The sequence below is a fragment of the Staurois parvus genome, unplaced genomic scaffold, assembly GCF_062004578.1.
Source record: "Staurois parvus isolate SC_StPar_1 unplaced genomic scaffold, SC_StPar_1.0 ptg000018l, whole genome shotgun sequence".
Taxonomy (NCBI): Eukaryota; Metazoa; Chordata; class Amphibia; order Anura; family Ranidae; genus Staurois; species Staurois parvus.
The window spans coordinates 25,131,003-25,275,181 of NW_028317814.1; the positions used below are offsets into that span (position 1 = coordinate 25,131,003).

The following is a 144,179-nucleotide window of genomic DNA, read 5'->3' on the forward strand; positions in this document are numbered from 1 at the left end:
GTATTAATCCTCAATTCTGATCTTGGATATTCTTACCTTCCACTCTCAACCATGCCAAAAGAATACAAAAACTAAAATAGCAAAAAACCTTTATTGAACGTTAAAACCAAATACACTCAATTGTATATTACTGCATAACTGCACTAGTTTCAAAGTGCATATCTGTATTTTCATCGTGCTGTGGTGTTATCAAGACATACTGACTCCATCTGTATAAAGAGACAAAAAGAGGGCGCACGGGCATAGTGCATTACCTTTAAAGATGAGATTTATTGATAAAAAATAAAAGAAATAAAATTAAATGGAAAGCATGTCACAAGGAATGCACTGTGGTCCTCTTCTTCAGAGGGCTCCGAGGAAGAGGTACAACCTCGAAACGCATCAGAAACCAGCTATTCAGAGGTCTACAGTCCCCCACCAGACTACCTTCAGGGGTTTTGGACCACATTGCATTCCTTGTGACATGCTTTCCATTTGATTTTATTTCTCTTGTGAGTGTTTTACTTTTTATCAATAAATCTCATCTTTAAAGGTAATGCACTAGGCCGGTGCACCCTCTTTTTGTCTTTTTATACAGTTCTTTTTGGATTTCCCTGGTCCGTTGAGGGCAGCAAGGCATGAATTTTTTTCATATACATGTGGGGATATTAACATTGTAGAGTCCATTGTCCAGCGCAGGAGCTCAGGCATTCGTTTGCTTTTTTCTCCATACTGACTCCATCACTTGAAATATGTGGGTTTAGTTTCAGACACAACTCATGTCAGAAATCTTCCCTGGAGTTCTTCTGTTAGAGGACTCCTATACCTGGAGATAAATCCAGAGGTACAACCTTGAGGAAGAGGTACAACCTCGAAACGCGTAACACCAACTATTCAGAGGTCTATAGTCCCCCACCAGACTACCTTCAGGGGTTTTGGACCACATTGCATTCCTTGTGACATGCTTTCCATTTGATTTTATTTCTCTTGTGAGTGTTTTACCTTTTATCAATAAATTTAATCTTTAAAGGCAATGCACTAGGCCCGTGCACCCTCTTTTTGTCTTTTTATACAGTTCTCTTTGGATTTCCCTGGTCCGTTGAGGGCAGCAAGGCTTGAATTTTTTTCATATACATGTGGGGATATTAACATTGTAGAGTCCATTGTCCAGCGCAGGAGCTCAGGTATTCGTTTGCTTTTTTCTCCATACTGACTCCATCACTTGAAATATGTGGGTTTAGTTTCAGACACAGCTCATGCCAGAGTTCTTCCCTGGAAGAAGCTTCAGACTCTCTGCTCACAGATTTCAACTCCCAGCTGAAAGGTGATCTGATTCTGATTCAGTTAGACCACTTCCTGGCAAAAACATTCATCAACCATCAGAAAGGAACCAGAAGTCTCGTCATGGCAAGAGAGGCAAAGCAAATCCTGCCGTGAGCAGAACTTCATGTTCCAGCCTTGTGTTCTGTTTACATCCTAGACAGACTTCCTCAGCCAGCACCTGGAATTGTGTCGCAGGTGGGGGATGTTGGCTGTATACCTCCTGGCCTCCAGGTTCATCAACGAATTGAACAGATTTATCTCCAGGTATAGGAGTCCTCTAACAGAAGCAATGAATAGTGGCTATGTGGGATCAATACACCATGATCTATGTGATCCCTCCCCTGAAACTCCTCACTCCTTTGCTTCTCTGGATCTAGATGGAGGGCATTCTGATGATCCTCACAGCTTTGGACTGGCCTGAGCAGATGTGGTATTCCAACCTGATAAGACTCATAGTGGGCTCATGGTCATCTTCACCACATCTACATGCCTAAATGCATTGAGTTGCTGCCATATGATTGACTGATTAGCAATTTGTGTTACCAAGCAATTGAACAGGTGTACCAAATAAACTGGCCAGTGAGCGTATATTAGCACATGTAAAGCATGAATTCCCCAAAGGACAAATCCTGGCCTTTTTACAGACAGGTCTAGACCAGCATTTGTCCCCTAGCACTGTCATGGGTCAGGTCTCTGCACTTACGTTCTTATTGCAGAGATCGCTGACTTCCTATTCTTTTATCAAGACTTTTGTGAAGGGTGTTTCCCATGTGCTTCCTTGTTCTATCCCCTGTGATTGGTTCTCTTTTACAAAATGTCTTATGAACCTATCAGGAAGATTACCTTTTTATATTCACTCTCAAGGTTGCATTTCTTGTTGCCATCACGTCTGTAAGGCAAGAGTTTGAGTTGGTGGTCTTGTCCCGTAAAGAACGCTTTCTGGTCTTACAAAAGGACAAGGTGGGGTTGAGGCCCAGAACTTCCTTCCTGCCTAGTAACTACCATCATGCTTCTGTCCCTCTCTTTGGCTCCTGTTGCTAAGAAGGATATCTCCCTCCATTACCTGGAAGTAGGTCATACTATGAGAGTTTACCTTGCAGCCGCTGCTTCCTAATCTAATTCCTAATCTGCAATAAAGAGCATGCTTCTATGGCTCTTTGACATCAGGCTACTGTTTCCCAGATTTGCAAGGCTGCCATCTGGTATTATGTTCACACATTCCCTAAGTTCTACAAGGTGTGTGGATATTCAGGCCCCATCTGATATCAGCTTCGGGCGTAATGTCCTTCTGGCAGCTGTTTGAGCTGCAGGCAGTCGTCAACTCGGTCATCAACCTGTTAGCATTTTTTGCTGCTGCCCATCCCTCAGTTGAACTGCTGTTGAAAATCCAGACAGTGTCTGAATTACTGTGCTCCTCAATGAACAAGAAAGAAAAACTGTATTCATCATAAATGCATTTTCTTGGAGTCCACTGAGGGACACAGCTCCTCTGTGTTTAGGATCATATCTTTGGTGCTGCGTTGTTACAAAACTGAGGAATTCTGGGGGTAGGAGGGGTTATCCTGCACTGGCCTACAAAGTATTTTGTTTGCCAGTGTCCAATCCTCCTGTAGGTGGTAGTACAGCTCGACAGTATCTGATTTCCTCTGTCCCTTAATGGACTCCCAAGAATAATATTTTACAGTGGGTATTAAAAAATGTTTTTTTTTAATGTTATTTTTTAGCCCTGGCCATAATACATAAATAATTATGCAAAACTACACCAGATTTGTGTTAAAGGGCAGCACAGTGGCTAAATGGTTAGCACTTCCGCCTGGCAGTACTAGGGTCGTTGGTTCAAATCCCAGCCACGGCACCTTCTGCCTGGAGTTTGCATGTTCTCCCTGTGCCTGCGTGGGTTTCCTCTGGGTACTCCACACGCCAAAGACATGCTGGTAGGTGAATTGGATCCTGTCTAAATTGTCCCTAGTATGTGTATGTATGAATGTAAGCTAGGGACCTTAGATTGTACGCCCCTTGAGAATTAGGGACGGATGTGAATGTATAATATATATGTAAAGTGCTGCGTAAATTGACGGCGCTATATAAGTACCTGGAATAAATCAATAACAAAAACGTTCATGAATACAGAAATATGGAAGCTGATATGCTGTCCTCCTTCTGAATATGCTAGTACCTGACTGTTATGCTGACCCTCTGACTCCAATATTGCAGCCACTGACCTGGAACAGATGAGCAGATATAGAAATCTTTACTTGCATATCCGTTCCAAGTCACTCAAAGTTATTAAGCAAAAAGCGTGGCAGCCAGAAAACTGTAACTTTCATAAGCAGCGATCAGCAATTGCTACCTCTATGTATGTTATTTTTCTCACATAGAAGAAATCCTTTAACTTGTAATATAGTCCTGCAAAACCCTGATCTGTCATAGCGTGCAATGGAGGCGAATAGTTTTGTTGCTTGCTTTGTGCCACTTTGCATCACTTAAAAAAGTCTTTAAAGCTGAACTCCAGGCATACTTATATGTTCACTGCTCTACCTACTAATAGATTTCTGTCCATCCATTCCTGAGATTTACATTGACTTGACTATTGTAACTCCCTCCTCAATGGCCTGCCTCATCGCAGGCTATCTCCTCTTCAGTCTATCATGAATACTGCTTCCAGAATCATCCACCTTACTAACCGTTCTGTATCTGCCACCCCTCTCTGCCAATCCCTCCACTGGCTTCCCATTGCCCAACGAATACAATTCAAAACATTAACAATAAGATATAAAACCATTTATAACTCTGCCCCAAATTACATCACCAATCTTGTCTCCAAATATCACCCAAACCGTACTCTCCGCTCCTCGCATGACCTCCTGCTCTCTAGCTCTCTTGTCTCCTCCTCCCAGGACTTCTCCAGAGCCTCCCCCATCCTCTGGAACTCTCTACCCCAATCTATCAGACTGTCGCCTACTCTGCCCACTTTTAGGCGATCTCTGAAAACCTATCTCTTCAGGGAAGCCTATCCTGCCTTCAGCTAATCACGGAATCTTCTATTCCTCCTACTAGTCCATCCCCCACAGTTATTACCTTTTGTACCACTAGCCCCTCCCTCTTAGATTGTAAGCTCCAAGGAGCAGGGCCCTCCTAACCTTCTTGTATTGAACTATATTGTTGTTGTATTGTCTCCCTTTATATTGTAAACCGCTGAGCAAACTGTTGGCACTATATAAATCCTGTATAATAATAATAATAATAATTTACATAGCTGTTGTGTCGTACAGCACAGTCCAGTCTGGCAGGGCTGGAGATCTATTTTTTTCTCTGCTACAGTTAAGTAACACCTACAGGTCTTGTTCATCCCCCAGCTTGTGACAGGACAATGAAAGGAGACACAGCTAACTGATGAGGTCACCTCGCTATCACTCTTTTCTCTTCTCCTATCAGCATATCTCTTGTTAGCATGTGATCACTGCTACACAATTGGTTGGCTCCTGTTGCTGCTTTTCAGGGTATGAGCACCCAGTGTACAGGGAATTGTCAAAGGCTGATACCCATTCGAATTCAAGTTCTTACGTTCCATTTAATAAATAAATGTAATCTTATATTAATGAATATGTAGGAACATTTAAGAACATAACACTTTTTGAAGTATGATCTGGTTCCTCTGTAACCCTTTTATGACTATTTAAAGTGTATGTAAACACAAGAACATCCTTAGATTTGGTGGGTGTGTAGTACCCTCCTAGTTAGCTAGGGGGAGCTCTAGTTCTAATTTTTAGTTAGAGGTTAAGTAGTAGCCTGGGTGTGATAGCCAGGTGGGTCAAATTTAGGTCAGGAGCTGAGAGGCTCTGCAGACTAGCTCTCTGAAACTTCCCCCTGTTCTACAACTTTGGATAAAGATCTAGAAGCAGTGGGCAGAGGTAAGTAGTGGCTAGTCTGTACTCTTAGAGGATCATAGCCAATCCCCAACAGGAGGCTTAGCTAGGGGCCAGAACAGCCTTTAACAGTAATTGAGCCTGCTCAGCAGGGGAAGAAAGTTTGGGTTGAAGATGAGGAAGTAAGGCTGGAGAGCAGGAGTCCAGATGGAGAGGAGCTCACCTGCAGGCAGAGGACCTTGGAGGGAGGAAAGTTCAGGGCTTTACCGGCCCTCAGAGCGACTACCACCTGTGCAGTAGGGAAGGAGCAGTCCAGCTAGAAGGCCTGGTAGAAGCCACCAACCCACCAGTAGCACAGGAGAAAGGACTGAGTGAGTAAACCTGCACCCCCTCGCCCAGTAAGGAGAAAGAGGCACTCTGGTGGAAAGCTGGATTAGCTTTTTACCTGGGACTATTCACACTGCAGTGGCAGGCACTGGATCCCATGCCCAGGGAAGCACCCAGTACAGCTGGATGAGGAGAGGATTCATCGGGGGTCCGGGGTGGTACTATAGGAGATGCTGGCTAGCTCTTCAAAAGAGACTGCTTGCTATAAAGACTTGTACTTAGTTGCAAAGGAGATTGTCCTTTGTTGCCATTACCATTGGGCATCCCATACACCCCTTACCCCATCCAAGTTCCATTCCCCTAATAAAATTAAAACAAAATGCCCAAGGACTGGTTACTGTCTCCTGCATGCAAGTCTGTGTGAAGGAAATGCGTGTTGCCTGGCTGTCCTGGACTATAGGGGGACCCAAGCTTCAGCAACTCCTAAGGGGGTAGAGCTACAGCTGCTTTAGACTTCTATTTTATATATACATTTATTTTTTAATTTATTTTCACCTGGGGACCCTGTTAGAAACATACTACCTGTCCTGGGGAGACAACATTCACTCACTCACTATACTGTATCTATGGAGGAGCATTGTCATCCTATACTGTTCTCCTTATTTGGACTCTAGTTACTTCCTCCTCTCCTAATTACCATAACATGATGGGGGGGTGTTCTGTAGTTCTCAGAAGAAAACTGAGGAAGCTAATAATAATGTTTGAAATTTCAGTTCAGTGCACAGCCCCTTTTTCTAGGGGATAGGCTAACACACATTAATGCTCACCACAGTCCCACAACCTTAAAGAGGATCTTTACCTTTTAAAGAAAAATATAAAAAATATACAAATACTGTAGCTGCTGATTTTTAAAAACACACACACTTATCCCAAGGTCCAGCGATGTCCTCATCTGACCCAGCTCTTTGCCCTGTCTTCAGGTCCAGGCACCGGCATCTTAACTGTGGGCAGCCAACTGTGACTCCTTGTGGCTTTATAGCCGGCTGCGCATGAGCAAGCCGCGCTGCGCCTCGTGAATGGTCCCGCAGTCTCCTGGGACCTCTGACATGTCCCAAGAAGCTGTGGGGGAAGGAGGGGGGACCAAACTTGCCAAACCTGTCAAACTCATGTACCTTCTCCTCCTTCCCAAAAAAAAAAATCCAAACATGAGAGAGGGAGGCGGGCAGGGGAGGAGAAAAGTGGAACTTCCCCTTTTGGGTAAAGTTCCCCTTTAAGCTGTCTATACAGTAGTAGAATTTAATTTGAAAATGTTAGTTTTAAGAACATTCAATAAATATGTTGTTTGTTAGTGGGTCAAATTGATGTTTGTTTTCAATCACAATAATTTGAAGGAGCAGGATGAAATTGTTTTTTCGAACAAACTAATTAATAGTTCCCCCCAGCCCGGACACCACCCCCCTTTGACTTCTCCGTCACATCCAACAACGCCACCATCAAACCCGCCCCGCAGGCCAGAGTACTTGGTGTCATTTTGGACTCCAACCTATCCTTCCAGCCCCAAGTCCAATCTTTAACAAACTCGTGCAGACTCCACCTCCGCAACATCGCCAAAATCCGCACGTTCCTAACCCCAGAAACCACTAAACAGCTCATCCACTCCCTCATCATATCACGACTCGACTACTGCAACTCCCTCCTCACTGGCCTGCCTCGCCGCTGGCTATCCCCGCTTCAGTCGATCCTGAATACGGCTGCCAGACTCATTCACCTTTCCAACGGCTCCATCTCCGCCACCCCCCTCTGCCAATCCCTCCACTGGCTTCTGATTGCGCAACGGATCAAATTCAAAATCCTAACACTGACGTACAAAGCCGTCCACCATACTGCCCCAAACTACATCACTGACCTAATATCCAAGTACCGCCCAGCACGCACACTCCTCTCCTCACAAGACCTCCTTCTCTCTAGTTCCCTGGTCTCCTCCTCCCATGCCCGCCTCCAGGACTTCTCCAGGGTGTCCCCCATCCTCTGGAACTCCCTGCCCCAACCCTTCAGATTATCACCTACTCTCCTCTCCTTTAGGCGCACCCTGAAAACCCATCTCTTCAGGGAAGCCTACCCCACCCCCTGCTAACTTGCCGACCTCCTCCACTCTTCCTACCACTCCATCTCCCACAACTATCTCCTCCTGTACCACCATCCCCTCCCTCCTAGATTGTAAGCTCGAAAGAGCAGGGCCCTCGATCCCCTCATGTTTTGCATTGTATTGGTATTGTTCTGTCACATGTTCTGTCCCCCTTTGTAATGTACAGCGCTGAGCGAACCATTGGCACTTTATAAATACTGTATAATAATAATAATAATAATAATAGCAATGATTATGGTTTTCATTCAAGTCAATTCACCCCAATATTAAATGTAAAAACAAACGTGTTATTGCAGTACTGTCACACAGGATTTGTCATGTCGTCGAATGTACTGATGAGAATATTCATATGAATGTTCATTTAAAAATCTAAAAATGTATGGCCAGCTTTACTCCCTACTGATTTTGGTTGTGATGGCTGGACCCCAAAGCTGCTCTTCCTATGGGTCTCCATCCGGATTTGTCACCGCTACTCCACCAAAAGTGTCACGCCTACGATGAAATCAGTACAACACATCATCAGAATGGGATGCGGTCACTGATAGAAGTGCCTGCCTATATTTCAACGCTGCAGAGCACAGGACTAGATAGCTGACTGTCCCAATACTCTGGGTGAAGGGAAGCATTTGTGTATGTAAGCCCATCCTCTACAGATAAATGAGCACTGGATTCTTCATCGGTGAAAGGAAAGGGCACAATTACATTTTTTTTTAATGCCTCGTCTTGGGATTTTATAACCAAGAAAACAGTATCATTTAATCTCCAAGCATTCCTCATTCATCTAAACAAACATTTGTCCTTTTGCCTTGGGCAGCACCGTTATTTTCCAACTAGTATGCCATAACAAGCAATGCAATACTTTGAGAATGAGCTGTAAAATAAAAGGATCAAAAAGCTTTTGGCAGTTAAAATATCTATTGCTACAGATCTGCACATCAGGCCTAAAAGAGGGACAGTTGGTGATGACAGGGTGACGGAGGGATTATGGTCCAAAAGAGGGACAGTCCCTCCAAAAAGGGACAGTCGGGAGCTATGTATAGGCCATAGTGCTTCTGACCTCCCCCATGTCCTTTGTAGAACCTGTGGACTGTCCAGCCAGAGTGGCTGAGCAACATCCATTCTAGAAGTGACTTGTGTACACTCATCAGCTCCTACATATATGTAACCTATCAGAATGCAACTAAGGGAATGGCAGTGCTCATTTTTTTGCTGCATGCTTCAAAGCTGTTGTCCCCATTTATGCTGCTTTACCCACTGCCTTCATAACATTGAACAGTTGGGGTGCAATCATGCTAAAAGCCCTGAACTTCATACTTTTTCTGATTCATTGACTCAGTGAAGTACTGAAACAAGGATAAGGATGACAACCCAGAGCTTTTACCTTTAAACTGACCCTGATGCAAAAATTAATTTAAATATATGCTCCACCCAGGGGCGGACTGACAACTCATGGGGCCCCCGGGCAATAGGGGATCATGGGGCCCCTGTGTCCTTGCCCAAACTCAAAAAAGCCTATGAAAAGATACCAGGGGCATCTCATGGGGCCCCCTACTGACCCCGGGCCCTCGGGCAGTGCCCGAGTTTCCAAATGGTCAGTCCGCCCCTGGCTCCACCCAAGAATAATCCCTATTTGAAATTTATTGTGACCCTTCTGGGAGTGCCAATTTCCTTTGTCCTTCACTGCACTTAATGGTTCCTCCTATTGACCCCAACATCACTACAGGACACAGGAATGAGGTCATGGCCACATGGAGAAACCACTAAGAACAGTACATGAGATCGACACTACCAGAAGAGTCAGTTTCAGGACAAACATAACCCAGGGATTCCTGTTCAATGGAGTGGTGTTTGGAGGTTTGGGCATTAGGAAAGGTAAGTACTTACTCTCTTCTTTAGAGCTACTTTAAAAACAACCCAACAATGGCAGCTCCCATATTTCTTTCTGACAGATTCCTATTACTGTTCTTTAAACCCGTTATTGACCCTTTATCGCAGGTGTAAACACAATTGACAAAACAAATAATTGCGATGCAAGCAGATGACCTAATGTTCTTCATCTCGAATCCTTATTCCGCCATCCCTGCCCTTTTAAATCTAATTTGCAAATACTGACACCTATCCAATTTAAAAGTAAATCTAAGGCACTTAACATTACCCTTCTGAATGACATGGTGCAAGCACTGAAGGAGACATACCCTTTTCCTTGGGCACACTTGCATCTTAAATATTTAGGAGTTAAAATAAAAAAATTATGTGGTAGGTATACCCACAAGATGATGGTCAGATGGAGGGGTGGACTGACAACTCATGGGGCCCCCGGGCAATCAGGGATCTCGGGGCCCCTGTGTCCTTGCCCACACTCAAAGCACACCCAATAAAAGCCTATAAAAGGTACCAGGGGCATTTCATGGGCCCCCTACTGACCCCGGGCCCTCGGGCAGTGCCCGAGAGCTTGAATGGTCAGTCCGCCCCTGGTCAGATGTCTTGCCATGATCTGCCTGGTGTAATGGATGGAATGGCCAAGTGAATGTATAACCCCAGCACAGAAACAGAATCTAACTCCAACCCAACTGACAGTCTGTTTCCCAGTCTGGATGACCTGTGATAGAGATAGACATAGCCCTCTTTGTTTGATCCAGCTAAAATTGGCCAGATCAGAAAATGACCTGCTAAGAACTGTTTGTGTAAAGTGTACGTATGGCCAAAATGTCTTTTTTTAAATAGATCGCGTAGGGAAAGATTAGAATTTTTGCCATGTTTTTATTGTTGTCTGTGTCCTGGCTAGATAGATTCATCCTCTCTATTTGTCCTGGTGTCACTACAACAGAAAGCGGTCATGTGCTTCTGCTAAGTTACATCTCCATCAGTTAGCATAAGACTTGTCCTGTTTTATCCTCATTGGTAGCTGTGGGGAACTATCAGTGATGGATTGGCTTTCAGGACAACAGAACTGTTTTTTATGGACCCGGGGAACTTGGGGGTATGAGGGAGGGGAAGCATTTTTTTCCCAAAGTCAGCACTAACAAGATATACGTAGCTGGTGGACCTGAATTAAGATACTTCAGAATTGAATTATTATTATTATACAAGATTTATATAGCACCAACAGCTTGCTCTGCGCTTTACAAAATGAAGGTAGACATTACAGTTACAATACAATTTGGTACAAGAGGAAACAGAGGGCCCGGCTCATTAGAGCTTACAATCTAGGAATTAGCAGTCATGTTCCCCATTCGGAGTTCTTTTAGAATCAACGTCCTTTGGGACCCTGAGATGTAATTTGACCAAAGCTGCTAAATAAGCTGATTCTGGAAGATGTGAAAAGGTGCATCACTATAAAATATCTCCTTAGGAGCACCCACCTTTCACCGTGCCCTCAGTGGCACTCATCATACTTCGAGTAGTACATGTACTTTAGCCCAGAGAAATCTATCTCTACCATTAAAGGGTTTTGATTGGAATTACCCTCCAGGCCAAAGGTTTCCAATCCTCCTGTGGGTGGACTGATGCTTTAAGGGACATGAGTCAAACACAAGGCCCACAGGCCAAATCCAGCCCACCAGGCCATTTAATGTGGTCCTTGCGCCTCTCGTGCAGCTGCGGCACCCCCCTTATCTCTACCCCCACCTTGTCTCAGCGGTTGGCAGCAGAGAGGAGGACAGAACTGCTCCTACAGATCCTGTGCTTCTCTGTGCAGCCGCAACACTCCCTCGTCTCAGCAGATTCTGGCAGCTGATGCCAGCCCTTCTCCAGTCCTCCCCCAGACCCTGCACTTTCTGCTTCCCAGATCCACCCCCAGCTTCTTCCCGGTAGCACCACAAGGTAAGGGAGATGGGGGGCTCTTGACATCTCATGTAATGGGGGGTGGAGTGCTCTGGACACCTAGACTTACAGACACAACCAGCTCTTTGAGGGCAATCAAAATGCTGATGTGGCCCACAATGAAATTGAGTTTGACATCCCTGCTGTAGCCTCCCTGATGGTATTCCCGAGTGTAGCTCGGGGTAAAGTTTCAGTACCACAAGCGGTAACCCCGAGCTACACTCGGGCTTACCATGCGGCGCTGCTCCACGATCCCTTGATCACTTACCTTGTCCTGCGCTCCCGCGATGTCCCTCCTGCAGTGTCCCCGGCAATGTAATCCAGCAGATGCCGGCATCTGTCATCTGGGTTCCGTCCCCTGCGAGTGTCGGGACGTACGGGGGATGAAACGGCGGGAAATTTGAAAATGACAAAAAGTGACATTCACTAAAATAACTAAAATCGCACAGTAAAACATTCCTGTATCAAACCATTTCACATACATTTTGTCCCGAGTGCTTTGTCCTGTGCCCTGCCTGCATTTTGTCTGTTCTTTCTGCCTGAAACTGAGGAACGTCCATGGCGTCCAAAGAGCGTCCCTTTAGGTCAAAAGTGGTTTTAGATCAGCTAGAGAACAGCGATAGTAAATTAGAACCACTTGCAGAATTGAGTGATAATGATTCGTGGGGAAATTTGTCATCAGACACTGAAAACGATTCTGCGACTTTGCTCAGTGATGTGCGAACTTGGCGCTGTATTTCAAATTTCAGTGTTTTATTTAATAAATAATCATAAAAAATAATAATATAATAATAAATTTAATTCAATAATATAATCAAACCAAAATGTATTATTATATTATTATTTTTTATGATTATTTATTAAATTATAATTTATGATTTTGTGTTTCAAGTTTTATCATACCCGGGATGTTTACTAGACTCTTGTTCGGACAGATTTCAATGAGTTATTCCTAAAAATTACAGCCTACAATATAAAACGCCAAATTTCCATGCAAAATAATGGTACCACTTTCAGCACCAAAAATCTGAAATAATCATACCGCCAGGGAGGTTAAGGTGTATTTATGTAACCTTATGTGTGTTTCTACACAAATATCTGACCAAAACACACATACTTTGTTAATTTGCAATGCAGAAAAAAAGCTTTGCATGTAGAACTGTGAATAAATTTACATTTCTGAATATTATCAGTATATTTCAGTACATTGCCCATCATTGCAGGTACAGAAAATGTGGTGTTCATGTGAAGGGGGCCTAATGAATCTTCTATAGGACCTATCATATACAGACAGGCACCTGCTTTTTCCCCCACCTGACAAGTTCCGTAGTCAGACAAGAATACATAAGAAGCCCCGTCTTTGCATGTCGGTCACAGCTGAGGTAATAATCTGGTCACTTGCCCTAAATTCCTAATAAGGGTCACAAATGGTCAGAACTGTCCAGTATGTCAATGGCTTGTAACCACCTGTGGTTCAGCCTGCAGTGACGTGGGCGTGTGTGTCGCCTGAGCCCCTTGCCGTCAGCTGCAGCATATATATAGAGGAGCCAACCGTCCCAAATTTCCTGGCTGACACCATGAGAGGACCAGGGGTTTTGTTCTGCTGCCTTGCGGCTTTTCTTCTTGTGAGAGCAGGTAGGAGACTCTTGATCCTTCTGTGGCATATACTGCATTTCTGTTTCTTGTTTTGCTCTGTGGCGAAGATAGTTTTACGCATGGCTCAGTCTTCTGAGGAACTACAGGTCTCAGCATTCCATTCAGCTGTCTAGACAAACCATTACTCAAAGCCAGGCAGCTGACCGGAAGGCAGCTTTCCAGTCTGCTTTATATTCTAGATTAGAGCTAACGCAAGCAACATTTTCAACTTAATTCACAATTGTTTCTTCATTCGTTGGAAATCCTAAAACTGTTGACGTATCGTGACCCTGAAGGACTAAATTTGCCCAGATACTGCCTGTCTAGTTGACTTACTGACGGTCAATGCTGGCCTGCTGCAATCAGTTTGTGGCTGTCCATGGTAATAATGTTCTGTGATTGCATCAGAATGGTATAGATTCTTTGAAATCTCATCCTCTGTATAGATTCCCTAATTTGGACACCACCGTCCAACATACATGACGCAACTGGGAGTCATTTCACAAACTTTCAATTACAACATCAACACTTTTGCAGTGGGATAGGGATCTTTATTTTCAGTCCAATCAAATTTTAAAATTGCAGTCACATGGCTAAAGTAAAGATCCTTATTCTTCTGTTAGAGCTTTATGAATTGAATCTTTTTTTTTTAATATAACCTAGAAGGGTATGGATTCAGAACCACAGATTCTGCCATAGAAATTATATCTTGTAAGCATTTCTGGAAGTGAATGAATGAAAAGAGATTATTGCAATGCCGTCTGGTTGACTATAAATACTGTACTCTGTTTGTGGCTGTCTCTGAATTGCAAAGGGAAGACCTTGATTTTCGAATGTAGACCCTTGTAAGTAAATAATCCTTTAAACAATCCTCAGCATGAAAGAATCAGTGATCCAAAAAGGATATTATTTTATATATTCTTCTATCTTTAACTATAAGTGAATCATGGTGAGCTGAATCAAGCACTGGCTTTTTATATGTCTTGGATACTCATACAGTGAGATCATCTTGATATAACTCTTGACTCTGAACTAGGCCAACTGGTGGTTTTAGGTGTCTCCATCCACCTCCGTGTGATCCAGCTTCTACTGTACTTTTCATAATATAAATTAAATAAATAAAAAACAACAAGGAGAGTGGGAACCCCTCAAATTAACTGCAACAGGTATGCAGACCTGGAAACCCAGCACAGAGATCTCAACAACAGAGTTCCCGAGAGATATAATAAATTGTCAGGTGGTTTAACTTTCCGGGATCTATTGTAGAAACTTTGAAATATCAGCATTGGGTGGACTGTTCCTCTACCATAGATCCCAGTTCTGGGAATGTTATATATTCTTCTATTTGTTGTATCTTGGCCTTTTAACATTTTGAAGTGATGTGTATAGAATACGAAGAAGTCTTATATATATATATATATATATATATATATATATATATATATATATTTGCAGCGATGGCACTGCAGTTCTAATTATATCTTATCATGTGTCACTAACTCAGGTATAATGTCCTTGGATATAATTTGAACATGTTGGCAGCTATGGCACATACAAGCTAAAAAAAATTAAGTAATGGCTGGAATTCAATGCATGTATTTCACTGAATCCTAGTGATAATGTGATCCCAGGGACTCTTCTCCTCCCAACATTATTAGGAGATGAGCGTTGGAACAGGCTGAGGGTGTTAAATAGCAGAAAGCTTTTAATGATCCAAGAGGACTGCAAGTTCCCAATTCAATATCAAAGGGGTCATTGCCTACTTTTGATGAGGTGATCAGCATGTGATCTTAGAACATCACCATAAAAGTGAATGATTTTACGGTAATAGCAAATAAATGTAAAAACAATGCTATTGCTTATATACATAGGTGTGAGTTTTGTAGCATTTTTTGTACCTGATGTATGCTCATAGCATTGACCTGTGTTTTTTACAAGCTATGTTAAAGGAGAACTCCAAGACAATAATAACTTGGTATTCAGCAGAGGGAAATCATGTGATTAATGATTATTTCTTTGCCACTAATCTAGACTACTGCAGAGGTCAAACACTGGCACACTTCTGCCCACTATGCTCCAATCTACAGCTGTACAGAAGGAGCTAACAACCACCGGGCATGGCAGAAGTGTGCCAGGACCAAACCTTGCAGTTGAAGATCTAAGGACTGGAGGCATGGTAAGGCACTCACCTCTCCATTATACATTTAAGGGAACAGAATTTTAGCTGCTAATGCTGACTTCTTAAACAGTGTGGTTTAAAAAATGGTCGACCTGTTCCTGAGTTTGCTGCCTAGGGATCCTGAGTTTTCTGCCTAGGGAGTCACTCATCTGACCAAGAATGCAACCAGTAAAGTTTCTTGCTCTGCATGCTAGTTCCAGGTCAGTGACTTAACAGGTAAGGGTTCCAGAATCAGAATGGAATATTTATATCCTGGCAGAAACTAGCAACAATTTGTGGGTTCCCAGCGCAATCACCATAAGGTACAAGTGTACAACTTACCAACTACTTTGGCCCCCCTCCAGCAACGATATGTCCACCACTACTACCATCTTTTTATTTTGAAAACTATTTAGGGTTTTCTAGGGGACACAGGAAAATAGGGCAAAGGGGGGCACAACCTTTTGGGAAGGGGTGTTGAGAGACAAGGCGGATGGGGTGGAGTGTATCTCCACAAAAGGTCATCCTGGTTGACATTTTGAAAGATACATAGCAATCCAGCTGTGGCACACATTCTAACATAAATACATAGATTCCCAACATCTTTGTGACCATAATGCACCCATGTGACCATAGTGAGCTTCCCATGTATTCCGTAAGGGAATGTCTAGAGGGGAACACATATTACTCTTGTAAATATACCAGAATTAGCTGAATGAGGGACAGGGCAAGTATAATCATATGGCTGTAATGGTAAACATAGGGTGGGTCTAATTTGAATCAGGGCACAAAAGGAGAAAAGGGAGGGGATGGGGAAGGGGAAGGGGCTAGGGAGGGATGGGGTGGTAGGGGAGTTGGGTATGGGGTAGGATTGTAAGCCTCCAATGCCCTTTTATTCACTTCTTCTAGGTCAGGTGTCTTCCCTCTTCGGCCACTAAGTGGCCACTGATGACATAACTCCTGCATATGTGCAGCGGACTTACATCGTCCAGGTACCTGGCTCTATTATAGGCATCTTACAGATGCTACCACATGCTTCTGTGAAAGCTGCATGATGTAATGGTTGACACAGTGATTATGTCATTCATACATATATGTATAAAGCCTTGTCACTATGGCTGATATGTGATGGATCTCTTTGGGATGATGCAGAAACAGAATGTGTGATATGAGTGCAAACAGTGCTCTCTGTATGTCTATCCTTGGTGGTTATAGGGATCAAAGAATGACAGCTGATAGCTACAGAAACATGAGGTGGCCCTGGGGTGTAAAATGACAGCTGGACCTAAGAGTCTAACAGTCAGAATTCCGTGTGGAAGGGCAGTAGAAGGAGTGAAAAGGCTATTGTACTTTCTGGAACTGTACAGATAAAAGGGTTACTAAGATTTCAGTTTATTGTACAATGCTGAAGAGTTGACCAACATCTATCTCTCAGAAGCTCTGGTTGTAGATCTGTGTTGAGATTTGCAGGGGGTCCTGTTCTTCTTACTTCTTATTTTATCCCATCTGATATAATATATTAAAAAGAGACACCCATTTAGTGAGCAATACCCTACCCACGCTCTCTCAAATGGCAAAGTTCAATATGATGAGTGCTGCACAAAGAAAGCTGTGTGTTTACGATGATTCTGGCTGTGCCATATGTCACATTCACCAAACTATCAAAACACTGTGTTGTACTTCACATTCTCCTGTTTGACCCACTTTGCACGCTGTGTTGTACTTCACATGCTCCAGTTTTCCCCAGTTTGCACACTGTGTTGTACTTCACATGCTCCAGTTTTCCCCACATTGCACACTGTGTTGTACTTCACATTCTCCAGTTTTCCCCACTTTGCACACTGTGTTGTACTTCACATTCTCCAGTTTACCCCACGTTGCACACTGTGTTGTACTTCACATTCTCCAGTTTACCCCACTTTGCACACTGTGTTGTATTTCACATTCTCCAGTTTTCCCCACTTTGCACACTGTGTTGTACTTCACATGCTCCAGTTTTCCCCACTTTGCACACTGTGTTGTACTTCACATTCTCCAGTTTACCCCACTTTGCACACTGTGTTGTACTTCACATTCTCCAGTTTACCCCACTTTGCATACTGTTTTGTACTTCACATTCTCCAGTTTACCCCACTTTGCACACTGTGTTGTACTTCACATTCTCCAGTTTACCCCACTTTGCACACTGTGTTGTACTTCACATTCTACAGCTTACCCCACTTTGCACACTGTGTTGTACTTCACATTCCCCAGTTTACCCCACTTTGCACAACTTCTTGTTCTTCACATTCTCCAGTTTGCCGCACTTTGCACGCTGTGTTGTTCTTCACATTCTCCAGTTTGCCCCACTTTGCACACTGTGTTGTTCTTCACATTCTCCAGTTTGCCCCACTTTGCACACTGTGTTGTACTTCACATTCTCCAGTTTGCCCCACTTTGTGTTTTACTTAGCATACTCCAGGCTGGTCAACTCTGTACTCTGTATTGTACATGACATACCCAGGCTGCCTTATTTTGTGCCCCGCATGTTATGTTACGTAGTTCACCCCTCTCAACTTGAAATCTTGTGTTGCTGCTTGTTTCATTTATACTACTATCACATTATAGTTCAGGACTACTCCACCTGGGGTATATTTGCCTCTTGGGGATCTGGGAACCACATGTTGGGATTATGGAACTGAATAATAAAAAAGCTGAAACAGGCTTCTCTGCATTATTAAACCTGAAATCAGAGGAAAAAAACAACTTGATGTGTCTGATAACATGCAAGTAACATTGTCAGTACCTGGCCATCAATTGATTGCACAGAAACAGCAAAAATCCTTTTGGTTAGTTTGTGTATTTGTGGTTTGCCATTTTATATACATAAATATGATAATTTTTAAAAACTTTTAAGCTATTCTTTTCCTAGTTAACCTTATGTAAAGTAAAACCAAGCCATTGATATCTTTCTAAGTCTAACTGTCCCTAGTGCAGTATGGGATGAATGAAAGGAAGGATCTGAGTAGTTGCCATTGGCAGAATAGGCATCACTTGTCAGTTAGTCCACCAAAAACCGATATTCAGTGTTTAGTAGATGCTGGAGAGTTAAAGTAGAAGTTCAGAAAAATCCTAACTATACTTAAACCTGCTCTCACTATCATTCTAAGCCAATTCTAACTACCCTTTGAAAGGAAGGTTGCCTGTACTTATCTGTTTTGAGGGTGCTCTGGTCCGGTCACATGATCCCTCCAGCGCCGGCTTCAGTGTAGAGGAGATCACCGACAGTGGTTTGCACAGCCTTGGCATTGACGTCACCCATAGGCTTACAAAGGCTCATCTGCTGCCTGCTCTCCCGTCTCTACACTGAAGCCAGCGCTGGAAGCCGATTGCGTGACCAGACTGGAAAACCCTCAGAATAGGTAAGTATAGGCATCTTTCCTTCCACAGAGTACTTAGAATAGGCTTAGAATGGGGGGGGGGGAGCAGGTTTAGGTATAGTTAGGATTTGATTGGACTACTACTTTAAATCACCTAACGATATCTTATATCCCTCAAGGATCCTATTGGTGAGATTTCTGGGCTTCAGTTCCCAGGTATGCACACCTACTTTGGCCATTATTAGGGATTCCCACTCTCTCTGTAATTTATTTATTGATTGTATTATAGAGAATGTGTCAAGAAGAGCCAGAACACACAAAAGTGGGCAGGAACACACAAAATCCCCAGCTGGAAAGAAAAAGGGCCAGGAATTACGGCAGATCTTACTGTTGGAGCATCCAAACCGGTGACTGACTTGGCCAACCAGGCACCACCTATAACCAAAAGACTACTTTTAAGGTGGAGTAACCCTTTCAAGTTGAACTCTAGGGATCTAAAAAAAAACACCCTTCTGTGGGATCGTTTTTTTGGGAAATGTTTGTTTTAGCCTAGGGTACCAGTAAAACGCACTATTTACTTACCTTACCCATCACAAGTTCCTACTTCCATGTCACTGGGCCCCCAAAGCCTCATCTCTTTAGTGCTCCATCCAGTGTTTGACAGATGTGATGTCATACCAATACCATACCAACAGTCCTGCATTGTAAGTGAGGATGTTGAGGGTCAGTCCACAATCTGGAGCATCAGAGAAAGGATGTGCCGGGGAAGCGAGGGATATGGTAAATAGAAGTCCTTTTTCCTTGTACCCTAGGCAAAAATGAACATTTAACCCTTGAAATATGAGTGGGTAGGGTAGTTTTCTTAGTTCCCCTAGATTTCAGTTTTAATAAATGTGGCTCAATGTGGCTGCATCCAGTGGCTCAGGCGTAAGATTCAGTTTCAGCCAGGGAAAGAGAAGATTTGAATATATCTCTGTAACAGTGCCAAGAAGGGGTGAAAAGTGAAAGTAAGATAGAAGGGGAATTTGGGTGTAACAATGTCATACAATATCTGCATTATATCATTGCTTTATGAGACGACCATGTGTCCGTCTCTCCCACAGAGTAACTGTTAAATGTTTGGGGAGGCTAGAATTACAGAAATAAAGTGTTTAGTGCCTGACTGTCCCTTGTGTTATTTGGGATTCCCTAATGGTCTGCTTAAGGCTTGACAGCCCAAATCATCTACAATGACCAGAAGTCTGCCAGAAAATGCTGAGCTTATGAAATGAAAACCATTAAGGGGGAATTTATGTGGACTTTAATACTTGGGTGTGTTTGGCGGCTCTCAGATGTTGCATGTACATGTGTAGAGAAGACTCTAAGAAGTTGAGGACCTCTAGTTTCGAAAGAAGTAAGTGCTATTCCTGGTCCTAAGTGGAACTGCGCCTATAGTTTCAGTGAAAAGGTAGAGTTACTCTGTAAGTCCTCTGGCTTTTTTGATGTTTTATTTATAAAGGTTTTACCATATTGTGGAAATGTGATAGTCAGTGATGACCCTTGTGCTATTTAAAGTTATCCAGGCAAGGCAAAGCAACAGGTTCCGTTTCATGCTGTCATCCTCAGCAGCACCTATTTATCTTCCTTTTACACCTCCGCCCCTCCATTCAGCAGGGCAAGGAAAGGTATTCCTATGTATTACTCAAGTCAGATATCCAGTTAGAACTTACAAAGAACAGGCTGGCTACAAGCTGGTATGTGACAGTGCTGGGCCAGTTATCAAACACCAGCGCTGTAACATGGAGTGAGTCACATGCTGCTCCACACTTGGGAGTATCCTTTTTTTTTATACTCCCAATGGCTGAATGGAACAGTGGGGGACACAAAGTGAAGGCGAATATGTGCTTACAGATTGAACAAGTTTTAAACAATCATGTTGCTTTGCTGAAAATGGGCTAAAACAGGGCCACTTAAAGCCCATCTTTCTTTAATTACTCTACTTGCAGTACCAATAATCAGAACTACACTATAAAGTTCTAAAAACCTTCTGAAAATATGTTCCTGTAAGGGTATAAATGTTCCTCTAAAGCAGTGGTTCTCAACCTGTGGGTCGCGACCCCTTTGGGGGTCGAACGACCCTTTCACAGGGGTCCCCTAAGACCATCAGAAAACACATATTTCCGATGTGTAAAGAGCAGCTACTGTGTTAAAAGCAGCTACTGTGTTGAAAGCAGCAGTATTGGAGGTAAAACGACACCCATGAATTATAATTACTGGATAAATAATTTTATGGTTGGGGGTCACCACAACATGAGGAACTGTATTAAAGGGTCACGGCATTAGGAAGGTTGAGAACCACTGCTCTAAAGGATGTTGAAATTCTTTAAGGATAACTAAACAAAGGAGCAAAATTTTAATAAATTACAGCTTACTAGTCCTTAGATGTAGTGGCAGCATTTTCCTCATCTTCATCTTCCCAGAAATACAGAGCCCTTGTCACTTCCTGTGTGTTTAACAGACAGCAAAACAATCATATATTTCTTTTGTAAATGACTAATCCCATCATCCCCAATGTAATAATGAAACACAAAGGCAGACATGTTTGAAGACCACAAATAATCCAGTAGTGCTATGATCAGCTAATAAGTGAAACACATTTCCAGCGATAAATTGTGAAATAAAAAGTGAAGTGAATATAAAACAATCATGTGATATGAATCAATCAATCAATGTGAAAATAAAGTCAGCCATAATAAAGATATAACTTCCAGTGTTGAATTCTTGTAATGTCCCCAGAGCAAACTCACCATGTGCTCATGAAGCCGCCTTCCCTTTCAGGTATGCACGCACCAGACCCACATGCCTTCCTCTCTCATGGTCGGCATCAGGGGCGGACTGACCATTTGGAAACTCGGGCACTGCCCAAGGGCCTGGGGTCAGTAGGGTGCCCCATGAGATGCCCCTGGTACCTTTTTCATAGGCTTTTTTGAGTTTGGGCAAGGACACAGGGGCCCCATGATCCCCTATTGCCCCATGAGTTGTCAGTCTGCCCCTGGTCGGCATGTATTGCTTGTTAAATCTCCAATTGTTGAGAAACTTCATAATCTCCATAAATCTCCTTGCTCTCTTCTTTCGGGGTAATTTGAGTTCCTGGGACCCTCTTGGCTCTCACCCCAGAGCAACACATAGCCCAGGCCCGGTGTGATAACGTTCCACGTCGCCGCGTTCCAAGCCTTGCTGCGAGAAGACACTTTGGAGTGTTTGAAGACCAGGCTGGGAGATAACCATGATTCCATCCTTTAATAAAATGGAGGAATGAGTGCAGCCACTCAGGGGCAGAAAATGTGCAGGATTACAAAAAGAAAATGAATGCATCATGTGAGGACTGATGAGTTGCAATATATTATATTTTTCAGTTTAAAGTTTAACTGCCTCCTTAAATCCCTGAAATCATTCTGCACTCACTCCCCCGTAGCAGTAAATGCTCACTTTGGTCACAAAGAGGATGATTTACTAAAAGCAAATAGACTGTGCACTTTTCACTTTCCTTACACGTGATTGGGTATTCTTCACAAAGTGAAGATTCACCTCATTTACTAAGCTCAGTGCTACTGCACTATGCGAAGTGCACTATTTGCCTTTAGTAAATCGACCCCATTGTTTCTTCCATAGAGTGACATGTGCTAATAGATGCATAATCAATGGCACTTCCTAAATTCCTATTCACCAATCAGGCAGAGAACATGTGACCAGGACATGCCTCAGTACCATTCTCATGACTGGCCCTAAATAAAGGGAAGAATGATTCCAGAGATAAGCAGAAGTAGGTTACTATCTCAGCAGTCTTTACTGCCCAATAGCAACATATACTATATTGCCAAAAGTATTGGAACACCCCTCCAAATCATTGGATTCAGGTGTTCCAGTCACCTACATGGCCTACATGGCCACAGGTGTATAAAATCACCACCTCGGCATGCAGACTGCTTCTACAAACATTTGTGAAAGAATGGGTCACTCTCAGGAGCTCAGTGATACCAACCGTGATAGGTTGACACCTGTGCAATAAGTCCATCCGTGACATTTCCTGGCTACTAAATATTCCACGGTCAACTGTTAGTGGTATTGTAACAAAATGGAAGCAACTGGAAACAACAGCAACTCAGCCATGAAGAGGTAGGCCATGTAAAATGACAGAGAGCAGTGTGTGCACAGTGCGCAAAAGTCGCCAACTGTCTGCAGAGTCAATAGCTAAAGACCTCCAAACTTTGTGTGGCCTTCAGATTAGCATAACAACAGTACCTAGAGAGCTTCATGGAATGTGGTTTCCATGGCTGAGCAGCTGCATCTAAGACTTATATCACCAAGTGCAATGTAAAGCGTCGGAAGCAGTGGTGTAAAGCATGCTGCCACTGGACTCTAGAGCAGTGGAGACATGTTCTCTGGAGTGATGGATCATGCTTCTCTTTCTGGAAATCCAATCAATGTGTCTGGGTTTGGTGGTTGCCTGGAGAACGGTACTTGCCTGACTGCTTTGTAACAAGTGTAAAGTTTGGTGGAGGGAGGATTATGGTGTGGGGTTGTTTTTCAGCGGTTGGCCTTGGCCTCTTAGTTCCAGTGAAGGGAACTTGAAGGTGTCAGCATACCAAGACATTTTGGACAATTTCATGCTACCAACTTTGTGGGAATAGTTTGGGGATGACCCCTTCCTGTTCCAACATGACTGCATTCCAGTGCACAAAGCAAGGTCCATAAAGACATGGTTGAGCGAGTTTGGGGTGGAGGAACTTGACTCACCTGCACAGAGTCCTGACCTCAACCTGATAGAACACCTTTCGGATGAATTAGAGTGGAGACTGCGAGCCAGGCCTTCTCGTCCGACATCACAAATGCACTTCTGGAAGAATGGTCAAACATTCCCATAGACACTCCTAAACCTTGTGGACAGTCTTCCCAGAAGAGCTGAAGCTGTTATAGCTGCAAAGGATGGGCCAACTCAATATTGAACCCTACAGACTAAGACTGGGATGCAATTAAAGTTTATGTGCGTGTAAAGGCAGGCGTCCCAATACTTTTGGCTATATAGTGTATCTTGGGGCCTTCCTTTATGAGAATAAAACCTAACTCCATGTTATTTTCACCCATGTCAGTGGGAAGATATTGTAAACCAATTGTAGTTGCCAAATTAATTACTCCCTACAGGGGCAGCACAGTAGATTAAACTGGCCATACATGGACCAAATTTTGGCTGTTTTTTAAAGTTGTAATTAAAAATTTAAACTGTGAGTGGCTCAATTGGCACCCTCCTGCCTGACATTCTTTGATCTGTGAATCAAAGGAGCCAGGCAGAAAACTGTAGACTGTCAGCCGCTGGTGGCTCCATAGCCTCCAGAGAAGAGTCCTCTGTCCATGATGATTGGCATGAATAGGGAATTTGATCAAATAAAGACATGTCAATAGGTTGACTGACGCCTGTCTAAATTGGCCCTAGTCAGTGTGTACAAATTGGCTATGCACTTGAGTTATCATATTGTGAAAGCAGGACTCAAACCCATGCAAATGGGGACAGTTGAGAAAAGGCTGACAACCTACCTTGTGAAAAATTGCCAAGAGAATTCTATGGAAAAGGCTCCGAAGCATATAAGACATGGTGCCCACAAAGCTTACCCAAATAATTATCTATAGTTGAATAATACTTACCCAAGGGGCTTTTGTTGCTCCATCAGCTTACTGGGCCATTGGATACATGGAATGATCCCTGGGGATTGTGGTGTAGGTGGCCAGGAATTTTATAGTAGTTTTATATGGAGAAGACTGGTGTTGAATGGCATTCCAAACCACAGTTCTTTTTGTGATGACCTATAGATAGCAATAAGGAGCTGAAATAACATCTTGAGTCTTCTGAGTGTCTGTCACAGGTGTTGTCACATGTTCTAATGTGCAAAATGGCCGATGCTATAAAGAGCCAACAGCCATAGTTATGCAACCCAGCAAGCTATGTGAAACGTTACATTCAGGAGAGTCCTAAACTGGAGCATCTGTTTATATCTGCTATGGGTCATTGTCCCACTGGTGGCCCATTAAAGAATTCTGCTATGCAGTATATCTAAATTAGCAACACAACATGGCATAGTGTCCAAAGACATCTAACAGTCAAGAACACATGCATTTTGAGTGACTTCAGCTGCTTTGTATACTTGATACACTGTAAAAAAATAATAGGATCCTGGTGTATTCTAAAACCAAGCATTATCATCATTCCATTAGAGGTGTATTACCAACGCTGTAACTTATTTATGGCTGTTTTACAGTTCTGACATCTCAAAACCCAATAGATATTAGTTATATGTAAGGGGGATACTGGCGATAACCAACTGTCTACTGCAGTGGTCTCCAAACTGCGGCCCAGGGGCCAGATGCAGCCCTTTGCTTGCTTTTATCCGGTTCTTGAGCCACTATTTTCATCCACAGGTATCAACAATGAAGCATAATTGAGAATGAAATTGGGGCACAATTCCCCCCCACCCCCACTAACACCAATGACGCTGAAAAATTCCTCGCAATGACATCACAAGTTGGGACACAATTCTTCCCAATGACACCTACAATGGGGCCCAATGACACCAACAATGGGGTACAATTTCTCCCAATGACACCAACGATGGGAAGCTCTTCCTCCCACTGACACCAAAGATGGGGCATTGTTTTTTCCCACTGATGTCATGATGTTTTCTGTTCCCAATGCCCACAGTCCGGCCCCCCTGAAGTCTAAAGGACAATAAACTGGCCCATTGTTCAGAAAGTTTGGAGACCCCTGGTCTACTGAACACTGGTGATAACTAACCATATATCACTGCTTGCTGGGTTGTTATCAGTGACATACTTTATTCAGTCATCCAGACACACCTACAGGGATTTGGACTTTGGTGAGCTGTTAACTTGCCTGTTGCCTGGAGATTGGAATTATGAAGCTTTACTCCAGCCTTGCCTTTAGTTTTGCACAATTGAAGTGGCTCCTTTCCTGTACTGAAATTGCTTACTCTGATTTCACTGCACACTGAACTTCTCACAGTGTGTATGAGAAAACGATGCATGTCAGATAGAGCTTGCCTCATTTCCTGGCAGCAAGGCATCCAGCATCATCCAACTCTTGCCTCCCCAGATTTGCTGTCCCTGGCCCTCCTCTTTCATTCATTGGATTAGTTCATACAACTTCTAGGGTGGTCAGATGTGCATACGCAGTCTGGTGATCAACAGGCACCAGGACAGGCCAGTTGGTTTGTTAACATGAACATACCGATAAGTAGAAACATGATAGAGGAGAGGTCAAGGAGTCTCCAGGAAGGGTTTTCTAACCTGCCCAATCAACTGGTCCCCAGAGAGTGGCTGCCAGACAGAGCTGAGGGCCTCCTTCAAGACTTGAGGTCCTCTCTGATGAGTTTAGCAACATAGCAATAGGTGGAATACCTCCCCTTTACTCCACACTTCCGATCCACCCAGGAAATCTCTACTATAATAACCAACAACCAACATTTCATGCTGAACTCCATAAAGATATCCAGTAAATATATCCTTTCCTTGGCTCCATTTGCTTGCAGCAAGCTGCAGAACTATCTGAGTTGATGACATCTCATGGATGTGTATGTGTCTACACAAGAGTCATTTTATGGCACATATTGGCTTCATTTCCTTCATTTTAATTTTTTTTATTGTTGCCAAATGATATGTTCCAAAACCTAATGCCACTTTTCCATTTACATGCTTATTACTGATTCTGTGTCCTGCCACAGTTCTACATAGACCGGTGGCATGCAATAAAGCCAAATTAATGGGGAAAATATAGGCCCATGGAAAGGAATCCTGAACAAAGGACAGGGGAAAGCCTGCAAGAGCCTGATGTCTTCCCTCATGAGCAGCCTATACTGTACCCTTGCTCGCCCTTGGGTAAATTTAGGATGCGGTCCGCTCCCCCAGGCTCAGCGCTCGTAGCTGATCATTCTAGTCAGCGTGCTAAGTATGGAAACACTGCTGTAACTGTACACCGACTGGCTCAGCACTGCCAGATCCCTATTCTCTCCTTCCAGCAGCCATTCTGCTTTGCTCTGTCCCTGCATGGTCAACTGGTCCTGACCCCCCTCCTCCTTCCTGCGCACTGTCATTTATGCAGCAGCTGCTCCCCTCTCACACAGCACAGTTGTGGATGGTGGCTGTCTCCTTTTACGGTTATATTTCAGGATCAGACCTCAGTCCGTCAGGCAGGAACCAGCTGTGACTTAGGCTGAAGACTTCACAACTTTCTGTGGAGCAGAAAATCCTTTTGTGCTTAAAGGGGAAATTTTCTTCCTTTGTGCATATGTTCACCTTTTGGGTTTGGGTTTGTAAGAGATCATTCTGTCCTGGATTCTTCATCATTTTGTATTATAATTATGACTACTCCTCTCCACTTTTGGTTTTATGCTTCTGCTTTCTCCACTACTTTTTTTCTTCTTACAGTAAAATACTGTAAACCCATACTTGGCACATATATTCTTCTGTATCCATTCCCTCCCCCGTCTCTCTTCTGCACCGCCATCTTGAAAGCTCTAGCACATGCACAGATGTGCCGGTCGCCTATATGTATATATATATAGAGAGAGAGAGAGAGCGATATATATATATATATATATATGTCTCTCTCTCTCTTTATATATATATATATATATATATATATATATATATATATATATATATATACCTGGGTCCCAAATACCAGCAGATCCTGACAGCACGGCTGTGGACGTGCGGGCAATTCTCTCTGCATGTACACAGTGCAGCCAGTTCAGATTTTTGGCCATTCTACTTGCTGATGACATTTTGTGCACATGCGCAGAAAATTCAAGTATACAGTATACTGCCTCCAGGATGCAGTGGGGCACGGCCTGGGCCGAAAAGCAGAAAGCGCTGCCTTGGTACACTCTTTAATAATTTTTTTCACATTTTTGTTGGGTGGGACACCAAAACGAAAAATTGTTGTTAGAAGTTCTGCTTTGAAGAGGCACTATTAATAAAGTTAAAGCTATACTCTTGGCAAAAAACTCTAATTTAAAGACCAAGGCCACCTTTTGGACCATATTACATGTTACACCAATATTAGGGTGTAGCATGGTGCCAAACGAACGCGCCCCACCCCCAAAAAGGCCCCTTCCCCAACAACATGCAGGGGTTCTCTCCCCCCTCCCCCACAGCAGCTGTCAGATTTGAAATCTGTATCATTGTGTTGGGGTTCAGCCGCACAGCCACGCCATTGATTCTCAGAGATCTGTGAATGAATGAATGAACTACAAGTCTGCCTGCCACTGCAGCAGACATACTTGTAGTTCTCAAAGGAATATAATCAATACATTGACACTTCCTCCAGAGCTCTAACTGAAAGCCTGTACCTCGGTACGAACAGGGAGCTGGAGGAAGGGTCTGCAGGAGCCTGGCATTGCACCCACAATCCACTGATTATGGTTGCAATGCTTTGCAGGCTCACTTGCAATAAATATAATAAATGCTTTTTTTTTCTTCCTACAGAAATATGTGCATTTATTATTCGTTTGGCAAATAATAGACTTAGTCTTTAAATATATTCCTCAATAGCCACAAAGGATATACATCTACTTTCTATTAGCCAAATGCCTTTGCAAGCCCAATGTAGCAGTGACATCATCACTGTGCTGCATAGCCTGTGCAAAGAGCAGAAGTGTGGGAGGGGCCAGATACAAGACCAATGCACAGAATAAGAGAATGACAGCAAACAGTCTTCATTACAGGAAGATCCTGTACAGAGGCAAAGTTTCAGATGGCATTACTGCACAGATTTAGCAGAAATACACAAAAGCACACCTAGATTCAAATAGGAATTTAGACAATATTTGCTTATCCTGAAATTTAGCTTTAGAACAAACACACCATTGTAAAGTACATGTATTATACTTAGAAATAATGCGTCTGAGGAGCTTACAATCTAAGGTCCCTAATCACATTCATACATACACATACTGGGCTAATTACCATATACAATACAAATCCAAAGGAAATTTAACCCACCGCAGATATAATGCGGCAAAGTGGCCGCCCTGCACTGGATCACACACATGTACGTGATCTGGCTCTTCTGGGTAGGGTGGAGGGCGCGATCCACCTCAACTGTGCTGTCATTCGCTACAGCACATGCCAATCAGCAGGTCCCAGCCAATGATTTATGGCCAGAACACGCTGATCAGCTCAGTGAATGACAGAAGAGAGCCCTGTGTTGTTTATCAACACAGGACTCTCTAAAGACAGCAGTGGTGTGCCGTTTTTTTTTTTCTTCCTGCAAAGCACATTGTTTAGTAAAAACACCACACAGTACACACTGTAAACATTGATTTCCCCTTAATGTTTACCCCTTCCCAGCTAGTGTCATTAGTACAGTGACAGTGTATATTATTAACACTGATTACTGTATTAGTGTCACTGGAGATGTCAGTGTCATTTAATCAGTTCCCATCCAGTGTCAGTAAGTGTCAGTTTGCCCACCGCACTTTAAGGGCTCGTTCACACCTGTTGCAGAGACCTCAGTTTTTCTGCATGTGTTCTGCAAGGGCACAACAAAATCAATTGTTCTCTATGTGTTCTGTTCACACCAGAAAACTAGTATCACCTACAGATTTTATCTGCGCAGGAATCTGCAACATGTGTAAAACTCATTGAGGCATGCATGAAAACTGATGTAAACTGATATCTATGCAAGTGAAATCAGTTTCCATCAGTTTTTCTACAAGTATGGTGTGAACAAGGCCTAACAGTCCTGCCATTTCTAGTATAAAAAATAAATAAATACAAATTCCAGTATATATACCATAGTTTGTAGACAATATAACTTTCATGCAAACCAATCAATATACACTCATTGGGATTTATTTTTACCATAGACATGCAGCAGAATCCATTTTGGTCTAAATTTATAAAGAAATATGTTTTTTAAATTTGTTTATTGGATATGTTTTATAGCAAAAAGTAAGACTTTTTTTTGTTTTTTCTTTTTCAAAATTTTTGGTAGTTTTTTTGTTTATATAATAGAAAATAAAAACCGCAGTGGTGGTCAAATACCACAAAAAAAAGCTCTATTTGTGTGAAAAAAAATGATATAAATTTCATTTGGGTACGGTGTTGCACGTACCCAACGTACGTACGAAGGAACGCAGTGCCAAATAGCAAAAAATGGCCTGGTCATGAAGGGGGTAAAACCTTCTGGAGCTCAAGTGGTTGAACATCACTTCAAAGAAGATTGTGCAAATTCCAGGGACATGTTTACAACAATAATCCAGGGATGGCAGCATAGAAATGAACCAAAAATACCAACACAATCAAAAATGACAGAATACTACTAGTAAAGCATGAATTTGGATGATCATCTGAGGACTGATGAAAGGTGATGTGTCAAGTGCCTTTGGGGCAGTCATGCTCATATTTTCCAGCACACCACGGATCACCAATGGCAAGTGATGTCATAAATGCCTGAAGAAGGGGTCCTGCGCGGCTCCGAAACGTTGCACCGTTTCTTTTGTGATGTGATCATTCTTCAATAAAAATAGCCTTTTGGACAACATTGGTGATCCATGGTGTGCTGGCAAATGTGAACGTTGATCTATGATTATTCCAGTTTCCAGCCGGATGTTGCTGTAGTACCTCTTACCTTTGAGCCTGACCCAGGAACATGTGCAATGGGAATATTAACATAATTTTGGGATAGCCATAAGACCAAGATATGTCAGGCTTGAGGTCTATCCTTTGGATGGATTTTTTTGTGTGTTTTGGCATCTTCTCCCTAGACCAGTGGGGGTCAGGGGCGGACTGACCATTTAGAAACTCGGGCACTACCCGAGAGCCTGGGGTCAGTAGGGGGCCCCATGAGATGCCCCTGGTACCTTTTTCATAGGCTTTTTTGAGTTTTGGCAAGGACACAGGGGCCCCATGATCCCCTATTGCCCGGGGGCCCCATGAGTTGTCAGTCCGCCCCTGGTGGGGGTATAAGGAGATTGGAACCATGGGTTCTTCTAGTCCTGTGGGTGAAGTAGTCTGGTGGAATAGGAAGCAGGTTTGGGGTGGGGGGAGACAAGTGGACTGTTTGGGTAGAAACAAGGGAAAGTCCTCACCAGGCCTCCGACAGCACAGCCACAACCATTGCCATCCATTCCTAATGGCACACCAAACTCACTACCTAACCCATGTGCACTAAATTGCATTGCAAGGCATGAAAACTTATTACCATGCTTTGTAAAATGGTGTTTGTACTTCTTTTGTGTGATTATCGCATGTAGCCCATTGCAGTGAATCGGCTGCCCTTAATGCAATGTATCAAAATACACAAAACCGTGGGCATGCTATCACACCTGCATAGGCATGAACAAGGATTTACTTTAGTGGGCACTTTAAAGTAGCAGCCAACACCTTTAGAACAGAAAGAAAAAAGCAAGGGCGCAGATAAGTGCAGTAATATCATTTTTTATTTTTGTAAAACTACTAAAAAATGGCTACTAACATGTTTTATGAAGAAGCATGGCACATAAGAATCATCAGGTACACATCTCTCCCATCCAGCCTGGAATCAGTGCTGACAAGCTTGTGCGCTGGTGGTATTTTGTGCGTGATTTCATACACACATTTTCTTTTAGCCCATACCTTTACCATGCTCTCCAGCCTGCCATACTAACACATTAAGACGTAAACCCTAACAGAATAACATTTAGTTTGCTTTAACATAATAAGAACAGCATAATAAAATACTTGTGTTTTCCTTGTTTATCATCCTACGTTGCATCCTATGATGCTGATTTCCTGCAGCCTTCTTGCAGCCACTCCCCATCTACATGCACTTCAGTGATGGAATTTCCCATGGAGAGAGTTCTGCAGGTGACAACAGTGGACCATGCCTGCATAATGTGTGGTAAAACAGATACTTTGTTGTCTCCATTGGCAGCCCATGTGACTGGGTGACAACACAGGTGCACAAGTTGGGGAGAAAGGCAGAGTGTTGTCACCCTAGAACAGGAAGTGTCAGACTTTTGGGCAGGATCACAATGTAATATTTTAATGAATGCTGCACATTTAAAACGATTAAAAATCACTTTTCATATTACTTTAATGTGCTAAGCTTTAACAATACTTTAAATCAAGCTCCATAGTGAATAGGTTTACCCACGTGACCACTAAAGCTCCCTAAAATCGTAATACATATTTTCAATAAATCATAACAACATATGGTGCTATTGATCCTTTAAGGCATTTTTCCAGCTGAGTATGTCCTGCTGAGTAAACACAACCAGAGTAAGTGAACTGACCTCACTTCCACTTACTACCGCTGCAATTTGACCAGGGCACTGGGGTTATAGGAGGCCCCTATCATATGCACCATCTTGGCAAGCCAACTAAATGAGGTTTCGTCATACTGATGACACACCTTTTTTCGGATTTGGGTCACCGAGACCATTACATAATAAGAGCAATTAATTTTGCTGTGCTTAATTTATTGATGTAGAGTTTTAAAAGCATAAAATGCAAGTTCATTTAATTAAAAGGACAGCTAAATGGAAAAGATGAGTGGTAATTGTAACAATGATGCTTATTAATATTTTTTAAAACAAGTGTTGTTGCGCTTATGGATGGAATCTTAATGCAAATTGATCACATATAAGCAGCAGTTTTGAACCAATATGCACAAAAACAAAAAAAATACCATATGGACAGCGCATAAACTAAGTGCAATACAATAGGCAATAGATAAGTATTAATATTGCTACACGTTATAAATAAATAATAATAACATTCAGTCCCGATTTCATGAGAATAAAGTGCCCAGGTGTGGAATACTTAATGCTGAACTTCGTACAAAATGACAGGTGCTCCACTGTGCTCAAACAGTGCCCCACATGGATGTGCACTCACCGTCATCTGTGGACCACCTATCTCTAGGATGGTCTTGTGTGCTTTGTTTGGGACTGGCCCAATATGTGGCGATATGAATGGCACCAATAATCCTTCGTGGGGATAACGCGATATGGCTGATGGTAACCGGCAAAATTATGACCAGCACTGCTATTAGTAACGATGTGACCAGGGGTGGAATGACCATTTGGAAACTCGGGCACTGCCCGAGGGCCCGGGGTCAGTAGGGGGCACCATGAGATGCCCCTGGTACCTTTTTCATAGGCTTTTTTGAGTTTGGGCAAGGACACAAGGGCCCCATGATCCCCTATTGCCCGGGGGCCCCATGAGTTGTCAATCCACCGCTGGATGTGACTTTATAAGAGCTGTTTCAAAATTCCTCCTCTCCTCCCATACAGTAAAGCAAGTATCAGCACGCAAACAGAAACAAAAACGGACATCCCATAGTGTAAAACCATAAAAAAATTTAATGTTGTGGAGAAAAAGAAATGCCCGCAGCGATAAAAGAAGAAAAGAATTAGCGCAGGGCAGGCATGACTAGGCCCAGAGTGGGAAGGAAGACGTGTGAGGGTTAATGATTGTTTAGAGTTGGTAAAGGATAGCTGGGGGATCTGGTTGGTAGAGGAGAGTGTAGGTGGGGTCTCCTGCACTTTAGGGTGGGGTGTTCTGGGGAGGGGCGTCAGTTGAGAGCTAGACGTGGGAGAGAGAGCTTCCCTCCCGCCCACCCTGTTTGGTGAATGTTGTGTTCCTCCTGGGGGGGGGGGGTTATTTTGGTTCATGGGCGGTGGTTGGTCTTTGGAGGCGGTTCTTATCTTGGAGGTACAAAATGGTGTGGGACCCATCGTTGGTATGGTGTGCCCGGGAACATTCCAGTTAATTAAGGTTTAACTGGAAGGTGGTGGTGCTGCACTGCGGACGGTATGGTTGTCTCCGAGCTGGTTGGTTGCGGCTGGAGGCCTAGTGGAATATGGTTGTCCGCAGGTGCATTTCGGATCGTTTTGGGGGTGCCTTCAAAGACCAACGACAACTCTTTATGTTTTCTGTTATAAGGAATGGTTGATGTGTTTAAACTTGATTTGTTAATAAAAGGCCGTGCTGGCCATTTTACTCCAAAATTGGTGTTGTGTTTTCTGTAAGTATAGTAAGTAAAGGGGATTGGTATGGAAGGGTAAAGGGTAACGGTGGTGTAGTGGGGTCTGGATGAACCTATCTCGCGTGCACTAGTCATGTAAAAATAAAACTCACAAGCAAAGTGCCCATAACCTGGCACTCAGTGTATTCAGCCTTGTTGCCTGTGAATGGGAACCAAGATGGCCACCACGTTACAGCATGCGTTTCAATGGAAATGACGTCAGTGGAGTTGCGTCATCAAACCTCGACGTGTTTCGATCAATAGATCGTCATCAGGAAATTTTTTCATTTTATTATTATTATTGCTCTGATTTTACTTATGATTTTTTTTTCTGATGTGCATCTCTGCACATCAGAAAATTAAAGAATTCAAATTTAAATCATTAATAAAAATATATACAGGAACAGAGCACAGTAGGAGAAGAGGGCTCTGCTTGAATATGCTTGTAATGTACGAACTAGGGAAGACCAATAGGTAAGGCCAAAGGCAGATGGTCAAGGGAATATACTATATGTTGGTTGAACAGTATTCATTGATTGGGGTAGAGAGGACCATTTGGCAATTCCCATTAGGTTGGTTTTGAGGGTTTCTTTTAACATTATCCTCTTGAGTTTTGGTGGCTCTTCCATTTACCATATGTGCAGGGGCGGACTGACAACTCATGGGGCCCCCCGGGCAATAGGGGATCATGGGGCCCCTGTGTCCTTGCCCAAACTCAAAAAAGCCTATGAAAAAGGTACCAGGTGCATCTCATGGAGCCCCCTACTGACCCCAGGCCCTCGGGCAGTGGCCGAGTTTCCAAATGGTCAGTCCGCCCCTGCATATGTGGAATGGGTGTTTTTGAAAATATGCACCAAAACCCATCAGGTAGGAATCTCTGTAGCCACTAGTTATCAGCAGGAAAGGACTAAAAAAACTTCCTCTGCATGTACATTTTATATCTACAAATACCTAATAGAAGGAGGAACGTATTCCAGAGGAGGGCATCACTTGATTTTGGGGAAGGTTTACAATATTCAACATTAAACTTTGCTGCAGTTAACTAAGACCTTCCTAATGTTCAATGCAGTCAGTCATTTCAGACTGAAGATTGTTGGCCTTTGTGTCCCCCACACATATTACTAGAGGACATCATTTCAGGAAATATCTTCTTTGAGTATTATATTTTTTTTCAGCCTACCATTATGAGTCATTTCCGGCATAGGAAGATCTGACTCAACTTGGTGCCTTGTGTCACAATAGTATCTCTTCTGATACCATAAGGTATTCTTGCAATGAATGTAAGGAATGTCATTGAGAATACATACTATGGCATGATTTCCTCTTCTCTCCCATATATAAGGAGGCTTGTGAACAACAGTGAGATCAAAGAAGGTATAGGGGAAGGGAAACCAGATACTATCACCCTTGCCTATAGACATTGACCCCTAATAGCAAGGTCCAGTTATTCAGCGTGGGCCCCATACCGTATCCTAATCCTAATCCAAAAATATCCAAAAACAACTGTGGGGTAAAAAAATAGTTATTACAATTACCGTATTTTTCGCACCATAAGACGCACTTTTTTCCCCCCCAAAAAGGAGGGAAAATGTCAGTGCGTCTTATGGAGCGAATATAAAGTGGCCGGTCTGGTATTTTTGCGGCCACCATGTCAGAATACCGGGCCGGCCGCTCAGCTGTTGTCTCCTGCAGGGCCTTACCTGTTCCTCGCTCCAGCGCTGCACAGTCTTCCCACACTGGCTTCTGTGACAGCCGGGTGCCCACTGCGCATGTGCTGCGCTTTGTGAATGATCCGGTGTCTTCTGGGACACATGAAAGGTCCCAGAAGGCGCCGGGCCATTCACAAAGCGAAGCGCTTCTCGCACCTGCGCAGTGGGCACCCGGCTGTCACAGAAGCCGGCCCGGGAAGAAGAGGGAAGGCAACTCCGCGGAAGTGGGAGCGGGTACCTGTCAAATTCAGGTACCCGCTCCCCCTCCCTCCCCAAAGGTCAGCAGTCTCTGGTCATCCCCTTCACTGTCTGCAGTCTCTGGTCATTCCCTGCACTGTCCGCAGTCTCTGGTCATCCCCTGCACTGTCCGCAGTCTCTGGTCATCCCCTGCACTGTGTCCGCAGTCTCTGGTCATCCCCTGCACTGTGTCCGCAGTCTCTGGTCATCTCCTGCACTGTCTGCAGTCTCTGGTCATCTCCTGTACTGTGTCCGCAGTCTCTGGTCATCTCCTGTACTGTTTCTGCAGTCTCTGGTCATCTCCTGTACTATGTCCGCAGTCTCTTGGTCATCCCCTGTACTTTGTCCGCAGTCTCTGGTCATCTCCTGTACTGTGTCCGCAGTCTCTGGTCATCCCCTGTACTGTGTCTGCAGTCCATTGGTTCAGAATATTTTTTTTTTCTTGTTTTTCACCTCTAAAACCTAGGTGCGTCTTATGGTCAGGTGCGTCTTATGGAGCGAAAAATACGGTACTTTACCCCCACTTTCACCAACAATGGTGATGTCACCATCCTTCTGGTGAGATCTTTTCACAGGAATTCAGGTGCTTGGCGCTCCCCAGGAATTCGTTGAAAGGATAGTGACATTAAACACAGTATAGAAGACGGGGAAAGGTAAAACTGGTCATACATGTAAACATTTCTCTCATTCATATATATACAACCTTTTTGTAAATTATAAAATAAATTAGTAAAATAAAAATAAAAATCAATTTTCAAATTACAAACATATAATGTGCAACAAAATCCCACAGATCCAAAATATGTCCAAAAAGAAGTCCAAATAGTGGACTATTCTAATCACTATTTGGACTTCTTTTTGGACATATTTTGGATCTGTGGGATTTTGTTGCACATTATATGTTTGTAATTTGAAAATTGATTTTTATTTTACTAATTTATTTTATAATTTACAAAAAGGTTGTATATATATTATTGCACTTTCTAGGGAGAAAGTATTGACCTTTTGAGGCTTATAAGGGTTTATATTGATTGGATTTCTCTCATTCAACCCAGCTGAACAAGAGAAATCCATAGATTCCCCCATTCATACAAAACAGTGTGGATGGACTAATTTCTTGTTGTCAGCTATGGTATTCTCACAGCTGGCACAAGTTATTGTCAAAATTCCGGAACAGTAACTTCAGTTGATTGGCTGCCGTCACTTTTTGGATAACTTTTTTCCACCCAGCTTCTTCAATTTCTCAAACGATGTTTGTTGAGCCAGGTGGTGTCAGCAGAGCTATCTAAGTCTCGAATTTAGGCTGTTTAACTGGGATTGGCTGATATTCAAGCTGTGTTTGGCCAGCTTAAGTAAATTAACCAACTTTTAATTTTTCTCGCAGATTGTTTTTGACAGTTTAATGAAGCAGGTTAGGATGAAGGAGGGGGCACTTACTGAATAAGCAGATCTTGCAGGAAGTAATGGTACTGGCTGAGCACATATGTTAAGGTCTGTACAACAGGTGCTATTCCCTACCTAGAAGAACAATAAAGTATTTTAGCCAAAATAATCTATACTAGCCAATATATTTTACCGAAAGATGGAAAGGTTTCTTCACAGTGAGAGCTGTGAAAATGTGGAATGGATTCCCTCAAGAGTTGGTTCTGGCCAGCTCAGTGGATTGCTTCAAAAAAGGCCTGGATTGTTTCTTGGATACACAGAATATAACTGGATACTAACATTTATAGGTAAAGTTGATTCAGGGAATATCCGATTGCCTCTCGGGGGATCAGGAAGGAATTTTTTCCCAGCAGGAGCAAATTGGATTGTGCTTTGCTGGTTTTTTTTTGCCTTCCTCTGGATCAACTGTGAGTATAGGATTATAACTTTTTTTTTCTATGGTTGAACTGGATAAACTTTTGTCTTTTTTCAGCCAGACTAACTATATGTCATGGTTCTGAGTCAGGGGTATAGTTATGTGTGATAGTGACCCATGTAAAAATCAGTTGGGACCCTTTGACTCTTCTCCATCTTAAAGACAATCCCTATGCTAAAGTAAGTACGTGCAGCTGATAAAGCCAGCATTAAAGTAGATATGTGGCTTCTTTCTACATTGGCAAAGCACAGGTTAACTTTATTCTTCTTTAGGTGTCAAATCTGGCACTATACTCTTTATGCTGCATAGCTAAACTCAATAATCACAAGAACCTCACCTCCCATGTGCCTGAATGCCAGAACTCACAAGGGAAAGCCACCTGATTTCTTCTACAATTTGCTAAATATTACTGACTAAGGCTTATAGGTGATCTCCATGTATAATACATAAGGGGGGTATGATCTCCATCTATAATACATAAGGGGGGATATGATCTCCATGTATAATACATAAGGGGGGATATGATCTCCATGTATAATACATAAGGGGGGATATGATCTCCATGTATAATACATAAGGGGGGTATGATCTCCATCTATAATACATAAGGGGGGATATGATCTCCATGTATAATACATAAGGGGGGTATGATCTCCATCTATAATACATAAGGGGGGATATGATCTCCATGTATAATACATAAGGGGGGATATGATCTCCATGTATAATACATAAGGGGGGATATGATCTCCATGTATAATACATAAGAGGGGATATGATCTCCATCTATAATACATAAGGGGGATATGATCACCATGTATAATACATAAGGGGGGATATGATCTCCATGTATAATACATAAGGGGGATATGATCTCCATGTATAATACATAAGGGGGGATATGATCTCCATGTATAATACATAAGGGGGGATATGATCACCATGTATAATACATAAGGGGGGATATGATCTCCATGTATAATACATAAGGGGGGATATGATCTCCATCTATAATACATAAGGGGGATATGATCTCCATGTATAATACATAAGGGGGGATATGATCTCCATGTATAATACATAAGGGGGGGGTATGATCTCCATGTATAATACATAAGGGGGGTATGATCTCCATGTATAATACATAAGGGGGATATGATCTCCATGTATAATACATAAGGGGGATATGATCTCCATGTATAATACATAAGGGGGGATATGATCTCCATGTATAATACATAAGGGGGGATATGATCACCATGTATAATACATAAGGAGGATATGATCACCATGTATAATACATAAGGGGGGATATGATCTCCATGTATAATACATAAGGGGGGATATGATCTCCATGTATAGTACATAAGGGGGATATGATCTCCATGTATAATACATAAGGGGGATATGATCACCATGTATAATACATAAGGGGGATATGATCTCCATGTATAATACATAAGGGGGGATATGATCTCCATGTATAATACATAAGGGGGATATGATCTCCATGTATAATACATAAGGGGGGATATGATCGCCATGTATAATACATAAGGGGGGATATGATCTCCATATATAATACATAAGGGGGGGATATGATCACCATGTATAATACATAAGGGGGGATATGATCTCCATGTATAATACATAAGGGGGGGATATGATCTCCATGTATAATACATAAGGGGGGATATGATCTCCATGTATAATACATAAGGGGGGATATGATCTCCATGTATAATACATAAGGGGGGATATGATCTCCATGTATAATACATAAGGGGGGATATGATCTCTATGTATAATACATAAGGGGGATATGATCTCCATGTATAATACATAAGGGGGGATATGATCTCCATGTATAATACATAAGGGGGGATATGATCTCCATGTATAATACATAAGGGGGAATGTGATCTCCATGTATAATACATAAGGGGGGATATGATCTCCATGTATAATACATAAGGGGGGTATGATCTCCATCTATAATACATAAGGGGGGATATGATCTCCATGTATAATACATAAGGGGGGTATGATCTCCATCTATAATACATAAGGGGGGATATGATCTCCATGTATAATACATAAGGGGGGATATGATCTCCATGTATAATACATAAGGGGGGATATGATCTCCATGTATAATACATAAGAGGGGATATGATCTCCATCTATAATACATAAGGGGGATATGATCACCATGTATAATACATAAGGGGGGATATGATCTCCATGTATAATACATAAGGGGGATATGATCTCCATGTATAATACATAAGGGGGGATATGATCTCCATGTATAATACATAAGGGGGGATATGATCACCATGTATAATACATAAGGGGGGATATGATCTCCATGTATAATACATAAGGGGGGATATGATCTCCATCTATAATACATAAGGGGGATATGATCTCCATGTATAATACATAAGGGGGGATATGATCTCCATGTATAATACATAAGGGGGGGGTATGATCTCCATGTATAATACATAAGGGGGGTATGATCTCCATGTATAATACATAAGGGGGATATGATCTCCATGTATAATACATAAGGGGGATATGATCTCCATGTATAATACATAAGGGGGGATATGATCTCCATGTATAATACATAAGGGGGGATATGATCACCATGTATAATACATAAGGAGGATATGATCACCATGTATAATACATAAGGGGGGATATGATCTCCATGTATAATACATAAGGGGGGATATGATCTCCATGTATAGTACATAAGGGGGATATGATCTCCATGTATAATACATAAGGGGGATATGATCACCATGTATAATACATAAGGGGGATATGATCTCCATGTATAATACATAAGGGGGGATATGATCTCCATGTATAATACATAAGGGGGATATGATCTCCATGTATAATACATAAGGGGGGATATGATCGCCATGTATAATACATAAGGGGGGATATGATCTCCATATATAATACATAAGGGGGGGATATGATCACCATGTATAATACATAAGGGGGGATATGATCTCCATGTATAATACATAAGGGGGGGATATGATCTCCATGTATAATACATAAGGGGGGATATGATCTCCATGTATAATACATAAGGGGGGATATGATCTCCATGTATAATACATAAGGGGGGATATGATCTCCATGTATAATACATAAGGGGGGATATGATCTCTATGTATAATACATAAGGGGGATATGATCTCCATGTATAATACATAAGGGGGGATATGATCTCCATGTATAATACATAAGGGGGGATATGATCTCCATGTATAATACATAAGGGGGAATGTGATCTCCATGTATAATACATAAGGGGGATATGATCTCCATGTATAATACATAAGGGGGGCTATGATCTCCATGTATAATACATAAGGGGGGATATGATCTCCATGTGTAATACATCAGTGGTTCATATAGTGAACTCGGTGTAGAGTTATTCACCCTGAGGTCATCACAGAGGACAAGGGGGCACTCTTTACGTCTGGAGGAAATTTAATCTCCAAACACGGAAAGGTTTCTTCACAGTGAGAGCTGTGAAAATGTGGAATAGACTCCATCAAGAGTTGGTTCTGCCAGCTCAGTGGATTGCTTCAAAAAAGTCCTAGATTCTTTCTTAGATACACAGAATATAACTGGATATAACATTTATAGGTAAAGTTGATCCAGGGAATATCCCATTGTCTCTCGGGGGATTAGGAAGGAATTTTTTCCCAGCAGGAGCAAATTGGATCATGCTTTGCTGGTTTTTTTGCCTTCCTCTGGACCAACTGTGGGTGTAGGATTATAACTTTTTTCTATGGTTGAACTGGATGGACTTTTGTTTTTTTTTTCAGCCAGACTAACTATTTAACTATGTAACTACGTGTCCAGTGAAACTTTTTTAAAAAATATGTGATTCAGCACATCCCATACAGTATACGAATTAATGAGCTTTAACGGCTGCTAATTGACAGATGACACCATCATCCACATGTTTCATAAACATCTGAGCAAAAAGCACACCATGACCAAGAAAACATTTTCTCTACAATGTGAATACAGCTCACACTCACAATTCTGTTGGCATAAACAAGTTAAATACTTCATATAACTCCAAAATCAACCATCACCGTGGGACTCCCCCAATCCAAGCTCAATTAGTAAATGACACAAGACAAACACAAAAATTGCTCCATTTTTCATAGAATTATGTGAACCACCGACAGGTCCTGGACAACACCAGGAATAAGAAAGTCCTGACTGTTGGTTCCAAACATTACTATGAAAATGGCTGCCTTTTTCTGATCTGACCTATACACAACAAAAGAGCTTTTTTAAACTTGGATCGGGAGAACCCCACAATGCATGTTAATGTGGGAGATATATGTAATGAAATAACATGTCATTGTTATCTACTATCAGTTCCAATGTGTGGTTGTGTTTTGTTCGCATCACGCATGCTGTAGGGTTAGCAGAATCCCCTTTCTAAATTTCAGCATCTGTTACGATAACAGTAATTATGAAACATGATCTGAGGAATATCCTCTAGAAATGACAGAGATCAGCATAGCCTGGCACATCTTGGACATGCTCAAGAAAGGGCATTTCCCTGTGGCACTTGTTCTCTCGGAGTCCTACTGGGAACTGGGCCTGGGAACAATCTTCAAACATACAAAACGGCATTTTCTTGTCAACTTAGGAAACTCTTTTAGAACCTATATGGTCCTCAAACTCATCAGCTTTTTTGGTTCTGCTTTTGAATCTTATGTTCTCTTAGTGGATAATATGTAAACATTTGTTAGATCAATTACAGAAATAGGTGAGTTTAGAACAGAAAATTCTGTTAATTACATTTCAAGGCAATGCATTGCACAAAAGCAAGGAACTATTAAAGAATGACAATCCAATTCTCTCTGTTACATTTTTAATTGTTTTTAAAAAGGACAAATATCTAGGGTGACAACGCTCATTAACTGCACTGTTTCTGTGAATACGTTGTCACCCAAGGCTGCTCTCCTGATTTGGACCACAAACACCTTCACCTCTTCTAATCTCCACTGCTTAGGCAGGAAATGTTTTGTAGTACACAGAAGATAGCTTGAAACGCTTATAACATTTTTCGAGATTTGTAAAAAAACAAAACCTCAGCGCTCAGGACTTCCTATTTACCATATAAAACCCCGTGAGATGCTGCTGTGCACAGGTACAAAAGACCAAAAACTTTTAACAATGAAAACCAGCGCAAACCCACATGATCAATTACATTACTCAGTGTAAAAAAACATTAATGTGCTAATAAAATTATATATAATTATATATTTTCTAAGTAAAGTATGTTTTTGAAGCAATGTATTTTTTAAGTAATGTATTTTTTGAAATGGCCTCCGATGTACAGGGATCCCACATGGGTGTGCAGATGGATGGTGGTGATTGATATGCTTGTATCCAGGTTTTTGTGCCAGAGGAATTAGTGGGAGGGATCTCCCAAAGCTTTATAAGCGGCTAGGAAGTGGTAATGAGCGTCTTGATAACGCCCTGTGGGTGGGGCGAAACGCGTTGACGCACTTCCGGTTGCCTGGTCCGTCGTCTGACGTCATTTCCGGTGAGTGGAGCGCACGCCGAGCGGTGCGTTCCAAGGGGCCATCTTAGTCTAAGGAGAAGAGTCTGTAGCTGAGGTCTGCCATCCTGCTGCACACTAAACTGTGGGGTCCTTATATAATCCTTATATAATCGGTGTACATGAAAAGTGGATCAATTTTGAAGAGAATCGCTGTTGTTTTGAATAAAAAGCGGGCTATATCCCGCAAAAGAATGTGAGTGGTCTGGAGAGATTAATTTGAGGAGAAGTTACTGCGGTATCACGCTATGGTCTTTTCTTCTTCCTGATTTTCCTTTGGGGGATTCGGTGAGAGGAGTAAGCAGAAGAGGTACCTAGACATGAGAGGAAACAGCACTTGGAGGTCTCAGAGAAAGTAAAGGGGGTCCAGGAGCCCTTAACAATCCTGAAAGGCGTGTGACTCACCATTATCTGGTGAGTGCGGTTAATGTTGATTTCTGCACTGGTGGATGGTGAAGGGATTCGTAACACGGAAGAATCATATGGAAAATATATTATAAATTAATTTGATTAATTTTGTCACGGGACTTTAATTATATATATATATATACTTTTTGGGATTTTTCTGATTTTTTGTCACTTTGTTTTTTCACTGGACTCATAATTTTATATATATATTTTTGTCTCAACATAATTTATATATAATTTATTATATATAATTTTATTAGCACATTAATGTTTTTTTACAATTTTTCGAGATTTACCTGCAAGGCACAAGAAGCTGTAAAGACAGTAGAACTCTAGCAGGATCAACAGGTATTTTTCTGTACTTGTAGAAAATTTACTTAGCCCCCAAAAAAGAAATCGAATGCAGTCACCACATCTAGAGACTGAAACTGCAATACATAACGATTCTGTTCTTGGGCTTAGATATATTTTAAAGTGTTACTAAACCCCAACAATCAGTCTGTATATGTAGTAAAGCATGTGTATTATACTCACTGTAGAACCTAAGGGTTCCTAAGGCTGTTTGATCCTGTCTTCTCTAATCCTCCCCTTCTTCAACTGTCCCTAATTCAACTGCTGATAGAGCAGAGCCATGGGGGCATCGTGTATTACTAGAGAGGTTTTTTCTCTTGGGAGAATGTATGTGATCAGCGCAGGGACAATCAGCACTGTCCAAACAGGGGGTCAGGGGTTATGCAGCCTCATAGGACAACCAGTGGAGAACTCCTACAAGCTTTAACCAGTGCTCTGCTGAACACTGATAGAAGTCACAAGACTGCTCTAACTGCTGATCAGAAAAGGTATTTAGCAATAAATATTTAATAAAATAATTACATTTCCATGTGCTGTGTACTGTGGGAGACCAGATATAGTGAATGCAGGGTCCTGGGTTTAGTATCACTTTAAAGCGGAGCTCCACCCAAAAGGGGAAGTTCCACTTTAAGCCTTTGTCCCCCGTTTCCCATTAAAGATTGGTACCATTGGGGAGCGGGTACCCAAATTTGACAGGTACCTGCTCCCACTTCCGCTGCGATCGCCTATGCCAGTGGTCGGCAAGCCGCGGCTCGCGAGCCACATGCGGCTCTTTACAAACTTAAATGCGGCTCTTCTGTGTGCTGGGCGCCTGCTCCCCTCCCTCCTCTCGGGCGGCCGCCCCAAAAGTCAGGACTCTGCAGCTGTCAGGATGTAGGCGGGGCAGCCAGGATGTAGGCGGGGCAGCGTGACGAACTCCTCTCCTCTCACAGTCCTCCCTGAAGACCAGAACGGCGCGGGAACACGGCAAGAAGAACGCGCGGAGCAAAGGTAAGTGAATTGACACAATATGGGGAATGAATTACTATAGGGGGGATGAATTACTATAGGGGGGATGAATTACTATAGGGGGGATGAATTACTATGGGGGATGAATTACTATATGGGGGATTAATTACTATATGGGTAATGAATTACTATATGGGGGATGAATTACTATAGGGGGGATGAATTACTATAGGGGGGATGAATTACTATATGGGGGATGAATTACTATGGGGGATGAATTACTATATGGGGGATGAATTACTATGGGGGATGAATTACTATATGGGGGATGAATTACTATGGGGGATTAATTACTATGGGGGATGAATTACTATATGGGGGATGAATTACTATGGGGGATGAATTACTATATGGGGGATGAATTACTATGGGGGATGAATTACTATGGGGGATGAATTACTATATGGGGGATGAATTACTATATGGGGGATGAATTACTATGGGGGATGAATTACTATATGGGGGATGAATTACTATATGGGGGATGAATTACTATATGGGGGATTAATTACTATGGGGGATGAATTACTATATGGGGGATGAATTACTATGGGGGATGAATTACTATATGGGGGATGAATCACTATGGGGGATGAATTACTATATGGGGGATGAATTACTATATGGGGGATGAATTACTATGGGGGATGAATTACTATATGGGGGATGTATTTTCAGTTTTAAAAATGTGGCTCTCAAAATAAATTTCAATCGTGGTTTTGGCGAGATTTTGCTCAGTTGAAAAAAAAAGGTTGCCCACCACTGGCCCATGCAATCGGAAGCCGAAGTTGTCCTCCCCACCCCCTCCCCGTAGTCTTCTAGGACACGTGACAGGTCCCAGAAGACTACGGGGCCATTCACAAAGCGCAGCACTTCTCGAGCATGCACAGCGGGCACCCGGCTGTGAAGTCACAAGCTGTCACAGCCAGGTGCCCACACTGAAGATGCCGGCGCCAGGGAGAGAAGAAGGCCGGTGAAACCAGCAGTGGTGAGGACACCACTGGACCGAGGGACAAGTAGGGGTTTAAGGGTTTTTTTTTTTTCAAAATAGAAAGGGATTTTGTTACATAACCATGACACAATTTACATTAAAGTATAACTAAAGGCAAAATGTTTTGTTTTAGTTTTGGATAGAGTGGAGAGGGCTTCGAACACCTGTCAGGTTTTTTTTGCTGTCTGTGCCCCCCCCCCCCCATAAATAGATTCACCCTCTCTATTTGACCTGTCTACCATTATCATTGAAAGTGAAATTAAAAGTAAAATAAAATCCCATATTTTGGGTTGTCCCCAGAAAAGTAATAGCAGGGAAATATTCCAATGGGAACACTAGGTCTAGTGACCTGGGGGTCCCCAAGGAATGGGACACAGATGGTGGAAAAAAATCTGACAGGGGCTGTAACCCTCCTTTGCTCTATCCAAATTGAAAAAAAAAAGTTTTGCCTATAGTTCTACTTTAATACCGGTTCACCCCTTGGTTGCTATGGTGTTTAGTAGCATTCTTCTTTATTCCTAATTGGTTGCTGCTACTACATAAGCGTGCAACTATATTCCAGTGCCATTTGTTATTTTTACATGTGTCTTGAAGCTCGAGGCTGGGTATCGTTATTATACATTGGAATAACCCTAGAGGCTGTTTATCCTCACACCCTATTTATTGAGATCTTTAGTGACCTCATGGGAGAAATCTATGCTAAGCAGTAGCACAAGATAACTCTGGGATGAGCCCACAGCACCAATGTAACCCAACCCCTCTTAAGTCTTACTATTATAGGTTTTGCTTACTAAATACCAAGTACCTAGGCTGACGCCGGGAAGAACTATTTTAAGCAGGAGGACTGTACTCTGCTAGTGTGATAGAAGACATACCTCTATTCACTGACAAAGTCCAATTCCATCCCGCAGAGATACATTAGTTACAGGCGAAGGCTGTATGGTGGGATGAGCTAGCTCATGGCTTCTTACTGGATTCTCAAACAGCGAGATCTCATTGCCATGATTTCTGAGTTGATCACTGTCCAACCTTGTGTGTCCCAGCTCTCCCTGTTCTTCATTGTATAAAATAATAATAAATCCATGAGGGATAGTGAGAACCCCTCAATGATCTCACCAATAGAACTCCTACATGACAAAAGGGAACCAACAGTTGGTGGCCTTCCTATAGGAATGAACAGAGATTGTGTCATGAAGAAATTTTAAGAGATTCTTCAGCCGCACAGCAAGCATCTTGGTGGGTTAGTATGAGACTCAAGAGGGGTGTTGCCAGTGATCAGGGTCTAATAATGATAACTGTACTAAATGTAAAGTTGTCAAGCTACGAGCCCTAAGTACAAATGGAGAAACAGAAAAAGGGCACACCGACCTAGTACATTATTGTTTAAAATAATTTATTAAAGAAACAAAAATAGGTATCATACTCACAATGGACATAATAACTCAGGCATGTCAGAGCTTCCTCAGAGCTCTGAGGAAGAGGTTGTGTCCTCGAAACGCGTTAGCCAGTTGGTCATCCAGGGTTCCATCGTATCGTATGTTGTTTGGATCATACATCTTGTTCATTTTGACATGCCTGTGTTTTTGTGTCTATTGTGAGTATGATACTTACTTTGTTTCTTCAATAAATATTTTAAACGATAATGCACTAGGTCGGTGCGCCCTTTTTCTGTTTCTCCATTTGTATCCAGTGTATTCGGACCACCCCGGTCTGTTGAGGGCAGCAAGCAGTGCATATTCCAGAACATTCCAGAACATTCCTTTGGGTCTACTGAGTCCTTTCCTAGCGCAGGAGTAAAGTGTTTGTTGTGTTGGATGAGCCCTAAGTAGCAGTAGATAAGTTTTAAAGCTGAAAAATACACACATCAATGCAGTCTTGTATTCAGTAATGCATCATTATGCACTTTGTTAAATGCAAGCAGTTCAAGTATCTGAATTTGACTTAGTATCAGCCTTTTACAGCAGAAGGAAGGAGAAGCAACATAAGAAGCCAATCAGTTGTGGTAGACTGCAAGGAACATGCTTATAGGAGGGGAGAGCTGAAAGATGAGCTCATGAGTTTGCAGGGATTCTGACGGTGGTAGTCCTCAAAGGTCCGACCCATCAGACCAAAATAGCAGCTTGGAGACCCATTAAAAGGTCCAAGATATCCACCGGAAAAAGAGAGGACAGAGGCGGGAGAGCCCTTATAGTGTAGGATGTATTTAAATGTAGTAATTTCATACGTACCATGGTCTAGAATACCGAAGTGATGTGGGTTGGTTATTCTTTACCATATGCACGATTCTCCATCTGGGTACTGGCCAGTGCATTTCTAGTCCTTGTTCCTTTTATACAACTTGCCATGTTAAGTTATTGCATATAGTTTTATTGTATATAGTTTTATTATTATTATTTTATAGGATTTATATAGCACCAACAGTTTGCTCAGTGCTTTACAATATAACTGGAGACAATACAGCAACAATAGAGTTCAATACAAGAGGGATAGAAGGGCCCTGATCCTTGGAGCTTACAATCTAGGATTTAGAATTTCTTTATTCTCTAGTGATAAATTGTAAGATTTTGTAATACCCAGGGGCGGCCTGACCATTTGGAAACTCCGGCACTGCCAGAGGGCCTGGGGTCAGTAGGGGGCCCCATGAGATGCCCCTGGTACCTTTTCCATAGGCTTTTTTGAGTTTGGGCAAGGACACAGGGGCCCTATTGACCGGGGGCCCCATGAGTTGTCAGTCTGCCCCTGGTAATACCGCATCACTTGACACAGCTATTTCTATGACAATCAATGTCTTTGCCTTCAATAATTTCTGCCCGTGTTATGTGCACCAAAGTTTGTTCAATTAACTATTTTCTGATTTAGAAAAAAATTCAGTTATTTCCTCGCTTAAGGGAAAAGGTAAAAAGAAAAGAAAAAAATTGTTACATCTGGTGAGGATATGGTTACCCAGACATAGCACTGGTAGGGTGAGAAGAGGTAAAAAGCCCATCGGAGAAACGAATGGCTGAGATGCCCAGTTTGGTGTGTCTAAGGATGGGTCAAAGTCCTCAAGTTAGACAGACATCAGATGGCTTTATTTCACCAAAAGATATGTTTTGTGGCTATAACTTGCCACTTCCTTAGTTTATGGTGATACACAAATGTTTGACAATCCTCGTTTTTCTCTTTCATTTGAGTATCTCTGTTGGTGAAATAAAGTTATCTGATGTTTTTCTAACTTAAGGACTCTGACCCATCCTTAAACACACCACACTGGGTGTCCCTGCCATTTGTTTCACTGAAGATCTTTTTACCTTCTCTCACTTTATCAAGAGTTGGCTGTTTCTCCTTTCACTGTCCAGTTATAGGCTGGGGAAACAAGTCCTGCAAGTGTTACTTAACTGTAGAAGATGACCATGTTAAAGTAACTTGTACTGAGGTCAACATGGAGATTGCCATTGCTGACCTCCTGCTGAAAATACTAAAGTCCATTGGTGTCATGAACAATTGAGTACTGACGGGATACTTTTTTTATTTGCACTAACATACAATTTTGAGGACAAGCTTTCGGGGTATGTCCCCTTCAAAGGGGGACATACCCCCAAAGCTTGTCCTCAAAATTGTATGTTAGTGCAAATAAAAAAAGTATCACGTCAGTACTCAAATGTTTCTGACGCAAGTGCACTAATACAGCTACAATCACCTCAAGCAAATTGGTGTCATGCAAATCCATTACTTCAATACTTTTTGATTCACTGACCCTGGCATTGATTTTTGTCTGTATAAACTTGCTACATGCTTGTTCTGAAATGGTAATGGCAATCGAGGGGTTGATACCAGAAAATGCCAAGCAATTAGCATTTCTAGGAGTTAGCAATGGAAGTTTCTGTTTTTTTCACAGTAAAGGATTTTTTTTTTACAATTTCACTTGCTATCTTGGGCTGTTCACATAAATAAATGTATTACAACACATAAATGTGAACAAGCAGTTTTATGACAGAATTGCCTTGGCCTTTGCTAAGGAGCACGGGTAGAGCGCAGTTAAGCAATATTGAAATGGCTCCTTGGGGACATTTAATGTTGATCAGCGCTCTCAGCTACCACTGAGACAGTGAGCAGAAATAGCCCATATTTTAGAAGGGAAAAGCATTCTTGATGGTAAGCAGAATATTTGATGATTCTCCTAAGGCCTCATTAATCAAAGTCTTAAAGAGGCAAATTGTCACAGTTTATAGTAAAACAACTAATCAAATTCTCACTTTCATCCTCCTATGCTGTAATGAAAAAGAAAAGGAGAACCTGATTGGTTGTCATGGGTGACACTTGACATTGATATATTAAGCTTAGGTAAACTAATAAAGGCTATAAAATAAAATTGTATACAAAGCTAACCCTTTATTTTAGATAGAGCAGTTTTGTCCCATTGGGGAGATTGCCCTTCACTTTTAGTCCTGTAGATGTAGTAGGATGCAAGAAACAACCTCTTCAAAGTGAACTGTTATGGCTTGATATTGAAAAAGTTATTAACAAAACATCTAATCTTTGTACTCTACTCTTTGCTGACTCATGGAAACCACTAGACTTAACCTCACTCCCATTCACCACAAGAGCGTCCTTGTTGGCCTGGAGAACAGTTACACATTCCTCAACACAGAATAGCCAGCACCCTGACATTAGAATCCTGCTCAATACTTTAGACCACCTTTTTCCAGATGTTCCTCTAAGCTACTGGGATAAATATGGTATACAATGGATGGAGGATCTTTTACTATGAGGTGTACCTAGCTCACTAGAGGCTCTTATAACTAAGTTCATGTTCCCACGCTCCACCTTCTTCACACTATATTGCATTTATCATTTTCTTTCAACCTTTCCACCACCGCTCATCAGTTTGCACCCCAAAATCTGGCAATACTTCACAAATCCTTTAAAATCTACAAAGAGGACATCACTTATATATAACACACTACAAAACAAAACATATTCAATAAAAGAAGTCAATGATCCAATCGGAATCAGATCACCAATGTTCCTTCACTGACTGGCAGTGGCTCCAGGCCATTCGCTATACCCATTTGATTTCGCACTGTGTAAATCATTGGGAATTGACATTAAAAATCTCACTTAAATAATATCCTACTCCTTGCAGACTGGCCAAAATGTTCAACACATGTCCTTCACTATGTTGGCGTGGCTGTGGTGCCCCAGGTACTATTATGCACATCTTGTGGTCTTGCAACAACATTCGCAACTTCTGGCAGAAAATCTTCAAATTACTTTCAGAAATTACTGGTATAATAACTCCTCTAGATCCTGCACTGGCTTTACTAAATCTAGGAATGAATGGATTTCCTGTCTCTTTATCATAGTATAGTAGCTAACATTCTATTGTCTGCCAAACTGATAATCACGAGACATTGGAAACCAAACTTAGCCCCTAATCGATCAGAGATTGTAAATGTTACCCATCAACATTACTTATATGAAAAATCTCTGGCCTTGCAATTTAAACCCTTCCACACCTTTGAGTCTGTTTGGGAACCGTGGACTTCACGGTACTCTGCCTAGGATCCTAGGAATTTTCAGCACTTCAAAGAAATGTGTGTGCCTTGCAATTGCATTGCATTTATACTGTTGATGTTGATCTTTATAACAATGCCTTGTATTGATCCTTGTACGACATTGGTGTTTTTTATTGTTAATTATTACTTTAAATGCTTCATCACTTCTTATATGATGTTATTTTTTACTACTACTCTTGGAGTTGAGCGGCTGTGTCCACGATCTTGCCTATACTTGTTTTTATTGCATAAACCAATAAAAAATATTGATCTAAAAAAAAAAAAACCTATTCAAAGTGAGGCAAATTCCCTTGAACAGTTATCACCAGATCAGGTGTCCCCATTCAAAATATTTTTCCTCCATTTCTGTTCTGGTGACAACTCAAAATTTTAGATTTCCCACATTCACAGCCCCAGTGACTGTAGTCACCAGAACAATTAGAAATCCATATGACATTTAGCAGACTGCCAGAATTGTCAGATTGGAACGCTTTTCTTGCATACTTTTGTTGGGATCATTTTTTTTTTTACGGAAACAGTGTGACAGCAACTCAAAGAAAGTTTTGTGACTTCTCTAAGCAACTCTAAAACATCTTCAGTCTTTGGGTCTAATGCTGGACTTGCCCAAAAGTGCACAGGGTTGGCCAGACTAAGAACGAAATGTATGAATAACATTTAGAAAATGAGTAAACTTAGCGCTATTTTTTCTTACCCTTCTGCCCTAGATTGCCTTATTATAAATACACTATATGGCCAAAAGTATTGGGCCAGCCCTCCAAATCATTGGATTCAGGTGTTCCAATCGCCTCCATGGCCACTGGTATATAAAATCAAGCACCTAGGCATGCAGACTGCTTCTACAAACATTTGTGATGGAATGGGTCGCTCTCATGAGCTCAGTGACTCCAAGCGTGGTACCGTGATAGGTTGTCACCTGTGCAATAAGTCCATCCATGAAATTTCCTTGCTACTGAATATTCACAATCAACTTTTAGTGGTTTTATAACAAAGTGGAAGCAACTGGGAACAACAGCAACTCAGCAATGAAGTGGTAGGCCACATAAAATGACAGAGTGGGGTCAGCACATGCCGAAGCGCACAATTCTCAGAAGTCACCAACTGTCTGCAGAGTCAATAGCTAAAGACCTCCAAACTTTGTGTGGCCTTCAGATTAGTACAACAACAGTGTGTAGAGAGCTTCATGGAATGGGTTTCCATGGCTGAGCAGCTGCATCCAAGCCTTCCATCACCAAGTGCAATGTGAAGCATCGGATGCAGTGATGTAAAGCACGCCGCCACTGGACTCTAGAGCTGTTGAGATGTGTTCTCTGGAGTGACGATTCACGCTTCTCTGTTTGGCAATTTTATGGATGTGTCTGGGTTTGGCAGTTGCCAGGAGAAAGGTACTTGCCTGACTGCATTGTGACAAGTGTAAAATTTGGTGGAGGGGGGATTATGGTGTGGGGTTGTTTTTCAGGGGTGGGGCTTGGCTCCTTAGTTCCAGTGAAGGGAACTCTTAAGGCATCAGCATACCAAGACATTTTGGACAATTTAATGCTCCCAACTTTGTGGGAACAGTTTGGGGATGGCCCCTTCCTGTTCCAACATGACTGCGCACCAGTGCCCAAAGCAAGGTCCATAAAGACATAAATGAGCGAGTTTGGGGTGGAGGAATGTGACTGGCCTGCACAGAGTCCTGACCTCAACCCCATAGAACACCTTTGGGATGAATTAGAGCGGAGACTGCGAGCCAAGCCTTCTTGTTCAACATCAGTGCCTGACCTCACAAATGCTCTTCTGGAAGAATGGGCAGACATTCCCATAGACACACTCCTAAACCTTGTGGACAGCCTTCCCAGAAGAGTTGAAGCTGTTATAGCTGGAAAGGGCGGGGCCAACTCAATATTGAACCCTACGGAATAAGACTGGGATGCCATTAAAGTTCATGTGTCCCAATACTTTTGGCAAATAGTGTATGTATTGGCCTGCTTTTCAAAGATTTCAGGAACTCCCATAATACCACAGGTTAAATTTTGTCTTAAAATATATGTAAACCCTAACAGTGATCTTATTTTATTTGCTTTCTGTTGGCCTGTTAAATATACTATTGATAGCATTTTGTTGTATCCGTTTGATAAGTACACAAAAATACCTGTTAATCCTGGCAGAGCTCATAACTTTCTGTGTACTCTGCTTCCGCTGTACTGAAATCTTAAGTGGTGTTATGTGCCCTGCCCATTTCTCCTCTGTGAACTTCAGAACTGAGGAGTTGAGGAAATGCTTCCCAACAGGGAGACATGGAAAACAATACACATCAGACATGGATTCTAAATTTCCCTTTCACTATAATTTATTTCTACCTCTCCGTTACAGGGATTCCCCTAAATTCCTGTTCTGGTATTGCACAGGAAGTGAAGGGAAATCTCAACAGGCAGCCATACCCAGAAGACGTTTTGAACTGAGATCGTCCTACATATGGCTAGTATGTACTGTCCCTGCTCAGTGGTAGTCTGTTGTTTTAAAATACACTGCTCTGAAAGCTACAGTCAGCAGAAGTCAGTGTAGAGCTAGTATCAAGTTCCCGACAAGCATGCTATGTGAAATGTCATCTACTTGAAATAATTCCTTAAATATAAGTTAAGTTCGTACTGTACCAGTATAAACTATGTTTGTAGTCAAAGCAAAGTTAAAGGAGAACAAGATGTCACATCTTCTCTTGTAGTACTGAATACAATTGGTTCATGTAGAAGAGTGTACCAGGACTAAATGAGCCTATTCTAGAACAAAGCGGGTATTATCTCAAAACTACAGCTGACTTCCCATTTGGTAATCTCATAGAACAATACTGCCACCTGCCATTTATAAAGAGGTCCTCAATGTTTTTAGGAAAACATTTATTTATTCTCTACATGTACTGTATCACAGTTGTCCCCAAGCAGAGCTGCATTATCTTTGTCAATGACAAAAAGTGTGCAGAAGGAGCCTTTCTCAACCAGAGATCTTGCACAGGTTGGTAGGGGTTCCTTGAGCAGTTACCAATTTCTGCTTCTCCCACCAGCATAAAGAGGTCATTCTCCCAATAACCACCAACGTGAGAGGCCCATACTACCACTGGCTGACAGTGTTCTTCCAATGACCACTAATGTAAGAGGGTCCTTCTCCCAATTACCACCAAAGTAAGAGGGTCCTTCTTCAATAAGCACAAACATAAGAGGATCCTTTCCCAATGACCACCAATGTAAGAGGGTCCTTCTCCCAATGACCACCAATGTAAGAGGCCCCTACTCCCAATGACCAGCAGTGTTCTTCAAATGACAACTAATGTAAGAGGGTCCTTCTCCCAATTACCACCAATGTAGGAGGGTCCTTCTCCAAATGAACACTAATGTAAGAGTGTTCTTCTTCAATAACTACCAATGTAAAAGGGTCGTTTTCCCAATGACCACCAACATAAGGGGGTTCTTCTCCCAATGACCACTAATGTAAGAGGCCCCAACTCCCAATGACCAGCAGTGTTCTTCCAATGATCACTAATGTAAGCGGGTCCTTTTCCCAATTACCACCAACGTAAGGGGGTCCTTCTCCCAATGACCACTAATGTAAGAGGCCCCTACTCCCAATGACCAGCAGTGTTCTTCCAATGATCACTAATGTAAGAGGGTCCTTTTCCCAATTACCACCAATGTAAGAGGGTCCTTCTTCAATAACCACCAACATAAGAGGATCCTTTCCCAATGACTACCAATGTAAGAGGGTCCTTCTCCCAATGACCACCAATGTAAGAGGCCCCTACTCCCAATGACCAGCAGTGTTCTTCCAATGACCACTAATGTAAGAGTGTCCTTGTCCCAATTACCACCAATGTAAGAGGGTCCTTCTTCAATAACTACCAACGTAAGAGGGTCCTTTTCCCAACGACCACCAGTGTAAGAGGGTCCTTCTCCCAATGACCACCAATGTAAGAGGCCCCTACTCCCAATGACCAGCAGTGTTCTTCCAATGACCACTAATGTAAGAGGGTCATTCTCACAATTACCACAAATGTAAGAGTGTCCTTCAATAACCACCAATGTAAGAGGGTCCTTTTCCCATTGACCACCAATGTAAGAGGGTCCTTCTCCCAATGACCACCAATGTAAGAGGCCCCTACTCCCAATGACTAGCAGTGTTCTTCCAATGACCACTAAGGTAAGAGGCTCTTTCTCCCAATAACCAACATTGTAAGAGTGTCCTTCTCCAAATGAACAACAATGTAAGAGTGTTCTCCTTCAATAACTATGTAAGAGGGTCGTTTTCCCAATGACCACCAACGTAAGGGGGTCCTTCTCCCAATAACCACCACTGTAGAACGTCCTTTGTCCTTTGACCAACAATATAAAGAGGCCCTTGTCTACTGACCACCAATCTAAGGGGGCACTTAAATTACCAACATTTTAAGGAGGTACTACAGTTTTCACTTTCTTCAATTCTTTTCGGCCATTATTTAATTATTTATTTTTGTTTATAGTTATAGATATAGTGAATGCAGGGTCCGGGGAGACCAGATATAGTGAATGCAGTGTCCAGGGAGACCAGATATAGTGAATGCAGGGTCCGGGGAGAGTGGATATAGTGAATGCAGGGTCCGGGGACCAGATATAGTGAATGCAGTGTCCGGGGAGAGCAGATATAGTAAATGCAGGGTCCAGGAAGACCGGATATAGTGAATGCAGGGTCCGGGGAGACAAGATATAGTGAATGCAGGGTCTGGGGAGACCAGATATAGTGAATGCAGTGTCCGGGGAGACCAGATATAGTGAATGCAGGGTCCAGGGAGACCAGATATAGTGAATGCAGTGTCCGGGGAGACCAGATATAGTGAATGCAGGGTCCGGGGAGAGTGGATATAGTGAATGCAGGGTCCGGGGACCAGATATAGTGAATGCAGTGTCCGGGGAGAGCAGATATAGTACATGCAGGGTCCAGGAAGACCGGATATAGTGAATGCAGGGTCTGGGGAGACCAGATATAGTGAATGTAGGGTCCATCGAGAGTGAATATAGTGAATGCAGGGTCCGGGGAGATCAGATATAGTGAATGCAGGGTCTGGGGAGACCGGATATAGTGCATGCAGGGTCCTGGAAGACCGGATATAGTGAATGCAGGGTCCGGGGAGAGCGGATATAGTGAATGCAGGGTCCTGGGAGACCAGATATAGTGAATGCAGGGTCCGGGGAGACCGGATATAGTGAATGCAGGGTTCGGGGAGACCGGATATAGTGAATGCAGGGTCCGGGGAGACCAGATATAGTGAATGCTGGATCCGGGGAGACCAGATATAGTGAATGCAGGGTCCTGGGAGATCAGATATAGTGAATGCAGGATCCGGGGAGACCAGATATAGTGAATGCAGGGTCCGGGGAGACCAGATATAGTGAATGCAGGGTCCGGGGAGACCAGATATAGTGAATGCAGGGTCTGGGGAGACCAGATATAGCGAATGCAGGGTCCTGGGAGATTAGATATAGTGAATGCAGGATCCAGGAAGAGCAGATATAGTGAATGCAGGGTCCGGGGAGAGTGGATATAGTGAATGCAGGGTCCGGGGAGAGCGGATATAGTAAATGCAGGGTCTGGGGAGACCGGATATAGTGAATGCAGGGTCCGGGGAGAGTGGATATAGTGAATACAGGGTCCAGGGAAAGCGGATGTAGTAAACGCAGGTTCCGGGGAGACCGGATATAGTGAATGCAGGGTGCGGGGAGACCAGATATAGTGAATGCAGGGTCCAGGGAGAGCGGATATAGTGAATGCAGGGTCCGGGGAGACCAGATATAGTGAATGCAGGGTCCAGGGAGACCAGATATAGTGTATGCAGGGTCCAGGGAGAGCGGATATAGTGAATGCAGGGTCCAGGGAGACCAGATATAGTGAATGCAGGGTACTGGAAGACCGGATATAGTGTATGCAGGGTCCAGGGAGAGTGGATATAGTGAATGCAGGGTCCGGGGAGAGCGGATATAGTGAATGTAGAGTCCAGGGAGAGTAGATATAGTGAATGCAGAGTCCAGAGAGAGCAGATATAGTGAATGCAGAGTCCAGGGAGAGCAGATATAGTGAATGCAGGTTCTGGGAGAGCGGACATAGTGAATGCAGGGTCCTAGGAGAGCAGATATAGTGAATGTAGGGTCCGGGGAGAGCGGATATAGTGAATGCTTTATTCTTATAAGAAATTTCACTGACTGTGTTTAGATGCACTTTACAATACTTAAAGTCCAACTCTGCAAGGATTAATTACTTGTTTTGTCTAGCCACTTGCCTACAGGGCACTTTTACCCCCTTCCTGCCCAGGCCAATTTCCAGCTTTCAGCGCTGTCACAATTTGAATTACAATTGCGCGGTCATGAAACACTGTACCCATATGAAATTTTTATCATTTTTTTGAGACAGATAGAGCTTTATTTTGGTGGTATTTAATCACCTCTGGGATTTTTATTTTTTCTTAAACAAACCAAAAACCACTGAAAATTTTGAAAAAAAAAATTTTTTTTTCTTAGTTTTTGTTATACAATTTTGTAAATAAGTGATTTTTCTCCTTCACTGATGTGCGCTAATGAGGCTGCAGTGATGGGCATGATAGGTGGCACTGATGAGGAGGCACTGGCAGGTTGCACTGATGGGCATTGACAGGCATCACTGATGGGCACTGAAAGGCAGCACTGATACATGACACTGATATATGGCAATGATAGGCGGCACTGACTGGCACTGATAGGCGGCACTGACTGGCACTGTTAGGCAGCACTGACTGGCACTGTTAGGCAGCACTGACTGGCACTGATAGGCGGCACTGACTGGCACTGATAGGCGGCACTGATGCGCACTGATAGGCGACACTGACTGGCACTGATAGGTGGCACTGATTGGCAGCACTGATAGGTGGCACTGATTGGCATTGATAGGAGGCACTGACTGGCACTGATGGGTGACATTTAAAGGCAGCTCAGATGGGCACTGATATGTGGCATTGATGTGCACTGGTATGCACTGATATGTGGCATTGATGTGGCACTGATGGGCACTGGCACGTGGCACTGATGAGCACTGACTGCTGGCACTGATGGACACTGACAGGTGGTACTTCTGGGGCTACACTGATCATCAGGGCACACTGATCATCACTGCCCCGATGATCAGTGTACATGTCCCCTCCGCGGAAAGCCGATTACCGGCTCTCCTCTCAAGCTGTCAGCGTGACAGCTCGAGAGGAGAAAAATGCCGATAACCGGCATTTCCGTGTTTACATGTGATCAGCTGTGATTGGACACAGCTGATCACATGACCGAGCCGACATCTTCGGCTTTTTCCGTGATCCGCTGTGTCCGAGGGACACGGCGCACCGGCGATCGCCGCACTGTGCGCTCCCTGAGCCGCGCATGCGCAGTGAGAGTGGAAGGACGTCATATGATGTCCTATCAGAACGAGAGAACCACCTTGCACCCGTCATTGTACTATATGGCGGGCGGAAGGTGGCTAGAGAAAAGGAGAAACGGTTTTACTTGATCCTCCTCTCCCCTGACAGATGGCGCTCCCCCATGATTCGGCGATGGACTGTCCCGAGGCCTCCTCACACCCAGTTCAGGGCTATGGACCCTGCACTGGTCTTGATGACGGCATGACCTTAATCTGGTGAAGCATGGGGGTGCAGACTCTGCAGGGACAGGTCTAGCTGCAGGGAGGAGCAGAGGATAAGTAATGATTTTTGTTGTTGTCCCCTAGTCATAAATGAGCAATTAACCCTTGCAGTGCGGGCTCGGCCCCACAGCCACGACAGTAAGACCACTGAAGCAAAGTATAGTTTGCCTAAATAGATTACAGTGAGTAATGCTGCAAGCTTCAGCTAGGATTACATCCATGTGCTAAGTCACTGGAACAGCTGCTTGTGCTGTACACTTGCTAATTATATAATGAGAAATGTCCTTTCAGAAATATGCTGTAATTACTTTTTTTTAATTGCTCCCTTATTTAAAACGTTTTACAGTTTAGTGCATCTGTTTGTCGTTACCGTTTTACTCATTCTGCATGTTCTACTGCAGTCTTACCTGCCTATTGCTGCCGGGACGGTTGTTGTACTTGGTACCTTCCCTGGTAACAGCCACTTAGAACGCACAAGGTAAGTACTCGCTGCCAGGGTCTAGTGAATCCTAGTGTGGCGGAGTGCCTATTGACTCACCATGCCCAAATGCCGCTACAGGTCCCTTTAACTCCCATAGCTTTCTGTGTTCCTAAACTTTCCCATGGAAGATTTTTGGCTTTCTTCCATCAGCGGCTCAGAGAGGCTATACCTGACGAGTCAGAGGTAGTTGGACAAGTGATCTGCAGCCAGGGGAGCAGAGCGGCCCTCCACTGTCAGAACCACCACGCAGGCAGCCTGACAGGAGTCTAATACCCCGTACACACGATGAGAATATCGGGCGAACGATCGGCCGGTTTTTTTCGCCTGCTAGTCTCACATCGAACGTGAAAAGGTTTCTAAACATATGAAAATTCTACTATGAAAGAAAAGAATTTCGAAAGTGATGTCATGTATTGCGTTGTATTTGTATTGTATTTTCAGACGACTACTGTACTGATTAAACGAAAATCGTATGATCTGGTATCGTACTAGAAAAAATTTTGCACTTGTCCCTTCGGATATTGTCGTACGAATTGTCATGATTGGCTGTCAAAAGCTGTGTACTAACGATCCGATTATCGAACGATCGGTCCTCGTACGCAAATTTTAGTACGATTTTCTTATAGTGTGTATGGGGCATAAGCCTGGGTTCTCACTTCTGAGGTGCGGTATATCGCATGTGATTCACACAGGAATCACACCGCATTCACATCACATCTGTGCGGTGCGATTTGAGACGTACATTGTGTATGGCTAAAATCGCACCGCATGCGCACATAAAAAGGTGCAGGACCCTTTTTTTTGTTCGCGCTAGAATCGGATCACCTGGGTATGAATAACCAGATCTGATTCTGCACATCGCACAGCGTTTTGTGAACCGATTTTGGGGTGTTGTTAACTTAAGATACACACCTGCCGCAGTTCACATGAACTGGATGCGATTGTGATGCAGTGCGGAATTCACACATTCCGCACCACATCAGTGGGAACCCGGGCTGAGGGTACATTCACACCTAAGAATTGCAGTCTGCGTTCAGGGCTGATCACTCTCATGCGATCGCTGCATGAGTGATCGCATGCGAGTGGTTGTGATCAGCTGCGGGCGCCAGCAGCCTCCCATTGCGAATTCTGTGCAGTGTATGGCTCAAATCGCACCATATCCACACATAAAAGGTGCAGGACCCTTTTTTTTGTCCGTACTAGAATCGGATCGCATGGGTATTCATACCCATGCAATCCTATTCCGCACATCACAACAGGTTTTGCGAACCGATTTCGGGGTGTTGTTAATTTAACATACACGCCCGCAGCGGTTCACATGAATGGGGTGCGATTGTGATGCGGTGCGAATTCCGCACCGCATCAGTGTGAACCCGGGCTGAGGGTACATTCACACATGTGAATTGCAGTCTGCATTCAGGACTTATCACTCTTACCACCCGCACGGATGTGTACCTAGGGTTAGGCTTGGTTCACACTGGATGCGATTTAAAATCGTGCATTTGGTTTGCCGCGTCTTCTGAAGATTTTCCAACGATTTCTTGCATTTGCCATTGCATTTTGGAGTACAATTTCTATTGTAGTCTATATGAAATCGCAACAAACTGCAGAAAAAGTCATACAAGAACTACTTTTGAAATCGCGCCGCAGCAAATCGCGTATGTTAAGACACTGACATTCACATTCATTAGATCCGGTATGATTTCAATTCCCAAATTGCACCTGACATCGCGGCGGTGTGAACCAACCCTCATAGCATGCAGCTTCTTCAGAAGACCTAATTACGAACTGACACTAGTGCTGCCAGGTGGAAGTGCTAACCACTCACCCACGGTTCACATCTATGCATTTTCCGCAGCGTTTTGTAGTAATGCAGTACAGTCCATTTACCATGATTTCCTATGGGACATGTTCACATCTCTGCATTTTGACCCGGAGCATTTTTGGAAAGGGACTTTTTTAAAAGCAAAAAGTTGCGTTTTTGGTTCTATAGACTTCAATGGAGACGCTACAGAAAGTGCGTTTTTGCTGCATTTTTTATGCGTTTTTGACATGTTTTTGATGCATTTTGCATTTTTATATGCCTAGCAACACAAAAAAAGCATCACAAACATGGCAAAAACGCAAAAAGCACTGCTGAAACGGATCAAACGCAAACTGCATAGGTGTGAACCTAGCCTTAGCCACTGTGCTGCCCATCATTTGGCCGATCGCTCATCTTGTCACATTTGTAAAAGAGCATTCAGGATCTATGAGGTGGTAGAGGACATCACCATCTGCTATACTACAAAATGTGTGATAGGAAATAATGGCCATACATTACAATACTATGTTAACCACTTAAGGACCACCAGCCTGCAATGTACTGTGGATGGGTGGTCTGTACAGGCACACTGTTGTATTTATTATTTATTACAGGTACTTATATAGCACCATCAATTTACACAGCACTTTACATATATATTGTACATTCACATCAGTCCCTAACCCTCAAGGGGCGTACAATCTAAGGTCCCTAACTCACATTCATACATACACTAGGGACAGGAACCAATTAACCTACCAGCATGTCTTCGGAGTGTGGGAGGAAACTGGAGGATCCAGAGGAAACCCACGCAGGCACAGGGAGAACATGCAAACTTCAGGCAGGTGGTGCCATGGTTGGGATTAGAACCAACGACCCGAGTACTGCCAGGTGGAAGTGCTAACCATTTAGCCACTGTGCTGCCCATACTTACTTGTACTTGTATGTCCCTGGCCTCTGCTGGGTACAGGGTGTGCATACGCCTGTCCTGCTGTGATTGTACAGTTGACAGTCAACACAGGGCTCTGTACAGAGGGAATGATCTCTTAGTTTCTTCTCCCTACAAGGCACACACTTAACTCCTTGATTGCCTGAGATGTTAACCCCTTCCCAGTCAGTGTCAGAAAGTACATTGGCAGTGTATAGTATCAGTATCGTCACTGATTACTGTATTAGCGTCACTGGTGATGTCAGTGTCGGTCAGTTCCCACCCAGTGTCAGATAGCGTCAGATTGCCCACCGCACAGTCCCACTATAAATCACTGATCACCGCCTTTAGTAGTATAAAGAAAAAAAAAATCCAAGTATATATACCACAGTTTGTAGACACTATAACTTTCACGCAAACCAACCAATATACACTAAGTGGGAATTATTTTGTTTTTTACCAAACACTTGTTGCAGAATACATGTTGGCCTAAATTCATGAAGAAATATGATTTTTTCTATTGTATATGTTTTATAGCACAAAGTAAAAAATATTTTGTTTTTTTTTTTCCAAAAATTTAGGTTTTTTTGTTTATATAATAAAAATAAAAAAAAAACAGAGGTGATCAAATACCAGCAAAAGAAAACGCTGTGTGAAAAAAATGTGCTTGGGTACAGCATTGCATGCGCAGTGCCAAATAGCAAAAAAAAATGCCCTGGTCATGTAGGGAGTAAAGCCTTCCAGGTCAGGGTATTATAAGAAAGAAATGTGATGGCAGATCTCTCCAATGGGAACAGAGACAAAAACAAAATCAGTTTTGATTAAGTCCTCATGCACACGGGACGTTTTTACAGCGGCTGTTTTTGGCTTTTGGCATTTTTTTCTACAGCCAGTAAACTCCCCACCATGTTATCCTATGTGTCCATACACACATAGACTGGAATCAACGTTTTTTGGCTGGGACATTTTCTGGCTGGAAAAAAATCCAGAACTAGTGGGTTTCTAGAGGAGTTTTTTGGCTGTAAAAATGCTCTAACGCTGAAAAATGCGGCAAAACTCGGTAAGCCCTCATGCACACGGGATGTTTTTACATCGGCTGTTTTTGGCTTTTGACGTTTTTTTTCTACAGCTAGTAAACTCCACAGCATGTTATCCTATGTGTCCATACACACATAGACTGTAAACAATGTTTTTGGTCTGAGATGTTTTTTGGCTGGAAAAAAACCCGGGACTAGTGTGTTTCTAGAGGAGTTTTCTTTAGCTGTAAAAATGTTCGAACGCTGAAAAATGTGGCAAAACGTGGTAAAATGCCACAAACCAGCGTTTTTGGAGGTGCAAAGAGAATCTCTACCAGGTTCAGTGCTGACTATGTCATTCCCACTTGCCGTGGGGGGGGGTCACGCCGTCTGCTGAGGGGTCTTGAGCAAAAAGCCAATCACCACACGTATAAAACCAGCGTTTTTGGAAGTTTTTTGACCCCCCAATTTTTATTTGTAAATAAACTGCTAAAATCGCAAACTCGGAAAAACGCGGGAAAACACCACTAATCATTTTTAACGTGACTTTACACAGCTAATGTTACCAGCGTTATCAAAATGTCAAGTGTGCATGAGGGCTAAAACGTGGTAAAACTGCGTTTTTGGACTTTTTTTGACCCAAAAAAATTATTGTTTTCGGTAAAAAAAAAACGCTAAAAATCGTGAATATGGAAAGCCACGGGAAAACGCGGCAAAACGCTGCAAAACGCTAATGCAAAAACGCTATAAGAAGCTGAAAAACTCATGTTTGTAATGTGACTTTACACAGCTAATGTTACCAGTTTTTGGTAAAAAAAAAAAACAGGTAAAAATTGCAAATGCGGAAAAACACGGGAAAACGTCACTAACCGCTAATGCAAAAACTCTGAAAAAAGCTGAAAAACTCACTTTTGTAACATGACTACACAGCTAATGTTACCAGTTTTTGTTAAAAAATAAAATGGTAAAAATCGTGAATGCAGAAAAACACAGGAAAACGCGGCTAAGCGCTAATGCAAAAACGCTAAGAAAAGCTGAAAAACTCACATTTGTAACGTGACTTTACACAGCTAGTGTTACCAGTTTTTGGTACAAAAAACTGTAAAATCACGAATACGGGAAAACATGGGAAAATACAGTTAACGTGGAAAAACGCCACTAAACACTAAAAACAGCTGAAAAAGTCACGTTTTTAAATGTGACTTTACACAGCTAACGTTACCAGTTTTTGGTAAAAAAAAAAACAGGTAAAAATTGCGAATGCAGAAAAACACGGGAAAACGTGGCTAAGCGCTAATGCAAAAACTCTGAAAAAAGCTGAAAAACTCACTTTTGTAACGTGACTACACAGCTATTGTAACCAGTTTTTGGTAAAAAAAAACCAGTAAAAATCGTGAATGCAGAAAAACGCGGGAAAACGCGGCTAAGCGCTAATGCAAAAACTCTGAAAAACTCACTTTTGTAACGTGACTACACAACTAATGTTACCTGTTTTTGGTAAGAAAAAAAATGGTAAAAATTGTGAATGCAGAAAAACACAGGAAAACACGGCTAAGCGCTAATGTAAAAACGCTAAGAAAAGCTGAAAAACTCACGTTTGTAATGTGACTTTACACAGCTAGTGTTACCAGTTTTTGGTACAAAAAAACGGTAAAAATCACGAATACGGAAAAACACGGGAAAATGCAGTTAACGTGGAAAAACGCCACTAAACGCTAAAAAAAGCTGAAAAAGTCACGTTTTTAAATGTGACTTTACACAGCTAACATTACCAGCGTTATCACAACACCCCTTGTGCATGGAGCCTTAGTGGAGAAGGGTCATAGTTTCTGTTGGGTTTTTACTGTTTACTATATCCTCCTTCCTTGGTGGCCACCAGTTCACCGTACTTCTTGTCCAGGGGTCACGATGGCAGGAGAAAGAAGAAATTTCCCCAATGGGTATGCCAACAGCACAGGGGCGGACTGACCATTTGGAAACTCGGGCACTGCCCGAGGGCCCGGGGTCAGTAGGGGGCCCCATGAGATGCCCCTGGTACCTTTTTCATAGGCTTTTTTGAGTTTGGGCAAGGACATAGTGGCCCCATGATCCCCTATTGCCCGGGGGCCCCATGAGTTGTCAGTCCGCCCCTGCAACAGCATTTACTCAAGTTCTAGGTAGGTTTAGTAGTGATGGCAATGATTGTCAGATGTGGGAAAACTACCCATTACGATGGTAACCCAAGGTCCATCTTCCCTCCATCTAGTTCCCAGTTCATTTTTGCCCTTTACAGTACATTGTAATAATAGCTGATTTGCATGAGGCCACAAGACCAAAGTATTTAAATGTACATGACCTCTCGTCATTTTTAGGCCTGTCTTGGAGGAGCAGCGACTCAATATATTGGTCCAAGCTGCTAAGGATATTAGATGATGAGCAACGTCCCCCCTCATTCTCAGCCAGGAAGTTAACCTGACAAGGGCAATGTGTTGAGAAGGCCTGGGACAATTATAACCGGCCGCCTGTGCCCTTTCCCTCCTAATGGCTGAGTATGTAAGCTATGTCACTTACGCTGCGTCAGCTTTGACCTCAGAGGCATATTTTTCCCATAATCCTCCAGTGCCGGGAGACTAAGTATCAATGACACAAAAGTGATAGTGCCGGTGGAGGAATGGCTTTGGTGACCCTATCAGGTGGATTAGCTTTCTCTACAAGGCCAGGCCCGATTTCCCTCATCAGCAGTATAGTGGAGACATTATACTGAAGTAGACAAGAACATTCATTTGTAGTAGGGTCCTCTTTTAAAGGAATGTCTGATTGTTACGAGTGTATCTAACTCCTAACAGAACTTCTCTTATTTCCTACCTTTTGTTTTGATAAAGTGGAACTTTCCCCATAACAACTTGATAAAAACATAATTTTCTTTAGCAAGATACACACATTCCACATGAATAATTCTGCTACCAAAATTAGTGTGTGCTGTAAATTGCCTCCAGCATTGTTCCTGCTTCTTCTTGCTGGAGGCGGCCATTTTGCTGAAGCCCAGAGCCCCTGAGCAGCAGTAAATCTTTAGGCTGTCAACAGTTTAAGTCTCTACAAATTTGGCACAGTGCCTAAAAATAGAGAGCAACTGAGCATGTGCAGAACAGGGTGAGACAGTGTATTACTGGATTTTACACAGTATAGGCACTTATTTTTTAATATTTTACATAGCTGTACCTGCAAAAGGGGCCAGCCTGAAGTGGTCTAGCAGGACTTAATTCTCTGATTAAAGTTCAACTTTAACCGCTTTCCTGCTGCCCTGTAGTAGAACTACTGCTACGGGGCGGCAGGGCTGCGCAAAATCATGTAAATGTACGTGATTTGCATTTGCAGGTGGCCCTGGAAATGCCCTACCCGCAGCTAGGGATGCAATCACCAAGATTCCCCACCGGCACCCAGTGATTGTCGGGCAAAGCTGACAGGGGAGAGACCTGTGTGTAAGCAACACACACGGGGCCTTTAACGACATAGTAATTTTTTAGTGATTGGTCAGGAAGAAAAAAATCGTCCAGAATTCAGCTTTAACAGACCCCCCTTCCCCCGTGAGAAAAGGCTGCCTGGTACCTTCCCTACCCCCTACCCCCACTATAACATTTAACACAAAACTGCAGAGCATTCATTTGGTATCCAAATAAAAAAATAAAATTTTTGACAAACTGGATATACAAAATTAGGAATGCTAGAAGGGTCGGCCAATAGGCACAGTAGGCTTGTGCCTATAGGTGGCAGAGGGAAAGAGGCAACTTTACCCAGTGTCAATACCAGCCACACATTATTTCCCCATCATCAGTAAAATGACAGTCATCTCATATAGGCTCATTTCTACAGTCTCACATCCAGGATAAGACCAGTAAAGCTTACTCTGGAAACCAAAGGTTGGGTCCCTACAGGCTCCAGCGATGGAAATCCTGCCCTGGGTGTTGGGGTAAAAGTGCCATAAGAGTCTGCAGGAGATCACAAACGTTTCACCTCCCAAAGCCCATAATGGGCTGTGAACAGCAGTCTGACATTTTTTGAGTACCTCAATTCCTATTGAATGTAACCATTACGTCCCAATAGGCTTAAAGTATTACTAAAACCACAACAGTAAAATCAGTCTGTAAAGCATGCTTGTTATACTCACTGTGGAACCTACGGGGTTAATCCTCCACATTGTGTAAAATAGCTGTGTGATCCTGTCCTCTCTGATCCTCCCCTTCTTCCACAGACCCCAATCCATCTCCTGATAGAGCAAAGCCTTGGGGGCAAGCTGCACATGCTCAGTTTGGCGTGTATCGCTGGACAGTTTTTTCTTGGGAGAGTGCATGTGATCAGCACAGGGCCAATCAGTGCTGTCCAGACAGAGGGTCAGGCTTTATGCAGCCTCATAGGACAATCAAGGGAGAATGAAAACTACTCCTACCAGTGCTCTGCTGGACACTGATAGAAGTCACAAGACTGCTCTAACTGCTGAGGAAAAAAGGTATTTAGTTGTTTTAATTTGCGAAAATAATTGCATTTCCATGTTCTGTGAATTGTGGAAGACCAGATATAGTGATTGCAGGGTCCTGGGTTAGGTAACACTATAAGGCTAGGTTCACATCTATGCAGTTTGCGTTTGATGAGTTTCTGCAGTGCTTTTTGCGGTGCGTTTTGCGTTTCTGCACATGCATTTTTAATGCGTTTTACGTTTTTTTCTTCAACTTTTTGCTGAGCAGAATAAAATGCAAAATGCATCAAAAACGCATAAAAAATGCACTACATGCTTTTTTGCAGCGTCTCCACTGAAGTCTATATAACCAAACCCACATGGAAGAAAAATATATTTGATACATATTTTAAAAATATTCTTCCCAAATATATTACCATATATTTGAAATCCTACAATTTTGGCCATATTGAATATATTTCAAAATATATTTCAATAAATATATATATATATATATATATATATATATATAAATATATATATGTATATATATATCCTGCATGTTGAAATGCGTTTGATTACAAAATATATGAAAAATATTTTTAAAAATACATTTCAAATATACTGTATGTCCTTAAAAATACAAATCTACATTTTTGGAATACATTTACAAATAAATGTAAAAATAAATATATTTTTAAAAAATATATTCTTCAGATATTTTTTAGCATATAAAAAAGTAATTTTAACATATATTCAGGGGAGGACTGGCTATTAGGAAACTCGGGCACTGCCCGAGGGCCCGGGGTCAGTAGGGGCCCCATGAGATGCCCCTGGTACCTTTTTCATAAGCTTTTTTGAGTTTGGGCAAGGACACAGGGGCCCCATGATCCCCTATTGCCTGGGGGCCCCATGAGTTGTCAGTCCACCCCTGCATATATTTTTACATATATATGTATATGCATTCCAAAAATGTAGATTTGCATTCCTAAAGACCTACAGTATATTTGAAATGTATTTTTAAAAATATTTTTGTAATAAAAAATGCATTTCAACATTGGCCAAAATTGTAGCATTTCAAATATATAGCAATATATTTGGGAAAAATATTTTGAAAATATATTTCAAATATATTTTTCTTCCATATGGGAAAATGCAATGTTTTGCATTTAAAAAAAGTCACTGACCCTTTCCAAAAAATGCATCGGGTGAAAACGCAGAGATGTGAACGTGTCCCATAGGAAATCATGTTAAATGGACTGCTGTGCGTTTCTGCAAAATGCAGCGGAAAACGCAAAGGTGTGACCCCTAGACTGATGGAACACAGGTAAGCTAACATACATCTGTCAGTGATTGTAAAGTGGCTGCGATCAATATCTTCCCATATTGGTTGAGGATTTCCTAAGCCCCCTGGAAGCCCCAAATTCCTAGGATGCTGTAATATACAAGTTTCCGCACTTTGCAGCAGTGTTGGGTTCTGACTTGCTCTCTTCTTCATCAGCCACTAAGGACAGCCATCCATCACAGTGGTGAGCCAATAGAATAATGCAGGAGCAGGGGCGGACTGACCATATGGAAACTCGGGCACTGCCCGAGGGCCCGCTGTCAGTAGGGGGCCCCATGGAATGCCCCTGGTACCTTTTTCATAGGCTTTTTTGAGTTTGGGCAAGGACACAGGGGCCCCATGATCCCCTATTGCCCGGGGGCCTCATGAGTTGTCAGTCCGCCCCTGTGCAGGAGTGAGGGAAGAATCAATTATATCTGCTAAATCAACAACATTTACCATTTAGTATGAAAGTCTACCCAAATAATCTAATATTCATATTTATGTCGGCAATAGATGGATGGAAATTCATCCCGTCCAGCAGGGACCAGCCAAAGGTTGATCTATCAATGGCTGCTAGCTTTGAACTGACTAAAAATGATTATATGTGGTCAGTTTAAAGTGTGTGTAAACCCAAGAACTAAAATGTAAAGGATAAGTTCATAACATGTTACATGTTACACCCATACCCAATGACCAGCCCCCACTCCCCCATTTTGACAGCTAGAAGGGGATCTTCTTCTCCCACCAGCTGTTAAACTTCTAAAAGACGCAACCGTGCGGGGCTCCACCTACCTGGCCACGTCACACATTCACAGTGTTCTGTGACTGAGAAACTACAAGTCCCAACAGCCTTAGCAGCTGTCAGCTTGTAGTTCTGAATGAACTAACAGGACACTATGAGCACTGTGGTAGTTTATTGATTCTTCCCGGCTTACCCATACGAGGTACGAGCAAGCAGATGCACTGACAGCTCTGCAGGAGACCTGCATGGCATTAGCGATCTGCTGATTGCTGGTGCAATGCTTTACAAAAAATAATAAATGCATATTTTTTTACCTGCAAAAAAATGTGCATTTATTATATTTTGTTGAAAGGTGAACTTATCCTTTAACCCCTTGCCCTCCACAAGATTTACCCCCCTTCCTAACCAAGCCATTACAGCGATACAGCAATGCGTTACTGTAACTGACAATTGCGTGGTCATGCAACGCTGCACCCAAATTAAATATATGTCCTTTTTTTCCTACAAATAGAGCTTTCCTTCGGTGGTATTTGTTCGTCTCTGCATTTTTAATTTTTTGTGCTATAAAAAAAAAAACAATTTTGAAAAAAAAAAACAATATTATATATATATATATTACTTGTTAGGGTTTATATACATTTTAAAGTGGATCTATAAACATAATTTTTTTGTCATATCTGAGGATAATAGGGAAGGGTTGGAACCATTTTTTTTTCAAAGACACAAAAAGTAATAAGTAATGTAAAAGGTTCCAATTCTAACATTGTCTATTCCAATGGAGATCCCTGTTCTGGTGACTCCTACCGATGACCTCCTTCACATTGGCGGCCAGCCACCAGCTGACAAGTTAGCATGGCAACCTGACAGTCCTGCGCACTTCGCGGCACAAATTGTACAGCATGTTGCACTTGGGAAGTACAGCCAGCAGCCAGACCATTGAGGTGAATGGGTCTTGGCACACAGTTGTGGCACGGTAGTTCCATGCAAAATCCCCCTTGAAAGCATTTAGAAGACGTCAATGTCCTTCTCCGAACGTCTGAAAGTCGCTGTTCACTGAAAAGCAATCTACCACAGAGAGTTTTATTGCTCGTATGAATGAGGCCTAAGAGAGAATTTCCCTTTAGTTTGGAGAAACCTCCTCTCACAGATAAATACAAGCTGTGCAGCTTTGACTAAAGTTGATCAATACCCGTGCTATAGGTGTAGGTGTATACATACCTCATGAAGCCTGACTGGAAAGCTCCCAGAATGTTGCTAAGGACGTTGCTAAGTGAAGCCCAGTTGTTGCGGCTCACCTCCTCCATCACAGGCGTGAGCTCTTTCTCTGATTTATACCCCCTCAAATGCTCCTTCTCTTCCCTGATGCAGTAGCTCTGAACTAAGCGTTTTGAGAGCTCACCCTTGTGATGGTGAACAGTAACAGCTAGAAGTCTTTTAGTGACGTCCTTAGCAACGCCCTGGGAGTTGTTCAGTCAGGCATGTAAATGGCCTACACCTATAGCAAGGGCATTGTTCAAAACTGCAATATTTGTTTTTATCTACAGACGTTCCTTATCTGCCTAAGCATTTATTTTGCAAAGGTGAAATTATCCTTTCATATGACAGCTGTACAGAGAAACATCAGTTTAAGGGGCAGCCATACCATCTATGAAGACCGTGCAGCTGCACAGGGGCCCACTGGGACTTAGGGGCCGATTTACACTATATGTGGGTGAGGTGGGTACATGGGCCTTTCCCATTCTTACATAGATCAGGATATGGCTCCCTTGTATCTTGCTATTAACTGCTTCCATGCTGCCCTATAGCAGAAATACTACTACAGGGCAAGGGTGCACAAAATCACATATATATACAAGATTTTGCAGTTCCAAGTAGGGGGCACTACCCACGCTGCCATTCAAGTCCTCGGCTGTCAATCATTGGCACTTACTTGCCAGCATCCGGTGATCGCCGGCACTTACTTGCCAGCATCCGGTGATCTCTCCCCTGTCAGCTCCTGCATACTGCTTTGTATGGCTCTGCATAGCACAGCCATACAAAGCAGTGCGCTTACAGTGAAGCACACATAGTGAAACACCACACAATTAACCCTTTGATCGCCCCCAGATGTTAACCCCTTCCTGTCCAGTGCCATTAATACAGTGACAGTGCTTTTTATTAGCACTGATCACTATATTGGTATCACTGGGGATGTCAGTGACACCACGTCAGTTCCCCCCCAGTGTCAGAATGCCCGCCGCAGTCCTGCAGTCCCATTATAAGATGCTGATCGCCGCCATTACTAGTAGAAAAAGAAAATTCCAGCATATATACCGCCATTTGTAGACGCTATAACGTTCATGTAAACCAATGAATTTACACAAATTGGATTTTTTTTTAGCAAAGACATGGAGCAAAATACATTTTGGCCAAAATTTTTGAAGAAATTAGATTTTTAACATTTTTTTACTGGACATGTTTCATAGCAAAAAGTCAAAAATATTGTTTTGGGTTTTTTTTTCCAAATTTGTCGGTCTTTTTTTTTTAACGAAAGAAAAAGCTCAATTTGTGGGAAAAAAGGGCGTAAATTTCATTTGGGTGCACGACCACGCAATTGTCAGTTAAAGTAACGCAGCGCCGTATCGCAAAACATGGCCTGGTCGGGGGGGGGGGGAATCCTCAGGAGGGCAAGTGGTTAAATATGCCAGTGGGAGTGTTTCAATATATTTGTTTGATATGTGTGAAAAAATTCCCGTTTGATCATGTCAAAAATGAAGACCTGCCCTGTGTCTCCTGCACACTTCCCACGTTCAGGGGAGGACTGACAGCTCATGGGGCCCCGGGCAATAGGGGATCATGGGGCCCCTGTGTCCTCGCCCACACTCAAAGCACACCCAAAAAAGCCTATAAAAGGTACCAGGGGCATTTCATGGGGCCCCCTACTGACCCTGGGCCCTCGGGCAGTGCCTGAGTGCTCTAATGGTCAGTCCGCCCCTGCCCACGTTATCTCAGTTGGGGTAATTAGCCCTCCTATTTGGTAATTATAGACTACAGAATGGTTAGCTTCTATGTTGGGGAGAATAAGTTAGGGGTGGGTTTGAATAGTTTAGCAAATGAAAACTGGGTAGGGCTGACACCACTCACTCCACAAAAAAATGCTCTGGAGGGCAAGTGGTTAATCAGTGCCTACGCTTCTTTTTTTTTTGTCCAGTAGTCGAATGGGGAACCCAAAATGTGGTCTTGCACTGGGGTCCCTTGGTGAATTTGTGCTCAATTATGAGAGGTAATAAACCTTCTTTCCTGCCGAGTGCCAGCTCTGATTTGTAATGGTGTGGAGCTAGGAAGCGATGGCTGTCCCGCAAAGCTCACACCTGTTAAAGAATGTCTTCTTCTGCTGGATCAGATTTGAGATTTATGGTGAGTGTCCATTTAAGTGCCATTTTTCTTCAGGGGCCAACAGCAACAGTGTGACATCAAATGGTTGGAGACAATAATGAAAGGTCAGGATCCCATCTGAAATAGCTGCACAGATTAATCCCCCTGCTGTCCCCACGGAAATTCCTGGCACCCCACACATTGCACGCGGGGCACACTCTCGACAAGTTAGCAGATTTCAGATGTATTTTTACCACAGTAAAAGGGCAGACACCTTCACGCTGGATGTTTAGGAACGGGGACTAAGGCTTTTTCACATCAATGTGAAACTTTGCCATGGACAGCAAAGCACAATGAAAACACAGGGATAATAGAGGGTGGCTTTGGAGCTTTGAGTTTTACCAAGTCAAATTCTGATATTAATTCTAGTTGCATTTGAAACACCTTTATTTCTTTTAATGAACGTGTTTATAAAAGTGTAGCGCTACCCCTGAAGGAGCCGCTGGGTGTACACGGGTGTAGATACATTTGACTTGACTGCGAATTAATATCAGGAAATGGACACAAGCAGGGGTGTATTTACCACAAGGCACACAAGGCACCTGTGTTACGGATCCGCCAGGTGGTGCCTCTGGCAGCCCACTGGACAGGAATACCCAGAGCGTGGAGTCTAAGTCCCGGTCTGCGTGTTCACCAGGGCCCCTGATGGTGGGGATGGACTTGAAGCAGACCAGGACCAGGTCACGACCTCCGAGCAATCCCACCCGTGGCAGAGGGAACCGCCGTGGAAGGATACAGGAGGAGAGCCAGATGTGAGGAGGCTGGCAGGCCCAGGCAGGATGGATGGATGGACGGATCGTAGTCAAACTAGCCAGTTGTCACCGTAGGGCGCCGAGGTACAGAATCGCCAGGGAAAGAATAGTCAGGTCACACGCAGGGTCAGTATAGGAAAGGTCAGTCCGCAGAGGGGTTAAACAAGCCGGGGGTCAGGACAGGAGAAGGCAACGTAGTCAGAACAATCCGGGTCAAAAGCAGGAGAAGGCAGCGTAGTCAGGGCAATCCAGGTCAAATAACTTACTCACAGGGGTACAGGAACTCAGGTAACAGGATAGACCTTGCGGCGATTTGTGACAGCGCAGGGCATTGGCCGCCCAGCGTGTACTTGCGCCGCCTACTGCGCATGTGCGAGTCTCCCTCAGCCACGGCCGGCCGGGACCTAGTGCCCGTATCCCGGCGCGAGCCGCCGAGACTGCGCATGCGCCGGACCCTGACAACCTGCCTAGGGCGGCATTTCAGAGGGGGAAGCACCGATGCCTGGAAGAAGGGACAGAAGAAGGGACACATGCGGCATAGGGACCAGGTGGGATGCAAGAGAGGCTGCGGGCTACTTGATGGTGTATGCAGAGCCTGGCTCTCATTCCAGGGCATGTCTGGAGCTGTGAAGGTGAGTGTTTTTCCCTCTCTCACTGAGGGCTGGCCAGTGTATGGAAGGTGGTTGTAGTGGAAGGCTTTCTCTTTGTCAGGGGGGAGGGGTGGGGGGGAGTGTTTTTTGGTGTCAGGCTCTCTCGGTGAGGGGGGGGGGGCGTAGACGATTTTTGTGTTGCCTAGGGCAGCACAAAACCTAAATACACCACTGGACACAAGAGCGATCACTGGTAAATGAACTCAATGTACAGCATTGGAACGAGTTAGAATACATGTTGGTTTGAGCATAAATGAACACACAGAAGGCAGGTTTGGTCCCTATCTGCTAGACAGTATAATGACTTTGCCAAAGTAACTTAGAATAGAGTTCTGGACCACTAGACCACGGGTGTCAAACTGGTGGCCCTCCAGCTGTTGCCAAACTACTAGTACCATGAGGCATTGCAAGATTGACAGTTACAAGCATGATTCCCAAAGGCAGAGGAATGATGGGACTTGTAGTTTCGCAACAGCTGGAGAGCTGCCAGTTTGACACCCCCGCACTAGACTGTAGTTAACTCATGAAGCAGCAAAATCAGCAATAAACAGTGCATATAAGCATTAACTGCACTGTGAATAATTAGATATATAACTAGTCTAGAGTGCACTGTAGCAGAATGGATAGGATATGATGCAGTGTCCCCTGAGAGGAACCCCTTAGCATAAGCAATAGGTAAAGGTCTCGGTGTAGCAGGTGTAAAGCTGCAGTCTTTAGTCCTAACTCTTTAGCCGGCTAGCACGGGGCCCAATTGTACTGTTGGTGCACATAAAAATAGTCCCAGTTGAGCCTGCGGGCAGCGATGAGGCTACTAGATGGCTGTATGGTCAGTTCTTAAAGGGCTCAGTCTCTCTAGCAGCAGATAGTAAATCCCCACAGCAGCAGCTCATCATCTGATCACAAACAGCGATTAATCCACCCTCTGCTCAGCACCCAGGTGACTGGCTGTCAGCACACTCTGAATCCTCCTCACGCAGCCATTATGCAGCAGTTGTGGGACACTCTGGGCAGTAACGTGCACTCTCCAATTCTCCTCATGGTAAACTGTATGCTCTACAGCCTGAGAAAATGTAGCCCTTTCACCCTCCTGGCAATCTTCCTCTTGGAAATACAGTTCAGAAGCTTTTGATTACAGTAGAGTCTTGCTCCTCTGGACTACAGTTCCCACCGTGCAGTGCTGCTTGACTCAGTATAGTGAACTCTTCCTGCTCAGCAGTTCCCCCCGCTTGCTGCTATAGCTCATCACTGCAGGGTAGCAGCTGCAGCCAGTGTTTCTCTTACTCTCCATTCTTAGCCAAGCACCTGTTACAAAGGCAAAAGCTTTCTTTCTTAGTTTTGGATAGAGTGGTGAAGTGTTAGATCCTCTGTCAAGTTTTAAGGTCTTGCAAAGTACACAGCAGCTTCCATCCATGCCTTTGGGCTAAAGCAAGTAAAGTGTATTGTGTAAACTGTGCAATAGAGCTGCTGGAAAGACTGCAAGCTCAATGTTATAAAATAACATATAAGTGAATACAACGCCAAAAGGAAAATCAAATGATGTGAAAAAGTCCATCACCAAAAGTGTACCAATCCACCACCAGTAGAAATGAATGAACTCACCAGAGCATGTTGCTAGCAAGGGCGGACTGACAACTCATGGGGCCCCTGGGCAATAGGGGATCATCGGGCCCCTGTGTCCTTTCCCAAACTCAAAAAAGCCTATGAAAAAGGTACCAGGGGCATCTCATGGGGACCCCTACTGACCCCGGTCCCCCTGGCAGTGCCCGAGTTTCCAAATGGTCAGTCCGCCCCTGATTGCTAGTAATATTATAAACTAGCAAATTGCACATTTGCTCTGGAAGCAATGATCTGCAGCCAGGTAGCCACGGCAACAAGACTCTCCAATATATCCAACTCCTCTTACTTAGGCTCAAAGGGAAGAGAAACAAAACAGTCGATAGTGTAATACTGTATAGCAGGTTTATTTGTATTAAAACATATCCAAACCACTCACATGGTAAAGTGTCACAGCCAACACCAGCATGAACCGTATAAACATTAAACGGTCTCAAAAGCCGGAGACGCCGGCCGCTTACGGAATGTGGTGACGTCAGTCTGAAGCTCCACCCTACGTGTTTCGTCACTTGACGTCTTCACGGAGCAGAAGGATGAAGCTCAATGTTGTTTCTTTCAAAATGTCTCTGTTGTCCGTGCTGGGACAGGCAAGTGAAGAGATGTTAGCATTCCGGTGTGGGGTCCTGTGAAGTAATTTTGGCCTCCAACCATCAGTGGCGCCAACCCCCACAAGAAAGCAATATCACTGTGCTAACAGTAAACACTGCCAAAAGTAAATGTAAATTATCAGCATGCAGTTACACATGGACACAGACTGTCTAAGGCATGAATTCTTCTCACTTTGGGGAGATTTCATCTCACTTCCCGTTGCATCTCCAAGACAGGAAGTGAGGGAAAATCTGCTAGTGGGACATAGACAGCAAAATTTAAAGTGGTTATGAAGCCTAAACATTTTTTACCTTAATGCATTCCTTGCATTAAGATAAAAAATGTTTAGGCATTGGTATTGCCCCTCACCCACCTTATACTTACCTGAGCCCTCTGTGCATGTCTTCAGCTCTTCTCTCCCCTCATATCCGGGTCTCAAAGGCTTTGCTGAGGCAGTGGGAGCCATTGGCTACCACTACTATCAATCAAAACCAGTGATGAGGGAGCAGGGCAAAGTCCTGCTGTCTGTGTGAATGGACGCAGCAGCGGTGCTCGGGAGCGAGCCCACACGAGTGCCCCCATGTGAAGCGGATTCCCATTGAGGGGGCACTTGGCGGAGGTGAGGCTCTAGGAGTGCCAGCAGGGGACCTGAGAAGAAGAGGAATTCTATTGCACAGAGTAGGTAAATATAGCCATGTTTTTTTTCGTTCCTTTACAACCACTTCAACTTGACTGGGGTTTTAACCCTTCCCTTCTCTATCCAAAACTAAAGCAAAACATTTTGGCTATACATATACTTTAAAGGCTAAGTTCACTTTTTTCTTTCTTTTTTTTTTTTTCTTTATTCCAGCTTCCCTATGTGCAAATATACCATTAATGTACCTGTGCTGCAGAAAAAAGGGTTTCTCTATATTCTAGAGCAGGCTATACCTCAGCCTCCAATTTCTTCTATAGGAAACTCCTCCATGTCCTCCAGGTGTCTGTTCTTTAGGACAGGAAAACTGTTAGTAGTGTGAGGAAGTACTTCAGCAGCTGACCTCAATGAAACACACCCTGCACCTACCCTCCTCCTCCAGAAGATTTCTCCCACTCATCTCTGTACTTACATTCTTTTCCAGTGCAATCACTGTCAGTGAGCACCATTCTCACTGAATACACAGTCAGTGTCTTCCTATGCTGATTGATTGTTTTGTACTTTACCTTCTTGCATAGATTGTTCATTTGGCAGAGTGTGCAGGAGCTGAGCGATCACATAATAGCCCACTTGGAACAGAACTGAAGTATTGAAAACCTGAGAAGTCTGTAAAGCCCACGATATACTATACAATGTGATTGTACAATCTCCTTTAGATCTTTCATCAACCGTGTAGTGCAAGGGCCTGCCTGATTGGATACAGAGTGACTTGATAGTTAGGAGCGTCCTCCTGTTATATAGTTTGGTAAAACCAAAGGCGATTATACAGAGATTGTACAATCAGATTATTGTTGTTTTCTTTATTCTGTCATTCCTCATTTGTACGTATCTCCTCACCTGCTAGGGCTGTCCTGCGGCAGCTTTTACTAATTGCTTCTTCTAATTGCCTGATTGTTTGATGGTCAGGAGGCGGAGTTTCCTTTTGTGTTTACTTACATTTTATATAAATACTTGTCCTGAACTATACATTTTATGGCTATAACTAAGGCTTATTGCTGAAAGGCATAAGCCGTTTTAACTGTACACCTTCTAATAAAGATACACTATATTGCCAGGGACGCCAGCCTTTACATGTACTTGCACTTTAATGGCATCCCAGTCTTAGTCCACAGGGTTCAATATTCTTCCAGAAGTGCATTTGTGAGGTCAGACACTGATGTCGGGGGAGGAGGCCTGGCTCGCAGTCTCCGCTCTAATTCATCCCAAAGGGTGTTCTTTGGGGTTGAGGTCAGGACTCTGTGCAGGCCAGTCAAGTTCCTCCACCCCAAACTGGCTCATCCATGTCTTTATGGACCTTGCTTTGTGCACTGGTGCGCAGTCATGTTGGAACAGGAAGGGCCATCCCCAAACTCTTCCCACAAAGTTGGGAGCATGAAATTGTCCAAAATGTGTTGGTGACGTCTTAAGATTTCCCTTCACTGGAACTAAGGGACCAAGCCCAACCCCTGAAAAACAACCCCACACCATAATCCCCCCTCCACCAATCTTCCCTCCACCAATCTTTACACTTGGCACAATGCAGTCAGGCGAGTACCGTTCTCCTGGCAAATGCCAAACCCAGACACGTTCACCTGATTGCTAGACAGAGAAGCATGAGTCCAGTGGCGGCGTGCTTTACACCACTACATCCAACGCTTTGCATTGCACTTGGTGATGTAAGGCTTGGATGCAGCTGCTCGGCCATGGAAACCCATTCCATGAAGCTCTCTATACACTGTTGTTGTGCTAATCTGAAGGCCACACCAAGTTATGAGGTCTTTAGATATTGACTCTGCAGACAGTTGGCGACTTCTGCGCACTGTGCGCTTCAGCATGCGCTGACCCCGCTCTGTCATTTTACGTGGCCTACCACTTGGTGGCTGAGTTGCTGTTGTTCCCAGTTGCTTCCACTTTGTTATAATACCACTAACAGTTGACCGTGGAATATTTAGTAGCAAGAAAATGTCACGGATGGACTTATTACATAGGTGACAACCTATCACGGGACCACACTTAAATTCACTGAGCTCCTGAGAGCGACCCATTCTTTCACAAATGTTTGTAGAAGCAGTCTGCTTGCCTAGGTGATGATTTTATACACCTGTGGCCATGGAGGTGATTTGAACACCTCAATCCAATGATTTGTAGGGCTGGACTAATACTTTTGTCAATATAGTGTAAATATTTGGGAAGAGGAGTAGCCGGCTCTTCAAATCTTTATTTTCAAGTTGTGACTGTCTGAGACAGTCAGCCTGTGAGGGGAATTTACCTGGGTGTAACATCTCTCTCCTCACGGTTGTATAGTGTAGGGCCAACTTCATACACCTAAAATGAACTAGTCACGCTTTTGGTGCTATTAATTGTTAACCCAAATGGGGAAGCAAACACACATTTTGCCACATGCAAAGACATGTGACAAGTGCGGCAAAAAAGCATAGTAAAAATATGCACATCGCAACATATCAAAAATCCCCATGAGCTACTTTGCCGCATTTGCTGTACGTAGGGCAGATCATTGAAATGAATGGGCTGCCCTATGCGTCTCACAAGAAAAACACGCAAAAAAATGTGCGCTCCCATGACACTAGTTGTGAATGGGTCCTGAGAGTGAAATATGTGTGTTAGCATGAGACAGCTGAGTGTCTGCACCTGCTCCCTTCTATGTACCTGTATAAAGGTGACCATACACTTTGCAATTCAATTATACAATCTTTTTACCATTTCCTTTGGATTTACCAAACTATGGAAAAGGAGGACTCATCTGAACAATTCATTCAATTTGTATCAAATCAGACAGGCCCTTGCCTTACATAGTTGATGGTACATCTAAAGGAGATTGTACAGTGTATGGAAAGGAGGTATAAGGTGGAAATAAAAAAATGGTTGTACAGTAATGAGGGAGGTTTGGTCCTGAGAGATAAAACACACCCTGTTCTCTGATAAAGAAAGAAAGTGCATGATGGGATATGGAGTTTCCAGGATGGTCACATGATGCTACAGGAAGTCTAGGCTCAGAATGCATTTTTTAAATTTTGAACAGAGAGGTGCAAATTCAAAGCTGCCATGGACTAGCTAAGAGACAGATAAGTACATTGGGATTGATTTGGGCAGAAAAGACATTAGAAAGACTTCTATTGATTACGAAAAATTATATTCTGCCTGAAAAGGTGAACTTAGCCTTCAACTACATACCTGCATTCATTGGTGTTTTTAAAATATTTAGATGTACTATCCAAAACTAAAACAAAACGTTTTGGCTATACAGTACATAAACTTTAAAGTGACTGTAAGCCTTACATATACCTGGTGAAGTGATTGGCCTGAGGTAATACAGAGAGATGAAACAAATCCTCCTACATAGGTTGTACCTGTTTTTCAGCAGAATTCTCTTCTCTACATCCATGCAGAATTTATAAAGCTTGTCTGAGCTTTCAGGAAGCAGGGAACGGAGATCTGAAATTATACACTTCAGAGCTCAGTGAGTAGAGCTCTGAGAGCTGATTGAAGGGAAGGGACACCCCCCCCCCTCCTTCCCATAGGAACAGAGTTGAGGCTGTCAATCATAGGCTGTTTACTGGAGGTCCCTCCCCTGTCACCATTTTTCTCTTGATGTCAGGAAAACTTGTCAGAAGTGATTCATGCCAATAGCAGAGGAACGAAGCAGCAGACAGAAATGATGCTTAGTGCTCTGGATTGAGACTTGAATGCACTATAGAGGGGTATGCTTTGTTCATATTTCATGTCTGAGGTTTTCAACCACTTTAACTATATAACTGCATTAATTGGTGTTTCATTTAATATTTGCCCAGAGTTCAGCTTTAAATAGACTGCCTATTCAGAACAAAGTGCCAGTGTCTGCACATGACATTTCCCACCCCCCATGCATGCAAACTCATACCTCCCAACTTTTTGAGATGGAAAAGAGGGACACCTATTAGCAAAAGGCAGGCATAGGACACACACCCTGCCACGCCCCCTTAAAGGAGAATTGTAAAAAATGGTTAAACCCACAAGTGCTTTTTTTACCACTACTATTCATGTATACTGGCTTTTGAAATGTACATATGCAGCAATTTAGAAATTGGATGAAAGGTTTAGCATTGGGAAACACTTTTTGAAAGATAAAAAGCGCATTTTATGTACAACTATATTGATTGGAGCACAATGAGGGACAAATGAGGAGGAAAGAGGGACAGAGGTACTTTGTTCCAAAATGAGGGACAGTTCCTCGAAATCAGGGACAGTTCCTTGAAATCAGGGACAGTTCCTCAAAATCAGGGACAGTTGGGAGCTATGCAAACTTACCCAGCCATCTCCTACACTACAGGAGCCCTTGCTAATAGGCCTTTTGTATATGGGGGAGCACATGACCTACCTTGTGTGACAGAGCTTTAGTCTACAGAAAGGGGTGGGCAGGGAGGCAAAGCAAACTGTAGAATCACAGGCTGAATATATAGGATGCCAGGCGTTGGTACAGAATCACCTAGGGTTTGCATAGGCAAATGACATGCAAAGGGGGGCCAGAGAATTTATTTAAAAAAAATAAGTAAATCAAGAAAAAAAGTGCAGACCAGATGGATGCATTTATTTCCATATTCTTTTCCCCCCAACGCTGTACTTATTTTGGGTATTCGAAGAATGTGTCCTTATTTAGCATTGTGGTGGTCATCAAAGGGTTACACTTTGCTTGGCACGGATAAGCTACTTATGCAAGTCACCATTTATCACCCCCCACCTTTCCCCCACCATCAGTGTTATATGACACGGCACAACTGGGATCTGGAAAAGGATGCTCCTGAGAGTTGTGTTGGCTGGGGAAAAAAAGTCTTGCAAATGACTGTCCGAAGATCTCTGGTTGTCCTACAAAATGGCGGCTCTCATGGTGTGTGTGCTCCATCTGGACTTTTTTTTCAATGTTTTTCTTTCACATCCATCTGCTTTCCTTTTGCCGTGTTTCTTTATTGTGGTCTCAACTTAACAACTGGGGCAGTAATAGAGTATTTAAAGCGGTATTAAACCCAAAACCAATAATATAATTTCCTGACAGACTCCATGGCAGCATACGTATGGGTTAGTCCCACCCTTTCTTCTCCTATAGGACCCCACTCCCATAAATCTTTGCTCCTCGCCAGAAGCCATGTTTCTTTTTTGTCCTTCTCCTATGGACCTAGTGCAAGTCTTACCGGGTTCCCCGCATACAGATGTTCCGCGACCAAGACCTGGCGAACATCTCCGGGAGATCTGAGGTGACGTGCCGCTTGTCAGTTTCATGGGTCCCCAGCTAAAGACGAGGTATTGGACGTGGTGGATGGATGTGGTGCTGGGAGTGGCGGAGCAGGCATCCCCTCATCAATTCCAGCGTTCCCCAGCTAATAGCGGGGTGGAAATTGGCGAGCAGGAGTCAGTGCCTGGAAGAATTCAGGTCTGCCAATGGCGGGCAAGCGGCAACTTGGGTCGGATAGCCTGCTAACATCGGGTGGCCATGTAGCACCCTGAACAGATGAGGCGGTCTCCAAGGCAGGTGGTCGTGGCTGTGCAGTGTTGGTAAGCAGTGCTTCTTGCCCAGTTCGGGTCTCATTTTTTCCTGTTATTCTTTGTTTATCTTTCCCTGATGCTAGTGGGTGCCTGGAACGCAATGATGTGCTCCAGGCTGATGCTTCCTGCTCCAGAGGCTCTTTAGGCTTTTTTCCCCTTACCTGTTATTACCTGGTGATCTGGCCAGTAACACACCTCCTGTATTAGAGTGCCTTTCACTCTGGATGAAGGAGCAACAGAGACACCTTTGAACAGCAGCATGTTCAGTCTGGGGGGTTGGATGCACTAGCAGATTTAGCTACACTAACACATTGAAGACGAACTCCAGCTAATACTTTATAAGCAGTTACAGCAAACAGGTTTTCCTTTTTTCCTTTTGGGATAAAAGTTTTCCACAAATAAAAGCTGATCATTGTAAACACCACTGTCAGTGGTACATGGTTTGTCTCATCACTGTAACTGCAAGACAGCTTGTTCTTTTGAAAAACAGACTTACTGGCCAGATCACCAGATGAATATAGAAGAAAGAAAGCCTAAAGAAAACAAATGCAGGCATCACATCTAAGAATTGGTAAGCTGCAAAATAACAAGTGTTTGCTTTTGGGTTTAATACCGCTTTAAAGGGGTAATGTTTAAAAATATATATCAGATTGGGGTAGATAATCTTTATCAACATGTGTTTATGTTTTAACAACCTCTTTTTAATGTATGATCTGTAGATATATATATATATATATATATATATATATATATATGAATTGGGGGCAACCAAATTTGTTCATTACAATGCAGACTCTGCTTCCTGCTTTTTCCAGCATGCTTAAAAGTGCGCTGCTTATTTCTCTTTTCACAACCCTTTAAGTTGAATGACTCATTGAAAACAATGCATTCCCCATGTGTTTTTTTTAAACAAACACTTGTTTTCTTTGCTGCATCTCAGTGTTGCTGATCTCACGCGCCCTCTTTGCAACCACTTCATATATACATGTACTCCAGCGATGGCTGCATGGTATTTCCCAGGGAAGGTTTCCTGGTGGTGACAACAGTGGACCACTCCTGCATAATGGCTGTTGAAATGGCCACTTGTAGTCTCCAAATGAACCTCATGTGACAGGTTGCAAATGCAGGAGCACAATTGGCAGACAGAGATAGAGGGTTGTCACCCTATAACAGGAAGTCCCTGAAAAAGGACCTTTATGACGCAATCACCAGGTATTATTTTAATCAAACAACAGATTTTAAAATATGGAAAATGACTTTTGAAAAAAACATTTACAAGTTAATGCTTAAATGAGAGTTCAGAGAGTGAGTTTACATACATTTAAAGCAATATATTGCATGTCTTGTCAAACCTCGTACAATCAAAACATTGCGAAATTGGGTCATGAGATAAACAGTCATTACCTGAATATCTTCGATTAGAATGTAATTATTCAATACCTCCAGTAGTCGATCAATATAATAAATGCACACCTCGAAGCCGTGCATGAGCCTTTTAAGCACAGTTACTGTAAATTTTAAAATACTTGATCTTTAAGGATTATTTAATTAGGTATTTTATTGATGACATGACACAAAAATAGCCTATATAAAGCATCAAAAGGGTGTCTACCCACTGTAAGATGTTATTTTTATTCCTGTTTGTCAGGAACGGTTGATCTTTTGAAAACTTGGGGTGTTTAATGAATGCATAAATAAAGATCTTTCTACATGAGGTTGGACATGGCATGGACTTATTTACATATTAAGTAGAGAAAACACTTGCCGCCAACACTGCAGTTTGCAGCAGCTGAGCAGAAATGTTTGCTGTGCTTCTCCTGAACCCAGTGCTCCAATGACACTGACTGATGGTCTTCTAACTGTTTAGAACTTCAAGTCTCCTCTCCCGATGCCTCTGAGGATGTTGGAAGCCTTGCTGATGGCCATCCAGGTTCTGTGGACCCCACTTGGGATGACAAGTCAATTCATGCTGAACAAATCCTTATAGAGAAGAGTCGGGATTACGGAAATGTGGCTACAGAGGAGAGACAAGAGAAACAAAATGTGACTCCTGGTGCATCCCCTTCTGAGACTGTAAATATTACACTAGAAAAAGATGACTCAGATGTGGAGACTGATGTTGCAGAAGACCATGAAAAGGACACAGAAGAAACAATTGGTGATGCAACCAATAAAGTTGAAGAAGAGGCCAGCATTCAGGAGCCTCAGACAGAAGTAGGAGATCAAGATGATGTAAAAGAACAAACTACAACTTTGCATACTTTTGAAGAAGGTTCTGAAGCTGAGGAAGAAGAACGTGTTCCTGACGTCACTGAAAATGAGCAAGTGCTAGCTGTTCCTCAAGGGAAATCAGAGCCAGAGGAGGTTGTAAAGTCAGGCCATGAGCCAGAGGTGGTTGAAAAGTCTGGCCATGTGCCAGAGGAAAATCTGGAATCAGCAGAGGAAGAAGATCAGCATTCTGAAACAGAGCTGGAATCAACATCGGAAGAGAAGGAAGAGAGAGAAGAACAAGAATTAGATCTCAAGGATGAGGTACCTGAAGACAAGTCATCAGAAGAGGAAACACATTTACATGAAGAATATGGTGAAAATGGAGATGATTCATCAGATGAACTAGGAAAAGAAGAAGACGCAGAGGTGCAAGCTGAAGGGAGATCATCGGAACAAGAAACTGAAGGGCATGGACCAGATTTTGACAGAGAGGGAGATGAAGAAGGAGAAGAACCTGAGACTGGGGCTGAGGATGACATGACCGAAGAAGAATCTTCAGAGGTAAGTAAAGATGAAGAAGATAAACCAGACTTACCTTCTAAGGATGATACAGCTGAAGAGGAGATTTCAGAACATGAGAAAGAAGTAGAACAAGAAATGGATGATAAAGATGATATAGCTGAAGAAGAGTCGGCAGAAGAAGTGTTAGCATCCAATGATAAAGAAGGCATTCATGCAACAAGCCTATCGGAAGAAGATGATGAAGTACAAGTTGTAAATGTTGATGAGAACATTGCCATCCTAACAGAAACCAAAGAAGAAGAGCCACTGGTTGATGTTGATGAAGACAGCCATACAGAAAATGGTAATGTAGAGAATGTGTCAGCAGAAGACCCAAAACAAGAGGAACTTGTTATATCAGATGCAACTGATAGCACAGAGCAGAGTATAGAATCAACACTCACAGCAGAGGAAGCCCCTGGACAGGAGGACACTGATGAAAACAGCCCTATTGTTGAACCAACATCACAATCACATGCTAAACCATCTCAAAAACAAGCTGTCAGGACAAAGTCAAGAAGACTAAAAGGTAGACATTCCAGATACCTAATTGGGCTTGTAATAAACTAACTATAATGTGCACTGCCTTTTTTTTATACTAGGAAAAAAATAGTTTATCAATATTATTACTCTGTCGTAGCATAAGGCACATGGTGAGGTGGCAGATTTAAACCGGTAAACAAACCCTTTGCATTGTAAATAATCTGGAAACCTGCACTGTAAATATTGTGGACTGCCTATTTAATGTGGAATTCCACCCAAAACGAACGCTATACCTACTCCCAGCCCCATTCTAAGCCTAATCTATCTAACCCCGTGTGTATACACACTTACTGACCACTTTATTAGGTACTCCTGGTCAATTGCTTTGTAACACAAATTGCTAATCAGCCAATCACATGGCAGCAACTCAATGCATTTAGGTATCTAGATGTGATGAAGACGACATCCTGAAGTTCAAACCGAGCATCAGAATGGGGAAGAAAGGGGATTTAGGTGACTTTGAAGGTAGCGTGGTTGTTGGTGCCAGATGGGCTGGTCTGAGTATTTCAAAAACTGCTGATCTACTGGGATTTTCATGCATAACCATCTCTAGGGGAATCGAGACTCATTAGACCAGGCAATGTTTTTCCAATCTTCTATTGTCCAATTTTGGTGAGCCTGTGCGAATTATAGCTTTCCTTTTCTGTTCTTAGTTGACAGGAGTGGCACTCGGTGTGGTCTTCTGCTGCTGTAGCCCATCTGCTTCAAGGTTTGATGTGTTGTGCATTCAGAGATGGTATTCTGCATACCTTGGTTGTAATAAGTGGTTATTGGAGTTAGTGTTGCTTTCCTATCATCTCTGCCCATTCCCCTTTTCTGACCTCTGACATCAACAAGGCATTTTCGTCCACACAACTGCCACTCACTAGATATTTTATCTTTTTCGGACCATTCTCTGTAAACCCTACAGATGGTTGTGTGTGAAAATCCCAGTAGAGCAGCAGTTTTTGAAATACTCAGACAAGCCCATTTGGCACCAACAACCATGACACATTCAAAGTTGCTGAAGTTCAAACCCATTCTGATGCTCGGTTTGAACTTCAGCAAGTCGTCTTTACCACATCTAGATGTCTAAATGCTTTGAGTTGCTGCCGTGTGATTTCCCTTCTGTTCTATAGTGTATAGCTATAAAGAGGGTGACAACATTTCTAAGAGTCACTTAGCCAAGAGACTTTGTGCCACTGCCTTACCTCCTGAAATCTCATTTGGATACATAACCAAACTGTCCACTTAATCCCTCACCATCCCCTGGTCAGGTTACAAATGAGGCATCACCATTGAATTCAATTTGCTGCAAATACAGTACATCATGCTGCAATAGTACAGCTGAATTCCAAGCAAATACCTAAATACACAGATGGCATACATATGTAAGAACCTTCAAAAAAAATTGTATTTCTATCTATTCTGTCCTGTACAGCCAGACCTGATTTTCCTCTGCTGCAGTTAAAGTGGTTATAAACCTCAGACATGAAATATGAACAAAGCATATCCCTCTATAGCAGGGGTCTCCAAACTATGGCCCTCCAGCTGTTGAACTACTACAAGTCCCATCATGTCTCTGCCTCTGGGAGTCTTGCCTGTTGCTGTCAGAGTCTTACAAAGCCTCATGGGACTTGCAGTTCCTCAACACCTGGAGGGCCATAGCTTGGAGACCCCTGCTCTATAGTGTGTACTTGTCTCAGTTAAGAGCACTAAGTGTCATTTCTGTCTGCTGCTTCGTTCCTCTGCTATGAGCATGAGTCACCTCTGACCATTTTTCCTGATAACAAGAGAAAAATGATGACAGGGGAGGGACCTCCAGTAGACTGACATGTGTGTAAATGGGGGTGTATCTCTTCCCTCCAATCAGCTCTCAGAGCTCTCCTCACTGAGCTCTGCAAAGTGTAATTTCTGCTCTTCTCCCCCTTTTTCTGAATGGCACAGACAGATTTTGCAGAAGCATCTCTCATGTGTTCTAAAAGTGGCACAGAATGTCCTAAATCATTGTACCTGTCAAGAACTTGTACTTGAATTTGGAGCATGCTGCACTACTTGTAGAGTGCAAGACAATTTCACAAAATCTGTCTGAGCCATTTTTCCTCTCTGTACGCCAAAAGAGAGTTGGTCTTAATTAGCTCCACTTTTACATTTGGTACATTCAGTACGACACATAGGGGTTTATTTACTAAAGCTGGAGAGTGCAAAATCTGGATCTCTTCTTCATAGAAACCAATCAGCTTCCAGGTTTTATTGCCAAAGCTTAATTGAACAAGCTGGAGTTAGAAGCTGATTGGCTGCCATGCACAGCTGTACCAGACTCTGAGTACCAGTTTTTGTAAATCTACCCCATAGTAAAAGTGGTACATTTTAGAACTACCTGAATTTGGTGCATGAGTTGCTGTCAGAAGCAAAAGTGTCGTAATTGCTTCATGAATTTAGAGCAATACATTAACAAGAGAAATTAAAGCCAGAAAAGTGCCGCAGCAACTTTTTTGAATTCCCACCATAGTCTTTTATTAGGAATGTTTCTTTAAAATAGAAAAAAAACCCTTATGTGTCTGCATCTCTCTCCATCCTTCATCTAGAGCAGCTTTTCTCAACCAGGGTGCCCAGGCACCCTGGGGTACCTTGAGGTTTCTTCAGGGGTGCCTTGGCAAAATGTCTAAAAATTGCCCAAAACTTGTATACAAGCCAGCGGGTGGATCAAGCCTGTCTTTTAGTTACACAAAGACACAGGTTTTCATTGAGTACCATTACGTCCTTCTAGCCTCTGGCGTCCTGACAACCAATGACATCAGTTGGTAAGGAGGATGGCAACTGCCTGCACAGCATCCTAGTTTGACCCTCCCTTGTCCTTCTCTGTCAGTGCTGGGGTCACATTTGCTCAGTGATGGAGAAAAACTGAGGGAGAAGAGAAACATTGGAATACTAGTCAGTACCAGTGTGCAAAAGTGTATTTGCTTTGGAAGGAAAAATCACCTCTAATGTTGAGTGTCTTACGTGTGTGGATGTTGCTGTTAGAATAGTTTTTCACATTTTAGAATGGGGTGCCCTTTTAAAATTATGGAGAGTATTTAGGCACCCCATTTTAGAATGAGGTGCCTCGGGAGTGTCCATAATTTTAAGGGGTGCCTCAAAACTGTCCATAAGGTTAAAGGGTGCCTTGACTGAAAGAAGTTTGAGAAACACTGATCTAGAGCAGTCTTTTTCAACCATAGAGCCATAGCACCCTGGAGTGTCTTCTGAGTTCTTCAGGGGTGCCTTGGCACAATGCCTAAAAATTGCCCCAAAGTGAACAAAAATTTCCAAAAAGCCAGTGGATGGATCAAGCCTGCCTTTTACATTTTAGAATGGGGTGTTTTCAGATTTTGCAGATTTTTAAAGGCTGCCTTGACTAAAGGTGGAGAAACACTGATCTATAGGAGGCCAGTCATTTGTCAGATGCAAAATGTTGTCATTCAGGATTTTGATTGGCTAACCTTTTCCTTTTTTTTTACAGATGACTTGGAAGAGCCACAAGAGTTCCTAAATAGGGACAGAAGCCACATAGATAATACCTTGAAACTCGCTGAGGAAAAACCAATAGATGACTACTCAGGTAATTATTATTATACAAGATTTATATAGTGCCAACAGTTTACACAGGAAAATAAGTGCAGACAGTATAATTGCAATCAGAGGCGTCCCTAGGGTTGGTGTCACCCGGTGCGGTAACATTTGGTGACACCCCCTCCAATGATCCCCGCAGAATGGATCGGATCCATCCTGCGTGGATCATTGGCTTGCTTTACAACTTACCTTTTCGTGGAGGGGGTCCGGTGTCACCCCGTGCGGTCGGTGTCACCCGATGCGGGCCGTACACCCCGCACCTGCCTCGGGACGCCACTGATTGCAATACAAATGAATACAGGAGGGATCAGAGAGCTTACAACCTAAGAGAATGTGTCAAAAAGTCAAGAGGCAATAAAATAGGTGTCATTACAAAAGCCTGTGCTTGATGGATGAATACATTTCTGCTATAGTAAATCTGCTAGAAATTAAAATGGTGTCCAGGGGCGGACTGACAACTCATGGGGCCCCAGGACAATAGGGGATCATGGGGCCTCTGTGTCCTTGCCCAAACTCAAAAAAGCCTATGAAAAAGGTACCAGGGGCATCTCATGGGGCCCCCTACTGACCCCCCCGGGCAATAGGGGATCATGGGGCCCCTGTGTCCTTGCCCAAACTCAAAAAAGCCTATGAAAAAGGTACCAGGGGCATCTCATGGGGCCCCCTACTGACCCCGGGCCCTCGGGCAGTGCCCGAGTTTCCAAATGGTCAGTCCGCCCCTGATGGTGTCTATACCTTTGGGAGTAATCAGAGCAGTAGGGGGACAATGCTAAATCCAGGCACCAAAAATCTTTTTTTTTTTTTTTAGAAGATAGGCAGTTAATTTTTAATACTTTTTGCACCTTTATGCCTCTTGATGAAGGACAGAGCCCCACTCACACCATTTGGCGAGCCAGCCACAATATTATATTTTTTATGTTAGCGTATTCTTCACAAGAATTGTTGTCGTAGACCTTAGGGTAACACCAGGCATAATAGCAAAAATATTTGGATGTTCAACGCCCGTGGCAAATTGGGAGTGCACTGTGCGCACTGAACATCGGTGTACAGATAGCTAGGTAGGTTCATGGGTCACAAAGAGCATGAAAGTGAATTTTTGGGTATATTTGCTGATATATTCATGCACGCCATCTACTGTAGTTGCATTTTTTTTGGTTTATCCTTGCTCTTGTTTTATTTTATAAATTATCCAAGTTCAAACTGTTTTTTTTTTCTGAGTCTCATTGAATTCTTTCCATGTTTCTCTACAGCGGTCCTACAGAGGCTAAGGAAAATATATCACTCTTCTATAAAACCCTTGGAACTGTCCTACAGATACAATGAACTGAGGCAGTATGAGATTACAGGTAAGCATACTGCACACTGAATGGAACTTACAATAGAAAACCTCAAATATCTGATGCAATGCCAAAGGTTATGAATGGAAAGGCTTAGAGGTAGAAAAAAAATGAAGATTTATTTCCAAGCAGGGGCGGATTGACAACTCATGGGGCCCCCGGGCAATAGGGGATCATGGGGCCCCTGTGTCCTTGCCCAAACTCAAAAAAGCCTATGAAAAAGGTACCAGGGGCATCTCATGGGGCCCCCTACTGACCCCCCGGGCAATAGGGGATCATGGGGCCCCTGTGTCCTTGCCCAAACTCAAAAAAGCCTATGAAAAAGGTACCAGGGGCATCTCATGGGGCCCCCTACTGACCCCGGGCCCTCGGGCAGTGCCCGAGTTTCCAAATGGTCAGTCCGCCCCTGTTTCCAAGTTATAAAAGTAAGGCTAAGTACATACAGGGGACCCCAGATGTCACCATTTATAGTCACTCAAACCCTGCCGCTTTATGTAATCATGCATTATGCCCAAACAATATGGCATTCTGGCCTTGGATTGCACTAACCTTTATACTTTGCATGCCAACAACAGAATGTTAATCAGTTAGCAATACCTAAACTTGAAATATATACTATTTATGCATGCTGGCCCTATGCTCTTAGCATCCAGATAATTTAATTACATGACTAGAGGTCCTTGTGGTGTATATAATCACATAGAAAATGGCACTCTAGAAACAGTGAGACTCACATGATATCAATTGCATTTCACATGCAGATTTGCAGATACTCCATATCTTATCTCCCTATGTATCAAGGAGTGTGGACAAGGTTATATTAAAACATATCTAAACTCAAAAATAAAACATACTGCAGCTTGCCAGTCCCTAAACGTGGTGCTTGCAGTAGTTTTCTTTTTTTTCAGGCTTTTTCACGTTATTTGCATCTGTTACTCCTAAGAATAACAAGCATCCTGTCTGTTAGTGGCTACATTAATTTCTCCATTGTATCTATGGAAGGAACCATAGTTGTCATACAGGCTGAGCTTCAAACAAGTGTGTCCTTCTTCATCCCTGTTACATGGTGAATTTATGGGATTAGTGGTTTACACAAGAAAGACAATAATATTTGTGCTTGATTTAAGGTCACAAAGATACAAAAATTAATTTAGCCATCACATCTTAGGCCCCTTTCACACTGACGGTCTGATTGGGTCCGACTGTCAGATTTTCAGGTGGACTCGACTGGACCATCCATAGCCCTCTATGGATTGGTGGGTTTCAGCGGACAAGTGTCCGCTGACACCCATCAGCATCCGATCTGATTCTGTACCTCATCCATCCAGCGAATCGGATGATAGTTGGGTGGAAACAGACAGGCGGTCTGTTTCCATCCGACTGCCCCATAGAAGACAGCGGCCTGTGTCTATGTCTGTTCTGCAGCAGCGGAGCGGACACAGCTCAGAGTGTATCACGAAACGTGTTAAGGAGGAGGCATACGTCGTGACGTCACGCTGCCGGAGCGTCGTGAAAGTCCCTCGGCCATCCTGCTGTTTGGAGGGGCAGTTTTATCAGCATTATAACTGAGACCTGATACATTGTTTTTATCTACTATTTATCTACCTACCCACGTGGATGGCTACATAATCATAATACATTTTGCTATTATTGGAAATTACTACACTATGGGCTACTTCTTTTCTGGCTCTATACCGAGCTAAATAATTTGCAGAGCCTAGTGTGGAAGACACCTGCAGGGTTGCTCAGGATCCAGAGGAGGGAGATTCCTTTCCAGGCTGCATCATCCGTTCCACCTAAAGGGAACCTCTGGCTAAAACACACTTTACACATATGGAAGACAGCTGCAGGGCTGCTTAGGATCCAGAGGAGGGAGATTCCTTTTCCAGGCTTCATCATCCGTTCCACCTAAAGGGGACCTCTGGCTGAAACATACTTTACACATATGGAAGACAGCTGCAGGGCTGCTTAGGATCCAGAGGAGGGAGATTCCTTTTCCGGGCTGCATCATACGTTCCACCTAAAGGGGACCTCTGGCTGAAACACACTTTACACATATGGAAGACAGCTGCAGGGCTGCTTAGGATCCAGAGGAGGGAGATTCCTTTTCCGGGCTTCATCATCCGTTCCACCTTTAAGGGGACCTCTGGCTGAAACATATCTTATACATATATGCGTATTAAAAATACGCATCTGGTGAGTGCGTATTTTTACTATACCCCTGGCACATCACCGAATATCATCACCAAATATCCTATCAGCACATTGAATATAATTCATGATCACTTGAATGTAGATCTTCACCCAATGTCACAGATTTATGGACATTTATTTATTTATTCACGTACACAAGGACTATAAGTCACTTTAGCACCTTGATGATATATTTCACTTTATCTTATTAATTTAGCACAATTTTATATGTGTTTACTTGGCTTTTATTACTGTCTCCTCTGGGTAGATTCATCCTCTCAATTAGTGACCATTGTCACTGGAACAGAATGTGATAGGAAATCCAAAAATGTACAATTGTCAGCAGGACAGGAACAGAGTGAACATTCACCCATAGGGAAACCTGTTCTAGCGTCAGCTACTGTAACAAAAAAGGGATTTTCCTTAACTTTTGAAGGATTTAATCTCACGTTCCAGGGGTGTAAAATGCTCCAAAACTGAAAAAAAAACGTTTTGACTTTAGATTAACGTAAATTAATGTTAGGCACCAGATATCTTTTTGATTATATTTTAAGCATATACATTATAGCAAAGTGCAATAAGAGACCCAGGAAGCAGCAGAGTATGATATTTCATGTATACCATGGTGTTTTTTTAGTAGAGTAGTCTAAAGGGTTTGGAATTTAAAGTCCTTTCCTGCTCCACTAAACACTGTTAACATTCCATATCTAGACACGCCATGCTCTTTTACAAAGCCTTACTGCATGCAGGTGTCCAGGGCTGCTGAAAAGGCAATACAGCTAGCCCTCCTGTACTGGGCCCCAGCAAGTCAAAAGGAGGGCTGGCTGTACTGCTTTATTGGCGACACCAAGGGTGGACTGACAACTCATGGGGCCCCCGTGCAATAGTGGATCATGGGGCCCCTTTGTCCTTCCCCAAACTCAAAAAAGCCTATGAAAAAGGTACCAGGGGCATCTCATGGGGGCCCCTACTGACCCCGGGCCCTCGGGCAGTGCCTGAGTTTCCAAATGGTCAGCCCGCCCCTGGGCGACACTTGTGACTTGTGAATCCCACTGCAGTGCTACTAGCTTCTACCTCTCTTTCTCCCTCTGGCTGTGCTGCAGGAGCATTGGTTCTAGAATCTGCGTTTCGTCCGCTCTGTTCACCCCCACCCTCTGCTTTCCAGCCTCCAGTGTGCCCTCATTTCCCCACATTGCTGCCGGCATCCCTTTTCTTTTTCCCCACTGGTAGCTGCTGGGGCACACGGGGTGGGGGGGGGGGGTCCATTTTAGCATGGAAAGCAAGGGGCCAGTAATGAAAGTGGATGTCTCTTACTTTCCTGAATGAACACAGTGAGCAATCAGCACTGATCGCTCCTGTGTTCATTCATCATTGAAGCATTGTATGCTTTGCTTAGTGTGCTTCAGTTTGTGAATGAACAGGAAGCCTCAGAGCGCTTCCTATTCATTCATCTGTGCAGCAGAGAAAGGGACTGATAAATACCTGTCCTCAGTCCCTTTTCTCAGCCTCAAACGTGAGACATTAGGGGGTTTATTTACTAAAGCTGGAGAGTCCAAAATCAGACTCTCTTCTGCATAGAAACCAATCAGCTTCTAACCTCAGCTTGTTCAATGAAGCTTTGGCAATGAAACCTGGAAGCTGATTGGTTTCTATGCAGAAGTGAGTCTGATTTTGGACTCTCCAGCTTTAGTAAATAAACCCCTAGGGGTCTGTTTAGACCCCTGATGTTTCACCAAAGCCCCCCAACAGGGCAGTTAAAACAAATCAATAAATAATACAATTCTAGAAAGAAGTAAGAAAAAATAAAAAAAAAATAAAAAAAATTTAGGACTTGTTCATATGTGCTTTGCTCTCTTAAGAGCAGTCAGCATTTGGAACGGTTTTCAGAGAGCATTTGACAGATGGCGAGGAGGCCCTAGCACACCGCAACCATGTGCTTTGCACACAGTTGCAGGGCACATGTAGAGTGCATTAATCACTTCAATGGGTCTCGTTTGACAAGACTATAATTTCTGCCATGGCTGTGAAGCATAGAATTGTGGCATTTTAGCTGAAATATAATTTGATATTTTTAGAGTGGGGTGGGAGGGTCCTGTCAGGTAGGCTGTACGGGGCCCCGTGATTTTTAAGAGCAGCCCTGCAGGTGTCACAGTCAGGTCAAAAGTGGAATAGTTGGGCGGTATATATATTTCATTCACATGTTTACTTACCACACAGCATATTGGTCTGTCTAATGTAATGGGCCAGGACATTCCCATGAGCACCAGCCAACTCAGCAGCAGCAAACAAAATGGCTTCTAAACAATGTTAGTCTTTCTAATGGTTGTTTTGAGAATTCCTAAACTATAAATCTGTGAATCTGTGAAAGGGTTTACTTTAATTGTGACCCCCACCAGCTCCTTATATGTATCTTCTTTTTGCTCCCATAGCTTAATTTGAAGCAAAAAAAAAATAGTCTTGTGAAAACTCTGAATTGCAACTTCCAACTCTCTCTTTGCTCCATGTGAGAGTGCTGGTAGACTGAATCAGTAAGAACCAGTGCTGTCACATGGGTAAGTAGAAAGACATGCACCCCATACCCAGGAATATTGGGTTTCTCTTGTTGGCTGACCAGAGAAGCAAAGCACAAAGATAACCATGAGCAACTAGTAGGACACCTTTTGAGGGGAACCTGTTGCTTTGTCCAGCATGAGTAAAGCACAGGTTCATTTTTGGCCAGAAAGACAGAAGTTCAGGAGTTAGTGCCTTATGAAGTGGGTCATTTTGGGCAGTTTTTAGGTTTTAAATGGCTTTATCAGACATTCCACCCTTGGGAGACAATTTATGGAGGACATACAGTGTTGCATTTGGCATGTGAGTGGTCACTGTACCCTACCATCCTTTTTCATTTTGCAGGGACTTGCTGGTGGGCATAGACTTCCCTTGTCTTGTGATTTGATGCTGACATGTCATTTCCCTCCCCTTTGCTAACAGCTTATCAAGGACGTACCCTTGCTGACTCGGCCACAGGTGGGTAGACCTGCCTGAGATACTTGTATCCTGCCTGGCCTACTCAGCTTGTGAGTCTTCTAACCCAGGCCTCAACGTAACCTCGGCTGACATGGCTAACCTGCCTTTGCTTACTCATCCACTAGCATCAGCTCCCTAGCTTTAGCTATACAGCTGGCTTTTTTTGGGGAGTTGGTAATGCAGAGAGTTTGGCATGTTACTAATAAAAACTGGCTTATTGCTAAATTGTGCAAATTTAATTCAACATAATATGGGGCTTCATTCTCGAATCGGTATCTACTGCTTTAAGAAAGCTGGTAAAATACAGCTTAGCGTATTTTGGAATTTTTGGGCATTGACTGTGCTGTATTTTTCCGAAATATGCATATTTATCTCATGAAACCATGCGGTATTTTATCTCATGCAATATCCAGTGGGATGGATACAGTGGAGAATAATTAGAAAACCTGTCAGTTTTTATTGCTAATAAAATGTGATATTTGCTAACTCACTAAATCTGTGCGGTACCTTCAGCATATGTATTAATATAAAAGAAAAAAAGTGACTAGAATACCAGTCAAAGGGAAGCTGCTTTCACAGGACACAAGTGGTGTATCAAAACAACTAAGTTAAATTAAATAAATGCAAAATATCTTCATAAATGTCAAATATTGAATAAAAATAGTATAAAAAAAATCACACACATATATAAATACTCCGACAAGACCCAACCCCCCTTTTCAAATCCTGGCAAGACCACCCTTCAATGCTGCGTACTCCAATCAAGTAAGTAACCACCCCCCCCCCTTTTCCTCTTGCATAGACTCCCACCCAAAATACACGCTCCGCCTCGTCTGCACGCCCCAGTCATGCTGGCCCTCCCTTTTAGCTTCGCTCAGTCCAGGCCTTGACTTTCTTCTACAATGTTGTCTATTTTATTGGTGGAAGAAGGGTATTTATATATATGTGTGATTTTTGATACTATTTTCTTTCAATATTTGACATTTAGAAAGATATTTTATATTTACGTAAAGCATAACTAAAAGGAAAAACTTTTTTTGGATAGGGTGGAGAGGTATTAGAACACCGATTTGGTTTTTACTGCTGTTTGTGCCCGTTAGGGAGATTCTCCCTCTAAATTTGTCCTGTTTACCATTATCATTGAAAGTGAAATGAAAAGAAAATACCAAATTTTGGGTTGTCCCCGGAAAAGTAATAGAGGGGAAATCTGCCAATAGTTCTGGTGACCTGGGGGTCCCCATGGAATTCCCTCAATTTGCTTGGATTTTCTCTCACTTCCTGTTTTGGCTATGGGACAAGAAGTGAAGGGAAATCTCCCTAATTAAAAAAAACCTGACAGGGGTTCCAACCATTACTCTATCCAAAATGAAAAATAAAGTTTTGCCTTTAGTTGTACTTTAAAGCAGCCTTTCTCAACCTTTTCAACACAGAGGGTCCCTTGAAATAACTTCCAGTCTTAGAAACCCCCTGATGAAAATTACTATATATATATACAGTAAGTCATGATACATTAGTGTGATGGTCAGTGGGAAGAATGCTCCTTACATTTGCGGTCATTGGGAAGAATTACCCCCTTATAGATAACTAAAAAAACAATGATTTCAGTGGAAAGATATCTCTTAAATTAATTGTGAAAAAGTAAAGTATCCCCACTACATATGACATAAAGTATGTTCTAACAAGGACTTAGACCATTGTAATATGCATGTACATTGTATTATGTTTGGAGTGATTAGGAGTTTTTTGTAGCAAATGATGTACTGTATTTTTCGCTCCATAAGATGCACTTTTTTCCCCCCCAAAAAAGGGGGGGAAATGTCAGTGCGTCTTATGGAGCGATTATGGAGCGGCCGGTCCGGTATTCCTGCCACCGCCGCCGTGTCATAATACCGAGCTGGCCACTCGGCTCTTCTCTGCAGCAGAACCTTACCTGTTCCTCAGTCCAGCGCTGTACAGTCTTCCGGCACCGGCATCTTTAGTGTGGGCACCCGCCTGTAACAGCCGGGTATTCACACTAAAGGGAGGACAACTCCACGGAAGTGGGAGCGGGTACCTGTCAAATTCAGGTACCCGCTCCCCCTCCCTCCCTCCCCAAAGGTCCACAGTCTCTTGGTCATCCCCTGTACTATGTCCGTAGTCTCTGGTCATCTCCTGTACTGTGTCCTCAGTCTCTGGTCATCTCCTGTACTGTGTCCGCAGTCTCTGGTCATCTCCTGTACTATGTCCGTAGTCTCTGGTCATCACCTGTACTGTGTCCTCAGTCTCTGGTCATCTCCTGTACTATGTCTGCAGTCTCTGGTCATCTCCTGTACTGTGTCCGCAGTCTCTGGTCATCTCCTGTACTATGTATGCAGTCTCTGGTCATCTCCTGTACTATGTCTGCAGTCTCTGGTCATCCCCTGTACTGTCTGCAGTCTCTGGTCATCTCCTGTACTGTGTCCGCAGTCTCTGGTCATCCCCTGTACTGTCTGCAGTTTCTGGTCATCTCCTGTACTGTCTGCAGTCTCTGGTCATCTCCTGTACTATGTCCTCAGTCTCTGGTCATCTCCTGTACTATGTCCTCAGTCTCTGGTCATCTCCTGTGCTATGTCTTCAGTCTCTGGTCATCTCCTGTACTATGTCCTCAGTCTCTGGTCATCCCCTGTGCTATGTCTTCAGTCTCTGGTCATCTCCTGTAGTATGTCCGCAGTCTCTGGTTAACTCCTGTACTGTCTGCAGTCTCTGGTCATCTCCTGTAGTACATCTGCAGTCTCTGGTCATCTTCTGTACTGTGTCCGCAGTCTCTTGTCATCTCCTGTACTATGTCTGCAGTCTCTGGTCATCTCCTGCACTGTGTCTGCAGTCTCTTGTCAACTCCTGTACTATGTTTGCAGTCTCTTGTCAACTCCTGTACTATATTTGCAGTCTCTGGTCATCTCCTGTACTATGACTGCAGTCTCTGGTCATTTCCTGTACTATGTCTGCAGTCCATTGGTTCAGAATATTATTTTTTCTTGTTTTCCTCTTCTAAAACCTAGGTGAGTCTTATGGTCAGGTGCGTCTTATGGAACGAAAAATACGGTATATGCTTGTACACTGCTCAAAAAGAAATAAAGGAACACTTTGAAAACACATCAGATCTCAATGGGGAAAATATCATGCTGGATATCTATACTGATATGGACGGGGTAATGTGTAGGAATGTAAGGATGCCCCATCGTTTGATGGAAATAAAAGTTATCAACCTACAGAGGACTGAATTCAAAGACACCCCAAAAATCAAAGTGAAAAAATTATGCAGCAGGCTAGTCCACTTTGCTGAAATTTCATTGCAGCAACTCAGAATGGTCCTCAGTAGTTTGTATGGCCCCCACGTGCTTGTATGCATGCCTGACAATGTTGGGGCATGCTCCTAATGAGATGATGGATGGTGTCCTGGGGGATTTCCTCTCAGATCTGGAACAGGGCATCACTGAGCTCCTGGAAAGTCTGAGGTGCAACCTGGCGGCGTCGGATGGACCGAAACATGACATCCCAGAGGTGTTCTATTGGATTTAGGTCAGGCGAGCGTGGGGGCCATTCAATGGTATCAATTCCTTCATCCTCCAGGAACTGCCTGCATACTCTCACAACATGAAGCGGGGCATTGTCGTGTACCAGGAGCGACGCAGGACCCACTGCACCAGCATAGGGTCTGACAATGGATCCAAGGATTTCATCCCAATACCTAATGCCAGTCAGGGTGCCATTGTCTAGCCTGTAGAGGTCTGTGCATCTCTCCATGGATATGCCTCCCCAGACCATCACTGACCCACCACCAAAACGGTCATGCTGAACGATGTTACAGGCAGCATAACGTTCTCCACGGCTTCTGCAGACCCTTTCACGTCTGTCTCATGTGCTCAGGGTGAACCTGCTTTCATCTGTGAAAAGCATAGGGCGCCAGTGGTGGACCTGCCAATTCTGATGTTCAATGGCAAATGCCAATCGAGCTGTATGGTGCCGGGCAGTGAGCACAGGGCCCACTAGAGGACGTCGGGCCCTCAGGCCACCCTCATGAAGTCTGTTTCTGATTGTTTAGTCAGAGACATTCACACCAGTGGCCTGCATGAGGTAGTTTTGTAGGGCTCTGGCAGTGCTCATCCTGTTCCTCCTTGCATAAAGGAGCAGATACTGGTCCTGCTGATGTTAAGGACCTTCTACGGCCCTGTCCAGCTCTTCTAGAGTAACTGCCTGTCTCCTGGAATCTCCTCCATGCTCTTGAGACTGTGCTGGGAGACACAGCAAACCTTCTGGCAACGGCACGTATTGATGTGCCATTCTGGAGGAGTTGGACTGCCTGTGCAACCTCTGTAGGGTCCAGGTATCACCTCATGCTACCAGTAGTGACACTGGCAAAAAAATTGTCAGTAGCCTCCACCTGTAAAACCATTCCTGTTTTGGGCGTCATCTCATTGTTGCCCATCTAGGGCACCTGTTGTAAATTTAATTAACACCAAAGCAGCTGAAACTGATTAACAACCCCCTCTGCTACTTAACTGACCAGATCAATATCCCAGGAGTTTAATTGACTTGCTGCTATACTCTGATTAAAAAGTAGTTCTTTAATTTTTTTGAGCAGTGTCCATACACAAAAAAGGCTCTGAAAACGTAATGAAATTACAAGAGAAAATAAATAGATTTTACTACATGTAACAGGTTGGATTTTCTAAAAGTAAATGGGTGGTTTTACTAAAGGCACATAGACTGAGCACCTTGCTAGTGAAGTTGCTCCAGAGCTTGGTAAATGCGGAGAGCTCTGCTGATTTCCATCATCCAATCATTTTTCCTTACATGTGATTGAGTATTCTTTGTAAAGTGAAGCTTTACCTCATTTACTAAGCTATGGAGCAACTTGCATATTGCACAGTCTATTTGCTTTAAAGTAGAACTATAGGCAAAACTTTGTTTTCATGTTGGATAAAGTAAAGAAGGGTTATAACCCCTGTAAGGTTTTCTTTAAATCTTTTGCCATCTATGTCCTATTGGGGACATTTACCTTCACTTCCTGTCCCATAGACAAAACAGGAAGTGAGAGGAAATCAATATAAATTAAAGGAATTCCTTGGGCCCCCCCATGTCATCAGAACCAGTATCCCTATTGGAAAATCTTCAGTCTATTATTGTTCTGGGGACAACCCAAAATTTGGGACGATTGTCTTTTAATTTCAATGATAATGGTAAACAGGAGAAATAGAGAGGGTGAATCTCCCTGATAGGGGCACAGACAGCAATAAAAACCGCCAGGTGTTCTAATCCAGCTTCACTCTATCCAAAACTAAAAAAAAAAATTCCTTTAGTTATACATTAAGTAAATCAACCCCAATGATTTCCATATTTCCATATTTAGGTTTCTATGCATTACTGTTGAAAGAAATGAACAAAAAAGGTAGAGACTACTCCAAATTGGCAATTATATTTTTACATTCCCTAAATACCGCATGCCTGGACCTCTACTTAATTACCGCATGCATTTAATTAATTATTTCCTTTTGTGAATTGAATTTAACGCCTTTTCATGCGGTATTTACTATGCGTAAATGCCACAAAACGGCAAAAGTAATTGACAGTTTTAGGATCGCAAGCGATATTTTGGGAAAATGTGTCCGGGCACCTAACTAATTCATGCAATATGCTTTAGTGAATGGAGCCCAATATCACAGAAAAGTAGTATAGTAGTACTACATAAAATAAAATCGTCAATAAACAGTTAGCAAAGGCAAAATTATTGTATTATCACTTGATATGATTGATAATGAAGTAAGCATAGAAATGGATTAACATTGGTGCAGCTCTGCACAGAAACCAATCAGCTTCCAGGATTTATTGCCAACGCTTAACTGAACAAGCTGATATTAGAAGCTGATTGGCTACCATGCACAGCTGCACCAGATTCTGAGTGCTCCAGTTTTAGTAGCTCTACCACTTGGTGTTCAGATCAGCATAAACAGTAGAAAAGTCACCTAAAGTGCAACAGTGAGCAGTACTAAAGCTTGATTTACCGAGCACAAGAACTATACTGCCAAAGTGCACTGATGGCAACTATGCTAGGCCTAGACAGACTGGATGTGCACTGCCCATAAAAATGAAGGAAATGGGAGAAGGGAACAAAGGGGACTTGCAAGATGGTTTTATGGGAGGGGCCATCTTCTATGTTGTTCTTCTGCCAGCTATTGTTGGAGCCCATTAAGAAGCGTTGGTGCACTTAATGACAATTTTATTATAGAAGCATGTAGTATAGATGTAGGAAAGGTGCGGTATAGTGTGGTACAGGTGCAGTATACTTACTGTCCTATCTTCAGTAACTCAGTCCCTGCTAGCAGTATGAACAATGATCAGTGCCCTCTCACCAGTCCCTGTGGTGTGGCTGTGAACTCTCTGTAGAAAGGGGGCCCCTCAATCTTTCTGCAGAATGCCTCCAGAGATTCAGCAGTGGGAAGTAGAGGGTGAGAGGATGCTCTTGTCTCCCTGCGGCAACAGTGCGGATGGAGTTGTTGTAGTCTATGTTGCGCTGCCTCAGGTGTCTCCACTGGTCTGGCCTCTCAGCAGTTTTCTCAGTATGCAGCAGATGGCTCGCATCGGTTCCCTCGGCCTCAGAAGATGTTCTTAGAGCAGTCTGTTAAAAACAATTCCACCACTCCCCCTGTGCCTCAGTGTTCTATGGGAAAAGTAGTGTAAATGGTCCATGAGTCTATGGCTGCTGTTCTGGACTTCAGTACCCGTGATCCTCAGAGTTCTGCATAGGTATACACAGGTTTTACTGGCTATAGCTCACCCACTGCTGACTGGAGGGGATAGTGCAACACAACATCCAGTAAAGCAGTAGAAAGTAAAGAGGACAATGGGCTCCATTCACAAAGCAGTATTTTCCTCTTTAAAATTTGCAGTAAAATACCTCATAGCATCTTTCAAAACATTTTTTGCAATTCACAAAAAAATGCTACTAAAATAAGGCATGAGGTATTTCATCGTACTTATCTCATGAAACCATGCAGTATTTTATCTCATGCAATATCCAGTGGGATGTATACAGCGGAGAAGAATTAGAACCCCTGTCAGTTTTTATTGCTAACAAAGAGGTAAGATAGTTTCAGCCCTTGTTCACACCAATGCGCTTTGTCATGTGATTTGACAGTTTGAAGTCGCACCCTATTTTCGGCAATGGAACTGTTCTGATCGTTGCGACTCGAGTCACAGTGCCTTTGAGAAAGGCTCCTGCACTACTTTTCTGCAATTTAATTGCAACTTGCATTGTCTTCCGTCAAATTAATTTGCAAGCCGCAATAAAATCAAAGATCCAATTCGCACTGATCTGCGACTTTGCAATTGCAACTGAAGTAGCGCAATTTAAAAGCCGTACTGGTGTGAACCAGGACCTAACTATAGAAATATGCCAAGTCATTAAAGCGGAGTTCCACTTACCTGTAGCTGCTGACTTTTAAAAAACAGCCGCTTACCTGTCCCTCGGTCCCGTGGTGTGTCCCCTGCAGCGTGTTTCACCGGCCGTCCTGTATTCCAGGAGGCCGGCATCTTCAGTGTGAGAACCTGGCTATGATAGCTTGCGGCTTCACAGCCGGGTACCCACCGCGCATGTGCAAGTAGTGATGCACTTCGTGAATAGTCCTGTAGTTTACTGGGACCTAGGCAATCGGACCGGAAGTGATCGGGTACCTGTCAAATTTGGGTACCGGCTCCCCAACCCCCCGCCCCACAAAGGTGCCAATCCTTAATGGGGAGCGGGGGAGCAGTCCTTAACCACTTCCTGTCCGGACACTTTTACCCCCTTCCTGTCCAGGGCAATTTTCAGCTTTCAGCGCTATCACACTTTGAATGACAATTGCGCGGTCATGCAATACTGTACCCATATTAATTTTTTACCATTTTTTTGAGACAGATAAAGCTTTATTTTGGTGGTATTTATTCACCACTCGGATTTTTATTTTTTTACTATGTAAATTAAAAAGTCCAAAAATTTTGAAAAAAAGTGTTTTTTTTAAATAAAATTTTGCAAATAAATAATATTTCATCATAAATCTTGGCCAAAATTTATTCCGTTATTTTTTTAGTAAAAAAAATCCAAATTAGTTTATAACCAAAAATTATAATTTTTAAACATTTTTTTTTACATTTTTATTTAATTTTTTTATATTATTTTTTATTTTTATTTTTTACATACTGTCACCCTAGCAGTACAGTGTCACCATGGTGACACTGTACTACTTGTAGGGGGTGATGAAGATTTTTTTTTTTTACACTGATTGCTTTTACACCCATATAGCATGTAAAAGCAATCATTTATCTTTCTCTCTGTCTGCATTCTTGCAGTCATTGAGAAATACTGAGTGAGCTGTGATTGGTCACAGCTTGTCACATGGTACAAGGCTGTTGTGAATAGCTTTGTACCATCATTCACAGATTTCACATGTAGTAAGCAATGATGTCACAAGTGACATCTTGCTTACTACTTTGCATGTGATCACTGATTCGCCAATCAGTGATCACATGATCGGGACCTCGTACAGAAGTCCCGTCCGACGATTGGTGTTTCACTGTGTCCGGAGCACACAGCGGGCACCGGATCGCGGTGGTGCGCGCTCCCAGGGAGCGCGCACAGCTACAAAAGGTGGGTGCCGTTTAGGAACGGCAACCCGCCCCTGGAGTGCCACCGCCCTGCCGTTTATAAACAGCAGGCGGACGGCAAGAGGTTAACCTCCCTGGCGGTATGATTATTTCAGATTTTTGGTGCTGAAAGCGGTACCATTTTTTTGCATGGAAATATGTATTTTTTTTATTGTAGGCTGTAATTTTTAGGAAAAACTCACTGAAATCTGTCCGAACAAGAGTCTAGTAAACATCCCGGGTATGATAAAATTTGAAACACAAAATCATAAATTATAATTTAATAAATAATCATAAAAATAATATAAAAATAATAAAAAATTTAATTCAATAATATAATCAAACCAAAAACACTGAAATGTGAAATAGAGCGCCAAGTTCGCACATTGCTGAGCTCAGTCGCAAAATCGTTTTCAGTTTCTGATGACGAATTTCCCCCACGAATTATTATCACTCAATTCTGTAAGTAGTTCTGATTTACTATCGCTGTTCTCTAGCTGATCTAAACCGCTTTTGACCTAAAGGGACACTTTTTGGACGCCATGGACATTTCTCAGTTTCCAGGCAGAAAGAACAGACAAAATGCAGGCAGGGCACAGGACAAAGCACTAGGGACAATATGTATGTGAAATAGGTTGAAACAGCAATGTTTTACTGTGTAAAATGGACAGTCCCGACGTCACAGGGACAGGAGACAGAAGCCGGATGCCGGCATCGGCCGGAGGAGATGGCCGGGGACGCTGCAGGGGACACATCGTGGGAGCGCAGGGTAAGGTAAGTGAAGAACACATGCCGGAGCAGTGCCGCATGGTATTCCCGAGTGTAGCTCGGGGTTACCGCTTTTGGTACTGAAATGTTACCCCGAGCTACACTCGGGAATACCGCCAGGGAGGTTAAAGCAGAACTACCCTTTTTGTAGTCAGTGCAGTCTCTACAGCATATGTATTAATACAAAAGAAAAAAAGTGATTAGAATACCAGTCAAAGGGAAGCTGCTTTCACAGGATACAAGTGGTGTATCAAAAACAACTAAGTTAAAATAAAAAAATAGAAAATATCCTTATAAATGTTAAAATAGCCCTCTATAACTGTGTCTTTTTCATTAATGGAAGAAGCATATATATACTGTATGTGATTTTTGATACTATTTTTTTTTTCAATATTTGACATTTAGAAAGATATTTTGTATTTACTTAAAGTATAACTAAATACATTTTTATTTTTATTTTTTTAGTTTTGGATGGGGTGGAGAGGTAATGGAACACCTATTAGGTTTTAATTGCTGTCTGTGCCCCCATTAGGGACATTCATCATCTCTATTTGTCCTGTTTACCATTATCATTGATAGTGAAACTAAAAGAAAATGATCCCAAATTTTGGGTTTTCCCCAGAAATGTAATGGAAATCTTCCAATGGGGATACTAGTTCCGGTGACCTCAGGGGACCCCAAGGGATTCCCTTAATTTGCAGGGATTTCCTCTCACTTCCTGTTTTGGCAAAGGGACAGGGAGTGAAGGGAAATCTCCCCAGTGGTATACAGATGGAAAAAAACTAACAGGGGCTCTAACCTTACATTACCCTATCCAAAAAGAAAAGTAAAGTTTTGCCTTTAGTAACACTTTCAAACTTTCTCAAACTTTTCAACACAGAGGAAACCTTAAAATAACTTTCCAGTGGCAGGGAACCCCTACTAAGAATTATCTACAACTCATGATACATTAGTGAGATGGCCTGTAGGAAGAATGTTCCTTACACTTGTGGCCCCTGGGAAGAATGACCCCTGTATAGATAATTAAAAAAAAAAATCAGTGTCAGTGGGAACTCGTCAGAGGAAAGTATCCCCACTACATATGACATACAGTATGTTCTAAGAAAGGAATAGACCATTGTGATATGCATGTACATTGTATTATGTTTGGAGTGATTGGGAGTTTTTTTGCAACAAAAAAGTCTCCAAAAATCTGGCGAAATGACAGGAGAAAATAGATAAATTTTACTACATGTAAATGGTTGGATTTACTAAAAGTAATGGAGTGGATTTACTAAAAGTTATGGGGTGGATTTACTAAAAGTTATGGGGTGGATTTACTAAAGGTAATGGGGTGGATTTACTAAAGGTAATGGGGTGGATTTACTAAAGGTAATGGGGTGGATTTACTAAAGGCACATGGACTGAGCACTTTGCAAGTGCAGTTTCTCCAGAGCTTAGTAAATGTTGGGAGCTCTGCTGACTTCCATCATCCAATCATGTGCAAACAAAAATGCTGTTTTTTTTCCTCCTAGCACAATTGGGGACTCTTTGTAAAGTGAAGATTTACCTCATTTACCAAGCTCTGGAGCAACTTGCAAAGTACACAGACTATTTGCCTTAAAGTAGAACTATAGACAGCACTTTTTTTTTTTTTAATTTTGTAAGTGAGTGTTATAGCCCCTGTCAGGTTTTTTTTCCATTTTTGTCCCATTGGAGAGATTTACCTTCACTTCCTGTCCCATAGCAAAAACTCTATTACTGTTCTGGGGACAACCCAAAATGTGGGATTTTCTTTTCTTTCGCTTTCAACGATAATGGTAAACAGGACAAATAAAGAGGGTGAATCTTTCTAACGGGGGTACGGACAGCAATAAAAAATCTGACAGGGGTTTTAATTGACCTCCACTCTATCCAAAACAACAAAAAAGTTTTTATTTTTTTATACTTTATATAAATCAACCCTAATAACTTCCATATTTAGGTTTCTATGCATTATTGTTGAGAGAATAGTCCAAAAAGGTAGAGATGACTCAAAATTGGCTAATATATTTTTATATTCCTTGCATACCGCATGCTTGGACCACTACTTAATTGCCGCATGAATTTATTTATTTCCTTTTGTGAATTGGTTTTAACTCCTTTTTATGCGGTACTTACTAAGCTTTTTGCGATAAATACTGCCAAAAAGGCATAGTGAATTGACAATTTCAGGATCGCATGCGATATTTTGGGAAAATGTGTCCGGACACCTAAATACTGCTCGCGATCTGCTCTTGTGAATGGATCCCTAAGTCTCCTCCATGTTTCTGTCGTCCAGCACTTGGCTACACATGCTATGGCAATGAACATTACAAAATGCTGAGCATGTAAATCTCTATGAATTGGCCATACTTTGGAAATTCACTTGACCTGATGCACCATTGAAGACCCTGTGTTGGCTGCTAATGGTACTCTTTCATCCACTGTTAGGCAGATTTGCTACCATTCAACATGTCCTTTAAGCGTGTCAACCTTAATGTCCCATTAAAGGATAAGTTCACTTTTTACAAAAAAATAATAAATGCGCATCTTTTTGTCTTTTTTTTGTAAAAAAAAATAATTTGCATTCATTATTTTTTTTATATTAGTCTTTAAGGCATTACACTCACAATTGGCACACAGTAAGATGTCTGCCCATACCTTGACTGGGCAGGCAGTTACTGAATGGCAGGAAGAATCAATGGACTATGAGAGTGCTCACCAGAGCCCTCGTAGTCTATTGAGAACTACAAGCTGTCAGCCACAATGGCTGACTGTATTTTTAGGCACCAGTTATTATTATTATTATTATTATACAGTATTTATAAAGCGCCAATAGTTCACTCAGCGCTGTACATTACAAAGGGGGACAGAACATGTGACAGAACAATACCAATACAATGCAAAACATGAGGGGATTGAGGGCCCTGCTCTTTGGAGCTTACAATCTAGGAGGGAGGGGATAGTGGCACAGGAGGAGATAGCTGTGGGGGATGGAGTGGTAGGAAGAGTGGAGGAGGTCGGCAAGTTAGCAGGGGGTGGGGTAGGCTTCCCTGAAGAGATGGGTTTTCAGGGTGTGCCTAAAGGAGAGGAGAGTAGGTGATAATCTGATGGGTTGGGGAAGGGAGTTCCAGAGGATGGGTGACACCCTGGAGAAGTCCTGGAGGCGGGCATGGGAGGAGGAGATCAGGGAACTAGAGAGAAGGAGGTCTTGTGAGGAGCGGAGTGTGCGTGTTGGGCGGTACTTGGATATTAGGTCAGTGATGTAGTTCGGGGCAGTATGGTGGACAGCTTTGTACGTCAGTGTTAGGATTTTGAATTTGATCCGTTGCGCAATCGGAAGCCAGTGGAGGGATTGGCAGGGGGGGGTGGCGGAAACGGAGCGGTTGGAAAGGTGAATGAGTCTGGCTGCCGTATTCAGGATCGACTGAAGCGGGGATAGCCAGCGGCGAGGCAGGCCAGTGAGGAGGGAGTTGCAGTAGTCGAGTCGTGATATGATGAGGGAGTGGATGAGTGGGTGCGCTGTTTAGTGGTTTCTGGGGCTAATTCACAGGAAATGAATGATGCTGCCATGTAGATGCCACTTTTTTAAAATTGTAACAGCGGGTGCTGGCAGAAGATCCCCCACCTACTGCCACAGGGACGGGGATCGGGGAGAGAGGAGGCAGGAGCTGGAATATGTTACAAGTTCCAACCTAAATACGAGTTCCAGAAATTTTACTTATCATTTAAGGCTCAACTTCAGGCACAAAGCTAAACACTAAGATGAAATATACACTCACTGGCCGCTTTATTAGGTACACCTTGCTAGTGCTAAGAAAATATCCCCCACATAATCACACCACCAGCCTGAACCGTTGCTACAAGGCAGGATAGATCCATGCTTTCATGTTGTTTACGCAATGTTGACGCAACCAATCTGCCCATTCTCCTCTGATCTCTGACATCAACAAGGCATTTTCATCCACACAACTGCAGCGCACTGGATATTTTCTCTTTTTCGGACCATTCTCTGTAAACCCCAAAGATGGTTGTGCGTGAAAATCCCGGCAGATTAGCAGTTTTTGAATTACTCAGATCAGCCCATCTGGCACCAACAACCATGCCATGTTCAAAGTCACTTAAATCCCCTTTCTTTCCCATTCTGATGCTCGATCTGAACTTCAGCGAGTCGTCTTCACCCCGTCCACATGCCTAAATGCATTGATTTGCTGCCATGTGATTGGCTGATTAGCACTTTGTGTTACCAAGCAATTGAACAGGTGTACCCAATAAAGTGGCTGGCGAGGGTATATATGGGAGCTGTTCTACCTGCCAATGGATTTATATTTCAGTTCAACCAGTTCAGAGATTTACACAGCCCTGGCACACAGCAAAGCCCTGTCTGACAGGATAGGAAGCCTGCAGTTAAATAACACTTTACAGATCTTGTCCTTTCCCCTGACTCATGACTTGGACAGTAAAAGGAGAAGTGCTAAGTGCTACAGCACAGCTGACTGTTTCCTCGCAGTGTGAGCTTTACTGTACATGGAATTTCAAGAGCTGATACCAGGTCAATTTCTTAGATCTAAAAAATTAATGTAACCATGTAATTATGAATAGAGCTTTGTATTTGTATCTTTTATATGCGCTGCACAAACTGTTGGCGCTATAAAAATCCTGTATTATAATAATAATAATGTGCCTGGAGTTCACCTTTATGCACTTCAGGGAATTGATATTTGATAGCTGAATATAACCTGACTCAGTCTAGAGCAGTGGTTCTTAAAGGTTAAGTTCACCTTTGGATCATGTTTCATCATCTGCAGCCTCTCCCGTCTGATCCCGACTCCCTGTGACAGCGGGTGGAGGATCCTCTACCTGCACCCACTGTCTTAATTTGAAAACAGCATGGCTGTGTGGGGCTCTGACGGGCACGTAATTCATTCATGGTTTCCTGTGAATGTATGCTGACAAGTACCATCAGCCATTGTGGCTGATGGCTTGTAGTTCTCAATGAACCACAAGGGCACTGGTGAGTGCACTTTTAGTCCATAGATCTACCTGCTCTCAAGTAACTGCCTGCCCATAGGAGGTATGGGCAGACAGCTATTGTGAAAGTCTGCAGGAGCTTGTGCCCTGCAATCTGCCAATACTCTGCAGGCTACTGAGAAAAAAGTTAATATATGCTCATTTTTTTATCTGCACAAAATGTGCATTTATTATTATTTTTTTCAAAAAGTGAACATATCCTTTAACCTTTTTGAGTCACAAACTCCTTTAACCCTTTGAGGACCAAGGGATGTATTTGTCCCAGGTTTTTAATTGCGTGTATCATCTGATTAAGAACTTAAAACTCTTTTTTTTTTTTTTGAGTCAAAATATTAGTTCTTATCAACAAACAACAAATGGATCTAGCTTTTTGCTAATTATTTCATGAAATGGCTTAGTTACAGAAACTGATGTGTACGAACTTTAAAAACAAAAAAAATTGATTCTTTTGGCGTTCCAAAACCTTACGGTCCTCAAAGGGTTAAGAATTTGATGAAAGCTATGGACCTCCCTGATGATACAAATTTAAATAATAAATATGGACCAACAACGAGTCAAGAGACTTTTAGCAGCAGGGTACGTTTTCTTTGATTTCTTTCAATAGGAAACCATTGGAACAAAGTGAAGGACTGTATAGTGAGTATAAATGTTTTTTTATCTGACCCTCGCAGACCTCCTGAAATCCATCCATGGACCAATTATGGCTCCATGGACCCCAGGTTAAGAACTCCTGGTCTGGACCTACACACTGATGTTCAAATCTAACCAGTGATGATATTTTGTACTGACCTCAAATTTCCATGCTGATGTGGTCCTCATGCAATTTCTTATAGCATCTTGCAGTTTCTATCCAAATCAGGGCACTTTATATATTGCTATGTCAAATTGCACCATACTTGGAACCCAGCTGACAATATCAAGGTTGCCTCTGAGAGACATGGCCTAGATTAGCAAGGTCATGACCTGTTTTGTATAGATAGAGATTACAGAAAACCATTACCTACTATGGGAGAGAGCAACTGTGTAGATAGTTACATATATACAGTGATTTATCGTACTGTATATATTTTGGTTTTAACTTATATTATTACATCATAAATAAAAGGTACAGGGTGTGTTCATTGTTCATCTGTAATATTATTCCTAATAATCTATGACCCATAATAAATTTATTGTTGTGTCATGTTTGCTCTGTTCTTCCAGATGGAGAAATCACTTCCAAACCAATGGTTTTATTTTTGGGACCGTGGAGTGTTGGCAAATCCACCATGATCAACTACCTCTTGGGGTTGGAAGAAACACCCCATCAACTGTACACAGGTAACGTTAGTGTTTATTTTGCTGGTATCAAGAAATGTATTGGGTTTTCTGTACTATTAAAGGCAATAAAGCAATCTTGTTAACTTTTGGCAGGTGCTGAACCCACAACCTCTGAATTCACTGTCCTTATGCATGGGCCAAAGCTAAAGACGATTGAAGGCATTGTGATGGCTGCCGACAGTAGTCGTTCCTTCTCTCCACTGGAAAAATTTGGGCAGAATTTTCTGGAGAAGTTAATAGGCATTGAAATTCCCCACAAACTTCTTGAGAGGGTCACATTGGTGGACACCCCCGGTATCATTGAAAATCGCAAACAACAAGAAAGAGGTTAGAAGATTTATTGGAAGTGCCAGCATGTCTTTTTTTATAACAGTTTAAACAAACACTACAATCTTCTGTGTTTACAGCTATTTTCTATTCATTTATCTCTGTAGCTCAAATCTGCCAAGCTCAAATGTCTCACACTTGTTTGATAAAACAATATGAAATTCAATAGGTTACTATACTTTACCATTTTATGATCAAAACTTTATTTTGCAGGTTATCCATTCAACGATGTCTGCCAGTGGTTTATTGACAGAGCTGATCTTATCTTTGTGGTATTTGACCCAACCAAACTGGATGTTGGTCTCGAGTTGGAGATGCTCTTCCAACAGTTGAAAGGACGTGAGTCTCAGATCCGTATTATTCTAAATAAAGCTGATAGTCTGGCAACACAAGAGCTCATGAGGGTGTATGGAGCTCTCTTCTGGAGCTTGGCTCCTTTGATCAATGTGACTGAGCCACCAAGAGTCTATGTCAGTTCCTTCTGGCCACAAGATTACCAACCTGAAACACACAGAGAACTGTTTCTTAAGGAAGAGATCTCTCTACTAGAAGATCTCACCCAAGTAATTGAAAATAGAATTGAAAACAAGATTGCCTTCATCCGCCAGCATGCTATCAGAGTCCGAATCCATGCTTTGTTGGTTGACCGCTACCTTCAGACTTACAAGGACAAGATGACCTTCTTCAGTGATGGTGAATTGGTCTTTAAAGACATTCTTGAGGACCCTGATAAGTTCTTCATTTTCAAGTCTATCTTGGCCAAAACAAATGTCAGCAAGTTCGATCTTCCAAACCGAGAGGCCTACAAGGACTTCTTCGGAGTAAACCCAATTAGTAGCTTCAAGCTTCTATCCCAGCAATGCTCATATATGGGTGGCTGTCTGATGGAGAAGGTTGAGAGGGCCATTACTCGTGAACTTCCAGACCTACTTGGCAGCGTCAGCAAAAAGCCTCAAAGCCTTAACTGCGATGTGACCGGATGTGGGGAAGCCCCAAAGAACCGTTACAAAAAACCTTAACTTCTCTCCATCCTATGCCTTCTCATATTTAAAAATGAAAAATAAAAAAACACAGTATTTCAACAAAATATGAAGGTCCTGCGATCTTTTAGTGATGGCATTAATTATCATGCACTTGACCTGTCAAGGAATAAAGCAGAAATGATAAACAAAGATTCTTCTTGTCATAGAAGAATGAATTCATTACTAGTCACTCTGGTGCTGAAGGAAGATATAAGCAAGAAAACTAAAGGAGCCAATACCACTGATATTGTTTCAGCAGTGCAGACAACTGTTATTCCAATCTTACCATGTTGGTTTGATCTTTGCCTCCCAATAACAACACCATACCGGTTGTGAATGTACAAGGTTTACAAGGAATTCCAGTTACCTGCAAAACTCTCTCTAACACCCTCTAACATACCGGTCCATTTGCTAGTGGCCTTAATTTTAAACTGGAACTTTATTTTGTAACCTGCATCCTATCAAACCCTGGGGATGTGTGTTAAATAATCCAGATGGTGACAACATCAAAGCTTCCTTACCCCAAAACCACAATTTTACTCTTTCCAGCACCACAGTGAAGTACACAAAATGTCAGCAGACAAGATAGTGGGATGTTAACAAAATAGCTGCCATGTGCGGTCTCAGAAATCAGATTACATTGATCATTACCTAATTGGTGATAAAATTGTTTAATTTGGTTGGATACGTTGATGTTCTAATAGTTAAACAATCTTAAAACTATACCTATGACAACAGTATCAACTGTTGCTCATATAAAATAGAATTGGTGCCGAAACAAAGACCATTGCTAAGAATGCCCAAGTCTCACCTTTTTTATAACAGTTTGATTACACTTTACCTCATCCCACAATATTGGTATACTTCCAAATCTATCCCTGTCCTGGGCTTCAGAATGAGCAGGGTTTATCAATAGTAGGCTTGGTTTTTCCAAATATGTGAAGACTGGCGAAGGCCAAAAATATCTCATAGATATCATAGATATAGTTACAAATCAATAGATAGTAAAATAAAATGTTGTTGTATTTATTAGCTTGAGTTTGGTATTGTAGAAGTGACCAGTCTTGTCCCGGTGTCTGATTTTGTATTTTTGTCCATTACATTTAATATGCTTGGCTAACATCTGACGGAATGAAAACCTGATGAAGGGGCACCACCTGGGATATGTACACTTTTGACCTGAATTTAAAAAAAAAACACATGGGCCTATTTAGATAATAGTTAAATATCAATACAAATTCCAGTAATGTTGACTTAAAGGAAATCGGTGAGTTTCCTGTCTATCTGTCACCGTGTACTTCCTGTTGTGTGTTAAATGCAGCTAACAGTTATAGGTATTAGGTTGGTTGGACTATGGATAACATAAAAATATAGCCATACAGAATTCTAGTGTGAAAGAAAGGAAGTTAGAAAGCCAGATGGTTGACAAGGGTAATGGAAATGTGTTGTTAATAAAAAAGCGCAAACTTCCTGTTAGCTGCGCATGGTTGAGGGAGCCATTTTGTTGAACACTGACGTCCATTTCTTTCAACAGTTTAGGAGAAGCCTTTTAAATTACGAATACTATGCTGACTGAATAAAAAGAATAAATGGTTGCTGGACTCACAAAAAGGCTGCCATCTTTCAACATAATTGACTGGTGCTCTTAGAAAAGGTAATAAATGACTAGTAAATTGTATATTGGAGCAGACATTTAGTTAAAGGAGGCAGCTGATCTATAAAAAAAATCTTCTTTATTGGAACAATTCTGACTTTGAGACTCTTGTAGGGCTTACGGTTTTGACTACAGGTAGATCTGACTTTGAGACTCTTTAGGGCTTATGGTTTTGACTACAGGTAGATCTGACTTTGAGACTCTTGTAGGGCTTACGGTTTTGACTACAGGTAGATCTGACTTTGAGACTCTTGTAGGGCTTATGGTTTTGACTATAGGTGGACCTGACTTTGAGACTCTTGTAGGGCTTACGGTTTTGACTACAGGTAGATCTGACTTTGAGACTCTTGTAGGGCTTATGGTTTTGACTACAGGTAGATCTGACTTTGAGACTCTTGTAGGGCTTACGGTTTTGACAACAGGTGGACCTGACTTTGAGACTCTTGTAGGGCTTACGGTTTTGACAACAGGTGGACCTGACTTTGAGACTCTTGTAGGGCTTACGGTTTTGACTACAGGTAGATCTGACTTTGAGACTCTTGTAGGGCTTATGGTTTTGACTACATGTGGATGGACATGGGCAATGTGTAAATAGTTCTGGACAGATCTTAAACCTGTTCTGAATTTAGTTTTTTATAGGTATAATGTTTGACAACATTGAGTAACACTATAGCGGCCAATTTTGAACAATGTCTTTAAACCCTGCAAAGTCACTCCATAGCTTGGTCAGCATTTTGTGACCCATTCATAAAATGCAGGCCATGCTATGGAGCCAATTCGTCAAAGTCCGTGATTGGAGACAAGGCTGGCCACATGACTAACAGAACACATGATCAGGCTCTCCTATCAGCTTCCTTTTTTAAACTGCATTATAAATTGACCCCAAGTTTTTATAAAATCCTGCACATTCAGATCTTGATGGTATACGTAAGAAATGTGGATGGCCCTGTGACTGAAAGGGCTTGAAATAACTGTAGATCTCAACAATTTAGAAGCTCCCTTTCTTGTTTCCAGTAATGATTAAACATAAGAGGCTAAAACAAGTGACCATGGATGAGTACATTGATTTTTTGGGAAATTAATTTCATGGCAAAATTATCAGTTGCGCTACTGGTAAAATTTGACCAAAGCAGGAACTCGCTTGTGCTCATTATGCTGCTGGCGAAATATACTGTTCAGCAAACCCAATTATTTTCACCGCTCACAAGGCAGCCTGTATAATCCTCGATTCGCTGCAATCAGACGGGTGCCAAGGCCCAAAAGTCCACTTTTTCTCCACTGCAATCTACCATCCAAATAGCAAGCTGCTCACCGAAAATGTTCAACTCCAACCAACGTTTATTGCAATGACAGCATGCAGCTAGCTCCCACCCATCTTCGGTGTGCAGCCCATTATTTGGATGGTGCTTGCAAAATTTGCTTGGAAATAGAAATGCTCTATTTTTTTTCTTTATGTAAAGTGTGTGGTTTTAAAGGGATGTATCTTGAATAGTTTATTACATTTAGTGTTCTTTTCTCTTTTTTGTGTATTTTCTGTATTGACGTTTCAATTTTTTTTTACTTTTGCTGTTTTTTTTTTCTTTCTGTGAAAAAAAGTTACATAATGAGGTTTATAAGAAACCATATTTTTGTCATCAGAACAGGTCCAGGATAGGTGAAACAAACCTTTTGTAACCCTCAGTAGATATTTAAAGCCCATTGCACCCTTTAAAACCCACCGTGATTTCATCTTCCCTGTAGATTTCAATGCAACTTGCCAAAATGGCAAATGCCAAATTTTTGGGAAAGTGTTTAGGAATTTTTAAAAAATCAAATTTTCACTCATCCCCACAGATAACAGATATAATTTCTATGATTTTCTTCCAGTTACAAGGTCCATTCCCTTGCTAACCTGCTCCAAAAGGGGTAAAGATGAACTCTCAGCAAAACTCCTATTGTCTGTATACTGTCTGTATAGGCGTTGGTTTCTTGATGTCTGTGTGTTCTACAAGATGGCTGCCTCCACTGTGTATATAAATGATGGATTCAGAAATGAGATTTGCAGTTGGTGGATACAGCAGGTGCCATTTCAATGGTCCAATAAATATAGCTGTCTTTTTTTTTTTTCTATCATTACACTTCTTTGCTCTATTATTACAGTCCTCTCATTGATCACTTCCTCTTAACGTACAATAAAAATGTTTGTGCTTGTTAACAAGAGTCTCTCTGTGATCTATTTTACTTATCAGACAATGCAGGGTTTGTGCGGCTGCAAAGTATTCCGCGGGCGATTCTATGTTTGAAGGGAAACTATCGATCAAACTGAAGTTGAGTTTACACGAAAGAGCACGTTGTACAACTGGACCGTCCATATGGGAAACGCTTCATGCTTTGAAAACACTGTAGATAGCACAGCTGGCATGTGGATTTTCCTGTTTATGCTAGAGGGGGGCACGCTCATTTGTAAACCCTGTCAACTGAGTGACCACCATTGTTTCATTTGATAGCTTAGATTTTGTTTTGCATTATCAGCAATGGCAACAAAGCCAATGCTAAACACTACAAAGAAAATGAAGCAATAAATCTGGGGTTGGTACTGTGAATACGTAAGAATTATTTAATAAAAAACAACAACAAAGTGTAGCCACTAAAACCGATTAGTATCCATATTGCACTTATCTGCCTTCCATCAGCTGAGATCTGATACCTTGTTATGTGCTACTGAACTTTGTAGTTCACCCTTGCTCATCATATTACTATGTAAAGCGCTGAGCAAACTTTTTGGCGCTATATAAATACTGTATAATAATAATATTGCTCTAATAAAGCTGCACTCCAGGCTAATACAAACATGAAACACATCTATGAAAGCTATTTTACCTGCCAAAGGATTTGTATTTCTGTCCATCGAGTCCTGAGATTTACAAAGCTCTGCTATACAGCACAACCCTGTTTGGCATGCAAGGAGACCTGATTTCTCTCTGCTGCAGTGAGGGTGGTTTTACGCCGTGGCGCTACGGTGCACGGTTTTTGTGCAGGTTGCCAGCGGTTTCCCATAGACAACCATTAGATTGCACCATTTTTGTGTTTTCTGAAAACACACCAAAAGCCCTGCATGCTACATCTTTGGTGCGATTTCAGAAAATGCACCAAAAACGTGATCTGAAAGAAGTCTAAGGGAAACCCCAGGTAACCTGCGTGAAAACCTCTGCTACACTGTACTGCACCTACTCTGCGGCTAAACCGTAGCACAGCAGTATGAAACCACCCTTAAATGACCTTTAAGCTGGGTACACACAAATGAAAAATGAAAAGATCCCCGCATCCACACAAGGGAGGTGGATGCAGGACCCCCCACATTGTAATCTGATAGCGGGTACTCCTCACTGTCAAAGAAAAAGACATATAACAGCGCAAAACACAAGACTCTTCACCATAAATTGACATAAATAAAAAAAGACCGGTCTGCCGTCAGTACGATCTACGTCACTTCCGGTGAGTGGAGAGCACGCTGAGGGGTGCGTTCCAGCGGCCATCTTTGATATCGGGAATACAGTGTTATCCTCTGCAAACCGCAAGGCTGTGAGGTTCCTGGTACTATTTTGGATAAGTGGATCTGTGTGAGCCGATGAGGCTATTAAACAAATGCTTTTAACTTACTTTGAACATGTGAGTGGCCTGGTATTATTATTAATTTATTAACCTCCTCGGCGGTATGATTCTTTCCGATTTTTTGTGCTGAAAGCGGTACCATTTTTTTGCATGGAAATATGTAGTTTTTTATTGTAGGCTGTAATTTTTAGGAATAACTCACTGAAATCTGTACGAACAAGAGTCTAGTAAACATCCCGGGTAGGATAAAACTTGAAACACGAAATCATAAATTATAATTTAATAAATAATCATAAAAAATAATAATATAATAATAATAAATTTAATTCAATAATATAATCAAACCAAAAACACTGAAATTTGAAATACAGAGGCAAATTCGCACATCGCTGAGCAAAGTCACAAAATCGTTTTCAGTGTCTGATGACGAATTTCCCCCACGAATCATTATCACTCAATTCTGCAAGTGGTTCTAATTTACTATCGCTGTTCTCTAGCCGGTCTAAAACTGCTTTTGACATAAAGGGACGCTTTTTGGACGCCATGGACATTTCTAAGTTTCCAGGCAGAAAGAACAGGAAAAATGCAGGCAGGGCGCAGGACAAAGCAGTAGGGACAAAATGTATGTGAAATGCATTGAAACAGCAATGTTTTACTATATAATAATCATTTTTTAAAAAATGACATTTTTAAAAAATTTCAAAAGTTCCGGCACCCGTACGTCCCGACGTCACAGGGACCGGAACACGGAAGCCGGATGCCGGCATCGGCCGGAGGAGATGGCCGGGGACACTGCAGGAGACACATCGCGGGAGTGAAGGACAAGGTAAGTGCTGCAGGGACTCCCTGAGCAACGCCGCATGGTAAGCCCGAGTGTAGCTCGAGGTTACCGCTCTTGGTACTCAAATTTTACCCCGAGTTACACTCGGGAAAACCGCTAAGGAGGTTAAGTGTTACTGGCAGTATTACGCTATGTTATTTTTTTCTTCTGCACTGCTGGAGTTTTTGAAGGAGCGAGTTGAAGGAGAGCTTTGTACCAATCAAGGTGGAAAAGGAGCTCTGGAGAGTTTTAGAGGGGGCATAGGATCCCTAAAATCCTAAAAGGCGCAATACTCACCATTATCTGGTGAGTGCGGTTGATATTAATATGTCACTGGTGGATGGTGGAAGCACATTTTTCCTTGGGAGAAGATTTGTTTATCATTATACACCTTTGGGAAGAAGGACTTTTTTAAGTTTTAATTAAGTTTTTATACATATTTATGTATGATATATTTTGTGGACGCTTTTTTTGATTTATGTCAATTTATGGTGAAGAGTCTTGTGTTTTGCGCTGTTATATGTCTTTTTCTTTAAATATTGGTGGTTTATACTGTTGCACAGCAGCATACCAGTATCTTTATCATGTTTTAGATTTAATTTAAATTTCTTTGTGTGCTGGGGTTCACGATATATAACTCCCCACTGTCAGAATACACTGATCATTGCTGCTGCATATTGGCTGCAGCAGCTTATCGAAGGAATATCTTCCAGCAGATCTGTTCGATAGACGCCAATCTAACAATTACCTTCCGTCGAACAGGGAGGGCAACACACAGATGAAAATTTGGACAGTCCCTGCTGAACCGGCTGAATTTCGATCATTAGGTATCTAGCTTTACAGATCTTGTTCCTTTCTTAGCCTGTGACTGGGTAATGAAATTAGTCCACTCTCACTAATGCTGTCCATATTCCATGAGATCCAGGAACCCACCATTCATCCCACCCAAAGCCATGCTACCAATGTGTGTCACCCACAGCAGTAAAACGCATTGGAGGTTTGGCTTTGGTGGCAGTAAGTTACATAGTTAGTCTGGATGAAAAAAGACAAAAGTCCATCCAGTTCAACCATTAAAAAAAAAAAAAAGTTATAATCCTATACCCCCAGATGATCCAGAGGAAGGCAAAAAAAACCCCAGCAGAGCAAGAGAGAGAATTTGCTTCTGCAGGGGAAAAAAATGCTTCCTGAGAGGTAATCAGATATTCCCTGGATCAACTTTACCTATGAAAGTTAGTAACCAGTTATATTATGTGTATCAAAGAAACAATCCAGGCCTTTTTTTAAAGCAATCTCCTGAACTGGCCAGAACTAACTCTTAAGGGAGTCTATTCCACATTTTCACAGTTGTGTGTTGTCATTGCAATAAACCTTGGCTGGACATCTTTAGTGTGATTCCTTCCACTGACACCAACAGTGGGGTACTATTCCTTCCACTGACACCAACAGTGGGGTACTATTCCTTCCACTGACACCAACAATGGGAAACAATTCCTCACCTTAATACCAATGATGGGGATCTTTTCCTCCTACTATTGACCCCAGATGTTGTGTAATCTTTTTATTCCCACTGACCACCAAGCCTGAGATATTGTCCACTAACACTGCTGCTGGGGCAATTCTTACCTCCCACTGACAGTAACGATGGGGCACTATTCCTCCCCTTAATACCAATGATAGGGCACTTTTCCTCCTATTATTGACCCAAGGTGTTGTGTAATCTTTTTACTCCCACTGACCACCAAACCTGAGATATTGTCCACTAACACTGCTGCTGGGGCAATTCTTACCTCCCACTGACAGTAACGATGGGGCACTATTCCTCCCCTTAATACCAATGATGGGGCACTTTTCCTCCTATTATTGACCCAAGGTGTTGTGTAATCTTTTTACTCCCACTGACCACCAAACCTGAGATATTGTCCACTAACACTGATGCTGGGGCAATTCATGCTCCCAATGGCTACAGTCCAACCCCACTAAAGTCTGAAGAACAGTGCACTGGCCATTTGTTTAGAAAGTTTGATGATCCCTGGTCTAGAGAGCAGATGGTTTAAGATATTCAAAAAAACATATGGTTCAGCTGAATGGGGTACTGATTCCCAACAAGATTTGGAATGTGCAATGTTACCCTCAGGATATCAAAGCAGGGGCAGCTTCTTATGGATTCTATGCAACTAAGCTTAACCTGCTGAGCCATGGTTCATATTTGAAGTCCCTTATACTGCTTCTCTACCTTAATACCTGCAATATGGCATGTAAAAATGTATATGTTCCCTCAACCCATCCCTCTGGAGAAATTTGCCACTTGGAAATGGCAATGAAAGGTAGGGAACGCATACCAGGACTGTGAATGCAGTAATGATCAAGCGATTACCAAATCCTAATAAAAATAATGGTCCTTGATTTGGAATTGCCCCTTCCCTTGCAACTATAACATCTTTGTCACATACCTGGTCGAGGCTGAGTTGAAGCGAAGGCTTTCCTTACACCTCCTATCCTGTTTCCACTGGAGTTGGTGACAGGGTATACCAAATAACAAAGTGGCAAGGGTGCCTGTAGGAGATCCTGGCCAGGAAACACTGTAGTGGGTGCAGAACAGAAGATTGGCAGCTGGCAGATGCAGGATCTTGGATGCTTGGTCAAGCAGCAGGCATGAGTTCACAACAACTGGGCAGCAGAAGCAAAAGCAGAGCCAGGACCAGGCCAAGGTCAGTATTGGGGGAGAAGAAGATATCAGAACAGCAGGTTGGAAAACACAAGGTCAGGTCACAAGCTGGAGGCAGCAACAAAGCTGGGTCAGAAGTCAGAAGTCAGAAAACAGAAGCCAGCATAGGATCAGGTCACAGGCAATAGGAGCTGATTAGCACTCTGCAACCCTCTGGACTACAGCAAAGCTTTAAATAGGAAGATAGGTGCCAAAATGTCCATGCTCACATGCATGTTCACTTACTTTAATAATGCATCCAGGATGAAGATAAGGGGCCACCTAGGCATGAGTTACCAGATGTAGCTTTACAAATTCAAGACGGAGGTTTATCCACCAGTGGAAACTGTGTACCCACCAGGAAGGTGAAGAGATTGAGGGAGCTTAGTTTTTACCATCCATTCATCAACTGCTGGGACCGCAAGACACTATGGTAAATCAGAGCTATAGCCCTATCTAGGAGCCCAGGGTGTTGCTGCTCTGATCCCTTGGTTGTTTAAACATGGGGAGTTGAGCTGTTCCTTTTTCAGTAACAGCTCACAGAGGGAGTAAGCAGACACTGATCTTCATTTGAATTTCTGTATCCTGTGTTCCTGAGCTAGTCAGGGTCACCACACAGCCAACAGTAAAGGGCTCGCCCAACTGACTGCATATCACCTGTCCAGCTACCTCTGCCTTATCATGCGTGACCTCTCTGAGCTGCTGAGTGTCATGGTCAGGGGTCAGGCTTGGAGACCAGTAGCTTCAGCAATAGAGAGGCTCTCACCGACCAACAGGATAAGTATAAAAGCAGGTCACCCTGGTGGATGATGCAGGCTCACTCGAGATACAGAGTCTAAGCACTAACTGGTATTCCCCAGAGTTCCTGGTGGTGGAGATGGATTTTGCTGCATTTTAGTACCAGATCATGGTCCTCAGGATCCCCACACCAGGAAGTGGGTCCAGTAACGGATATTGCAGGTAGGGATCAAGCAGAAGCATAGGCAGTAAACAAGCCAAAGGTCAGCAACAGTGGTTGCAAGTTGGGATCAATCAGAAGTGTCGCTGAGAAACAAGCCAAAGGTCGGTAGCAAGTGGTTGCAGGTTGGGATCAAGCGGAAGTGTAATCAAGGAACAAGACAAAGGTCAGTAACGAATGGTAGCAAAGATACGGATGGCAGAAGGGGTGAGAAGAGTAAGAAATTGTCTTGAGAGAGCACAATAGTCTGAAAAATTGAAGTGCAAAGGCATGGCTTAAATAGGAAGTTAATTGGAGGAGCAAACAGTAAAGGTTCACCAGAAACAAGGTGCATGACAAGATTGTCCAAGGAATTATCTAGGGATCTATCCAGCATCTCAAATGGCTCAGCAAGAAAAGATACTGCCAGACGCAGAGGTTGCAGGTTCAGATCCAGGCCATGATACTAAGGGAGGGATGAAGAGGAAATTATTTTCCCTTGCTCTGTGCAAGAATTCAGTGACTTCTGGGATATTGAGTTAATGTGGCCTACGCCTGCATCTGAGCATCACAATTAATGAGCTCTCCGCTAAATTTCAACCCACTTGAATGTACTGTTCTGTCCCTAGCAAGTTTGCAGACCATTCAAATTCATCCATGCAAAATGTACAGAGGGACCCTAAAGTTCGGTCTTTGGGAGCACCTAATGGGTTGATTCTTGGTTCCATTTCTGGGATACAAGGTGACCCATCTCTGACTTCGTATACATCAGTAGATGGTGGTTCAGAGAGCTCCACAGCAGAAACATGGATCTGATTTGGGTTACCATGGACAGGGATCCTGGGCTTCTCCTATGTGTCTTGGTAAAAGAGAAGGAGGCATTCACCATTTAACCTCTGATGGCAGAGATGCTTTTGTCTCACAAACTTGAGCAGGTTTTTTTTGGGTTCCTTCTCAGTGGATATCATAGATTGGCTCACCTGGAACAGGCTGTTGAAGGATAACTTCTTCACATTGTACACACATTGTAGTATGAGCAGCCTGTCAAGGAATGAGCAGTATGGTTGTATCTCTGAGTCCCTGTTTGGGAGATTCATGCCTACAGTGGTATGAACTTTTAAAGGGCCAGGTGGTGCATTGTCACTCTATTACTATGTTAGGTGAGTGTACAATAGCAAGATTTTGCATGGGATAGGGTAATAGTTCCTATAAATATCACGTTTTCCCCTTTAGTTGCATTAGTTGCAACAGCACAAGTGACATTTTGAATTCTCCTCACCCACTTACATCCCATGCTCAACCCTGCTACTCTTTAGGTGTGGATATGATAACTTATAGTACTCCTTCAGTCTGCCAACATAAACTCGGCAGGGTGAAAATTCCAACTGTCTGCTACCTTTCAATGAGTTCTTTGTTGTTTGCCTTTCCTAGGATTTTGGATAACCCACACATGCTCAGCAGATGTAGCTGACAAATGGGAAGACAAAGTAATTACCTTCCGACAGGTCATCAGCTATAACAAGCTTCTATCAATGCTTCACTATCCGAAACTGGATAGCTGTGGACCTTTGCCAGAACACAGGAGAAGCATGAGCTTTAAAGGTCATTGCTGCACCTAAACGAAGAAAAACACCATGTATTTTTCCTAAATTTGCTCCATTTCCACAACTACGCTTCTTCATGTTTAAAGTGGAACTACACTGTATCTGAGCACCACAGACCAAAAACGCTATTTAACTCATTTTTATTACTCAAAGGAAATCCATCCATGTCTCCATGCTTTTTTTTGTTGAGATATTTCGAAAAACACCCCCAATCATTTTCAGCGGGGGCCATCTTGAGTAAGGGCAGATGATCCCGTTAGCATTTACTTCCTGGAATCCATCTGCCCTTAGTTCAGGCATGCAGTCAGGAGCAGACTCTTGGGATGTATGACATAATTTGCCTAGACATGGAAACCAGGAAGTAACTGAAGAAATTAAAAAAAAGTTTAAAACAAGTAAATATTATTATTATTATTATACAGTATTTATAAAGTGCCAATGGTTCGCTCAGCGCTGTACATTACAAAGGGGGACAGAACATGTGACAGAACAATACCAATACAATGCAAAACATGAGGGGATTGAGGGCCCTGCTCTTTCGAGCTTACAATCTAGGAGGGAGGGGATGGTGGCACAGGAGGAGATAGCTGTGGGGGATGGAGTGGTAGGAAGAGTGGAGGAGGTCAGCAAGTTAGCAGGGGGTGGGGTAGGCTTCCCTGAAGAGGTGGGTTTTCAGGGTGCGCCTAAAGGAGAGGAGAGTAGGTGATAATCTGATGGGTTGGGGCAGGGAGTTCCAGAGGATGGGTGACACCCTGGAGAAGTCCTGGAGGTGGGCATGGGAGGAGGAGACCAGGGAACTAGAGAGAAGGAGGTCTTGTGAGGAGCGGAGTGTGCGTGTTGGGCGGTACTTGGATATTAGGTCAGTGATGTAGTACGGGGCAGTATGGTGGACAGCTTTGTACGTCAGTGTTAGGATTTTGAATTTGATCCGTTCCGATATGCTTTCCCATCTATGTACTAATGCTACCAGCATAAAGATAATGATCATGTGGCCACCGTGCTAGCCAATTACAATGGTCACATAATTGGGTAGTTCTTCCTGCCCCCTTATCATAATGTGGGGTATGGACAGGAAAGGTAAGTCATAAGGGTGTCACATCCCAACAGGAGCTGGAGTGAAGCGGCACGTACTTAAATTGAAGATTCAACAGTGGAGAGTTTTACGCTGACTGTGTCTCTTGATACTCTCTCTTTTTTTTTCTTTTCTTGTACTGATATTATCCCACTTTGGCACTTTAATATTTATTTATTACAGGTACTTATATAGTGCCGTCAATTAAGGCTCCGTTCACATCCAGTCCAATTTTGAAATTGTGCGACTTGACAGTGAAGTCGCACGATTTCAAAATCGGATTTGATGTGAACGGAGCCTTAATTGTATAAGCACCTGTAATAAATAAATACATATTGAAGTGAAGTCGCACGATTTCAAAATCAGGTGAGATGCCGATTTCCTTGTGATTTACAAGACATCTGACACAGATGTCTATGCAAATCGCAACAAAAGTAGTACATGTACTACTTTTGAAATCGGTGCGGCTCCGACCAAGTCAGAACTGCACCAATATGACCGCTCTGATAGTGGACAATAGGGTGCGACTTGGCATGCAAATCGCATGCCAAGCTGCATCCAGTGTGAACCAGCCCTTACACAGTGCTTTACATAATAGTACATTCATATCAGTCCCTAACCGTCAAGGGGCGTACAATCCAAGGTCCCTAACTCACATTCATACATACACATACTAGGGACAATTTAGACAGGAGCCAATTCACCTACCAGCATGTCTTTGGAGTGTGGGAAGAAACTGGACAACCCAGAGGAAACCCATGCAGGCACAGGGAGAACATGCAAACTCCAAGCAGGTGGTATCATGGCTGGGATTTGAACTAATAGACCCTAGTACTGCCAGGTGGAAGTGCTAACCATTTAGCCACTGTGCTGTCAATAGTATTGCATGCATGCAGTATATAATATAACATAATAAATGTAATCGGGGCGTGTTTGTGTTTTTTGGATGCTATTACATATATGTGTATGATCTGTTTTGCAGAATATATTCTTCAGATTTTTTTTAACATATAAAAAAGTAATTTTAACATATATTTTTACATATATTTTTAAATGCATTCCAAAAATGTAGATTTGTATTTTTAAAGACATACAGTATATTTGAAATGTATTTTTAAAAAATATATTTCATATTTTATTTATTCCAGGTACTTAAATAGCACCATCAAATTATGCAGCACTTTACACATATATGTACATTCACATCAGTCCCTAACCCTCAAGGGGTGTACAATCTAAGGTCCCTAACTCACATTCATACATACACATACTAGGGACAATTTAGACAGGAGCCAATTAACCTACCAACATGTCGTTGGAGTGTGGGAGGAAACCCACACAGGCACAAGGAGAACATGCAAACTCCAGGCAGTTGGTGCTGTGGTTGGGATTCGAACCGGCCACCCTAGTATAGCCAGGCAGAAGTGCTAACCACTTAGCCACTGTGCTGCTATTTTGTAATAAAAACACACATATATATATTTATGTATATATGTATATATATGTATGTATATATATGCATGTATATATATATGTATGTATAAATATGTATGTATAAATATGTATGTATATATGTATGTATATATATGTGTATATATATATATATATATATATATATATATATATATATATATATATATATATATGTGTGTGTGTATATATATATATATATGTATGTATATATATATGTATATATATATATGTATATATATATATATATATATATGTGTGTATATGTATATATATATATACATGTATATATGTATATGTATATATATGTATATATATGTATATATATATATATATATATATATATATATATATATATATATATTGATATTGAATATGGCCAGAATTGTAGCATTTCAGATATATGCCAATATATCTGGGAAGAATATTTTTCAAATATATTTCAAATATATTTTTCTTCCATATGGGAGTGTTGCAACAATTTGGACTGATTGTCTTCCACCAAGGTGACCAATGTGGTTGTATATATGGTTTGAGGGTTGCCAGCAAGATGAGGGTCTGACAAGTCAAGAGAAGCTGGTGGGGTCTTTATTAAAGTGATACTGTTGAATAGTTCACTTGAGGGTTAGAGTCAGGCATTCATGCTAAAGGAAACTTGCCCCAACACTTACCGCTCCCCTACTCCCTTATGGCCCTGTAGTCCTGCTGGAGCCCTACGTTCAAAGCTCTGTGATATATTTGCACCTTATGGTGCCTAACCTTGCAACACAAGTCTTTGTATTAATATCGTTTTTTCCATCACCAGTTGACTCTATTTCAGACATGTGCTGCTCATGCGAGGGAATCAAGTCTTTGGAGGAACTCCTCAGTCTCAGCCCTTAGCAGAAGCCTCTTTGTAAATAAAGCTTTTCTTTCTAAGTATAAAAGTAAGAAATCTACAGGGGGGCTGCTGTAGTCTGGGCAGCAGATGGTCACAGGAGCGTTGAACAAATACTCAGTTTATAGAGACTAAGTCTGAGTTTCTGAGGTAATTCTTATCTTTTGTAAATAACAGGAATTCTCAAATCTAAGCCAGGAATGCTAAGGTCACCCAGCCAGAAACGGACAGACAGGGAAGGGCATGAATAAGTACTAAAATGAAATGGACACAAATACATAGTTTTGTTAAAAAATAATATATTTAATATACTGTATATATGAGGGGCGGACTGACAACTCATGGGGCCCCGGGCAAAAGGGGATCATGGGGCCCCCGTGTCCTTGCCCAAACTCAAAAAAACCTATGAAAAAGGTACCAGGGGCATCTCATGGGGCCCCCTACTGACCCCGGGCCCTCGGGCAGTGCCCAAGTTTCCAAATGGTCAGTCTGCCCCTGGTATATATACACCTCTTTGATAAAAATGTGCGATATTGCAATTTACCTTCAGCCACCATAAGACGACCCCAACTTTGCTAAAAAGAAACAAACTGTGAAAACTGCAGAAACAGGACTTCTCGCTAGTATTGCCTGTAGGCTCCCTGCAGCTGATTCTTTTTTTTTCCATTGACATGCCTTGTTCTGCACTATGTCTCTGTGTGGCGGCGACTTTGATTCCTCTTGTCAGAGCTACACCCCGATAGCTGACTGGTGGGGTAATATCCAAGAAGCAGCAGGAGAGGTTGGAAAATCACAGATCCACAGAAGGAAGGAAGCAGAAGCAGGGACATCCGTGCACTGCAGGACCTCAGACACAGCTTCCTCTCCAGCAAGGAGAATAGGGAGCAGCACAGTAGTAACATCACCAAATCTCATAAGACCATCAGTCATAGGTAGCAGTGCCTTTGATGCTATATCACAAATATACAACGATATACAACTATGTAAAGACGTACTCAGGCACAGGAAGTGCACTGCTATTTTTTAAGATAAATTCAAGACAAAAGGTAAACTTTTAAGGGTCCTACTTGGTCTCAGTTAACATTTCTAGATGTAGAAAAACTTCACTTTTTCAGTTAACTCTCACTTCAAATACTCACACTTTTGTTCCTTCCTTCTTTGTTTTTCATCCTTTTTCTTTTCTTCCTCCTTCATCTTTGCCTCCTTTCCTGTCTTTGTTTCAACATGACTGAGCAGAAAGAGACAATATGAAATGGCATGACATATAGAAAGCTTACTGTGAGTACAAATGTGCATTCTGGGATTGTTTTGTGTTTAATCCATATATAGCAAGTCTATTACATAAAAAAACATCGACCAAGCCAATCAGTTCTTGGCATTTATTTTTAATGTATTTTTTAGGAAGAAATTGTTAGGAGGAAGAAAAAATAAATAAAAAAATAAAAAAATATATATATATATATTTATATATATATATATATATATATTCTGTATTGAATGTCTTATTTGAACATGTTTTGAACATTGATAAACTCAATAAATATAGAGTATAGCTACAAAATGTCTTTACAAATGCTACAATGTTAAATCTTATTTGCGATTTTAGTGATCAGGTTTACATACATTTTAATTTGTGTTTGAGATTTGTAGGCAGGTTCCCTACATGTAGTTCATTCAGATACTTCCCTGGACAGGAGTGTTAGGGTTAACTGTGTTTCCCAAGCTTTGTCTTGGTGGATTTTGTTTGGGTCTGACCTGTGTCAATATGAGTGGACAGTGTTCCGGAGTTCAGAGAGGCGCTCTGTCTGCCATTGCCACCACTGAGTTTCCCTGCTATGCGGATGCCGGAGTACTTTCTCAAGATCACCTGGCATCAGGAGCCTTCCACTATGGGGACTACTTGGACTCGTAGGAAGCCCTGAAGATGCCATGCTTGGATTCTGCAAAGTATGGACTTCTGCCTGTGCAGGTATGCCGGGGCAGCCAATAAGAGTTAGGGATGATAGGGAAGAGTGCACTTGTTTTGGACTTGGTATGTTCGGAACTTCTTAGTAAAGCTTTTTGTCCTTTGCCTGGTCTGAAGTTACTAAAAGTGGTGTAATGCAAGTAACCAGCACCACACATAGTCTAAAGCATGGGTCACATTGGGGTATGAAAACAGCGAAGTGATAGGTGAAACAGCCTCTTGCAGTGAAAGAGATTTTGTTGGTGCTTTCTCTGTGAGCACTCTGTCCCCCATAGCAATGGGAGCTGATATTCACCTCAGGGGTCCTCAGCCTTTGCATAGTTAATTGAGTGCACCTATGGAGTCCATGCTAGGTGCAGGGCAGGATTCCATTCTGTTACTGCTTGTTAGGTATCGCAGATACGGTGGAGTGGGCATAGGCTCAGCATGTCCCTCCTAAATGCAACAGTCTATAGAAAGGTGTACATTGACACAGGAACAAGAGAGCTAACTGGAGTACAGTTATTGTTCAAGTGTACATGATGTACAGCCATCTCTAAAGTTAGAGACCTGTCTTAAGGTCATGTTTTCCCTGAAAGCAGCCTCATCCTTTTCCTGGGGCATTGATGGATACGGCACAATTAAAAGGTACTTCATGTGCAAGGGAGGAAACACTAGACTAGGTGCCTGGCATAGCCCAGAAGGGTTAGGCCTCCTGGCGTCAACCCACATCATGGCGCCTGGCTACATCATTTGGAGAGATCTCTAATCGCTACCCCATACAGATTATATTTACAGTCATTGCTAAAAATATTGGCACCCCTGCTTTTCTGTCAGATAATGAACCACTTCGCCCAGACAATTGTTGAAATTTCAAATGTTTCAGCATTCTCATGTTTATTTCTTTTGTTTGTGTTGGTATGACACAAAAAAGTGGAGAAACAAAAAGCCAAACCTGACACATTGCACGCAAACCCCGAAATGATTGGCACCCTCAATTTAATATTTGGTAGCACACCCCTTGGAAAAAATAACTGAAATAAATCATTTCCTGTAACCATCAATTAGTTTCTTACACCTCTCTACTGGGGTTGTGGACCACTCTACTTTCGCCAACTACTCCAGGTCTCTCAGATTGGAAGGGCTCCTTTACCCAACTGCTGTTTGGAGATCTCTCCATAGGTGCTCTATGGGACTGAGATCTGGACTCATTGCTGGCCAGTTCAGTATTCTCTAGAGCTCTGTCTGAAACCATTTCTGGGTGCTTTTTGGTGTGTGCTTTGGGTCATTGTCCTGCTGTAAGACCCATGACCTCTGATGGAGGCCCAACTTTCTGACACTGGGCCTTGCATTGCACCCCAGATCTGTTTGGTATTCCTCAGAATTCATAATGCCATGCACACTGTCAAGACATCCAATGCCTGAAGCAGCAAAGCAACCCCAAAACATCCATGAACCTCCGCCATGTTTGACTGTAGGGACTCTATTCTTTTCTTTAAAGGCTTCCTTGCTTTTTCTGAAAACAGTAGAATGATGGGCTTTACCAAAAAGCTGTAATTTTGTTTCGTCTGTCCACAGCACATTCTCCCAAAAGGATTTTTCCTTCCTCATGTGAGTTTTGGCAAACTCCAATCTGGCTTTTTTATGTTTCTGTGTCAGCAGTGGGGTCCTCCTGGGTCTCCCATCATAGCGTACCTTTTCATTCAGATGGCCGCCTATAGTGCGAGCTGACACAGTTGTACCCTGTGCCTGAAGGTCATCTTGAATTTGTCTGGAAGTTGATCAAGGCTCTTTATCCACCAAACAGTCCTTTGTTGCAATATTTGAGTTTTCTCTTTCATCCACATCCAGGGAGATTAGCTACAGTGCCATGGGCTGTAAATTTCTTGACAATGTTGGGCACAGTGGACACATTAAGATCTGATAAGTGATACAGGTGAGTTTAAATACAAATTACAGGAGCATCACAAATTTGGAATGCAATAATTTCTTACAATTTTGAGAAGGTGCCAATAATTTTGTCCAGTCCATTTTTGGAGTTTGGCGTGGAATGTGTCAGATTTTTTTTTTGTTTCTCCACTTGTCTGTGTCATACCAATACAAACAAAAGAAATAAACATGAGAATGCCAAAACATTTGTAATTGCAACCATTTTCTGGGCAAAGTGGTGCATTATCTGACAGAAAGTAGGGGTGCCAGTATTTTTTCCATGACTGTAGCTATAAGTATAGCAGCAATTTATGGTGAGCATCTCAATGCCAGGTACAAACTGTATAATTAATTATCTATACAATCACTGTATTGTATTTCAGTGCCACTGACAATGCTGTGATTAGCACTGGGGTTTTGGGTTTAGTTTTTTGCGGTCTTCATTTGTTGTGGGTACGCACCATTTTGAACTACATTTAAAAAGCCCATGAGTAAACCACAGTAAAGATGGAGTGGGGAACAAAGTCTACCTGCTCAGTGCCTTCACTTTTATTCCAGGGGTATCATGTAATACACCCCACTCCCTTCTGTCAGCATTCTGATTATCTGAGAACCCCTTTTGTTGATCTTTTTTGTAATGAGGTGCAGTATTCCCAAATGCCCAATATAGGTTTATTACAGATTCCCTTTCACTATCACTTATCTGTTTATGTATTGATCCAGCTTTCAGTTTCAGTTTCTGCCAATATTAAATACCAGCAAATATATTCTCTATCCTCCATCACGCACAAGGACTATGACAGGGCTCGTCATTCATCATAAATGAGCTTCTAAATCCCTAATCTCATTTTGTTAAGCACAAGGGATAATCTGTAAATATTACAGGGATTATGTCTGGAATCAGAGGCTGGAGAAAGGATAAGAATTTCCCCTAATATCTATGCTGTCCACAGTCTGGATTTGCAATTTTTTTGCGAGCGGTGTGGTGGTGGATTGGCATTTACAACAGTGGCCTATTGGTAGCGGGGTGTTGGGTTCAAGACCACTAATGGTACTGTAGACACAGAAATCCTTCCTCTGTTTTGTGTGGACTCCCTCTGTTTTCTTGCCAGAAACAAGCCAATAGATGGAGAAGAGACATCAAGCAACAAAATATATTAAAAATAATAATTAAATAAATAAATAAATAATGCTACAAGCAGCATTGCAATTGTACTAAAATAAAGCTCAACTAAATTTGCCTTTTTAGCAGTTTAATATGATCTTTAGCTGTGCCAGGACAAGGTACTCCAGTGCCCAGGGCAAAGATGCCAAACTGCACCACCCATGATGTGTGAGCCTGATCATCTTCTTCAACTGGAGTCCCATTTCCATATTTGTGAATGACTATGTGCTTGTAAGCACATCCATTGATAGTTCTGATCTCTCAAGTGAGTACAATGATTGTCACCATTGTCTTCACTTCAGCTTTCAATATTCTTATGAATGGCTTTGTGTGCCTTCAAACCCATTCATATATTATAAATGGGTCTGAAAATAATCAAAGCCATTCATACCTATGTTCCCCAGAGGCTGTTGCTGTGCAAGTTGGAGAGAAGTGATGCCAGTTGAGGACAGCACCACCACCTAATTAATAAAAGAGCGTCTTTAGATTGGGACTTTTTAGTGTTTGCTTACCTTCCCCTTACCCACATTTTCTGCTGTTGGGACAGGAGTTGTTGGGGGGGGGGGGGGGGGGAGGTGGTCAGGGATGTCAAATGGCAGCAGATAGATGCGGGTAGGGGGTATTTAAGAAACCCCTGTACAGTCTTGGTCTGACAGTGCTACTGTATTAACAAGCCAGCAGCTGTGTTTATACAAATAAAGGAAAGCCGTACTGCCAGGAAGGCGGAGCTGGAAGGGGAGAGAGAGCACAGCCTGCACCTCCTCTCCAGAAATGTCTTACCACTTCCAGTACTAAGCTGACAAGAGTAGTCATGCTGTGCTGCTCTTGCTGTTCCTGTCGGCTTGTAGCGGAGGGACTCGCCACATGCCTCCCTCCCACATGAAAACACAGCGCCCAGGGCAGCTGACCTATTCTGCCTCCTTTTCCCAGCCGTAATTCTCATGAGCCAAAGCAAAGTGATCCTGTGCATTGATCAATTATCTAAATCTTTTTTTTTGGGGGATGTAGGGGGTATGTATGGAATTAGGGGTAATGAATCAGAGGTAAGGGAATGTAGGAATAAGAGGTAATGGATGCCAATAACATTTGTGCTTGGATTCTACACCCTTACCAAAGCTTTAGGATGAACTAGCAAATCCTAATATAAAGTATACCTAGAGCCAAAACAGAACAGTTAGAATCCCTGTCAGATTTAGTTTGCTGTATGTGCCCCTTTAGGGAGATTTCTTCTCAATTTATTTCCTGGAGACACAGCAGGAAGTGAGAGGATAGACATCCAAATAAGAGAAGATTCCCTTCTTAGACAGCTGGCCCTATTAGAAGATTCCCCTTACTTCCACTAATACCATTAACATTTTGGATTTACCATCACTTTCTGTCTCATTTACAATGGTCTCCAGGACATATACAGTATAATGAGTGAATCTTCTTTCAAATCAGCAGCCGGTGCAAATTTTAACCCCAGGATTCTTCACTTCACTTCACTGTCTAGATTCTTTTTCCAGTCCAAAATCACTAAACTATGATAAGGGGGTCCATTGGAACCCCTAAAATGCACAGAATCCTTTTTTATTATAAATACTTCATCTAATAAAATCCCCTCCACATCCCAAGAATAGTCTGGGGCAGGGGCAGGGGCAGGGGCAGGGGCAGGGGCGGACTGACCATTTGGAAACTCGGGCACTGCCCAAGGGCCCGGGGTCAGTAGGGGGCCCCATGAAATGCCCCTGGTACCTTTTTTCATAGGCTTTTTTGAGTTTGGGCAAGGACACGGGGGCCCCATGATCCCCTATTGCCCGGGGGCCCCATGAGTTGTCAGTCTGCCCCTGGTCGGGGGCACTCTTTTTTCTACAACTCTAAAAATGTACCAGGAGGGCCTAAATCTAGAGAACAGACTCTATGAGACCCTTGTGAACCAGGACCCAGTGCTTCACAATATCTTTCTAATAGGGCAGCACAGTGGCTAAATGGTTAGCACTTCCACCTGGTAGTACACGGGTTGTTGGTTTGAATCCCACCCACGGCACCACCTCTTTGGAGTTTACATCTTCTCCCTGTGCCTGTGTGGGTTTCCTCTGGGTACTCTAATTTCCTCCCACACCCCAAAGACATGCTGGTAGGTTAGAGTTGGATCCTGTCTCAATTGGTCCTAGCATGTGAGTTAGGGACCTTAGATTGTATACTCCTTGAAGGTTAGTGACTAAGCTTTCCCAAATACTATTATAAAAAAGCTTTGCCTGGAGGTAAACTTTATTTTCGAAATCATGTTTTAATAAAATCTATAATAAATCTAAAATGTTATTTTTTTAGCTGCCATATGTGTAGTACATAACCACAGCACCATCCTAGACTGTAGCTTAGTACTATATCCACTAGAGTGCAGCATTTGGCTTTGCTAGGCACCCATAATGCAGACAGCCCTGTAACAACCTACAGTAGCACTGCAGGTAGAATGCAGTTACAGTTAGAACTTTATATATATATATATATATATATATATATATATATATATATATATATATATATATCACTACCCCCTTAGGGATTGCTGATGAATTTGGGTCCCCCTATAGTCCTGCTCAGCCAGTCAGTTAGCATTTTCCTCAAGGATTTCATCCAGGGACAGAAATCAGGCCTTGAGTGTTGGTTTTGTTATTCTATTGAGGGGATTAAACTAGAATAGGGTATATGGGGGTATAGGATGCCTAAGGGAACTGGAATCTGAGGACAATTTCCTGAACTGTTCACAGTTTCTCTTCTCTGATCTCCGTCTCTGTTGGGAGTGCTAGCCAACATTTCCAGTTGTAATTCCCCAGACTCTACATCACTGGTTCTCAACCTGTGGGTCGCGACCCCTTTGGGGGTCGAACGACCCTTTCACAGGGGTCCCCTAAGACCATCAGAAAACACATAATTCCGATGTGTAAAGAACAGCTACTGTGTAGAAAGCAGCTGCTGTGTTGAAAGCAGCTACTCTGTTAAAAGCAGCTACTGTGTTGAAAGCAGCTACTGTGTTAAAAGCAGCTACTGTGTTGAAAGCAGCTACTGTGTTGAAAGCAGCTACTGTGTTGAAAGCAGCAGTATTGAAGGTAAAACAACACTCATGAATTAAAATTACTGGGTAAATAATTTTATGGTTGGGGGTCACCACAACATGAGGAACTGTATTAAAGGGTCGCGGCATTAGGAAGGTTGAGAGCCACTGCTCTAGATGAACTTCTCTTCACCCAGCAATCTGAAGAATTTCTTCCTGAGCAGGGGATCTGACGCCTGTTCCTTTAATTGGGTAACAATCACTAGCAGAGGGCTAATGTGGTCTATCTGCCCAGGGGGTGAAGCTGTACTCACTCAGATCCTCTCCTGTACCGCTTGCAGAATTGCTGCTGCTACCAGGCCTATCTGCTGGGCTGCTCCTTCCCTGCCATACAGGTGGTCCTCTCTCAGTGGGCCAGTGAGTCCTCAGGTTTCTTCCTTTCCAGATCCAGGTTCGCAGGCAGGCCCCATCCCACCAGGCCTCCTGGCAGCCTTCCTCCTTCAGCCTCACATCTTCCTCTCTCCTTCTTCCACCTGACTCTCCTGCTACTGAGCAGGCTCCAACACTTTTAAGTGAGTCCAGCCTGTTGCCAAACCTCCTGTTGGGGATTGGCTGAGGTCCCTCAAAAGTGCAGCCAACCACTCCTCAGATCCACCCACTGCCTCCAAGGCCCTCCTCCGGAAGCCTCAGAGCAGGGGGAAATTCCAGAGGTGCTGGCCTGCAGAGTCTCTCAGCCCTGACCAGATATTGGCCCTCTGGCTATCTCACCTGAGCTGATATTTTTATTTATTTTACATTCCCATTTCTTTGGACCCTCCCATGGACAAAAATATATACGAGGGGCGTTCAAGTTAAACTGAGACTTTTGAGTTTATATAATAGAAAAACAAATTTCAAGGAATGGAAACTGCATTTATTTTTCTACACAGTCCCCTGCTACATTTATACACTTATCGTAGTGTTTAACTGATGCCTGAAAAGCTTCAGCTTAGAAAGATTATTTTGTATGCTTGAACCATCCTAGGACAGCCTGCTTCACGTCGCCATCATTGTGTTCACCATTCCCAAAGAAAGATGGGTCTCTTGTGCAATTTCAGGACAGGTTATACATAGATTATCCAGGATCAAGCGTTCCATGTGCTGATTGTTCACAGGAATGACTGCTGTGGGCTGGGAACCCCCATGGCCGGGATCGTCACTGACAGACATACAGACATCTTTAAAAGGAGTACACCATTCAAATGTCTTACTGCGGCTGAGTGTCTCATAACCGCACTGTGCTGACGTCTTCTGAAGATATACGCGAGTTTTACATCTTCATTCACAGGAAACTTCATCACACGCTGTTCCATGCACACTAACACTGTTTTCTGCCATCTTGATTAACAGTGTCTGGACTGGCCTGCGACATGCGTGCCCCCTATCAATGATAGGACACACTTGCCACTTACTACTGCGTGTAGTACCACCATACTAGCATCCAGGAGCGGACTGACCAATTGGAAACTCAGGCACTGTCCGAGGGCCCGGGGTCAGTAGGGGGCCCCATGAGATGCCCCTGGTACCTTTTTCATAGGTTTTTTTGAGTTTGGGCAAGGACAGAAGGGGCACCATGATCCCCTATTGCCTGGGGGCCCCATGAGTTGTCAGTCCGCCCCTGCTAGCATCCCTTTTTATACCTGTAAAATTCCCAGTTTGACTTGAACGTCGCTCATAGTCTAAATTTTACAGAAGTCCCTTGCACTCTTTTTTACACCTCCTGTCAAGAGCTGGTCCAGGCAATAGGTAAAGTCAATCAATGGTTAAAGCTATCTGGTATACACAACAACTCTTCTAAAGTCAGAAAAGCCTGCTCATTTTTTTGTTATTTTATCTGATTTTATTAAAATGTATCAGGTTTTTCCACAGCTCTTCTGTGCAGGACTGTGTCCTCTTGTTACATGATTCTGTACTGCGTGTCCTGAGAACTAGAAACAGTAGTATTTTTACTCCTATAATGCTTGGCTTGTATTATCATGGAAAATAAGGAGGCCAGCAAGCATAGGGTTGTAGACAGGGGGATAACTAAAAATAATAGAAACATTTTGATACATAGTTACATAGTTAGTCTGGCCAAAAAAGACAAAAGTCCATCCAGTTCAACCATTAAAAAGAAAAAAAAAAGTTATAATCCTACACCTACAGTTGATCCAGAGGAAGGCAAAAAACCCCAGCAAAACATGATCCAATTTGCTCCTGCTGGGAAAAAAATTCCTACCTGATCCCCCGAGAGGCAATCGGATGTTCCCTGGATCAACTTTACCTATAAATATTAGTATCCAGTTTTATTCTGTGTATCCAAGAAAGAATCCAGGACTTTTTAAAGCAATCCATTGAGCTGGCCAGAACCAACTCTTGAGGGAGTCCATTCCACATTTTCACAGCTCTCACTGTGAAGAAACCTTTCCGTGTTTGGAGATTACATTTTTTTTCCTCCAGACGTACAGAGTGCCCCCTTGTCCTCTGTGATGACCTCAGGGTGAATAACTCTACAACGAGTTCACTATATGAACCACTGATGTATTATACATGGAGATCATATCCCCCCTTATGTATTATACATGGAGATCATATCCCCCCTTATGTATTATACATGGAGATCATATCCCCCCTTATGTATTATACATGGAGATCATATCCCCCCTTATGTATTATACATGGAGATCATATCCCCCTTATGTATTATACATGGAGATCATATCCCCCTTATGTATTATACATGGAGATCATATCCCTCCTTATGTATTATACATGGTGATCATATCCCCCCTTATGTATTATACATGGAGATCATATCCCCCCTTATGTATTATACATGGAGATCATATCCCCCTTATGTATTATACATGGAGATCATATCCCCCCTTATGTATTATACATGGAGATCATATCCCCCTTATGTATTATACATGGAGATCATATCCCCCCTTATGTATTATACATGGAGATAATATCCCCCCTTATGTATTATACATGGTGATCATATCCCCCCTTATGTATTATACATGGAGATCATATCCCCCCCTTATGTATTATACATGGTGATCATATCCCCCCTTATGTATTATACATGGAGCTCATATCCCCCCTTATGTATTATACATGGAGATCATATCCCCCCTTATGTATTATACATGGAGATCATATCCCCCCCTTATGTATTATAGATGGAGATCATATCCCCCCTTATGTATTATACATGGAGATCATATCCCCCCTTATGTATTATACATGGAGATCATATCCCCCCTTATGTATTATACATGGAGATCATATCCCCCCTTATGTATTATACATGGAGATCATATCCCCCCTTATGTATTATACATGGAGATCATATCCCCCCCTTATGTATTATACATGGAGATCATATCCCCCCTGAATGCATTATACATGGAGATCATATCCCCCCTTATGCATTATACATTTTACAGCCTTTATGGGTGTAACAGCAATCAGTGTAAAAAAAAAAACAAATCTCCATCACCCCCCACAAGTAGTACAGTGTCACTATGGTTACACTGTACTGCTAGGGTGACAGTATGTTAAAGAAAAAAAAACATAAATAATAATATAAAAAAATAAATAAAAATGTAAAAAAAAATGTAGAAAAATTATAATTTTTGGTTATAAACTAATTTGGGTTATTTTTATTTTTACTAAAAAGATAGATGAATACATTTTGGCCAAGATTTATGAAGAAAGATTATTTATTTGCAAAATTTTATAAGAAAAACACTTTTTTTAAAAATGTTTGGACTTTTTCATTTATGTAGCAAAAAAATAAAAATCCCAGTGGTGAATAAATACCACCAAAATAAAGTTTTATCTGTCTCAAAAAAATGCTAAAAACTTCATATGGGTACAGTGTTGCATGACCGCGCAATTGTCATTCAAAGTGTGACAGCGCTGAAAGCTGAAAATTGGCCTGGACTGGAAGGGGGTGAAAGTGTCCGGACTTGAAGTGGTTAAAGCAAACCCCTTCATCTTGCATAAATAAAGCACAGATTTGCTGTATATGTGAATTAAAGTATGTACTAATTGAAAAGTAACAATAGCCCTTTGAATGCCTCTGTGTACAATGTATTTAGCCTGTGTGATTATTTTAAGGGTTGAGGTGATTGTAGATATAAATACACTTCCAACAAAAACAATTGAATGCCGTCTGTTGTCCTTGTTTTTTATTTGCACTAACATCCAAATTTTCAGGACAAGGTTTTGGGGTATACCACCCTTCATCAAGGCTCAAGCAGTACTCGCTGGATCTTGATGAAGGGGGTACAACCTGAAAGCTTCTCCTGAAAATTTATGCAAATAAATTAATAATAGCAAAAATATTTACAAAAAAGTAATATTATAAAAAAAAATAAAGTGCAAATAAAATATCACAGACAGGACTTCATTGTTTTTGTTAAGGGTTGAGTTTATTTACCGAAGGTGGAACCGACAGGCATTTCTTTCTTTATGGTACCTGTAAACTATGAGAGCCTGAATGAGCGCAGCTTGACAGATGTATTTCAATTCCTATTACAGGTATGTTGATCTAGCTATATCAATTTATTAGGATGGGTGGAGTATATATTATGTTTAAGAAAGTATATTGTGTCTGTGGATGCAGGATGTCATATCACCGTGCTGGTCTCTTTGTCATGTCCCCATATCAGTGACCAGAGATTAGCAGGATATGATCACACAGTGCATGCTTCTATTTATAATACACCTATTTCCCATATTAACAATTAATATGGAGAATTGGTGGGAATAAAATACATTTGGAGCACCTTTTACTCTAAGACTCCATGTACACGGGACATTTGGAAAACACTTCTGAAGGATGGAAACTGACTGCTGGAAAATGTATGTTAAAAAATGTCTGTTTAGCCACGTTTGCATACCGCATTTGCATTTAGAAGCGTTTTTTAAGGATAGCCTCAGGAGACCTTCCAAAATGCCCAGAATGCACTGAAAAACAGTAAAAAAATAACTATTTTAGACATTTTGAGAGGAATAGAGAGAGCAGAAGCAGAGAGAGCAATATGTGTGGAGATGACCTGTCTTTTCTGGTTGTATTCACTATGGATCCCATCATGAGCATATTACCGCATGTTCTACCATTTTTTTCCTTCACGCAAAACCTGGGCCTCACAAGGGCAGACTCTCAAAGTAAGGCTGGCGCGTTTCGAAGGGGTATATATGGTAGAGGGTACTCATTGTTTATTTAGCTTAGATGAAGAAGGGACTCCCTTCGAAACACGTCAGCCTGACTTTGAGAGTCTGCCTGTCAAGGTCCTACCTTTTCCCAGAGGTTGTGCTGCTCCATGTGCTGGCATCCATTTTGGGTTTCTGCAAAGAGTATAATGTGAGTCTTTTATGCCTTTAGGCCTCTGAGGTCCATCCCCCAGAGGGGTGTGGTTGATTACATATAAGTCTGTTGTCCGCACATGCCCTTTGCATTCGTGTCTTGTGTGTTAGTATTGCAACAGCTCTGTGTATACTCTCGTGACTCTCCTGGAGTCTGACTCGGCTTGTGACTAGACCATTCTCTGCGTTTTCCTTTGATCTTACCTCCCATTGCTGAACCCGGCCTGTGACCTGTGATTCTTGTCTACTGTTCTGTACCGTTTGTCCCGTTGTTGTCGACCTTTCCTGCCCGACTACGCTATTGTCTGATCTGATTCCTACCAGCTACACGCCATTGGCGGCGGCCATTACTGCAGCTGGGGTGCCTCGGGGGCCACGACCTGGTTCCTGGCTGCGTCAAGTCCATCCCCACCATCAGGGGCCCTGGTGAAAGGAAGCCTGGGACTTAGACTCCGCGCCCTGAGGGACTCCGGGCTGTGGGTGGTGATTGTCGTCAGTCAGTGCGTGACCCTGCCTCTAGATCTGCCTGTCCGTTCCACAGCTCCTGCCCTGACACTGCCCTTGTGAGGTGATTCGCACTGGTTCTACACTCCTAAAGTTCCGTTGAGGACATACAGTATATGCTTGTTTTACTTCGTTGTTTGTGAGTATAATTCTCAATGTAATAAAATCAGTTTACTGAGGTAATGCGCAAGGTTGGTGCGCTTTCTTTTTGTTTCACTTTGCAGTACTGGTGGGGCTTCCCCAGCCTTGTTTAGAGCCGCACAACCTTTCATGCATTGGTGGTCGAATTTTCTCAAGTTTCTTTTCCATCCATCCACCCTTGCTCTGGGTTGTAGAGCGCCGGAGATGTTGTTTCTGTTTCCATTGGGTCAGGATGGACCTTTCCTCAGCTTGCACCCTCATTCAACTCATCGGACCTTGACAGCCTGAGCAGGGACCCTTAAGTATTTATTGTGGGTCCACACAGAGACACCGACACCAGAGACTCCGACACCAGCGTTTCTTGAGCTCCTCTGACACCAGTGCTGATAGGTAAGATGTGTACCCCTTCTGGAGGCCTGGAATATAGTTAGATAGGCAATTTATGAATGGTGTTCTTCTCACCCGGAAATTTTACATTCGACCAGCGACTTTATAAGCTGCGCAGTTACTACTCCCAATCATCCCAGTCTATGGAAGCCTTGAAATCTGTCTTACATTTACTTCATCCTGTGACCTACACCTAAAATTGGGATCGTGGCTCCTGAGCTATTTTGGAGGAATAATTATACCTCTTGTCTGCCAGAAGAGGTGAAGAAACCAATGTAAAATGGTGTCAAAACTTTAAACAGTAGGAAGAGTGTCATTCAATAAGGAGATATTAACTACACCATGCCTTGGAAGTGTTCATTAACTTGTCATGACGACAAGCTCAGACATGGCAAAATGTATATAACATGGAGGGTGTGTTCCCAAATGTGTTATTTGTTTTACTTGAAATCAGAAGAGCTACAAACTTGCTCACGTACAACATATCCACGATGCCAATTATTCTGGCGTGGGTGCACAACAATACGACGTGAGATTATCTCATAAGGTGATACAAATTAGAACAGAATTGTGCAAAACACTGTAAGCCAATGGTAACAAGTAATAGACCTTCTCTTATGTGATTTTATTTAAATTACAGCTACACTAAGCCCATGAAGGGCAGATCAACAGGTTCACCTACGGTTGCCCCAGCTTGTAGGCAGGTGCAGTCCCAGTTCTCCACTGTTGGTTGGTGTTTGGCTGGAGTGGTACAGCAGGTAGAGAAGAAGTTGTGAGAAACTTGGTTTCTCTATGGTTGCCTTGGTCCCTTGAGGCAGCATTCCAGTTACAGGTGACTCTGGCAGCCATCTTGGGTCAGCAGAGTCTTTTTAAGTGCCTGCTCCCAGGATTTGGTGTGCATTCTTGCGAGTGGATAGAGTAGGGACAGTTCACCCAGCTGTCATGGAGAGTGAACAGAGGTAGGGAAAGGTTCTGGATGAGTAGGGACAGGCTACGGACACACCATCCGTCATCGGAATCCTCCCAATTGGGCTTGGATTGGCCAGGCTGCACTCCATCGTCGGAGACACGCCATCCTTCATCGGAATCCTCCCAATTGGGTGTGGATTGGCCAGGCTGCACTCCACCCTCGGAGACACGCCATCCTTCATCGGAATCCTCCCAATTGGGCTTGGATTGTCCAGACAGCACTCCATCCTTGGAGACACGCCATCCTTCATCGGAATCCTCCCAATTGGGCTTGGATTGGCCAGGCTGCACTCCATCGTCGGAGACACGCCATCCTTCATCGGAATCCTCCCAATTGGGCTTGGATTGGCCAGGCTGCACTCCATCCTCGGAGACACGCCATCCTTCATCGGAATCCT

At 42.6% G+C, this 144,179-nt stretch overlaps 1 protein-coding gene across 3 annotated transcripts; it reads left to right on the plus strand.

Moving 5' to 3' along the window:
- The first annotated feature begins 12,987 nt into the window (after positions 1-12,987).
- Positions 12,988-117,429, plus strand: SRL (sarcalumenin). 3 transcript variants are annotated; one of them, XR_016313594.1, is made up of 9 exons: positions 12,988-13,098; positions 84,896-86,329; positions 89,825-89,923; positions 91,185-91,280; positions 96,438-96,473; positions 112,113-112,229; positions 112,323-112,556; positions 112,770-115,367; positions 115,463-117,429. XR_016313594.1 is itself a non-coding variant. In XM_089683409.1 (8 exons), the coding sequence occupies exons 1-8, from the start codon at positions 13,041-13,043 to the stop codon at positions 113,573-113,575; spliced, it is 2,880 nt and encodes a 959-aa protein (XP_089539535.1). In that variant the 5' UTR covers positions 12,988-13,040; the 3' UTR covers positions 113,576-117,429. The 3 variants fall into 3 exon arrangements, 2 of the variants coding, with proteins under 2 accessions (XP_089539535.1, XP_089539545.1); XM_089683409.1 differs by having other exon boundaries at positions 112,770-117,429; XM_089683419.1 differs by lacking the exon at positions 96,438-96,473 and having other exon boundaries at positions 12,989-13,098; positions 112,770-117,429.
- Positions 117,430-144,179: the final 26,750 nt, after the last annotated feature.

Excerpts from the sequence above, each read along its gene's own strand:
- SRL (XM_089683409.1), top strand. The coding sequence starts at position 13,041 with ATGAGAGGACCAGGGGTTTTGTTCTGCTGCCTTGCGGCTTTTCTTCTT. Across the intron at positions 91,281-96,437 it reads GAGGCAGTATGAGATTACAG|CTTATCAAGGACGTACCCTT; the intron begins GTAAGCATACTG and ends CTTTGCTAACAG. Across the intron at positions 96,474-112,112 it reads CCTTGCTGACTCGGCCACAG|ATGGAGAAATCACTTCCAAA; the intron begins GTGGGTAGACCT and ends CTGTTCTTCCAG.